At 35.9% G+C, this 144179-nt stretch overlaps 3 protein-coding genes, 1 non-coding gene and 1 pseudogene across 8 annotated transcripts in view; 4 read left to right on the forward strand and 1 right to left on the reverse strand.

Moving 5' to 3' along the window:
* The window catches only part of LOC145605736 (uncharacterized protein At2g38710-like), a 9079-nt gene extending 7657 nt beyond the window's left edge, over positions 1-1422 (forward strand). For both annotated transcript variants that reach the window (XM_081661807.1, XM_081661806.1), the window contains one exon: positions 965-1422. In XM_081661807.1, coding sequence (XP_081517933.1) covers positions 965-1170 — 206 coding nt within the window. In that variant the 3' untranslated portion in view covers positions 1171-1422. The remainder of the gene's footprint in view (positions 1-964) is intronic.
* Positions 1423-59524: 58102 nt separating this feature from the next.
* LOC145606389 (small nucleolar RNA R71) lies at positions 59525-59635 on the forward strand. The gene has a single exon (XR_014105278.1). It is a non-coding gene; the product is annotated as a small nucleolar RNA R71 (small nucleolar RNA).
* Positions 59636-66774: 7139 nt separating this feature from the next.
* On the forward strand, positions 66775-77483 carry LOC145604624 (vesicle-associated membrane protein 727-like). Of its 2 annotated transcripts, none has more exons than XM_081660524.1 (6): positions 66775-66910; positions 67316-67530; positions 67621-67822; positions 67942-68062; positions 76928-76990; positions 77093-77483. In XM_081660524.1, exons 2-6 carry the CDS (start codon positions 67341-67343, stop codon positions 77234-77236), a joined length of 720 nt encoding a protein of 239 aa, XP_081516650.1. In that variant the 5' UTR covers positions 66775-66910; positions 67316-67340; the 3' UTR covers positions 77237-77483. The 2 variants fall into 2 exon arrangements, with proteins under 2 accessions (XP_081516650.1, XP_081516651.1); XM_081660525.1 differs by having other exon boundaries at positions 66787-66910; positions 67271-67530.
* A 6407-nt stretch (positions 77484-83890) lies between these two features.
* Positions 83891-88106, forward strand: LOC145605948 (uncharacterized). Of its 2 annotated transcripts, none has more exons than XM_081662015.1 (4): positions 83891-84659; positions 86580-86734; positions 86938-87188; positions 87725-88106. In XM_081662015.1, the coding sequence occupies exons 1-4, from the start codon at positions 84044-84046 to the stop codon at positions 87726-87728; spliced, it is 1026 nt and encodes a 341-aa protein (XP_081518141.1). In that variant the 5' UTR covers positions 83891-84043; the 3' UTR covers positions 87729-88106. The 2 variants fall into 2 exon arrangements, with proteins under 2 accessions (XP_081518141.1, XP_081518142.1); XM_081662016.1 differs by having other exon boundaries at positions 87774-88106.
* Positions 88107-91353: 3247 nt separating this feature from the next.
* On the reverse strand, positions 91354-115748 carry LOC145605219 (ribonuclease H2 subunit A-like; annotated as a pseudogene). The gene is made up of 9 exons (XR_014105014.1): positions 115609-115748; positions 115420-115491; positions 105383-105506; positions 105012-105099; positions 103875-104012; positions 103708-103795; positions 103516-103636; positions 92673-92864; positions 91354-91914 (listed from the first exon to the last, which is right to left on the reverse strand). The product of XR_014105014.1 is annotated as a ribonuclease H2 subunit A-like (transcript).
* Between the last annotated feature and the right edge of the window lie 28431 nt (positions 115749-144179).

The raw sequence follows: 144179 nt of genomic DNA on the forward strand, positions 1-144179 counted from the left end.
AAATATTCAGCTTCAGTATTTTGATTATGTTAGTTGGCTTTACTGTGTTTTTTTGGAAAACATGATTCATGCTTCATATATATATTTTAAAAAAATTAAATTAATTGACACTCGATCTTGTTAGTCATGGTAAAGTGGTAGTCCCATTTTGACAATATGCAAAGATCCTTACATCATTTTCCTCTTGTGCCTTGCACACTTTTTTTGTTCTCCATATATTTAATACCTAACATTCACAATTTTTGAGGTTTAACAGTTCTATTCTGTTAGATGCTGCTCATCAATACCTGAAACTTTTTAATATTTCTTTGTGGTTTTTAGATTGTTGTAGCCTTGTAAGGTCGGGAAACAATATAATCGACTCTGTACGTATCGTTCGAATATTTAGACTAATGGTTGTTGGACAATGACAGTTAACAATATAATTTGGGAGTATCTATGAATTTTTGAATGTTCTGGATTTGTAACAGCCACAGGATTTATGATTATAATGATTAGGCCTGCAGGGAAACAGAGAGGAGGCATAATATTGATATATTCATTTGGTTGTGTGCGTTTGCATTCATAACTTACATCTGTATATATATGACTAAAGAGTTTATTCTTAAAAAGCACATTTAAAGGTACATGCTCTTTTATCCTGGAGATTTTGAAACATTTGAATAATGGAAACTTGCGAAAGTATTTATAGACATGTCAGACTCATGAAGATTCATATATAATAAGGTCTCGCTAGATTCTTTTTTGCTTTTGCCTCAACCTTTGGAATTTGTTGGTATGTGTTGCTTTTCTGTGATGGTGTGAAGCTGACTTTGATAGCTTATATTATAGCTTTCCATGTATATGGAGTTGAAAAATGTTACTCCTTATATTTCAAGCATACATAATGAAGTGTTAAGCCTGCAAGGAAGTTGTTTTTTTTTTTTTTCCTGATTCAGTGATAACATATAGTGATGCCTATCAGGTTGGACAAAGCTTGAGGCTATCGACTCCTTGATGCGAAAGGCTGGTTACAATGGTGTAATCACAGACTCAGTTCGGCAGCGCATTCGAATGACTCGCTATCAGAGTACCGCATTTACAATGCACTATGGAGAGTACATTGCATATGTGAAGAATACCCGAGGTGCTGTGCCCGCTATTAATGGGTTAAAGCCTGGCACTTTTTAACAGTTCCATACTGCTTACTATTTGAATTGTTTCCTCTTAAAGGATTGAATTCATAGGATTTCGGTTGAATGTGATTTGTTCAACCCACATAAAGCCATTGTTGGTGACTTAATTGGAATTTTTAAATTTTGGGCAGAGAACATTAGAAATTGACCTCCTCATTGAGGTGGCTATGGTGTTCTTCTGCCCTAATATTTTCTGTTATTGATTTCCTGAATGAAAAAGTTGGACTGGCTGTTAGCCCTTTTTTCATTATGTTGTAACACGAATGACTTGTTACATGTGTTGTCTGACTTGTCTCTGATTTGCTCCTCCCAAATTCAATAGGTTTTTTTTTTTTTTTTTTTTTTTTTTTTTTTTTTTTTTTTTTTTTGCATAATAAGTAAGTACAAGTTTACACAATACAAATCAAAATACCAAGGCATAAAAATATAGGCACGTGGGATCTTGTTTTACTCCTTTTGATTTGTACTTTCATAATATCAAATTTTTTTTTTTTTAAGTTTTACAAATTGGTAATTAAAAAAATTAACGATTGAATAGTACATTGGCAAGCGTAAAAAGAGAAAATATTGCAACTATATTAAGAGAAAGAGGAAGTATATACATGGGTGTACCGAGTACAAAGGAATATTAATGTAATTTTTGGCGCTTGTTAATTAAAGGCATTATTTTATTTTTTTGATTTCTTTTTCCGTTCTTGTCTCTGTTTTTTTTTCTCTTTATACCTCATTCATGCTCTGTTTTTTTTTTTCCTTCCTCTTTTTCGTCTCATTTTTTCGATTTTTGTTTTGAATCATGCATAATTGTTGTAGCTATAATTGTGAATCGGTAACATAGGATGCATGGGTACTTCACTTGATCATCATACTTGTATTGGATATTGGGTACTTGGATACAATACTTTATACATTTGGTATCTATATGTATTATGTATAAGTAATGTATATACCCACTCTCCATACAAATACGACTATGGGGGGTTTGGTTTTCGGGGAATTTGGGTGGTTTTCCGGCATGGCTAGGAGGTTTTCAGGGTAAGTGGTGGGGTTTTGGGGATAGGTGGGGATGGGTTTTACAAGCAACAACTTATTTGAATTCATGGTTGTTGTTGTTGATGCTGGTGGCAAAGTTAGATGCAGTGGCAGTAGGAGGGGTGTATGCTACTGCGATGATGGTTTTTGCGGACTACTTAGTTGTGAACAATGGTCAAGTAAGTCGTTGTAGCTCGTTTGGTGGCGGCTGGTGCAGCGGCTGGGTTCAGGTGGGGGCTGGGTTCAGGCGTTCAGCTAAGGTGGGGTGGGAGTGGGGGCTGCAGTCAGAGGAAATGAATGGAGGTGGTGGTTTCGGCTTGGTTTGGTGGTTTTAGCTTGGGGTACGTAGCTGAAGGTGGAGTGGTGGTGGTGGTGGTGGTGGTTTAGTTTAATTTGGTAGGGTGATTGTTCAGGTGGTGAACGTGGAGGTTGGAAGGTGGCTTGGTGAGAGGAGATTAGCTTTTTTTATTTTTTTTTTTAAAAAGGGACATTTTTAACTTGTTTAATAGGATGCAGGTCAAATGAATCTTTAAGAAAAGATTGACAGTAGAGGTGGGATCATTTTTAGAAAATCTAAAGGTTGGATTTTTGTAGGAATGACCAGGGAAAGAAAGGATTATTTATATCCATCTTTTCTAATATTAAACTCTTATTTAATTTCTGTAAAATAAAAAATTAAAGAGAAGGTATTGCGTACGTACGGACTCACGAACTGTTAGGTGCGGGAGGCTTAGCTAATATATTTTACTTGTTGGCTGATATGTTACATGTGTTGGCTTATAAATTTCATTTGTTGGCTGATATAGTTTTTGGGTTGGCTAATATATTCCTTTTGTTGGCTAATATGTTTTTTTTCCCTTTTGTTGGATGATATCAAACATCATTTGGCTTATATATTTCTTTAGTTAGCAGATATATTTATTTTGTTAGCTGATATGTATATTTTAATTGTTGGCTTAAATGTTTCATTTTGTTAGCTGATATGTTTATTTTGTTGGCTTACCTGTTGTTTTGGCTGATACACATCATTTGTTGACTGATATGCTTTATTTGTTAGCTGATATGTTCCTTTTGTTGACTTATTTGTACCTTTTGTTTGCTGATTTCATCCTTTTGTTGGTTGATATGCTTCTTTCGTTGGATGATATGTTTCGTCTCTCGACTGATAAGTACCTTTTGTTGGTTGATATTTTACTCTTGTTGGCCAACATATTACTATTGTTGGCTTACAAGTTTATTGTGTTGTCTGATACATTTTTATTAGTATCTCATATGTCCCGTTGATATGTATATTTCAATTAGTATTAAGTACTCCAGGAGTATGGTACTCCTATTATGCTATACACGTTATTATGTTAAAGCCATGAATTATTTTGGATTGAACCTTATATTATTTTGCTAAACTATTATGTTATTTGCTTAAACATTGTGTTAGTATATATTATATTAGCCTTTTTTTTTGTTAAAACATTAAATTGTGTTATTTTGGTTTAAATCATATGACGATCTTTTTAAGTATGAGGTTATTTTTCTTAAACTTGGTGTTATTATTTTTTTTTTAAATATAACTTATTATTTTATATTAATTAAACATTGTATTTTTTGCCAAAAACTTGTTATTTTGTTTAAACTTATTTTAGAGGAAGTAGCTAAATAAAAATAGAGAATAAAATCGAAAGAGATAAATATGGCCTGGTGAACATAGCATGTAATGTTATGTAACAAAAAGTTTTCAATCAAATAACATAGAATTATATTATACTGAATAGCATAATATACTAAATAAAGTAGCATTCGTATACAATGATCAAATTTATGTAATAACATTATTGTATAGAAAAATAACATCAAATACATCACTGAATAACATAATACAAATTTTAAAATAACATGAAACAACAAAAACTTTGTATTTCATGAGTACAAAAGAATCTACTACGGAATAACATATAATTAATATAAAATAACATACATACAAATCAAAATAATAAGAAGTTTACATCGAAATAACATAAAATCTACACAACCTGGAGTACCATGTGCATGGTACTCCAGGAGTATAAAAGAAATTGCGTATATTTATATCTTTCTCTCCCCTCTTTCTCCCTCTTCCTTTTTCCTCTTTCCTCTTTAAGTATCAACATCCCACCCAAACCCAACAAATCACACCATAACCTCACTCACCATAACCCCACGACCCATACCTCACGCCACACCACCACCCGTCGCCCTAACCAACAACCCTAACCTCACGCCACCACCTCAAATATCGCAGCACCACTACCAGCCACCATCAACTAACAAATTGCAACCACCAGCCGCAGATCGCATCACCACCAACCACCAGCCACCATTAGTCGCAAATTACATCACCACCAGCCACCAACCACAACCATCAACAAGCATAACTGCTTCACCTTCGTCCGTCTTCGTCGTCATCGCCATCTTCAATTCAATCATAAAATAAATCATTTCCTTTGATTTGGTTGGCTAATTCAAGCATTAAGATGTTCTTTTGTGAATTGTGAGCACTAAAATCTCAATTTTCTTTTGTTAGTTGAGACGATTAATACAAGAGGGGGGGTGAATTGTATCGAGTTCCTAATGACTACTTTTCGCGGATTAATAAACAATGCATATAGGAACTTGCAAGCACACACAAATTTTACGAGGAAACCTTCCAGGACCCAATTGGAAGTAAAACCTCGACCCTACCTTAGGGATTTCAAACACACAAACTCCACTATAATAGGGCAAACACCAAGTCACAACCTATTAAACACAGACCTTTAGTTTCACAAGTTCCTCACTGGAATTGCTACTTGATAGGACCCTATCCTACCCAACCTAAGCACCACACTTAGATTCACTCGTACTACCAAAGTACTACACGTACTGCCAAAAGTACAAATTCTCAGCCTCACCAAGAAGCTTACAAAACTATGTATAAAATAAACAATAAACTCACCCAAATAACCCAACCCAATACAAACATACGACACCTAGTATGTTAGGCAAGCTATGCACGAAATACGAAACTAATATGACAAGTTGAAGCTTGGTAAACTTACTCAATTACGCATAGTGATTTCTTCACGCATAAACTCACAAAAAAACCTACCACCATTTTGCTCTCTACTATTTATACAAGTCACACTCGTATAGAAAGTAGGTTTTCTAAAAGATAAATAAGTTAACTTAACTTATCTTTAAAGCACGGTTTTATGTAAATAACATGAAAAAAATCTTTTACGAAAAATAAAGATAAAAAGATATTTAGTATAACCACCAGAATGCCAGGTATACCAACAAAATGTTAGAAAATAATACACCACCCGCCCCTGCAGCATAACCAGAATGCTCAAATTTTGCAGCAAAGTCCCTAACACATGTCATGAGCCACTCATGCGCCAAAGTGCACCAATCATAATCCCGTGCTTCCACTCCAACACAAACTGGAGGACCCAGGGAAGCCGACAAAAATTTTCCTCTTGTAGTCGGGCATATCAGCCCCCCAACATCGCAACCAATAAACCGATCATAAATTCATCTTGGTACAAATTACTACAGCACGTATTTGAAAGTTACTAAATTAGTACAAGTTGCTTATTATCCGATTCTGATGCAGGAAAGCACAAACTGTTTTTTCTTCTGCCAGGATTTTAATCTTTACTTCAGCTTTTGACATTTGCCTCGTTTTTAAAACAGCTTCCCCTTTGTCGTAGGAGAGCCAATTGTAAGGACTGTATATGCATTTCACAAACTTACATCTAAATAAATACAAGTATAAAAAAATTACAAACTACTGAGTATCTTGACTTACCCACTTTGAATAATTAAATTTATGACTCAAGTTTATTATTGTAAGATTAACACAATCTAAACGTAAATCTTAAAACAAAGTCTCTATTGAGAAAAAGGTTATATACTTTTTTTATGATATGGAGTGTAATTGTGTAAAGGCGTAGCAAATAACAATAGGGAATAAAGTTGCCAAAATAAAATTAAATAAGTACATAGATCTAAGTATCTAACGGTCTAAATTAACAGGCTAAGATGGATAATAATATAATTTGGCACATGCCATAAATATGTAATGGAAGCATATACTCGTATCAACTAGTAGAGAAGTAATTATTTATCATTTACTATATCGTCTTGATTCATTAGAGGTATAATAAAGTACAAAGAAAATTGACACACGAGATGTTATTGGAATCAAATAAAAGTTAAATTCAACATATTTATTGATTAATCATACGAATAACTTTGGCTGTTCATTCTTAATCTAGTCGATCAATTGACCTAATATAATGGGTTAAATCAAATTAAAAAATTTATACACCGTGACGATGACTAAGCTAATAAAGTTTACATACCATATATGAAAATGTAAAAATTAAAAAGGGATTCATAAAAGAGATGGCATGTATAGTCGTGTAATAATTTATCTATTTTATTAGAAATTTATAATGACCATTCAAACAAAATAATACTATAATTTAATTTTAAAACAATATAAGTCTTACAAAACAGAAATATGATAAACTGAAAATTACCCGTAAATTTTAATAGCTCTACATCACATTTAACAAGACAAGTATATAAGATTCATATCTATGTAATCTAATACGGAGTAATAAGTAATCAAACATAATAATCACTGGATTAAAAAAATATTAAACATTGCCAAACAACAAAACAATTAAAAAAAAATAAACATGAAAACCAATAGAATACTGAGTAGGGGGGTTAAGGGCTAGTAAGCACTAGCCGGGCATTTTATGATTCTTCCTACTGCAACATTATATTTGTCCAAAATAAAAGATTTGCATGAAAATGGGAAGAATTGTCTGTTTAATAGTCTGATACAACTGTAGCACTCATCTTTGCACACATATACAAGTATTTAATGTTTTAACATATATAAAATTTTAACATTACCCGCCCGCTAAACATTGGAGTAAAAGTCTCTCAATAAATTTAAACATAAAGCACACAATTATAATTTCTCCAAAAAAAAAATACACTTTTCCCCACATCCATCCAAAACAACGGGGTTTACACTTTACACCACAATTTTTTTTTTTAATCTTTGGAGTCCGTACATTACACCCTTCTGCAAATCTTATACTAGCAGAGTAGTAGTACTGCCACATTAAATTTCGTACTGTAATTTTCAAATTGGAGAAAAGACAATTGTAATTTGCATATACTTGTATACGTACACATTCATTCTTTTATTGGTTTTTTTTTTCTTTTTTAATTTTTTAGCTATTTGTACGGAAATTTTGTCAATAACTACCAATTAAAGCACATGTTTTGAAAACAACTACCTATTAATTTTTTTTTAAAAAACTACCACAAAGATGTAAAAAATTTAACTAGCACTACCACTTAAACAATTTTGGCTAAAATATCCGATATTTGGGTCTCATTTTTTATCACTTTTTACCTTTGTGAAGGGTAACTTAGTCAATTTAGATGATGATTTTATGAAATAAAGGTAAAAAGTAGAACCTACATGCCGAATATTCTAGTTGGAATTATTAAAGTGGTAGTGCTACTTAAACTTTTTACAACTTTGTGGTAGTTCTTTTAAATTTTTTTTTTAATAGGTAGTTGTTTTCAAAACACGCACTTTAATTGGTAGTTTTTGACAAAATTTCCTATTTGTACTGTAGTGTTTACAAGGTACTATACTACTATCCTAGGGATTTTCATTCCATGTCATTTTGAAATATAAATAAGACACCACCTTTAATCTATTCCATTATATTCTTTCCTTCTCCCCTAACTTCTATCTTTAACTACAGAAAAACCACTTTCTAAAGCATTATTATCCATAATCTTCTTTCTCAATCATCTTTTCTTGCTTCTTCTTTCTTACTTCTTTAAAAATGTCTCATCATATATAAACAAACCAAGCTCAACAAATTTGGACCGAAGAGTATTTTCGATAAGGTTCACTGGTGGAGAAATAATGGAATTTAGTTCAAAACTTCACTTGCAAAGCGGGGGTTAAAGAATTCAATAAGTGTATTTGAGGGATTACGTGCCGGGAGCCTTGCATGACATTTTTCTAGTTCAAGATTTGGAAACGGTAAATAATTTTTTTTTTGAATCTTTAAAAGAACTAAAAAAAAAAAATCTTAGTGTAATTACTCATGCAAAGTGTTCAAAAGAGTGTTTATTTTGGTGTAATTTAAAGTGTTTTTAATAAGTGGGTTCAAATAACATTAAATAAATTATATTAAAATAATTCATAAATTAACAAATATATATAATTCATAAATTATATATATTTATACATAGGGGTGAGCAAAATTATTGGGTACCCGATTCCGGACCCGGAACCGGTTGCACCAGTTCCTGTTCTGGACCCGGGGGGGTTCTAACCAATTTCGGGTCCGGGTCCAAAAATTAGGAACCGGTTATTACTGGTTCCAGTTCCAATCTTGATTTTACGGACCCGGTACCCACCGGGTACCCGAAACTGGTTGCATTGCTTTAAAATTATGTTATTCGTGGCTTGCTTTGAATATATGGGGCATAATTATGTATTGGGCCTTATAATTTCCTAGCCCACACTTTATTTCTAACCTAATTAGTCACCATATATTTAAGGAGTACTTTTTTTTAACTCATGTTTTTTTCATTTCATCACCCACCAAAAACCACTCATAATTTCTACTTTCATCCGTCAAACATCATACTCCAATTTGATGATTATTTCACCCAACTTAAATTAATCACTCCATTCTTATTTTTTTTCCCAAATTCTTGTATCTAAATCCACTTTTTTCCATCCTTAATTTTTATTTGTACAATAGAAAGAGGTAAAAGATGAAGGTGGTGAAGAAGAGGCCGAAAACAGATGAAGATTAAAGATGAATCAAGCTTACATACTCTATTATTATGAGTTTTAGGGATGATTTTTGTGATTTCAGGCTAATAAATTTATGAAAAAGTAATGATTATGTAATACAACTCGAGTTTTCTATTGTACATTCTCTAAATGCTCAGATCTACTTTTTTTTTTTCATCTTTATTTTCTGCAATTTTCATATAATACTTTTAGGTTTGATTTTGATTTTTTAAATAAATATAATTTCTGTTTATCGATCAAATCTGATTTTTCCTTTGGATATGCAACTGGGTACCCGGTTCTGGAACTGGTTACCACCAGCTCTAGTTCCAGTTCTAAATATTCTGGACCCGGTTATACCAGTTCTGGGTCTTGTTCCAAAATCTAGGACCCGATACAAACCAGTTCCTTCGTTTTTCACCGGGTACCCGGTTGTGCTCACCCCTATATATACATACATATATATATGGAAAATTTGTTAATTACTACCTCAAAAAAGAGGTCTATGTGAATTACTATCCGTAAAAGAAAGGTTGTTAATTACTACCCTAAAGCTGATGAATTCTATAAATTGCTACCCTTTTCCCAAATCAGCCCCTAATTAGGTGATTTAATCTATTAATGATATCATTATCCGGCTAATTTGTAATTAGTTACTTTTAAGGCATGATTAATTAAATAAACCCTAACACCACCTCTAAACCACCACTGCACCACCTCCGGCAGCCCCCTTACTCCATCCCCACCATCTCCGGCAGCCTACCCCCGCCTCGGCATCCACCCCACCTCTAAACCACCCATTGCACCACCTCTAAACCCCCCTACAACCCTCGAAAAAATCCCTCCTCCCCACCCACCGGCAACCCTAGCCCCACCCCCCTTGCCAAAGAACCCTATTAGGCCCTCCCTAAGCCTCCTCCACCCCCTTCCCCCCTTTAATCACCACCCTAATGTTCTAAAATTAAAACCCTAAAGCCCTAAAATTGAAACCCTAGGGTGGTGATTAGGGGGAAAGGGGATAAACGAAGATTGGGGATGGTCGAGTAAGGTTTTCTGGCGAGGGGTAGGGGGTCAGGGCCGCTGCAGGTAGGGGATGGGGGTATCGTGAAAGGAAGTGGTTTTAGGGTGGGGACCGAGAAAGGGGTGTTGTCATGGTGGGGAGTTGGAGGAGGTAGGTTCGGTAATGGGTGGAGGGTGGCCAGAGGTTGTGCAATGGTGGTGTGGAGGTGGTTCTAGGATTTAATTAATTTTTAAGGGTTTAAAAGCAACTAATTACAAATTAGCCGGATAATGATATCATTAATAGATTAAATCACCTAATTAGGCGCTGGTTAGGGAAAAGGGTAGATGTAAGGAATATTTCAAGCACTATAACCCCAAGCTTGAACCCCACTGTGATCATACACAAAAGTACGGTGGCGTTCCAAAGGGAAGAAAGCTAGAGCAAAAGAGTCGCCAACAAGTTTTAGGAACTTGTAAACCAATCACGAGGTGAAGGTCACACCCCTTAAACGATCCAGGAGATCGTCAACTCCATAAGGTCTTGAACCAAACAGGGATCGGGGATGAGGGTACGGATCCAATCTACAAAAGAAAGGACCCGCCCTATAAAATAGGCCTCTACTTTGTTCTACTCGTATTCATGTGCGCTTTCTGACTAACATGCAAACATTATATTAACCCTAAACCTGTTTATCTATGTTGGTTGAATATTGTGCACAAATAAAGCTATTATTGGCGATCACTTGAATCAAAATCATATTAGCTTAAACAAAATAATTAATTATCTTATTAAGCGTGATTTCAAGTACAAATTCCCTTTAACATGCATAAAAGGCGTGATCAAGCAATAACAATAACAATATAAATCAAGCAACATAATAATCATAATCATAAGCATAACAACAATAGCATAATCATAATAATAATAATCATGTTAATAATAAAGCTTAAAAATAATAGCAAGATCCTATGCATGATACTAACAAGTTTCTAATGATATTAGAGGTCTAAACTTGAGATAATCATATAAATGCCTTCAAATAATCATATAAATGCCTTCAAATAATCATAATCCTATGCATGTTACATTTCTTCCCAATTAGAGGTCTTCTCTTTGTAACACTCAAGTTTCTAATGATAAAGAGAATACAGAGTGAAATGCCTTCTTATCTATTCCCATAATATTCATTATGGTTTCAAAAGCTCTTAAATGAAAATAAGGGTTGTCCATAGGCTTGAATTTAGGGATGTCATTGGCATTGAACTTCTGCGGAAGAAGATCCTTATCCACCGAGACCCCTTGTGAACTAATGCCCTAGAACCTATAATCATTAGATAGTTTGCTCAAACTTTCCTGGATGAGGTTCATTTGTTGTTGTTTTGCAGGGTCATTAACTTGAAGAGTTAAGCCCTTCAATATCTCAGCCAAGTTAGCTACCTCTCCCCTAACTTCATTGAGTTCTTCTCGACTTGCCATTATCTTCTTAGCTCTCCTTTTCCTACCAATTGGCTTGTCAAAAAGTGCTACTTGAATGAAAGTGTTGTCCTTGATTAATTGCCCTTCTCTCCTTGACCAAGTACTGTAGAAAGGGAAATTAGGGATAAGTTTTATACTAATTATTTTGACTCAAGCTCTATTCAACATGCAATAGATGGGAAAAGATCATTGAAGAATGATATGTGTGGAGAAAGTATGTGGAGAGCGGGAAGATGATGTAGATGGAGAAATTTGGAGGAAATTAGAAATAGAAAGAACCCCCCCAACTCAAATGACGAAAAAAAACGACTCATGCATGAACCTAAGACATGGTCATGGTGACATGTACAAAGTGTGTGCTAAGACTGGTGAGTTTAGATGACATGTTAAGACTTGTGTCATGACCATGGGACTTAAGTGCCTAGACTCAATTAAAGACTTGGACATGGTTTGAACCGTTAATAAATCGGTAACTGATTAGTAGATTGTTTAATTAGACTCGTCGTGATGACTCGAGCAAGAAACTGGACTGTCGCTTAACAACAGGACTGTCGCCACTGTCTAGAGCCTGTCGCCAGACGACAGAACTGTCTCCGGACGACAGACAATAAACAGAGGCGCCACAGCCCAGATTTCTGCGTCATTGCTGGAACATTAATCTAGACTGTTTCCAGTAATTTTACTCTAAAGGGACACGCCTAAAGTCGTACTAAGTCAAGCTGATTAATTTATTAGCCTTTAATTAATCCTAAATTAATTAATTAGTTAATTAGACAAAGTCCTTTTTAGTCATTAGTCATTAGTCAATTTATTTAGTCTTAAACACAAGTCAAACAAACGGTTAGCACATATATAGTATGCACAAGCAAGGATGCACAAGTAGTTCATATAGTCACAATATGATGCAATGAGTTTGCAACCTAACCATGGCTCTAGTTCTCTAAAGTTCAAGGATATGGGTTAAGTCAAAGAGGGTCCATGGTTATGAGTCCGGTTGCATCGCGCGGAAGCCTAACCGTGAAGGGTCGGCATGTATGGATGGGACCCAGCAAGTTAAAAAACTTGCTTCCATGGTTTGGTGGATTCACAAACTTGCATGTTCGTGTCGTTGCCAGGAGCGTTCGATTGGGTAGATGAAGCGTGAACCCCCAGAGGGTTATGTCCATATGTATAACACATATGGGTTTCAAAAAAGTGAGAAAAGCTCAATCATGAAGTAGAATCGAGCCAATAGTACTAGACATGGTCAAAACAAGAAGGCAGAGTTCTGGCTCGGTATTGGAAGAACTTGGCGCCAGACTACAGGAACTGTCGCCGCAAAAGAACCTCTGTCGCCAAGCGACAGAACTGTCGCCAGGTGACAAAAGCTCTTTACAGGCGACGGTCTCTGTTTTCTAGACGCTAGTTCCTACATGCCTCAGCAGGTATCTGTATTCTTAGAATTTTCCAGATTTCGCAGTATTATTTCGATTATAGTTGCGAAAGAAATTTCTCAAATTTCCTACGTGTAAAATCCTATGTTTTTGACTCATTTCGGATGGTCTATCCAATGAGAACCTTTTTATGCATATGACAATAATGTTAATCAAAATTACGCACATGAAATACTTAGAATTTTTCGAGTCTCATCCGCTCATTTTAAATAATCGCCAAAATAAATTTCAGGAATTTAAATAGAAATCCTCCCCAGTGGAGTCGCCAAAAAACTATAGGGAATATTTCAAGCACTATAACCTCAAGCTTGAACCCCACTGTGATCATACACTAAAGTACGGTGGCGTTCCAAAGGGAAGAAAGCTAGAGCAAAAGAGTCGCCAACAAGTCTTAGGAACTTCTAAACCAATCACGAGGTGAAGGTCACACCCCTTAAACGATCTAGGAGATCGTCAACTCCATAAGGTCTTGAACCAAACAAGGTTCGGGGATGAGGGTACGAATCCAATCTACAAAAGAAATGACCCGCCCTATAAAATAGGCCTCTACTTTGTTCTACTCGTATTCATGAGCGCTTTCTGACTAACATGCAAACATTATATTAACCCTAAACCTGTTTATCTATGTTGGTTGAATATTAATGCACAAATAAAGCTATTATTGGCGATCACTTGAATTAAAATCATATTAGCCTAAACAAAATTATTAATTATCTTATTAAGCGTGATTTCAAGTACAAATTCCCTTTAACAAGCATAAAAGGCGTGATCAAGCAATAACAATAACAATATAAATCAAGCAACATAATAATCATAATCATAAGCATAACAACAATACCATAATCATAATAATAATAGTCATGTTGATAATAAAGCTTAAAAATAATAGCAAGATCCTAGGCATGATACTAACAAGATTAATAACAAATCCTAGCATGTCACTAAACAATGAAGATCAAAGCTTTAATCCTAACATGGTACTAACATGCTACTAGAAATAATAATAAAAGGCACCCTAAACATGATACTAGAAAGCATTAAAAACATCCTAACATGATACTAGGAATTAATCAAATCTAAGCATGCTTCCTACATTGTGAAAGAAATAGGGAGTAAGCTATTCAACCTACTTTGAAGCCTCGTACCTCTTTCTAATAACAAAAGACACAAGTTAGTAAACTTCAATGAAAATATTAAAGAATTAAATAATTAAATAATTGAGAGAAAGAGTTAAAAAGTTTAGACTGGATTTGGACCAAACCCTCAGAAAATATTAAACCTTGCACGTTTAGAGCGAAGGCAACTTCGAACTTGGCTAGATGTTTCAAAATCTTGTGTATGCGGAATTGTGTTTAATAAAAGGTTGGTTTAGAAAGAGAGAGAAAGAAAGCATATATTGCTCAAGAGAGAATAGAGAGAATTGGGTGAAGAATTGTATGAAAACGGAGTTTCGAGACCCTATTTATAAGGAAAATAGTCCAGAAAAGTATAGAATTTGATTAGGAATAAAACTACACGCTGTCGCGAGGCGACAGATTTGTCGTTTGGCGACAGTCCGACTTGCACGCGCTTTTCCACACGGAATCCGATCTTTAACCAAATTGACCTACGGAATCCGTACAGAAGATAAAACGTATCGTTTAAAAATAATAATTTAATAATATAAATTATAATATTTTATTCCAAATAAAAATCCATCTTAAAAAAATTATTAAATCTAATAATATTAGAATTAAGAAGAACCTTCCAGAAACTTCTAGAAAGTTAGGAATAATAATTAACATTGGGCCCTCCTCTAGATCATTGAGCCGTATGTAAATAATTAACCGGGCCCAGTTTAGTATTTTGGCCATAACTTCCTCAATATTTTTCAGAATTGGGCTTATAATATATTTTTCAAGCCCCATCCAAATACACTATTATTGAACCCTTATTATGGACCAAAATAAACTGTTTTGGCTATTTTTTAATAAATAGAGTTGTTTTCAAAAACAGAAAGAAGAGAATTTTAAATAAAACTAAACCGCAACACTTGACTTTTCTACACTTTCACCTCATTCGATTAAGGTTCGATGTGAAAGGCATTCATCACTGGGTTTGGTCTTGGGGGACACAAATGGGTGTCTACAGTAGCAATCTATAGAATTCATCAGTTTTAGGGTAGTAATGAACAACTTTTTTTTTTACGGGTAATAATTCACAAATACCCCTTTTTTGAGGTAGTAATTAACAAATTTTCCTATATATATATATATATATATATATATATATATATATATATATATATATGTATGTATACATATGTATGTATGTATACATATACATATATATATATATATATTTTGGAGAAATTTCGGATAACTTTCAAGAAAAAATCAAATTTAAAATTTTCCGAGACGAATGCTTTCATATATATATTACGAGGCACTATCACCTCTGACTTTTATTATTTTTATGGGTAATATGGTGCTAATTAAAACAATACAAAAAGCATTTTCTCACAAATGTGATTTGTACCACTTTTTTTTTGTAATTATAATTGTTGCATTTATATGTATTTATTAGTTTGTGGTGTCGTATAAAAAACGTAAAAAAGTGAAGGAAACGTCTTTAGTGGAATTATGTTAGATTACAATTTGTAATGAAATTATATTAAAGAAAAATTTTGTATACAACTCAACTGTTGAATGTATTTTTAATAATTCTCAAAATTTAGAAACAATTAATCTTTCAATATATTGAGTACAAAAAATTGTTAATTACTATTTTAAAATTTATAAAATAACAGCGTTTCCAATAAAAACAATTTAGAGTAATTGTTTCGAAAAAAAATATCTTTAAATACCTACATTGTTAATAAGTAGGTTCAAATAACATTAAATAAATTATAACAAAATTATATAAATTAACAAATTACTCTATATATATATATATATATATATGTATATAGGAGGGATCCGGTAAGAACTTCTCCTTGTAAAGAACCCTAGTTATATACGAATCAATCTTATCCGTAGGATTAGTTTAGGATGAGAGGTCAGGATTAAAACGAAATACCTCACCCAAAACCCTCCCCAACCGTCCAGAATTTTCTCTCTCCTCAAACTTTCGATCCTCTTTACTTTCTCTCTCCTCAAATCCCAAAATCTAGCCCAAATTGCTGCAAAAACAACCTAAATTGCTCGAATCAGGTACATTTTTCTTCGATTTTGTTTTAATTTTATGAATTTCGCATGATTTTCATGAATTTTGCATGAGTGAAAGCCGATTTTTTTATTTGATTTGATTTTCAATAATTTTCAGTGATTTAGGGTTCAAACTTCGGCGATTTGAGGGTTCAAACTTAGCGTTGGAATTTCAACGATTTTAATGATCAAATTTGAGCGATTTTAGTGTTCGAATTTCGCAATATGAGGTTATTTTACCGCTGTTGCATACTCCCTTCGTCCCAAATTACCCGCAACGATTTGACTTTTTGCACTATTCACACATCTCCCTTTGACCGTCTTTTTTAACTATTATATGAAAGTCAATGTAATTATGTAAGATGTGTTAGGTCTATTTTAATGTATAGTTTCATAATATAAAATTTGTATAACTTACATAAATATATAATAAAATATATCAACGGTCAAACATGTGCATCGACAAGCGTGTCCATTCAAAATGTTGCAAGTAAACTGGGACAGAGGGAGTATTAATTAGTTCGATTTATGTTCAAATTATTTTTTTCTTGTCAATTTTGAACAGATTTTCGAGAATTTCTCAATATTTGGATTTTTTTTCTTCAATATTAAACAATTGATTATAGTTATAGATCTGTCAATTTTTGTTCGATTTTTGCTTCAGTTTTTGACGATTTATTGTATATTAGTGCAAAATGTATTAGACTTATGTGATTTGTAAACAAGTTTAGCATGACATTGATATCATTAGGAACATTAACCTAATTTGGAACATTAACCTGATTTGGAACATGAACCCCCGTACCTTTGTTTTTTGAAATTTTAGGAGGTTTGATCAAAACTTCAGAAGGTAAACTAGCTCCAACAAGAATTTCAATGTCTTTAACTTTGCTAGAAAGATTGTTGCTTTCATTTGTTGTTTTCTTCTATTCCAAATTTATTCTTATATATGGCTCGAAGTTTTTTTGACAAGATCACTTAGATCATCTTCATTGTTTTGCACTAAACTCACACAAGCATGAATTTCGTACCACAAATCATTTAATAGTATCTTCTTATCTACAGCATTAAACAGCTTTCTAGCTAGTCAAGGAATTGAGAGACAAACCAGTAATAACCATCTCACTCTAACTCCTTCTTAAGCTTGGCTTTATAGTGAATAAGGACATCATATAATTTCAAGGGCATCACATTTTAATCAATGTGTTTAAATCCAAGCCTCACTCCCATCCTTGCTGTCAGAGCCTCAACGAGCTTCACATATTCAACAAGAGATTTGCCACAACAAGCAGCTTCCCCTCCAAATCCCGAATGCAGACCCCCAGCCCCACGCCAATCCCATCCATAACTGCAGTATATGTGTTCACTCTCACCCTCCCATCAGCCGGGTGCACCCATTTCTCACGAGATGAAACAAATCACTCCCCTGTAGTCACCAGAACAGACCCAGCTCCCTCTAAGACAATAGATGCATAGACTTTGAAGTCTTCCAACTATGTTTACTTTCATTAACTTATGAGTCTAACTGGTTTACTTTTATTAACTTTCAATCTACTTTTTAATTAAGAGAAAAAAACAAACTTTTAAGACTAATTGATTCACTTTTAACCAACTTCTATCTACTTTAAGAATACAAAATTACAAGAAGCAATATTCATTTTTTATCAGCATAGGATCATATCCTTCAAATATAGCAGCAAATTCATATAGACAATGCATCACTTCTTTTCACCTCAATAAAGACTCTAGAAGCATATGAATTATAGTCATAAACATAACCCGGTGAAACCTGTAGCTAGCATCACTAGTAGAAAAATACAAAAGGCACCGCTCTATGGCCACCGGTTTTTGAAAACCGGTGGCTTAAAAAATGGGCGGGATAGGATAATTTACATTGCCACCGGTTCAAACCGAACCGGTGCCATAAATGGTAAAGGCCACCGGTTTGAACCCGTGGCAATAATCAGTTAAAAAAAAAGCCCCACTTATAAACCCCAAACCCTACTTCTTTTACCTCTCATCAGCCGCACCTCTTTCTCTCTCCTCTCCCCTCTCCTCTTTCTCTCTCCTGCTCAACCCTCTGTTCTCATCTCCTTCTCATCCCCTATCTTCGATCTTTCTTCGATCTCCTTCTCCTTCTCATCCCTTATCTTTCTTCGATCTCCTTCTCCTTCTCATCCCCTATCTTTCTTCGATCTTTCGATCTCCTTCTCGTCTCCTTCTCTTTCATTTCCAAGACCACCAAGACCAACACCACGGAGACATGCACGAGGTTAGGGTTTTAATTCGATTTAATTATGGGGTTTTTTTTTTCCTTTTTTTTTATTTCGTGAAAATCAATCTGTTTTCAACTCTTCTTGTTTTTTTGAGTTCGATTTATTTCTCAATTTGTTTTTAATTCTCGTTTTGAAATTCAATTCGATTTGTTTTTTTGAGTTCCATTTAATTCTCGTTTTTTCACTGATTTCTGGGATTTTGTTTATTTCTTTTCTAGGTTTTTTTTCTGAGTTATTTTTCTTTTTTTTTTTTCTGGGTTTTTATTAAATTTCTGGGTTTTGTTTTAATTTGTGTGTTTTTTCTGGGTTTAAAACTGATTTTAATCGATTTATTTTAATCTATTTTGGGATTTTCTTGGGTGAAATTGATTTGAAGTCGATTTTTTTTTTATTTTAATCGATTTGATTTAATTACGATTTAAATTCTGGTTTTTTTTATTGAGTTCTTGGTCATCAATATCTGGGTTTTTTTTTCTGGGTTTTTAACTAATTTGTGGGTTGTTTTCCGGGTTTGATTTTATTCGATTAAAGGGTACATGCAGATCGTCCTTGTTTTTTTTTTGCAGTTTATTTATTTTAATAGATTTATTTTTTTGTTTTAATTGGTGCAGGTATGTTGATTTAATTTAAATCGAAGAATCAAGCTGAAGAATCAAGATGCAATAATTTTGATTTTGATGTTTTAATTTTTTTTTTTGATTTATATTGTAAATTTTTTTTATTTATATGTTGTAATTGTTCGTTTTTTTTTTGTAGGAAATACTTTCGATTTTATTGATCTATATTGTAATTTATTTTTGATTATATATAATAAATTTTCGATTATATTTATTGTTATTGTTTGATTTGGATTTTGATGTTCTTATTTTTTTTGATTTTATTGTTCGATTATATTTCTTTAAGAAAAAGGCAAAAAAAAAATTTACATAATGTACATCGCCACCGGTTAACCGGTGGCATTTATATTTAATACAAAAAAAAAATAAAGCGCCAACTGTTTTTGCCACCGGTTAACCGGTGGAAATACTTAATTTTGCCACCAGTTTTGAACCGGTGGCTTTTCAACTGAGTATTGCCACCCCCCAAACGACCACCGGTTCAAAACCGGTGGCAGAGGGGGGTTTTGAACCGGTGGCTAATTCATTTTTTCGCCTAGTGCATTATAGAATCTTGTGTTGACTGTTCATGAATAACGTTATTCCTGCTAGTCCAAGAGGACCAACATAAGTTTGCAAACATTGAAATCTCATCCTCTAATAGTCTCTCTGCCACCCAGATAAGTTAATCCTGAAACGAAGAGTTGGGAGCTTCTGTAATCAATTCTGAAAATCGACTCACACCCAAATTAGGCTAGCATATGCTTACTTTAAGAGAGGATTAGTTTACTTTTAATTAGATAGAGTTTACTTTTATGAGATATATACTTTCATGGACATAGGTACGCGACCTAGCACAAGAACATTGTACGTGATGTAAGAAGTAAATAGCTTAAATTAGCAACTTGGCTTGCGAACCTTTAAACCAGCCACTAAAACAAGCTCACCCCTAGGCTTGAGATATATAATTTGTGACTTTCTCAATACCATCTCTATAAAAATATGCAATGATATTAAAAAAAAAAAAACACAGGAATTTGGGAGGGGGGTATTAAAAGAAATCAAATTTTGTTTTATTTGGGTCAAAAAAAAAAATTAATTTTTATTATTTGGTTGGTATCGTCAATTAATACCCAAATATTAGTAGGAAAAATTAGAAATAATAATCCCAACTTTGTCGAATTTTGTTTTAATAATCACAACTTTGGATTATTCTAGAATAATCTGAACTTTGAGGGTTGTTGATTTTCTTCAGTCCCAAAAACCGGTGACCAGTTAAATGGGTTACTTTTTTTTTTTTAAGTGACACGTGTCACAAGTTAATTCGTTAATTTTTTTTTTAAAAAAACCGAAAACTCTTGACCCTGGCCACCAACCACGGAATCCAGCGAGCCTCCTAATGACACCGGCCAGCCATCGAACTGCGCTAGGTTTCCCCTGGAAAACCACTCCCAAACCCTTCCTCTCCTCCCGCCGGCTAATTGCCCCTAGCCACGAAACCCCTTTTGCATTTTTTCTCTCCTCTTAATTGCCCCCATCCACGAAATCCGGCCACCTGTACACTGGCCGGTCGGGAATCTCCTCTAAAACCTCTCCTCTATTTTTGAATACACCTAAAACACCCGTGAAACCTACATTTTCGTGGTTGGTGGCTGCGATTTTGGGGTTTTGTGGCTGCAACTTTGGGGTGAGATTTTGGGGTTTCGGTGGCTGCGTGGAGGAATGGGAGGGGGTTTCGGGGAGAGGGGGGAAACCAGGGACACAATGCGTCTAGTGAGGGGAGGGGCGGTGGGCTTGGTTGTGAATCTTGTGATGGTGGACGTTTGGGTGGATGGTGAGGGAAGCTAGCTAATTTTTTTTATTATTATTTTTATTGTTTTTTGTAAATTTTTTTTTAAAATTTATTGGACCAATCAGGACTTGACATGTGTCATGTGACCTGATATAATAGGTCATTGACTTTTGTTGACTGATTAGGGATTGAAGAAAATCAATAACCCCTAAAGTTAGGATTATTCTAGAATAATCCAAAGTTGGGATTATTAAAATAAAATCTAGAAAAGTTGGGATTATTATTTCTAATTTTTTCATACCAATAACTAAAACCAAATAATATTTTGTTGGTATAATACAATACCATGTTGGTAGTCCATCAATTCCATAATTTAACAATCACACTCATAATAAACGAAAACCTAAGTAAGTTACAATTTTAATAATAGTGCATGGCTAATGATATCCGTTGTGCAAACTTTTCAAGATGATGTCACAAAACTTGTGATATATAGAAACCAGAAAGAGGATTCTAATGAAATCAGGGAGTATTGGCATGACCAACTTCCTCATGGTATTGGCAGAATTTATTTTTATTCTGTTACTGGACGGAAGTCGTCTTCATTGGATTCGGCTTCTCTAGAGTCAGCCGACCCTCTATCTCCACGAGGAATGAGTTGCAGTCCTTATTAAACTCGTACTTGGGGACGTACGGTTTAAACTCTTTTTTTTTTTTCTGAGACGGTTGTAGACACCCATTTGTGTCTCCTCACAACCAAACCCAATGATGAATACCTTTTGCGTTGAATCATAATCTAATGAAGTGAAAGTGTAAAAAGTCTAGTGTTGTGGTTAGTTTTTTTTTATTAAATCTTTCTTTCTGTTTTTGAAACCCTACTCTACTTTATGAAAATATCCAGTCCACTTTGGTTTGGTCTATGATAAGGGTCCAATAATGGTGTAGTTGGATTGGGCTCGAAAAGAGCTTTCCAACATAAGCCCAACTCCGATGAATAATGAGGAAGTTATGGCCAAAATACTAAACTAGGCCCAGTTTGGTTCTTACATACGGCCCAATGATCTAGAGGAGGGCCTATTATTATTCCTAAAGCTAGTAGGATTAGGATTGATAATTGTGTTTACGAGTTTTACTTGGAATAAAATAAGTGTTTTATGTGAAAATATAATTTTAGCCTTCGTACGGACGACTCAATTTTATCGAGAAGTGGATTCCGCGTGAAGCAGCGCCTAACGACATTTTTTGTCGCCTGGCGCTGGCTTTGTCGCCTGTCGCCTGGCAATAAGATCCTGTTTTACTCCAATTCAAACTCAAACTCTTTTCTATCAGTTTTCCGGACTATTTTCCTATAAATAGGGTCCTTGGACCTCCGTTTTGAATCACCAATTCTCATTAACAATTCTCTCTTTTCTCTCTCGAGCAATATATCTTTCTTTCTCTCTCTTTCTAAATAAACCCTTTTGCAAACACAATTCCGTATAGAGTAGATCTAGAAACACCTAGCCAAGTTCAAAGTTGTCTTCGCCCTAGACGTGAAAGGTTGATAATTTCTGAGGGTTTGGTCCCAAATCGAGTCTAAACATTTTAACTCTTTCTTTCAATTTATTTGATTTAATTTATTATTTCATTGAAGTTTACTAACTCGTGTATTTTGTTATTAGAAAGAGGTACGAGGCTTCAAAGTAAGTTAGTAGCTTACTCCCTTTTTATTTCAATGTAGAAAACATGATTAGATTTGATTAATTCCTAGTATCATGTTAGGATGTTTTTATTGCTTTCTAGAATCATGTTTAGGGTGCCTTTTATTCTTTCTAATGGCATGTTGGTACCATGTTAGGTTTAAATCTTTGATCGTAACGGATTCTATCAAAGATTTGATTGAATGAACGCCATCCTTAGTTCTTTTCAAACAAATCCAATGTTGAGCCAAGCCTTTCCAGCCGGTAGTAGCCGAAGGCGAAGGCAATGAAATTGACTGACTCTTTAGAGTAAGGTAATGCCAATCCACTTACTTGGAACAAGTCTGGAAAAAAAGACCTTTTAGAAGAAAGGCGAGAAGGAAGAGAAGAAGGATTAGTAGTTGCCTAGCCGAGGAACTTGAGGCCAACATACAGGGTGCGGTCCTAGAGTTCAAGACGCTGTCTAAAACTCGTGTCAATCATAGAAAAGCATTTCTTTAAAAATGAAACAAAACTCATTCTCTTGTCCCCTCCCAAAAAGCAGCAGACCTAGATGCAAGATGATCCCGAACCTATTTCATAACCACCATCCATCACCAATCACATTCCACATCCCATTTTAATTTCATTGCCTCTATCTAACTCTAAAACTTATGCACTCTACTTGTCGCCTTCTCCGATCCACTCCTTACCACTAAACGACGAAGCCAGAAGCGGAAGGAGGGACTTGAACCCTCAACCTCAGCCTTGGCAAGGCTATGCTCTACGGTAGTAGCGAAGCACTGCTGAGCAATTCACGTATCACTTGATACGGACGACTTTTATATTTCCGCCGGACCACACTCTTGACCTCCGATCGAGCTACAAGCACGAGTAGGTAGGTAGGTGCGCTAGATAGGATGATGATTAGTAGGTCAAGCCCCGTGTGTGTGCTCTTTATCACAATCCTAAAGAGGCGGGCTGGCTTTTCAATCTATCTCTGGTCGCTCAGTGTCACTATTGGTGCAAGTTGTAAGGGGTATTGGTCTCGAGTCGAGAAAAATCTTTATCTCATTCTTGTAACGGGAGTGAGTGCACCGCAAGACCAGATAAGTTGCTCTCTCGCATTGCAGTGGCGGAATCCGTCTTTTAAGTTAAGTCATTTCCTAAGACAGCTCTTCTTATTCTACGATAATCAAATTCTTCTACAATAATTCCACGAATCTTCTCGCAACCGGTCGATTCCTGAGCCATTCGTTCTCCCCTCTTGGTTGGGCTTTGCCAGCCACTAGAGCAAGAAAGAAAACCTAGAGTTCATTCACTTAAAGAACCGCAGATTTTGACCAGATTGTACACCTTTGTGTCTGGCTATGTATATGAATGTGCATGAAGAAAGGACGGGACATCTCTCTCCTTTTTCCTTTTTTTTTGTTTTTGGGGAGAAGAGAGAGGAAAGAAGCTACTGCGGCACCTCACGAACTTCTTACTGGGGCAACACCATCTTATGGGCATTTGCGAGTGTTTGGATGCACTTGTTTTGTTCATATTCTTGTGCAGTTAAGAGAAAAATTGTCCTCAAGCAAGCACTTGTACTGTGTCTAATTTGGATATGCTCAGTCCGAATATAGATAGATGCTATGACGTGAAATCCAAGAGACTCGATGTATCCTTGAATGTTCTCTTTAATGAGGTCACCTCAAATTTTCCTTTTCTTAATTAAAAAGCCCTGGAGGAGAATGGTGATAGAGATGTATTATGGCCTTCTCTTGTTCACCAACTCGAACTTCATTCTTTTGCAGTTGATGTTATGGATCAGCCTTACTCTTCAGGCCAGTAGCTTTACCCAACATCTTTCGCTGATTGTCAGCTTGTTCAGCTGACCTCAGAGGCTTCTAGTCATCCGGAACAACATGTTTCTTCTTGGCGGCGATTACAGTATGTTTCCCAAAGTCAGACTACTCTAGAAGATCAGTATTCTAGCCCATTTGCTTTCCTTCCAGTCGCTTCCTTAGTAGATTAGATTCTGGATCCTTCTCTTAGGTTCGTTGATCTTCTCAAGTTTCTTATCCCGTTGAAGGATTTTTTTCTTATTTTATTAATCGTTTTCTCCAAAACATCGAGCTTACCTCATGTCAGTTCAATCTTTTTATGAACCTGAATTCTTTGCTGAAGCTTCCAATCATTCTTGCTGAAGAAAGACTATGCAAGAAAAAAAGAAAAAAAAACTAAGTCTCATTGCCTGCAGGGAAACAAGCCAATGGCTACAAGTGAATTTACAAGATAAAGCATAAACGGATAGCTCGGTAGAAAGATAAAAAGCTAGATTAGTAGCTAAAGGATTCCTTCAAGAATATTGTGTCGAACCCCTTTCGAGATAGAAGAAACATTTTCCCTTGGTTACTAAAATGACCACCTATAGGTGTCGTTCGAAGTGCACCTACATTAAAGCATGTGTGAATATGCTTGGCACTCATAGGAAGTGGGAATTGACATATGATTAGGGACAATGATTAGGGACAAAGCAAAGTAGGGAGCCGTCAACAAGTTTTTAAGGAACTTGTAAACCGTTCACGGATCATAAAAAGCAACCACGAAAAGGGACAACGAAAGGCAACAACGATTAACCCGTGAAGGTTACACCCCATTCATAATCCATGAGATTACTAACTCCATATGGTTCGGAACCACAAAAGGAGGATCGGGGATGATGGTACAAAGTAAGTCATGGAGTTACATTTGCCCTTATTGGCCTCTACTCGATTCTTATTGTGAATAGTATTCCTGTGATCTCAAAGGCATGTAAACAAAGATTCAATTTGCTCCAAATTATTATTGTACTAAATTAATTGAATATTAATGCAACATATAAATCTAATATATTGTGACCACTTTGATTTAATAACAAGATTAAAGGAACCTAAACCGGTTGTCCGAATTATCTTATTAGGCATTATATTCAATTACATATTCCCTCTAAACATACAATATGGTGATCATAATAAATATAAGAATAAACATTAATATTGGAAGTAATTGAACCATAATAGTGTTAGTTAAATCAAATAATAATCCTAATCATGATAATAGCAATATAAAATAATAATAAGTAATAAATTAATTAATTACTCACATTCCGCACGTTCCTTTAAATTGCTACATCATGAATAAATTGTTAGTAACTTCAATAAAAATAAATCAAATAGAAATTAAATTAATTAAAGAGTAGAGTTAATTTGGTCCAAACATTTAGTATGGACAGAACCTTGGGTCAAGTATGGACTCCTTGGAGTGGTTAAGGGAAGATTGATGTGATTAAGATTATAGGTTTAAGGCTTAGAATATGAGAGAGAGTGGAAAGAGAATGATTTTTGGTGTAAAAGAGAGGAAGATAGAATGATTTGGTGATCAAGATTGTTGATGATTGAAAAAGGGGTGATATGACCTCTATTTATAGGGAAATAAGAGGGTCGAAAAATCAAAAAAAGATCGAGTTCGGATCGGAATAAAACTCTTGCAATAGACAGCAGTTTTTGCGGTTTTTGTTTTTATCATATCTTTTGAGATAAAAATCGAAATAAGATAAATAACATATCGTTGGAAAGATCTTGAAGTCTACTTTTCAACCCAATTAGAATCAGATTAAAATATTTTGTAGAATAAAAGATATGGTTGAAATAGTGAGACGGTGTCAGTTTTGGATACAGTTTCATATTTCTTTCATATCATTTTCGTTATAGCTCGGAATTAATATTATAATTTATCATTGGAAAGATAATTTCAAGAGCTATCTAACCATATAAGATTTAGATAAAAATTATGAAGCACGTAAATAATATCTGACTATCTTTGAACGTCTTTCAATTCGAATAGAATAGGAATTTCAAAAAGAAAAGTTTTATTCAATTTTAAACTCTTTTATCAAATCTTTTCAAAAAGGATAATTAAGATATTTTAAAAACTTGTAGAAGCTTCTAATTAATCCTAATTGGATTAGGAGTGGGATTGCATCTTTTGGACCCTCCACATGATCATTGGGTCGTAGGTAAGGTGGGCTTAGGTTTGGTTTGGACTCAGTTTAGTATTTTAGCCATAACGTATTCGTTATAACTTGGATTTGGGCTTATAATATATCGTTGGAAAGCTCTTTTCAAACCCCATACAAATATTCAATAATGTGATCCATATTATGGACCAAAATAAACTGGTCCAAACGTTTATAAAAAGGACACGAAATGAATGATTTTAATGGACACGAAATGAATTATTTTGGGTTTAAAGGCACGAAAAGAGGAAAATAAGTTATGGTTTAGGAAAATGGGCTAGGAATTGGGTTGGTTTAAGAACTCCAAGATTAAATACTCAACCCAACCAATAATGGCAGTGTAAGGTTGTTCATCATCGGGTTTGGTTTTGGGGAGACATTTTTAGGTGTCTACATAAACCCCCACTTTGACTGAGTTTGTAGAAACGTTAGTTTCGAAAACGATAGTCAAAGTATGTAGTCGATAGGGACTGAGAATGATTCAAGACGTTCTGTGATCCTAAATCACTCTGTATATGCCGATACCTGCAGAAAAATGTTAGTTCCACAGATAAAAGAGTAAAGGGATAGAATGCGTGTCTGACACTAGTGTATCAGTGGCAAATGAGTTTGGTAGCTTCCTATGCTTGAAGGAAGCCACCGGACGACGATTGTTGTGTTACTTTCCATGCTTGAGGAAAGTCGATAGATGATTTGGTAGCTTTCTATGCCTGAAGAAATCCACCGAATGATGTTTGTTGAGATACTTTCCATGCTTGAGGAAAGTCGATAAATGATATAATTGCTTACATCTTCGCCTGGAGAGGTAGCAACGACTGGCAATTTTCCATGCTTGAGGAAAAGTTTTTCAGATGATGAGATTGCAAGTCGCTGTGTATCCAGGACCTTGCGTCATGAATCGTCTTCGCCTGGGAGATGATCACTAAAATAATGAGGGTTCGCTTGTCCCCAAACGTGGGTTGTAGATGGTTTTCCAGTCCCCGAACGTGGGCTTTAGATGGTCCGCTTGTCCCCGGACGTGGGCCTTTAAATGGTACGCTTATCCCTGGACGTGGGCTGTAGATGGTTCGCTTGTCCTCGGACGTGGGCTGTAAATGGTCCGCTTGTCCCCGGAAGTGGGCCGTAGATGGTTCTCTTGTCCCCGGACGTGGGCTGTAAATGGTCCGCTTGTCCCCGGACGTGGGCTGTAGATGGTTCGTTTGTCCCCGAACGTGATGAGACATGCAAAATAAAATTTTCCAAGGGACTCGTATAGACTATGATTGACTTGACCAACCATGACATGTGTATGACTTGTGACTATGTGTGTATTAAGTGTGATTTGAGTGTGTGTGCAGACACAAACAAAAAAAAAATCTGTCATTTTTGTCATGAGATGAGTGGAGGGTACCGACTTTCTCCTGAAAAAGAAAGACGAGAAAAAAAGTTTCGATTTCGAACTTCCCTCGATGAAAAATTTAAAAAAGTTTTTTTAACTTCCCCAAAAGAAAAGGACATGAAAAAGGGGAGAAGTATTGAACTTCCTTGTCAAGCAAGACGAAATGAATGCATAGATTGAATTGCTTGTCTTGAACATAATGTATGCATGATGCATGTTCTTAGGCTAGGAAGCTAAGGACAATTGCATCATGTGACACGATAGATGAATGAACTTAGGTCATGGAGCTAAGCATCATATATGGTGTAAAGAAACGATCCTGAATGTCACTTAGGTCTGGAAGCTAAGCACGTATATGCTATGCATGAAACAATGAACATTGCTTAGGTTTAAAGGCTAAGAAAATATACAATGTTTCTTTTGATGTTGTCTTGAAAGATGATGAAACATGCACAGTGTTAAAACAAGATTTCATTAACAAGGATTCCTAAAGGGAAGGGTAATGATATGGCTATGTATGTGTGAGTGAAATGTGTGAAAGTGATATTAAGGCTGGCTGCAAAGGTTATGGTGATGGAAATAGATGTGAGAAGAGTCAAGGATGATGACTCTTGTTAGGCTGGGTAAGCTAAATGATGTGGGTTCAAGCCCCCAAGTCTAGCTCTATATGGGTAAGGATAAGCATTGGGATATGACTTGATCATGCATATGAATGTGGTCGCACCTCAATGTGAGGTTGCCTACATATCCGTTAGGAATCAGGCCGAACGTAGCTCTAACCGAACTTTGCACAAGTGTATGTACACCTCAAAGAGGACTTTTGAGCATCGTAACGTGGTTAAGCTGATGGTTTGAAGAAGAAAAGGTAAAAGGCTCAAGACCCGAGATAAGCCTTCCCATGATGCGTAATTATGAATTAGAAAATTTGAATTTTGCAAGTTTATTTTTCACATTTTTTTGCTTTGCTTTGATTTTTTTTTTTTTTTTTTTTTTTTTTTTTTTTTGTTCTTTTGAATTAATGTAGGCAATCCTAAATCATGCGGTCCATCACCCACTTAGCATTCATGTTTCTCAAGCACGGTACCAAGCACTCGATGAGAGACGCAATTCGAGACGTGTTGGTATCAAAGACATTAGAACACTTGCCTTTAGACATTGTTTTTTATTTACTTATTCTTTTTTTTTTTAACTTGCTTTCTGAATTTTACACAAATTGCACACCTTTCCATCCCAGGGTTAGGTGAATGTAGGTTGAAAAAATAAGGCCAATCGTTAGACGAGGCTCAAAGTGGTTGATGAAGAAATGAGATGTGTGTTTGAATTGTTAATGGGAAAATGGATTGCAAAGGTGCCTCAAGTCATTGGTGTACCTCGTGTTTAGTTCGGCATTTTTTATTTATTTATTTTTATATATATTTTGGCGAATGACATGATCGAATGCAAAGGAAAAAAATGCTTATTGATGGAACATGGCATATAGACATAAGGATAAGGAGAACCTATGCTAGGCTTATTAGGGAAAAGGGGTTAGAACGAAAGAAGAAAAAAAACATGAAATCTTGTATGGAAACTTGTCTTGTGCTTCTTCTTCATGGATGCTTATGAATTACTTGTTACTACCAAGAGGGAAAACAATTTTGTTATTGCTGATGCTTTGATTGGAAGAAAAGAAGGAAGGAATGACGTTCCCCTTATTCTTCCAACTCTTGCATAGTGTTTCATGAACTCGTGTACTGTGGAACAAAATAAGCTCACTTAATGCATTGACTCAATGCTCGGATTGGAAAGGAAGAGTGTATGAAAGAATTTTCAAAACCAATGTGAAATACTCCACTCATTCCTATTACGGGGGAAAACGATACATGCATGGTCCTAGTATACGATCATAAACAATATAGTACATTACTCGAAGACAAAGTGTGTGTATCAACTCAACATGTATGATTAGGTGAGTTTATAACAGTGGCGTAACCAGAAGTTTTACATTAAGGGGGCCAAGATCAATTGTACAAAGTATTTATATATATTAACTAGAAATAATTTTTAACAACCCATTGCACAACTAATAAAATTTCTAAATACTAAGCTATAATTAACCTTATGAAAAAAATCTCATCATAAATTACTGCTATATTTTTAAAAAATACAGTACTAAATTATATTTTAAAAACTTATTGGAAAAAAGAAAACAAAACAAAAAATTGTATAATACGAGTATACTATTATACATGCTAACGGGACTTTGTTTTTTAAGGGGGTATACTACTGTAGTATTAGGATGCCAATATGAAGCAAGCCCACTTAGCTCACTAGCAGATAAGAAGTGTAGTCTTTTTTTTAGAAAAAAAAGGGGTGTTGTAAGAATCGTACTCTGGTCTCATGAATCCCTTCAATTTCCACATGGCAAACCAACTGAGCTATAATGTTTAAGCTATTAACTTATACTTAATTAATTTTTAACTAAATCATAGGAGGGAGGGGCATGGCTTACCCCAGCCCCCCCTTGATTCCGCCCCTGGTTTATAAGCCTCGCGGTATGATAGCATGACTAGACATGAGGATGTTGTGAAAAACAAAGGACCTAAGGATCAAATAGCACGGAAGACTAAAAGACAAACAAACTTTAATTTTTTCCAAATTTAATGTTTATGCTATGTACTAGGAGAAAATGGTCCATTGGCAATCGTTAGTCATAAATAAGATCAACCACAATCAACGACAAAGAACACATGTTAAGGTTAGCACAAAAAATCACAAGGAATTAAGAAGACGAGTGGAATTCTAGAAGAGTTAGGACTCATGGGTATAAAAAACTAAATAAATAAAAATCTATAATACTATGTTATATGAATTGACACGGATTAAAGGACTTGGCTAAGACTAGCTTGACACGAAAAGATATAAAAAAAAATTAAAAATAAAGAAAGTTGACGCTAAAAAGACACCTAAACTGGACAAGCTGTAGTATATCGGTTATAACTTTTGATCTGTGACTCTGATTAGGACGAAACCAACGCCAAATGAAAGATAAAACTCGTTGACTCTTATGCAAGATACGGGAATAAAAATCCAGGTTTACTGAACATTAAAAAAAAAAAACTATGACTCGACTCTAATAAAAAAAAGGAGGGCTAGATAAGGAAAAAAAAAGAGAAAAAATAAAAAATAAAAAATATGTACACATAAGCATATTGTCACGGATGATGCAATGAAGTTCGCAACCTAAAGTCAAGATATATGTTTCACTATGGTCAAGCTTATTTAGGTGTCAAAGGGTACCATGGTTAAGAGTTTGGACGCGTTAGCAAGACAGCATCCCTTGAGGGTGTATGCCAATGGGCGGCTCCGCGAGTTCGTGATGAAATCGAACTCGACTCCATGGTTTGCGTGAATTTGAAAAACTTGGATGAACCCTTATTGCCATGAGGGTTTTTGGGTTGATAGAGCTTAAATCCCCCGGGCTAGCCACGTAAGTAAAACACATAGTATTGTGGAAAAATAGGAAACCTCAAATGAATATGCATATGTGATAATGCCAATTAAATCGAAGGAATACAATTCAAGAATCTTTCAAGTCTCATCCACTCATCTTAATTAAATACCAATCACTCAAATCGATAAATAACCAAGAATCCTTCCCAGTTGAGTCGCCAAATTGTAGGTGTCGTTCGAAGTGCGCCTACGTTAAAGCATGTGTGAATATTCTTGGCACTCATAGGAAGTGGGAATTGACATACGATTAGGGACAATGATTAGGGACAAAGCAAAGTAGGGAGCCGCCAACAAGTTTTTAAGGAACTTGTAAACCGTTCACGGATCATAAAAGGCAACCACAAAAAGGGACAACGAAAGGCAACAACGATTGACCCATGAAGGTTACACCCCATTCATAATCCATGAGATTAGTAACTCCATATAGTTCGAAACCACGAAAGGAGGATCGGGGATGATGGTACAAAGTGAGTCACGGAGTCACATTCGCCCGTATTGGCCTCTACTCGATTCTTATTGTGAAAAGTATTCTTGTGATCTCAAAGGCATGCAAACAAAGATTCAATTTGCTCCGAACTATTATTATACTAAATTGATTGAATATTAATTCAACATATAATTCTAATATATTGTAACCACTTTGATTTAATAACAAGATTAAAGGTACCTAAACCGGTTGTCCAAATTATCTTATTAGGCGTTATATTCAATTACATATTCCCCTAAATATACAATATGGTGATCATAATAAATATAAGAATAAACATTAATATTGGAAGCAATTGAACCATAATAGCGTTAGTCAAATCAAATAATAATCCTAATCATGATACTAGCAATATAAAATAAAAATAAGTAATTAAATTAATTAATTACTCACATTCCGCGCGTTCTTTTAAATAGTTACATCATGAATAAATTGTTGGTAACTTCAATAAAAATAAATCAAATAGAAATTAAATTAAATAAAAAGTAGAGTTGATTTGGTCCAAACCCTCAATTAATTATACCTTTCACGTCTTGGTTTAAGGACAGAACCTTGGGTCAAGTATGGACTCCTTGGAGTTCTTAAGGGAAGAATGATGTGATTAAGAATATAGGTTTAAGGCTTAGAATATGAGAGAGTGAGGAAAGAGAAAGATTTTTGGTGTAAAACAGAGGAAGACAGAATGATTTGGTGATCAGGCCAGGCTTGTTGATAATTGAAAAAGTGGTGATATGACCTCTATTTATAGGGAAATAAGACGGTCGAAGAATCAACAAAAGATCGAGTTCGAATCGGAATAAAACTCTTGCGATAGACAGTAGATTTTGCGGTTTTTGTTTTTATCATATCTTTTGATCTAAAAATTTGAATAAGATAAATAACATATCGTTGGAAAGATATTGAAGTCTAATTTTTAACCCAATTAGAATCAGATTAAAATATTTTATAGAATAAAAGATATGGCCGAAATAGTGAGACGGTGTCAGTTTTGGATAGAGTTTCATATTTCTTTCATATCTTTTTTGTTATATCTCGGAATTAATATAATAATGTATAATTGGAAAGATAATTTCAAGGGCTATCCAACCATATAAGATTTAGATAAAAAATATGAAGCACGTAAATAATATCTGACTATCTTTGAACGTCTTTTAATTCGAATTGAATAGGACTTTCAAAAAGAAAAGTTTTATTCGATTTTAAACTCTTTTATCAAATCTATTTAAAAAGGATAATTAAGATATTTTAGAAACTTATAGAAGCTTCTAATTAATCCTAATTGGATTAGGAGTCAAATTAAATCTTTTGGACCCTCCACATGATCATTGGGTCGTAGGTAAGGTGGGCTTAGGTTCGGTTTGGACTCAGTTTAGTATTTTAGCCATAACTTATTCGTTATAACTCGGATTTGGGCTTATAATATATCGTTGGAAATCTCTTTTCAAACCCCATCCAAATATTCAATAATTTGACCCGTATTATGGACCAAAATAAACTGGTCTAAACGTTTTATAAAAAAGGACACGAATTGAATGATTTTAATGGACACGAAATGAATTATTTTGGGTTTAAAGGCACGAACAGAGGAAAATAAGTTATGGTTTGGGAAAATAGGTTAGGAATATGGTTGGTTTAAGAACTCCAAGATTAAATACTTATCCCAACCAATAATGGCGGTGAAAGGTTGTTCATCATCGGGTTTGGTTTTGGGGAGACATTTTTAGGTGTCTAAACCACCGTTCGTGGCATTCTTGCCTTGGATGCAATCAAACAAAAAGTTGCCCTTATTTCAACTTGACGTGAAGAATGTCTTTCAACAACATAAGGGAAGGGGGGCAATGAAATTGTTTCTATTCAGCCTCCTCAAACTCTTGGCCTCTATTCTCTTAGGAATCTTCACTTAGTATGCAAGCTCAAGAAAGCGATTTACGTTACGACCTCCGACAAGCTAAATCAGGCACCAAGAGCTTGGTTTTAAAGGTACTTCAGCATGTATAAAACCAAAAATAGGAGTAGAGGAAGGGGGTCGATTTTCAAAGAAGTCAATCGAATCGTTCAATGTTTATAAGGAGGTCAAAGCCAGAGGCTCCCTTCTTCTAGTTTATGTGGATGACATTGCTTTCTCTAGTAATGAATGACTTAGCTTCAATAAATGAGCTTCAGAAAACATTAAGAACCCAGAGAAATTTAGAAAACTCAAAGTCTTTTATGGAGATTGAAGTGATGTGGTCGCAAAGAGTTTTGGAACCCAATGCAAGTATGCAATAGATTTCTTGTCAAAAGCTGGTCTTTCTGCATGCAAACTGGAACAAGATCTAAGCCTTAAAATGCGGGAGAGCTATTGGATGGCCTATCTACTTACAGGAAACTTGTTGGGAGCCTTTTCTACTTGACTAATTATCGATGACATTGTTTACACTTACAACATAGGGGGGAAGTGATCAGCCGATTTTTATGGACAAGCCGAGATCATCTCACTTAGAAGCTGCTTTTCAGATTCTGCGATCTATCAAAACCTCGCCCAGAAGAGGTTGATTCTTACCTATTCTTCACCTGTCTTCTTACTGGTTATATTGATTTCATTAAGGATGTAGATTCACTAGATTTCGAACATCGTCCTCGTGCCCAAGAAGGATGGACGTGTTCGCGTATGCATCGATTTTTTAATTAGCAAAAAAGCATGTTCCCAAAGAGGATTTTCCGCTATCGCACATTGATTTGCTCGTGGACAAGACTCTTGTGAAAGTCTGCCTACTGTGCTTTTACTAGTACTACGATTTTACGACGATTCAAAATTCTCGTCCTCGGCTTCAAAAAGCATAGCTTTAGCTATTACAACCTCGAGGTAAAGTTTGTTTTGTAACAGGTAAGCCCGCCTTACTACAATTCCCCTATTTTATTAGTGTCCTGGTGTAGAGGGGGAATTTCCACTATCTATTTATATAGATTTAATAAAGAAGATCCGAATGGCCCTTGCCTTAAGTACCCCTGGACAGTAAGGATTCCGCCGTAGATCGAGTTCTAGCTGGGACGAAGTTCTGTCCTAGTCTATCTCAATTCCGTGAGAGCTTCTTTTTATTTTTCCGTTTATGGTAAATAACCAAAGAACGAACCAAGACTTCTTTCCCGACTCCTTCCCCCTATACCACCACCTCAACCCGAACCCACCTACGAACCTCGAATATAGGCCTCGGCCGTAACCGACCAGTTTCGTATGTAAGAGCTGGATACATTGCCTTCTTCTTTTCTGACCTTTTTTAGAAGAAGCAATGTCATGAGCCTCTCGTACCCGGGCAGAGCGCAAACCTCCTTTAGCAACGCTTCGCTCTGTTGCGACCCCAATACCCCTAGTGGATCGACCTACACTCGACTTGATCCTTCTTCACGGAAGGTATGCAGGCAACTCTCCTAACCCGAAACTTAGTCGAGACCGCCTGTACAACATCTTATATAACCATCTTACCTGAGATTCCCTTCGTCGGTCTATCGTATCGTATATAAGATCACTACTGTATTTAGGAGTAATTTGTTCATCTAACTAGAATTTTTTTAAGAAAAGAAAGCGTGGAAAAGGATTCGATTCTACGCTTTTTTCTTTTAGAGTGTCATCTGCTGTTTCAAGGCCGGGAATGCGCCTTGCCTTTCAAAGGCCAACGCTAACCGCTCCAACGTTATCATCAGCCACCTCGAGGCCACCATTAGTTGTTTTAGATGTCCACGACAAACTCTTATAACCACCTTCTGTTCCCAATCCTCCAATCTGAGCTAGCATCAATCTTATAGACCTCTACTCAGAGGACAAGAGACTATGCAAAAATCTTTACTTAAGGTGTCCTTACGTCTCATGATACCGTGCTAAGCTCAAGAAAAAAGGCCGCTGCGGGAACTTCCTTTTTTGAGGTAGTTTATCGGCTCGACTGAAAGAAGTAGGGTTCTTTGGTGCTGTTGAGGCTTTTCTTGCCCTTGGTATACCGAAGAGTGCTAGTTCCCTTTTAGCGGTTGAAGAAAGAAAGTCTTCCTGGTAAGCGGTATACTTAGATAAAAATTCCCTTGTTTCAGCGCTAGGGTTAAGTAAGCATCTCTTATAGCCAACTAGAAAACGAATCTTAAAAGAAAGTAAAGACAAAGTATGTAGTCGCTAAAGCAAAGCTTTTGGAAAGATAAAACAAAAAAACAGAGGTTTTGGAAGAAAAAGCGAACTACGAATATCTTCCCATGAAAAAGATTAAAATGGCACCATGAAGACAACCCACCGCTGGAACTTGCTTTGCTCTCGCTCCGATCGTTCCCACCTGTTCTTCCTCCAACCATAGTGAACTTTAAGAAAGACCCTTCATTTCATTACAGTTGGAACCTCACTGGCTTTATCGGTAAGTTACTTACTTTGAGCTGGGGTCCCCGCCAGCTTTGGAGAAAAATGAAAAGACAAACTAGCTTTGTTTCCGATTTCTTTTTTTTAGTAAGTAGATGACAGGGTAAAGTCGTATCCCCTAATCAAAAGAATAACCTAAGTCCTCTAAATAATGCAGATAGGGAAATAGGGTCAAATCCACAAGGAAACTAGTCTTTCTATTCCCAATTAATTATTATAATCTAAATTATCAAGGTAACCAATGTTGTTATAATTAAAGACTAAACTACGAAGAATGTAGGGAATAATGCAGGGAGAAATCAAATAATAAAAGCCTAGGGCATAAGTTCACTAATAAACAATAATCCAGGGTAAAACATAATAATCAATCACCAATGCATCAATTAATCAGATCATCAAGGGCTTTCGCTACGTATTATAATCACAGAGTTAATTTACCGGTATTAAATCTCATCTCTCGAATCTCGACCTAACCATTTATAAATTAATCTGCCTATTAAAACTAGACCTAAACATCAATTCTCATCTCTCGAATCTCGAATCAATATTGTCAAACTTATACAATTAAACCAGGCCTAATCTAATTGCATAGCATTAATTCAATCAATAGGAAATTAATTAAGCATTAACAATCAACAATCATAATTTAACCCTTCATATTATTTATTAGATCCCCATAAACCCTAGAAAGTAAACTAATCGGACATGATTAAAACTAAATAAATCAAAGCAATTAAACAAGTCATAAGGAATTGAAGGAATAAAAATACTGAAATTAAAAAAGTAGAAATCGTACCGAATCAACGGAATCACAAACCGAGTTAAGAACAAGAGTAAGAGTTTAGAGAGACAAAATCTAAGTAGAGAGAGAATAATAGTAAGAGTAGTAAAAAAAGGTCCTAAACTTGCTTAATAAAATTACATTTATACTAAGCAAGAATTCCTAAGCTAAAACAAATTAAACCGGAGCTCAAAATCACGACCAAGACACGCGCCCGGCCGAGCCCGCCTTTTTTCCTCGAAACCTCCTCTCACGCCCTGTTGGGCGCGGCCTCTGGGCGCTGCTGCTTTTGCTTCATGACTCGCCTCGCCCGGCCGGACACGCCTTCGAGCGAGGCCTCATGGCCTCGGGCGGAGCACTTGGGCATCAAATAGACTTCGATTGGGCCCCTAAACTTCGGCCCAATCGGATTTCCTCTTTGGATCTTTAACATTTGGTCCAAAACGCCTCGGAATCTCCAATACCAAGCCTTTAATCATCGGTTTGATAACTCTAACCGACCTTGGGCTTCAACAAGTGGTCGTGCTCCTCCAATGCTCGTAGTCACTCCACGAAAATCCGGGAAAATGCTCCAAAAGTGCAATTTCCTACAAAACTCAACCAAAACTACGAAAACACTAGAAAACACCAATTAGTAATAAAAGTGGCTCGAAAGAGCCAAAAACACTACTAATTATGACCAAGGGAATCACTATATAAAATAGACATATCAAACTCCCCCAAGACAAACCTTTGCTTGTCCCTAAGCAAAGAGCTCATCAATGAACATATAAAACATGCCTCGACCCAATAATCAAATCAAGCACAAACAATTCAAGGCAAATCTAATGAACATGCTTCAACATCAATCACTCTCATTCATCCAATCACCCTTCCTCCCCAACAATTGTCAAATAGAGCAAACCACATGAGCATATAGAATTCAAGACTAGTGCTCACACACTCAACTCTCATTTATGTGGCGAGTAAAGATGTACACGATCCCTCTCTAACCCAACCCCTTTAATGTGAACAATGCCCTCCCAAACTCACACACTCGTGTGTTTAAAAAAGACATACACTCAACCTAATAGTCGACTCGGAAAAGTCATAACTTGCATTGATAAGCAACACTTCACATCTACATAACTCTATGCACAAGGTCGGAAGGTCTTTAAAGCTTGTAATGTAAGGCTAGGGTAAAAGGTAGGATCAATTTGGGAATATGTGAGAGAAAAGCTATGCATCAAGGGAGCCAAATCCTATTAAACCCATGATAAAAATAAATGATGATCATACATCTCCAACATAACTAATTCCAACAAGAATCCACCAAATACAACTCCAAACAATATAAACAATCCCAACACTTACAATTCCACGCATAAGAATATAACAACATAGAACTTGAGTGAATAAAAAAGCTTTGAACTCATTCTTTTTTTTCTTTTCAAACTTGAATTTTTTTCCCTCTTTTTTTCTTAAGCAACCTTCATATAGAACATTTGAACATATGACAAATTTTTTCTTTTTGGTCTTTTTTTTTTTCTTCTTTTTTTCTTTAAAAGTTCACTTTCTTTTTTTTTTTCATATTTCTCACTTTTTTTCTTGAACTTTTTTTTTTCTTTTTTTTTCTCATCACACTTTTATTTTTCCAAGGATATTCAACTTTTAAACTCATCAAACAAAAATATGATCAAGAACAAATTACTTCTCAAAACCCACCCAAATTGTGCAAATAATAATTAAGCACACTACAAACTCCCTCACCTCACTCACTAATAGCTCCCCCAAGCCAAGCTTGGGACTAGTAACCAATGGGGCAAATAAGGCTTGTAATGTGGTTAATAAACAATAAAAGGGCACAAGCAACAACATGGGTAGCAAGAAGGGAACAAATGTATCTAAATAAATCTGAAGGCTACCTAAAAGAATGAACGCATTCTTCCTCCTCATGTGCATAATAACGAGTCATGAAACACTACTCATAGTTGCAAACCAATACTCAAATTCATTGACATACCAGGAACTAAACACACATTCCTAACCAAATCAACTAGTCAAGCACTATATTCACAAGTATTTGGACAAAATTGACGCAAGTTTAGGAATCCAAGCAATTAAACTTCAAATCATGATAAAAAAATCCACAATGCTCATCATCACTAACCAAGAATCAAAACAAATTTCTCAAGTATGGGACACAGTGAAGCATGATTTACAATTCATTGGAATGTATTTTTGGATTTTTTTTTTTTAATTTTTCAATTTTTTTGTGTTTTTCATATAGGAAAGCAATAAAAACTACACTAGAAAGCAATAAATCAAAACTAAGAAAACACACCAAAAATAAAAGAAAAAGAGATAAAGAAATATATACCAAATCCAAAAATCTCCCCCAAGCCAGAATCAGACAACGTCCTCATTGGCCCGAGAGCTAGCCCAGCATGGCTAATCCTCCTTATTCTCGTCCATCCGGGTGTAACCCCCTCCTCCGCTATTACCTGCACCATCTGCACGAAAAGAGCTACCACCAAAATAGTTAGCGTGAAAACTCCCCCCCTCGCCGGTCCCCCGAAAGGAATGTCCTGGTCGTACCCATAGAAAGAGGAATAGTTAGTGTAAATGCCATGGGCAGTGGGATCCCTATCGTATTCTTGGGGTGGAGGCTGGAACCAGTCAGGGTAAATAGCATCGTCGGGAATGTTGCCACGACAAGCATAATCATCATACATAGGGTAGAGCCCTCTACCCTGGTTCCTCTCAAGGTAACCCAGCCTTTGGTCAATGGACCCCATCATCCTTCTCATGTCAGTATGTGAATGCTCGATACGACCTAGGGCCTGACCTATACTCTAAAGGTCCCAAACTGGGTCAAAGTCGGCATGGGGAATGGAGTGAGACATGCGGGGTGGTGATGGTGGAATCTCTATGGGCTGAATCACAGGTGGTGGCTGTGGTGGTGGAACGGGAGGTGCATCCCCTCGAGCATGGGCAACTAGAAGGGCGTAGGTGTAAGAATCCTACCCGGGGGGAAATGTGGTCAAGTCAGGGTTAGGTAGGGGAAAGATGGGCAAAGGGTGCTCGTTCCCTACCTTGATGCACCAATGGGTAACCAGATGGCCGTCTACCCTCAACCACCCCAACTCCTCAAGGTACCAAGCAGTCATGTAGGTATCAGGTCCACAGTTAGTCATACGGTGGGGTCTAGTCTCTACAAAGTCGGCCTTCTTGATGGATATCTGTAGACACCCATTTGTGTCTCCCCAAAACCAAACCCAGTGATGAATGCCTTGCACGTTGTGTCATTATCGAATTAGGTGAAAGTGATTTGAAAGCCGAGTGTTGCGGTTTAGTTTTTATTAAATTCTTTTCTCTCTGATTTTGAAAATGACTTTATTTATTTGAAAATAGTCGAACCAGTTTAGTTTGGTCCATAATTAAGGTCCAATAATAGTGTAGATGGATGGGGCTCGAAGAGATCTTTCCAACGATATATTATAAGCCCGATTCCGATGAGTATTGAGGAAGTTATGGCCAAAATACTAAACTGGGCCTGGTTAATTATTTTAATACGGCCCAATGATCTAGAGGAGGGCCCAATATTAATTATTATTCCTAAAATTATTAGGATTAATTATAGTTTTCTAGAAGTTTCTAGAAAGTTCTTTTTAATTCTAATATTGTTAGATTTAATAATTAATTATCGTTAAAAGATTTTTATTTGGAATAAAATATTGTTTTGTTATCTTAAAAATATGTATTTTATCTTCTGTACGGATTCCGTAGATCAAGTTGATTAAAGATCGGATTCCGCGTGAAGGAAAACGCGCTAATACAGGCTGTCGCCGCGCGACAGACCCTGTCGCGTCGCGACAGAGTTAATTCCTGGCGACAGCGTGGAGTTTTATTCCTTATCAAATTCTATGATTTTCCGGACTATTTTCTTATAAATAGGGTCCGAACCTCTGTTTTTATTCATCAACTTTCATAATCAACTATCATCAATTCTCTCAATCATCTTTCAGAATCATCAATTACTATCATTCTCATCCTCAATTCTCTCTTTTCTCTCTTGAGCAACATATGCTTTCTTTCTCCCTCTTTTTCTAAAACAAGCCTTTTCACATACAATATTCCGCATTCACAAGATCTTGAATCACTAAGCCAAGTTCGAAGTTGCCTTCGCCCTAGACGTGCAAGGTTTGATAATTTCTGAGGGTTTGGTCCAAAACTAGTCTAAACTTTGTTTAATTTGATTTCAATTTGATTCTTTAATTATTCTTTATTTATTTTCATTGAAGTTTACTAACTTGTGTATTTTGTTATTAGAAAGAGGTACGAGTCTTCAAAGTATGTAATCTTATTACTCTCTTTCAATGTAGAAAGCATGTTTATTAATGTTTAATTCCTAGTATCATGTTAGGATGTATTTAATTCCTAGTATCATGTTAGGATGTTTTTTATGCTTTCTAGTGTCATGTTTAGGGTGCCTTTACTCTTTTCTAATATCATAATATCATGTTAGTACCATGTTAGGTTTAAAGCTTTGATCTTTATTGTTTAGCGACATGCTAGGAGTTGTTATTAATCTTGTTAGTATCATGCCTAGGATCTTGCTATCATTATCAAGCTTTATTATGCCTTATCATGCTATGATTATTATTATTATTTATTGTTTATTATTATGTTGCTTGACATATTTTATTGTTATTGCTTGATCACACCTTTTATGATTGTTAAAGAGAATTTGTACTTGAAATCACGCTTAATAAGATAATTAATAATTTGGTTTAGGCTAATGTGATTTTAACTCAAGTGATCGCCAATAATAGTATTATTTGTGCATTAATTTCAACCAACATAGATAAACAGGGTAGGTTTAATATAATGTTTGTATGTTATTCGAAAAGCGCACATGAATACGAGCAGAACAAAGTAGAGGCCTATTTTATAGGGCGGGTCCTTTCTTTTGTAGATTGGATTCGTACCCTCATCCCCGGACCCTGTTTGGTTCAAGACCTTATGGAGTAGTTGATGGTCCTTTTGGATTGTCTTTTGGGTTTACAAGTACCTAAAACTTGTTGGCGACTCTTTTTGCTCTTTGTCTTTCCCTTTGGAACGCCACCGTACTTTAGTGTATGATCACAGTGGGGTTCAAGTTTGGGGTTATCATAATGCTTGAAATATTCCCTACAGTTTTTGGCGACTCCACTGGGGAGGATTTCTATTTATATTCCTGAAATTTATCTAATTTTGGCAATTATTTAGAATGTGCGGATGAGACTCGAAAAATTCTAAGTATTTCATGTGCGTGATTTGATTAACATTATTGTCATATGCATTAAAAGGTCCTCATGGGAGCACCCCATGAGTCAATCCATAGGAATTTTACACGTAGGAAATTTGAGAAATATCTTTCATGGCTAGAATCGAAAAGATGATGCAAAATCTGGAAAATTCGAAGAACACAGAAACTTGCCAAGGCATGTAGGAACTAGCGTTTAGAAAACAGGGCTTGTCGCCCGTAAAAAGTTTCTGTCGCCTGGCGACAGGAGCTTTTTTGCGGCGACAGTCCCTGTAGTCTGGCACCAAGTTCTTCCAATACCGAGCCAGGAGTCTGCCTTCTAGCTTTGACCATTTCTAGCATTGTTGGCTTGATTTTGCTTATTGATTGAGTCCTTTTCTCACTTTTCTGAACCCATATGTGTTCTACATATGGAAATAACCCTCTGGGGGTTCCTGCTTCACCTGCCCAATGGAATATCCCACTATCATGTGCAAAGTTCAAATTTGGGTACGTGCAAAGTTTGTGAATCCACCAAACCATGGAGTCGAGTTCGATTTCATCACGAACTCGCGGAATCCTATCCATTCGCTCCAACCCTCCCGGTAGGCTTGTGTGCAATGCATATGGATTCTTAACCATGGACCTTTTTGACTTAACCCATATCCTCGAACTTTAGAGAACTAGAGCCATGGTTAGGTTGCAAACTCATCATATTGTGACTATGTGAACTACTTGTGCTTGCTTGTACATATTATATATGTGTTAACCGTTTGTTTGACTTGTGTTTTAAAGACTAAATAAATTGACTAATGACTAAAAGGACTTTGTCTAATTAATTAATTTTGAATTAATTAAAGGCTAATAAATTAATCAATTCGACTTAGTACGACTTTAGGCATGTCCATTTAGAGTAAAATTACTGGAAACAGTCCAGATTAATGTTCCAGCAATGGCACAGGAATTTGGACTGTGGCGCTGCAGTTTAGTGTCTGTCGCCTGGCGACAATTTTGTCGTCTGGCGACAGGCTTTAAACAGTGGCGACAGTCCTGTTGTTTTAGCGACAGTCCAGTTTTCTTGCTCGAGTCATCACGACGAGTCTAATTCACATTCTACTAATCAGTTTATCAATTTATTAATGGCTCAAACCACGTTTAAGTCTTTAATTGAGTCTAGGCACTTAAAAGTCCAATGGTCATACACTAAGAGTCAAAGACTTTGTTTAATTAATTAATTAATTAATTTGAACTAATAAAATTCCCTTAAATCGAGTCATAATTCCTTTTAGTCAACCCGGATTTTTATTCCCGTATACTGCACATGCGTCAACTTGTTTTGGTCATAGCCAGAGTTCTAGGAAGAACCACGAGTCTTATAACCTATGGATCTGTAGCCCCGAGTTTTATCTTTAATTTGGAGTTGGTTTCGTCTCAATCAGAGTCACAGATTAAAAGTTATGACTAAAATACCACAGCCTGTCCAGTTTAATGCACATACGTGAAGTCTTAACTTAGTCTTTGCTTGAATCTAGTCACATAGTCTAGCCACATGGTCATGACACAAGTCTTAACATGTCACCTACACTCATTAGTCTTAGCACACACATTTTTTACATGTCGCCATGACCATGTATTAGGTTCATGCATGAGTCGTTTTTTCGTCTTTCTTTTCCTAATTGGGGGGTTCATTCTTTTCCTAATTCTTCCATATTTCTTTATCTACATCTTCTTCCTACACTCCACATACTTTCCCCATGCATATCATACCTCTCACTCTTCCATAATCTTTTCCCATCTATTGCATGTTGAATAAAGCTTGAGTCAAAATAATTAGTATGAAACTTATCCCTAATTTCCCTTTCTACAGTACTTGCTCAAGGAGAGAAGGGCGTTTAATCAAGGACAACACCTTTGTTCAAGTTTTACTTTTTGACAAACCAATCGGTAGGAAAAGGAAAGCTAAGAAGACAATGGCTAGTCAAGAAGAACTCAATGAGGTCAAGGGACAGGTAGCCAACTTGACTGAGATGTTACAAAACTTATCGCTGCAAATAAGTAATCCTGAAAAACAGAAACAAATGGACCTAATCCAGGAAAGCTTGGGCAAGCTGTCAAACGACTTTAGATTCCAAGAGATTAGCTCCCAAGGGGTCTCGGTGGATAAGGACCTTCTCCCACAGAAGTTCAATCCCAATGACATCCCTAAATTTAAGGCTATGGATAACCCTTATTTTCATTTAAGAGCTTTTGAAACTATAATGAACATTAAAGGTATAGATAGAAAAGCATTTCATTCTGTATTTTCTTTGTCTTTAGAAGCTATATGTCAACAATGGTACTTTTCTCTGGACAAAGAGAAGATCTCCAATTGGGAAGAAATAAAAAATGCTTTCATCAATAGATATAAATGTAACATTCAAGTTGAAACTGACCATAGACAGCTTGAGATGCTAAGACAAAAAGAAAATGAAAGTTTCACTTCCTTTTTCAACAAGTGGAGGGAAACTTCCGCTAATATGATTGAAGTCCCTACTGAGAAGGAGGCTGTGAGGTTGTTTATCAAGAATCTACAAGAGAAGTATTCGAAGCATTTGAGATATCAACACAACTTGAACACTTTCAAGGCAGTCTATGACATAGGCATTGAGATTGAAGATGACCTTGCAAAACAAAAAGCTACTAACAATAGCAACCAAAGTGGCTGGAAAGGAAAGAAGAACGACAATCCTTCTTCTTCTGAAAACACCCACTCTAGTAATAATGTTAGTACCTTTGACCTCAATGAAGTCTTAGCCATGAATAACCAAGAATCTAAGAAAGAATTAAGGAAAGAATTCACTCCTATTGGGATGAGCTATGATGTTGCCTTCGATCGACTCCATACTAAAGGGCTCATTACTCCCATTGGACCTATTCAAGATCCCGCACCTGAAAAGAGATTTCCTAGTTGGAATCCAGATGCACGTTGTAAGTACCATCAAGGTAGGGGTCATACTACTAAGAGCTGTTGGAAGCTAAAGGAGGCCATCCAATATTTGATCGACAATAACAAACTTCCTATACCTCCAGTCGGCAAGAAGACCGGGTGATGATAAAGCACAAGACAAGAGGCGAGCTTCAACGACAAGATTTCGTGACCTCTTTCTTCTATTTCTTTTTTTTTTCTTCTTTACTTTCCCCAATAAAGTCTAGCATAGGCACCTTTCATTTCCCCTAGTTTTTACTTTGTAGGACTTTCATTTACTTTTTTTTTCCCTTTTAATAAAATGAGCATTTTTATTTTCTTGCATATGATCATTGCATTGCATTATTCAAAAAACAAAAAAAAAAAAAAAAAAAAAAAAAAAAAAAACGCCGAATTAAGCACAAGGTATACCAATGATTTAAGGCACTCCTTGTAGCCATATCATATCTCTCACCCTTTAAATATATAATCCTTTTTTTTGATAAACCACTTTGAGCCTCGTCTAACGATAGACCTTTCATTTTTCAACCCACATCTACTAACCTTGGGATGGGATGGTGTGTAACTTATGCAATTTACAAATATGAAAGCTTGAGTGATCTCAAAAGAATAAAATAGAAATAGCAAAAAAAAATAAAAATGTACAAAAGGGCAAGTGTTCCAATGTCTTTGATATAAAAATATCTTGGATAAGAACATGTCTCAGATTGCGTCTCTTATCGAGTGCTCGGTACCGTGCCTGAGAAACATGAATGCCAAGTGAGTGATAGACCGCATGATCGAGATTGCCCACACTTATAAAAAAAAATGCGAATATGAAAAAATGCAAAAAAAAAGAAGAGCAAAAAAAATAATAATAAACAAAAAAAAAAAGAGCTCAAAAATGAGAAAAGCTCAAGCATAAAAATATAAAGATTCAAAAGCAAGGTTTCACACCTTGGGGGGCTTATTTAGGGTCTTGAGCCTTTATCCCCTTCTTCTCTAACCTTTAGCCTAACCACGTTACAACCCTTAAAAAGACCTTTTTGAGGTATACATACACTTGTGCGAGGTTCGGCTAGAGCTACGTTTGGCCTGATTCCTAACGGATACGTAGGCAACCTCATATTGAGGTGCGACCATAATTAAAATGCATTCATTTTCACATTCACACACTTACACCATGATCATGTCAAGGGATCTCCAATGCTCATCCCTATTCGCTTAGAGCTAGACTTGGGGGCTTGATCCTTACATCATTAGCCTACCTAGCCTAAGAGTCATCACTATTTGACTCTTATCAAATAATACTTTTCTACACCGTTAGCCTTTGCAGCTTAACTTTAGTGTCACTTTCACACACATCACAGATACATGACCAAATAGACTTCCAATTAGGAACCCTTTGTCATGAAATCTTAATATAACGTTGAAGCATGCTTTATCAAAATCATTCATCACTCATCACTTATAATCATCATTGTATCGAAGTATGAAGTGCTTAGCCTCCGTGCCTAAGTTACCCAAATACTTTCATAATCGAGTCAACTAAGATAGTTTAGGAGGAATTAATCCTTGCACCTTGAGGGATAGTATCAAATGCATATACTTGATTAAGCTCATTCAACATGCACCATTAAACACTTCAATTCTTTTTCGCGTCTTTCTTTTTCGGGAGAAAGTCGGTACCCTCCACAAAAATGACGGAAAATTTTTGCTTTTTTGAGTCATGTACATTGAGTCATGTTGTGTCATATCACATCGAGTTGAGTCTAAAACATGTGTCAAACGATTTGAGTTAAGTCATGTCAAATCAATGAGACAAGCAACACTAAGCCTTAGGTCAACCCTAAGATAATAAAAGATAAGCAAAGTCCTATAGTCCAAAACATAAATGCAGGTACATTCCAGCGAGCAAGAATATTCCCGGATTTTTTTCGAAAAAAAATCGCGAATATAGATGTATGAAACTTTTCCAAGATGAGAGAAGTTTGAGCAAAATTATATGGAGATGAAGAGCCTTAATTTGCAAAAGATTTGATCATATTTGGTTGTAAGGAAACGACCAAATTGAAAGTTCGGAACGATATCGCGGCGACAGTTGTCTCTGGCTAGCGCCAGAGCGGCAACAAGATGCTGGGCCCCACATAATGACTTTATGGACCTATTAGCAGTTTGGGTTCCTTGGTACGCTAGTTAGCCCCTCTAAGCAATTTGACATGATTTAGTAGTCGGCTCGATTACAATCACAATGAGTGATCGACCTGACAAAAGATCGTCTCACTTAGCTCAAAGCGCCTAAGCATTGGCTCATCGCAAGCACCAAAGTAAGGGTTCGCAACGATTTCCTAGGATGGAAGAAGATTTGAAGATTCTAGATGACGGAGCCTTCAACAGGGGGCTTTAAGATTGAAAAGAGTCTATTACTTGGATTTAAGAAGGACAGTTTGAGATGAAGCGACCTTCAATAGCTTTCACTATGATTGGGGAGGTTATTACTAGATTTGAGAAGAACAATTCAAGATGAAGCGGTCTTTGATAGCTTTCGCTAAGATTGAGGAAGTTATCACTTGATTTGGAGAAGATATCACGAGATGGGCGATCTTCGACGACCTTCGCTAAGATTGTGGAAGTTGTCATCAAGATTTGAGAAGATAGCACGAGATGGGCGATCTTCGACGACCTTCGCTAAGATTGTGGAAGTTGTCATCAAGATTTGAGAAGATAGCACGAGATGGGCGATCTTCGACGACATTCACTAAGATTGTGGAAGTTGTCACCTATATTTGAGAAGAGCAGTTCGTGATGAGGCGGTCTTCGACAACATTCGCTAAGATTGTGGAGGTTGTCACCTAGATTTGAGAAGAGCGGTTCGTGATGAGGCGGTCTTCGACGACATTCGCTAAGATTGTGAAAGTTGTCACCATGATTCAAGGAAAAGCTCGAGATGTAGCAGCAATGATAGACAGCGTTCCCTAGGATGTGGAGAGTTGTCACAAATCTTGGAAATGGCGAAGTAAGGTCACCTTCGACGGTCCCTCAAGGTAAAGAAGAGATTGTCTATAGCGGCGATGCACTGCCGTGGCGATGTACGGCCACAACCTAGAAGATGACGACATACAGTTATTTTCGACGATGTTCCCGAAATACTGTGGAGGATTGTCACCAAGAGTGTTGAAGACGACGACATATGGTTATCTTCAACTATGGCGTTCACGAGGCACTGTGGAGGTTGTCACAAACAACAAAATGGTTACTTTCAGAGACGTGTGCTCGACGGTGCAAGATACGCGTTTCTTAACTCTTTTATCTGTTTTAGCTAATGATTAGTTTGCAGGTATCGGCGTTATAAGAATGATTTGGAATTGCAGAACATTCTGAATCATTCTTCGTCCCGATCGATACTTTGACTCTCGTTTTTCGAAACATAAGTTTCTCCAAACTCAGTCAAAGTGGGGGCTTCTGTAGACACCCATTTGTGTCTCCCCAAAACCAAACCCAGTGATGAATGCCTTGCACGTTGTGTCATTATCGAATTAGGTGAAAGTGATTTGAAAGCCGAGTGTTGCGGTTTAGTTTTTATTAAATTCTTTTCTCTCTGATTTTGAAAATGACTTTATTTATTTGAAAATAGCCGAACCAGTTTAGTTTGGTCCATAATTAAGGTCCAATAATAGTTTAGATGGATGGGGCTCGAAGAGATCTTTCCAACGATATATTATAAGCCCGATTCCGATGAGTATTGAGGAAGTTATGGCCAAAATACTAAACTGGGCCTGGTTAATTATTTTAATACGGCCCAATGATCTAGAGGAGGGCCCAATATTAATTATTATTCCTAAAATTATTAGGATTAATTATAGTTTTCTAGAAGTTTCTAGAAAGTTCTTTTTAATTCTAATATTGTTAGATTTAATAATTAATTATCTTTAAAAGATTTTTATTTGAAATAAAATATTGTTTTATCTTAAAAATATGTATTTTATCTTCTGTACGGATTCCGTAGATCAAGTTGATTAAAGATCGGATTCCGCGTGAAGGAAAACGCGCTAATACAGGCTGTCGCCAAATGACAAGTCTGTCGCCGCGCGACAGACCCTGTCGCCTCGCGACAGACATTGTCGCGTCGCGACAGAGTTAATTCCTGGCGACAGCGTGGAGTTTTATTCCTTATCAAATTCTATGATTTTTCGGACTATTTTCTTATAAATAGGGTCCGAACCTCCGTTTTTATTCATCAACTTTCATAATCAACTATCATCAATTCTCTCAATCATCTTTCAGAATCATCAATTACTATCATTCTCATCCTCAATTCTCTCTTTTCTCTCTTGAGCAACATATGCTTTCTTTCTCCCTCTTTTTCTAAAACAAGCCTTTTCACATACAATATTCCGCATTCACAAGATCTTGAATCTCTAAGCCAAGTTCGAAGTCGCCTTCGCCCTAGACGTGCAAGGTTTGATAATTTATGAGGGTTTGGTCCAAAACTAGTCTAAACTTTGTTTAATTTGATTTCAATTTGATTCTTTAATTATTCTTTATTTATTTTCATTGAAGTTTACTAACTTGTGTATTTTGTTATTAGAAAGAGGTACGAGGCTTCAAAGTATGTAATCTTATTACTCTCTTTCAATGTAGAAAGCATGTTTATTAATGTTTAATTCCTAGTATCATGTTAGGATGTATTTAATTCCTAGTATCATGTTAGGATGTTTTTTATGCTTTCTAGTGTCATGTTTAGGGTGCCTTTACTCTTTTCTAATATCATAATATCATGTTAGTACCATGTTAGGTTTAAAGCTTTGATCTTTATTGTTTAGCGACATGCTAGGAGTTGTTATTAATCTTGTTAGTATCATGCCTAGGATCTTGCTATCATTATCAAGCTTTATTATGCCTTATCATGCTATGATTATTATTATTATTTATTGTTTATTATTATGTTGCTTGACATATTTTATTGTTATTGCTTGATCACACCTTTTATGATTATTAAAGGGAATTTGTACTTGAAATCACGCTTAATAAGATAATTAATAATTTGGTTTAGGCTAATGTGATTTTAACTCAAGTGATCGCCAATAATAGTATTATTTGTGCATTAATTTCAACCAACATAGATAAACAGGGTAGGTTTAATATAATGTTTGTATGTTATTCGAAAAGCGCACATGAATACGAGCAGAACAAAGTAGAGGCCTATTTTATAGGGCGGGTCCTTTCTTTTGTAGATTGGATTCGTACCCTCATCCCCGGACCCTGTTTGGTTCAAGACCTTATGGAGTAGTTGATGGTCCTTTTGGATTGTCTTTTGGGTTTACAAGTACCTAAAACTTGTTGGCGACTCTTTTTGCTCTTTGTCTTTCCCTTTGGAACGCCACCGTACTTTAGTGTATGATCACAGTGGGGTTCAAGTTTGGGGTTATCATAATGCTTGAAATATTCCCTACAATATCCTAGTGATAAGACCACCTAGACAGATGGGGGTAGTAGCAATGTTGCTAGCGGTGGCATGTCTACCTAGGTGGTTAATGATGTACCTAGCTATGTTCATCTTCCTGAACCCATACACATAATAACCAATCACAGCAAGTTTGTTGGTCTGACAGTTATGGGGTTCGTTTCTACCTAGGAAACATACACCGGCAAATCTTTGCCACACTTTAGGGACGGGGTGGTAGATCGGTTTGGCACTAGCATGTTGTGCATTCACATTAGGCAAGCCAGTCAAAACATTATACACATCTTCCATTTTAAATTCAGCATGCCATTGTCGATCCAATTCAAGATCCAAATCAAATAATTTACAGAATTCAACAAAAGTTAATTCATGATAAGTGGTAATATTTCACGGGGTGGTAATATTTCTATTATTTAACCTAAAAATCAATTTTGGTCCACTTTTAAGGTTTTGAACAATAAAAAATGACAAGAATTCACATGTTAATTCACGATAAGTGACATAATGCATATCAACAAATTTTCGCATACCAATATCGTTCATAAATCTCCTAACAAAATCAAAAATACCAAGAGATTCTAAAGTAGGGCGGCGTAACCACCGTGAAGGAATTACCTCGCGCCGTGAAGCACCTCGAGCTTTTCTTTTGCTCCGGAATAGCGATCTTGATTATCGGCCATTGAGGGAGCTGCAACGCCGGATCATATTGTTGGGACGAACTTGAGCTACCTCCGCGAAGTGACCTAGCCCTATTTGCCGCCTTTTTTAAAAGTGGGTCAAAAATTAATTCGAGTGGAACTTGAAAATTTTTGTATGGAAATGTAGAGGATGAAGAGAGGAGAAGGAATATGTAAAAATTATTGGATTTGGGTAAGAAATGGAGGAGAGATCTTAGAGAGAAGGTAGAGAGTTAGAGTTTTTAGAGTGAGAAAAAATTGGAGGAAAGAAAAGAAAGAAAGAAGGAGGGAGGAAGAAGAAGAAGGAAAGAAAAAGAAAAGGAAGGAACGGCTTGGGGGCTAGTGTCGCGCCCGGTCGGGCGCCCCTTCGCCCGATCGGGCGATTTGGCCTCTCACCTTTCCTCTTCTCACGCCCGATCGGGCGCCACACCGCCAGGTCGGGAGATGGAACTCTATTAAATCTTATTCACTCTCGCGCCTGATCGGGCGCCATATCGCCCGGTCCGGCGAAATTAAGGTCCGTATAGGTCAAGTCTCGCGCCCGATCGGGCGCTTATCCGCTCGGTCAGGCGGAAATTAGCCTTTTCAAACCCCTGCTCTCGCGCCCGGTCGGGCGGTCACTCACCCGGTCGAGCCCGAGAGCTACTTGGACGATTCCTTTTTCTTCAAATTTTGGCTAACTCTTTTCCTCAAATCTGTACCAAAAACTCATAAAACTCATTATTTCCCTCATCTCTCTCCTCTCATAAGTAAAAGAAGAAAATAAAAAACTAAAAAAAACAAGAAAAATAAGGGTTGCCTCCCGCAAAGCGCTGGTTTATCTAGGTCCCGCATGACCTTCTTACCATAATGTGCCTCAAGGTGAACTGGAACTGATTAGGTGTAGCAATTCAACCGCACCAATCATAGCCCCCTCATGGTATAGCTTAAGTCTTTGGCCATTAACCTTAAACTCACTACCATTCTCATCAAACAACTCTACAGAACCGAACTTATTAGCCCTTTTTACAGTGAAAGGACTCGACCACCTTGACTTTAACTTTCCTAGGAAGAGTTTAAGTTTAGAGTTGAACAACAACACCTTGTCACCCTCTTTGAATTCTCTCGGAAGGATCATCTTGTCGTGCCATCTCTTGGTCTTCTCCTTGTAGACACGCGCACGCACTTTCATAGGCCATCAACCTAAACTCATCAAGTTGGTTAAGTTGAAGTAGCCTCTTTTCTCCCGCTAGCTTAGCATCCAAATTGAGCTCCTTAATAGCCCAATATGCCTTGTACTCTAATTCCACCGGAAGATGACATGTTTTACCGTACACAAGTCTATATGGAGTAATACCTATTGGGGTCTTAAATGCGGTTCTGTATGCCCAAAGGGTGTCATCCAACTTATCACTCCAATCTTTCCTCGATTTTGCTACCACCTTCTCTACATTGACCTTGATCTCACAATTAGAAACTTCAACTTGGCCACTAGTTTGGGGATGGTAGGCTAAACCTGTCCTATGGTAAACACCATACTTTTTGAGAAGGGTATCTAACTTCCGCTCATGAAAGTGGGATCCTCCATCACTAATTATGGCTCTAGGTACTCCAAATCTCGGAAAAATGGTCTTCTTGAAAAGCCTATGGACCACCTTGGCATCATTGGTAGGAGTGGCAATGGCCTCAACCCACTTGGATACATAGTCAACGACGACAAGTATATAACAATTCCCATTGGAGGAAGGGAACGGTCCCATGTAATCAACACCCCAAACATCAAAAATTTTAACTTCCAAAATTCCAGTTTGAGGCATCTCATGCCGCCGCGAGATGTTGCTAGTCCTCTGGCAAGAGTCACAAGCCTGCACAAAAGAGTTAGCATCCTTAAACATAGTGGGCCAGTAAAATCCTGACTCATTTATCTTGGCCACCGTTTTGGATGGACCATGATGTCCTCCATAAGGTGAAGTGTGACAACTAGTAAGTATGCCATGAACCTCCCATTCTGGAACACACATGCGAAATAATCTATCTGCACACTCACGAAACAAAAAAGGATCATCCCAAAAATAATGTTTAACATCATAAAGGAATTTCTTTTTTTGTAGGTAGGACAAATCAGGAGGTAGAGTGTCATTGACAAGGGAATAAACGCGTCGTCAATTGTCTATCCCTAGATCAAATACAATTTATACAACCTAAACAAACCTAATACGAGTATAAGGCAAGCATAGGGGTCGAACCACAGAGAACGGATAAACACCACCAAATGTTATCGACAATTAAGCTAGTCCGGAATAGGAGATAAATAAACTAAAGTCTAAAAATGCTAAAACAAGAAATAAAACATTAAGGGAAATGGTTTAGGTATAGCATTCACTTGAACATAAACAAAGGCATAGAAATTGAATTAATTATGAACTAAACATGCTCAAATATCGAAATAAAGGGTCCAATCTAGCCGCCTTCCGGGGTCAATTGGCTTCTCCTAACATAGCCTCTATGTTTCCACATTAGAACCATATACTAGGAGGTACTATTAAATAACAATCGATAATAATGAACCTTAACTAAGTCAACTTCCGTTCCTTGTTAGCAAAGATTCACCTTTATTCAACCAACAATGTGCACTTGCAAGAAGATTAAAGAATATCAAGCATATGAAGACTTTAATCACAAATAAATCAACTCTAAACCTAGAACATGCTCAAGATCCAACTACACCACAACCATCCCCTTAATGGGGAAATTACTCACTAATCATGATAATAACAAAATTAATTAACAAATAACCAAGAATCAACATGATTAACAAGTAATACCAACAACTAAAATAATAATAGAAATAAAGCAATAAAAATAGAGGAGAGAGAGTTAGAGATTCTCATTGATTGAAGATGTAAATCAATAGAAAAGATGATCAATTTCTTCTTCAAAATCCAAGTTCAACAATGGTGAAACCCTCACTTTCTCTCTCTAAACTACCCTAACCCTAAGCTAAACCTAGAGAGAGAAGCTCTCCTAAAAACTAATTAGAGAGTAGAATAAAATTATTGGTGATTGAAAAGTTCTTTCTAATTACCCTAAAAATGGGTATAAATACTAAGCTAAGAAAATAAGAAAAATAAATAAAGAAAATAAAAAGAAATAATAAAAGAGAAAGGAAAAAGGAAAAAAAATAAAAAGAAAAGAAAATAATTAAAACCCAAATCCCCCAAAACACAGCAGCCCCCCGAATCTCCTTCTTTCATTTGCCTTGCTGCTCTGAATTCTCATCCTCACCATTCACGCATGGACCTTCAAATCATCACCATCGATCACCTTCAATCATGGCCTTTGGATTAATCGAAGCAATCACGACCGTTGAAGCTCATTAATCCGTACAATTAAACTCGATAAAGATGGAGCGGTCGCTCATACCCATTGGAGCGTCCGCTCTAAGCTTCTGCCTCAAATTGGTGAAATTGAACCAAGAATGGAGCGGCCGCTTCAGAGGAGTGAGCGCCCGCTCTGAAGGGTATCAAAAATGGAGCTGAATTGGAGTTTGCGACTGGGCTGTGGGCTACTCTGTTGCGGTGGTTGTTGATGGTGGTTCAGTGGTGGTGATTGGAGGTAATGGCTGTGGTGTTGGTTGCGCTGCTGTGTGTGGAGGCTTTGATTGGTGGCTGCGGTGCTGTGAGTGTGGTGATGTGTGGTGGTTGCGAATTGCAGGAAGAGGGAGTGCGCAGAGATGTTGCGGGTTGGACGGTGGTTGGTTGTTGCTCGAATTGGAACAGGGGAGGCTGCTGTTGGTGGGTGTGAATTATTGCTGCTGGTGTTGTTGGTGGTTGTGGGGTTGGTGAGTGAGAACGGAGGCACGGCTGTTGCGGTTGGTGGTGCTGCTGAGTGGTGATGTGTGTGGCGAAGGAGCAGGGGAGATGGAGTAGGGGAATTGGTGTTTGTGATGGCTGGTGTGGTATTGTGAGGTGAGGGAAGCAGGGAGCAGCGGGGGAGGTGCGTTTTGGTTGCGGTGGTGTTGTGTTTATTGTTGCTGTTGATGTGCGTGGTGGAGATTGATGGTGGTTGTTTCTGTGGGTTGCGAACAGAGGTATGTGTGGTGGTTTGGCAGGTTGTGTGTGTGTGGAGGAGGATAAGGGAAAGGTGGGGTGATGGATAAGAGGGCAGCAAGAAGGTTGGCTCAAATTCTTGTGCCTCGAACCCCGGACTTTGAATTCAAACCTCGGACAAGAATAACTTGACACTCGAACCTCAATCCAAACGCAAACCTACACACCCAAAGAAAACCGAGGAGAGGATCATAAAATAAAATAAATAAAATAGAAATAAATAAAAATGAAAATAGAAAAAGGACGAAATAAAACAAAACCACGACAAATAAAATAAAATAAATAAAAAAAGAAATAAATAAAATAAAATAAAATAGGAAAATAGACTAAAACTAATAAAATAAAGAAAATAAACTAAAACACTCCAAAATTACCAAAATAAACTAGAAACTTTATTAAAGAGAAAACAAGAGAATAAAAGGAAAAATAAGGGAGAATAAACACGAAAATAACCTAAACACTACCCCTAGGAGTGACATAAATATCACTTATCAGTCACCCACTAAATAATTAGCAAAATCAGCATACCAGGGGTGTTTCTCTACAACTGCATACAGGTTGTCATCAGGGAAAGAATCATCTATAGGAAGAGAATCCTTACCCTCATCATACCTGATTCGTGATAAGTGATCTGCCACTACGTTCTCTGCACCTTTTTTGTCCTTTATTTCAATGTTGAAATCCTGGAGCAAGAGAACCCATCGGAGTAGCCTAGGCTTTGATTCTGCCTTGACTATTAAGTACTTCAAAGCTGCATGGTCAGTAAAAACAATAACTTTTGAACCAACTAGATATGATCTAAATTTTTCTAAAGCATAAATAACAGCAAGAAACTCCTTCTCCGTGGTGCAATAATTGACTTGAGCCTCATCCAAAGTTTTACTTGCATAATAAATAGCATGCAAAACTTTGTTCTTCCTTTGTCCAAGCACGGCTCCTAATGCAAGGTCACTTGCATCACACATGATTTCGAAAGGAAGATTACAATCGGGCGCACATATGATGGGTGCCGATATCAAAGCTTGCTTTATCCTGTTGAAAGCCTCAAGACACTCGTCAGTAAAAACAAAAGGGGCATCCTTGAGTAAAAGCTGAGTTAGTGGTTTAGCAATTTTAGAAAAATCTTTGATAAAACAGCGATAAAATCCCGCATGACCCAAGAAACTCCTAACTCCCTTAACATTAACTGGGGGAGGTAATTGCTCAATCAATGAAATCTTCGCTTTGTCTACCTGTATACCCTTATCAGATACAATGTGACCCAGAACTACTCCCTCTGTCACCATAAAATGACATTTCTCCCAATTTAAGACCAAATTACATTCTTCACATCTTTTCAAAATTTGAGCGAGTGTAATTAAACATGCATCAAATCAAAAACCATACACACTAAAATCATCCATAAAAACTTCCATAATAGATTCTATGAAATGAGAAAAGATACTCATCATGCAACGTTGAAAAGTAGCAGATGCATTACATAAACCAAAGGGCATTCTACGATATGCAAAAGTACCATAGGGGCATGTAAATGTAGTCTTTTCCTGATCTTCAGGGTGAATCGAAATTTGGAAAATTCCCGAATACCCATCCAAATAGCAAAATAACTTATGGTTAGCTAACCTCTCAAGCATTTGATCAATAAAGGGGAGAGGGAAATGGTCCTTTTTAGTGGCGATATTTAATCTACGATAATCAATGCACATACGCAACCCTGTAACAGTTCTAGTAGGAATCAATTCATTTTTGTCATTTTTAACAACAGTCATCCCACCCTTCTTAGGAACCACCTGATTAGAGTAAGAAATAGGATAGATGATACATGCATCAAGTAATTTCATGACCTCTTTCTTAACTACTTCCGGCATATTGGGATTCAACCTCCTCTGGGTTGAATACAGGGCTTGTAATTTTCCTCCAAGTGTATCCTGTGCATACAAAAATCGGGGCTAATACCCTTGAGATCATCAATACTATACCCTATTACCCTTTTGTGGGTTCTAAGAACCTCTAGAAGTTGGAAAGTTTGAGGGTCATCAAGTGCAGTACTAATGATCACAGGGTACATTTCCTGCTCACCCAAAAAAACATATTTTAAATAAGAAGGGAGAGGTTTTAGTTCAGGTTTCTTCACCTCTGCAGGTTTTGATTCCTAAACCAATTTTACTACCTTCTTACTCTCGTTGGGATCGAGTTCTTCTATGGTAAGAGCTTATTCAATAGCATCCACCTCTTTACTCCAGATTCTCACACACCTGCAGACAAATCTCCACAAAGTATTTTTTCCAAGGGATCCCTTGCAAGAACCTGTGTTAAGCTATCTTCACAAATATCATCCATTATATCAATAACATCAATCAAACATCAATTTTCCTCTAGCATAGGACCTTTTAAAACTTTCCCTAAATTAAATGTAATATTATCATCACCAATAGATAGGGTTAGTTTACCGTTTTTCACATCAATAATGGCTCCTGCAGTATGGATAAAAGGCCTGCCTAATATAATAATGGAGATTTGTGTATCCTCAGCCATGACTAAAACAACAAAATCTACAGGGATAAAAAATTCACCAACTCTAACACGGACGTCCTCTAAAATACCTAAGGGATATTTAACAGAACGATCTGCCATTTGCAAAGTAATATTAGTAATTTTTAAATGACCCATATTTAATTTAGAACAAATAGACGATGGCATAACACTAACAGAAGCACCCAAATCACATAATGCTTTATCAATGAAGACATTACCAATATGACAAGGGATAGAAAAACTACCGGGATCCTTTAACTTAGGAGAGGATTTATTCTGTAATAAAGCACTACATTCTTCTATAAAAGCTATAGTTTCTACCTCGTTAAAGGCCCTTTTCCTAGTCAAAATATCTTTCATAAATTTAGCATATGAAGGAAACTGTGTAATAAGTTCTGTGAAAGGAACTGTTACCTGCAAATTTTTCACAACCTCCAAAAACTTACCAAACTGCTTATCCAATTTAGTCTTCAGTTGACAATTTGGGAATGGTAGTTTGATTATAGGTTGTTGTGCTTCCCTACTCTTCTCCTGGGGTGCATCCTTCCCTGAGGTTGTACCCTACAATGAATTATCAGATATGTTAGTATTACCCTGAAGCCCTTCAGGAACATTAGGTATAACAAAATGAGGATTAACAATTTTAATTGAATCAGGTTCATCCTCTTTGGGCATAGGGGGGCCATCGTAGTGTGAACCACTCCTTAGGGTAATTGCATTTGCATGATCCGTAGGTTGAATTCCCTGCGCTGGTAGAGCTCCCTGCTAGCGAGCTTGTAGAGTAGAAGACAATTGGGCAATTTGGGTGTCCATGACTTTATTATGGGCTATAATTGAGTCAATCTGTTGGTCTCTACTCTCCATATGCTTTTGCATATTAAGCATCGCTCTAATTTCTGACAAAGCAAGGTCAGAAGATGTAGTAGGGATTTGTGCTGGGGCTTTATGGTTAGAGTGAGGGTGGTAATATTTTTGCTGTGGAGGGGGTGCTTGTTGTGGTTGTTATGGAGGTGGAGGATTTTGAACATTGGTGCTCCGATAGGATAAGTATGGGTGGTTTCGGAGCCCAGGATTGTAGGTGTTGGAGTATGGGTTATTTTTCCTATAAGTTTGAAAGGCATTAACTTGCTCCATAGAGCTTCTGCAATCTTGCTCCCAATGTCCTACAATTCCACAATTTTCACAAAAAGCTTCATTAGAATTATTAGCAACAGCAAAAACATTAGCAACAAAGTTAGGGACATTAGTACTAAGGTTATCTAGTTTCTGGCAAATAGAAGTAAGCTGGGCCTGCAAAAAGGATACTGAATCAACGTGGTGTTTGCCTTTATTTTCATAGCCTCTAGAATTCCCATATTGGGAATTATGTATCGCCAAATCTTCAATAACCTGACCTGCATCATCAACATTAAGATTCATAAATCTACCACTAGCCGCGGATTCTAGAATCGTTCTTGATGCATTCCCTAATCCATTGTAAAAAGCTTGAATTAGATGCCACTTTGCCAAATTATGGTGGGGACACTCCCTCTTCAGATCCTTGAATCTCTCCCAAGCCTCATATAACGCTTCATCTAGCTCCTGGGTAAAATTCTGAATGGCACTTATTAATAAAGCTGTTTTCCCTACAGGGTAATATTTATTATAAAAATTCAAAACAAGAGTCTCCCAGTTAGTTATACCAAGTGCAATTCTATTCAAACCATTAAACCACAATTTAGCTTTTCCACATAATGAAAAGGGAAAAAGAATCTCCCTTATCTAGTCCTGTGAAACCCCATTCTGCCAAATAGTATTGCAATATTGACAGAAATCTGCAATGTGAAGATTAGGATCTTCACCCTTAGCTCCACCAAATTGCTTCCTTTCTATCATCGTTATGAATTGGGGCTTGATCTCGAACTGGACTCCCTCCAGTTCTTAGGTGCAGTCATCTCTGATTCTGAATCTGAAGGAATTTCCGAATCACTAGAATCAGATAGCGGATTACTAGGAATATCGTTACTTCCAGAACCTACCAGGATTTGTCTATGAAAATTCTTCTATCTATGGAAAGAGCGCTCGATCTCGGGATCGAATGGAATGTAACCTGATCTGGAACACCTGGGCGTAAACAAAGAACTAAAAAGAAAAATATGAGAACTGCTTCAAGAACTAATGTTCTTTGAGACAAAAGAAAAATAATCTAGACTACAAAAACAACCAGAAATAAAAATAAAACCGTTTCCCCGATAACGGCGCTAAATTTTGACAGGGTAAAGTCGTATCACCTAATCAAATGAATTACCTAAGTCCTCTAACTAATGCAAATAGGGAAGTAGGGTCGAATCCATAGGGAAACTAGTCTTTCTATTCCTAATTAATTATTATAATTTAAATTATCAAGGTGACCAATGTTGTTATAATTAAAGACTATACTACGAAGAATATAAGTAGGGAATAATGCAGGGAGAAATCAAATAATAAAAGCCTAGGGCATAGGTTCACTAATAAACAATAATCTAGGGTAAAACATAATAATCAATCATCAATGCATCAAGTAATCAGATTATAAAGGGCTTTCGCTACGTATTATAATCAAAGAGTTAATTTACCGGTATTAAATCTCATCTCTCGAATCTCGACCTAACCATTTATAAATTAATCTGCCTATTAAAACTAGACCTAAACATCAATTCTCATCTCTCGAATCTCGAATCAATATTATCAAACTCATACAATTAAACCAGGCTTGATCTAATTGCATAGCATTAATTCAATCAATAGGAAATTAATTAAGCATTAACAATCAACAATCATAATTTACCCCTTCATATTATTTATTAGATCCCCATAAACCCTAGAAAGTAAACTACTCAGACATGATTAAAACTAAATAAATCAAAGCAATTAAACAAGTCATAAGGAATTGAAGGAATAAAAATACTGAAAATAATAAAGTAGAAATCGTACCGAATCGACGGAATTACTAAACGGAGTTAAGAACAAGAGTAAGAGTTTAGAGAGAGAAAATCTAAGTAGAGAGAGAATAATAGTAAGAGTATGTAAAAGAAGGTCCTAAACGCGCTTAATAAAATTACATTAATACTAAGCAAGAATTCCTAAGCTAAAACAAATTAAACCGGAGCTCAAAATCACGACCAAGACACGCACTCGGTCGGGCGCCACACCTCCCGGTCGGGCCCGCCTTTTTCCTAGAAACCTCCTCTCGCGCCCGGTCGGGCGCGGCCTCCGGGCGCTGTTGCTTTTGCTTCTTGACTCGCCCCGCCCGGCCGGGCGCACCTTCGGGTGAGGCCTCATGGCCCCGGGCGGAGCACTTGGGCATCAAATGGACTTCGATTGGGCCCCTAACCTTCGGCCCAATCGGATTTCCTCTTTGGGTCTTTAACATTTGGTCCAAAACGCCTTGGAATCTCCAATACCGAGCCCTTAATCACCGTTTTGATAACTCTAACCGGCCTTGGGCTTCAACAAGTGGTCGTGCTCCTCTAATGCTCGTAGTCACTCCATGAAAATCTGGGAAAATTCTCCAAAAGTGCAATTTCTTCCCACAAAATTCAACCAAAACTACGAAAACACTAGAAAACACCAATTACTAATAAAAGTGGCTCGAAAGAGCCAAAAACACTACTAATTATGACCAAGGGACGGGAGTAAATCACTATATAAAATAGACATATCAGTAGACCGCAATTGTCAATAGCGCACTGAGATAAAAGAAAGTTAATACATAAGTAAAGGTAATAAAGTCGTTGGGTACGGTGAATATGAGGGGTCGCTCTGTTCTTTCAACACGTCGAGTGACGCTGCTGTACTATAGTAAATTCACGCCCAGACCATAACCAATTGATCGTTACCTTGGATTTTGTCTTCACGGCTAGGTTTGATGAGACTACTGTCAACTGCAAATCTACTATGAAGGTGGTTTGCGTGAAGAATAGGATGGGCCCGGTTAACACCAAACAACAATAAAAAAGAAGAATGGATTCATTCTCTGGAACATGATGTCAATTGAATTTCTCATAATATAAGAGAAATTCAAATGTTATATATAAGAAAGGTTTTGTGTGTGACCAAGGGCCCATCCTTGATCCAAGCCTAGTTTTGCATTACTTTTTTTGGGGTTGTTATATTATTGGCTCTTCTGTTAGCACGAACATGAATTAGATTCTATTTGTCTTCTTTATTTATTCTTAAGAGAACCTCCTACCCGAACCATTCTTAAGACCGCCAAGCCTTCTCGAATGAGTTCTACTATAAAAGCTTTCAACGTAGATCCGGGGACAAATCTTTCACTCATTGAGAAGTGAAACCTTGTGACTAGAACGTATTGAAGACGGTTGTGACGGGAAGAAGTGGCATTTGGAAGTGTTGTTGACTTAACATTTAGGTTTCGACATAACAAAGCTTGCACTGTCTTTTCACACTTAATTGGGCGCACAACATGCCATTGGTAATGATTCGTTCTGCTACGGTTCCACAAATTCGCAAGCTAATCCTAAGTAATCGTTGTTGTTCACTGGATTCCGGAGGAACTACTTCATAAAGATTGGGGAATTGCTGCGATTCTTCCTGAATAGCCTGGATTCTCTCGTCGAGAGTTGCTTTGAAAGTATTCCCTAAACTCTTTCGACTGAATGTGATAAATCCTATAAAACAACGAGCTACTATCATTTCTTCATTATAGATTGAGATCTTCTTCGAACTTGATGCACAAATAGATAGAATAGCAGCAAATAGCATCTTTCTAGCCTGCATCTTCGTGGAACTCTTTCTCATTTAGAAAGCTTATCTTTATCTTTCAGCAGCTGAACGAGAAGTTTATTAGAAAAGTTTCAATTGGATGCGCTCGCCCAGCGAGAAAGGCCCTGATCATGCCAATCAAGTCAAAAGAAAGAAGAGAACAAAAGAACTTCGTATTTTGGTAACTTTCTAGGAGTCATGTTTAACCTTGAATGCTATTAATAGATTCTACAGCAATAGTCCCCCGGACTCGGAACGTAATAACGAAAATGGCTAACCCAATAGAAGATTCTGCATCTACCACCGCTGGAACTAGTAAAGCAAATGATTGACCCATCATATCATCCGAAGAAACAGAAAAAACCAAAAAGTTTGCATTCACAACTAATAACATTGATTTAATTGACATTGACATAATAAGGATGTTTTGTCTATTAAGTAGATTTGATTTGATTGAATCCGTTATCATAATAAGGATGTTTAGCCTATTAAGTAAATTGTTAGTGACATGCTAGGATTTGTTATTTATCTTGTTAGTATCATGCCTAGGATCTTGCTATTATTATTGAGCTTTGTTATGCCTTATTTATGTTATGATGATTATTGTTATTATTATGTTACTCGATATATATTATTGTTATTTCTTGATAACGCCTTTTATGCATGTTTAAAGGGAATTTGTACTTGAAATCACGCCTAATAAGATAATTAATAATTTGGTTTAGGCTAATATGATTTCAATTCAAGTGATCGCAAATAATAGATTTATTTGTGCATTAATATTCAACCAACATAGATTAAACAGGCTTAAGGTTAACCTAATGATTGTAATGTTAGTCAGAAAGCGTAAATGAATACGAGTAGAATAAAGTAGAGGCTTATTTATAAGGCAGGTTCTTTCTATTTTAGATTGGATTCATACCCTCATCCCCGAACACCAGTCTTGGTTATAGACCTATTGGAGTTGACGATCTCATGGATCGTTAAGGGGTGTATCCTTCACCTCGTGAACGGTTTACAAGTTCCTAAAACTTGTTGGCGACTCTTTTGCTCTTGTTTCCTTCCCTTTGGACGCCATCATACTTAAGTGTATGATCACAGTGGGGTTCAAGTTTGGGGTGATGCTTGAAATATTTCCTACAACGGCTGATCAAAATCTTTGACCGCCTAGACTTCTTTTCTCTTTTTTCTCTCTTCTGGTTTCTTAACCACCTAAGCATACCGACTCTCCTTTTGTTTGTCAGACTTCTCAGAGTCTGACTGATTGCTAGGCGAGCAGAGGTCGGTTGCTTAGATAAAGCTTTCTGCCTCGATTAACGCCGCTTGAAGGGTGAACACCCACTTTCTGACGAGGTCGAACTTAAAGATTGACCAGTTCTTCAGACCCTTGAAGAAGTCTGTAAAGGCTACTTCGTTAGACAGCCCTAGAATTTGAATTCTTGTCAGGTTGAACCGTCTGACGTAAGAGCGGAGTCCTTCTTTCTCCCCCTACTTAGTGGTGATCATGTCTAAACTTTTTCTCTTCACAGGGATGTTCATGGAGAAATTGGACGCAAACAAGAAGGCTAGCTTCTTGAAGTTGTCTATACAACCGGCTGGCAAGTTGCCAAACCATTGTTGGGCGATACCCTTAAATGTAGCCGGGAAGCAATGACACCACGTAGGTAGCATCATCCAACTTTTGTAAATACATGAGGTTGGTGTATGCTATGAGGTGGTCCTCAAGGTTGGTGGTACCATCATAGGTATCAACCAACAAATTCTTAACCTTGACCGGCAATGCCGCCTCGGTTATCTCCTGGTGAACGCACAAGGTTGTTCACCGAGTCTGAGCGGACACAACTGCTAGTCCAGGGGCTGGACATTGTTGTATCCCACCTGACCTTCATAATAAGCCGACTGCATATATTGGAGGCCATATTGCCCGCATGGCATTTAAGGCGCATATGAGACTGACCCAATCATCTAAGGACTAGTGTGGACGGACTTGCCGCCTGTATGGCTCTAGTCTCAAGTAAGGATAGTGAATTCCTTACGGATGTTGCTTTGAAGCTGTCTGGAAAGTTCGAGGTAGAGGCTGACTCAGACAGCTGCTGGTTTCTCTTGCGCTCAATGATTTGTCGAGCATCAGAGATTGATTTCTTACTACCACTCGGCTGGTCCTGCCGGATGTATCTCTTCGGGCCCTTCTGGGGCAGAAGGATTTTGGACTAGTCCAGTGTTACGGCGGTCTTCTCCTTTGGATGTGGAGTGGGTTGCCTGTCCCTAACTGCCTTCCTCCTCTTTGAGGAGTCTTCTTTGCCGACTGACCCTTGCTAGAGCCAGCCTTACTTTTGTTGATCAGGTCCTTGATCTCACCCTTGAAACTACTAATGAATTTCATGAGTTCGTCCCGGGTGACGGGCGCTGATCTTGCTGCCTAAGTATCAGACGGTTGGTCAGGTTGGTTACTTGGACCTGCTTCACTATCGCCCTGTTCCAGTTTATCCCTTGGATGGAGGCGTCTTAAGATGAATGACCCATCTTTGGCCACATATGTTTTGACCTAAGGGTCGTTATCATCCTCGTGATCTGTATAGACCTCCGGCTGATGCTGAGGTTTGTTGGAATCAGGAGGTGGTATAGACTCTTGAACCATCTTTGAGGTACTCTCCCCACAGACGGCGCCAAATGTTTTGGGTGTTTTTAGTCCCTCAGGAGAGTTACATCTCAAAGACTAGTCCGGTGGCGCCTATACCTGCAAAACAACGGAGACTCCGGATGGTTGGAGCTCCGCCTCCGACGATCAAGTTACAATACCTAGGAGAATGTGAAATCTTCTCGGATTCCGAGATCAGGTGTTTTTTTTTCTGATGTGAGAGAATGTAGGGTTGTAATAAATGATTGAATGTGCCCCAGAAATGGGGGAAATCTCCCTATTTATAGGGTCGTTGGAGAATGTGCCCTCTCTTAGGTCACTCTGACCTAGATTTGGTGGGTTGTGCCGTTTTGCGGCTTTCTCGGGAATTGAGCCTTGAAGGCTGCAATTCCAGCTAAATTCTGAGGCTAACACATGTCAGTTGGTGAGTGGTCCAAATGGACTTGTCCATGCTTGACACGTGTCCCTCTCTGATTGGTCCACGTGTCTAGAGTATTTTTACCCTACACATAAGCTAATGGTGGTCATCAAATATTTAATATCTTTCACTCATTTATGCCCAATTCTCACACCCATCTATGCTCATATACTCTCATTGGTTGCCCACTAATTAACCCTGGTCATAAATATTTTTTTAATAATGCTTGTACCAAATAACTAAAAACTATATACTATTTGCAAATTATAGCAGGATAAGTGGCGAACTCTAATTCTTTGCCCACCTTTTGCCAAAGGTCATGACATTTCTCTCTCTAAAATTGATGAAAATATATTTTTAAAACATTATTTCATCTTCTCTCTCCTCATGCCCATTACAAAAGGGTAACAATTGGGTATGCTCTCCCTAAACTTTCATTTCTAATTTAATTAATGCCAACTCATCAGTTAAAGGTCCCTAAACTTTGCATTCAAAATCATTAAATTTGTTCCTACATGTGCACCAAGGTCCCTAAACTATGCTTAGTTAGCTAATTTGTACCTGAAAATTGAGTTGTTGGTGGTTAAGGGACCATTTTGCCTCATTTGAAAGTTGAGGGACTAAAATGTTACAAATATCAAAGTTCAAGGACCGTATTTTAGCTTAACTCATTTCCTTTGTTTTCTCCCGATGTAAATCAAGTTTATCAACGCGATTAATAAAATCAATTTTTGATTGTTTCAAATAAATGAAATGACAAAGCTACCTTTTTTTTTTTTTTTTTTTTGGAAGAAACAAAGCTACCTTCTATTAAATGAAATGAATAAAGTTGCCTAAAAAATAAAAAAAAAAAAAGAATAAACTAATCCATTTATTAGCTGAAATAACAAAGTTACCCATGATTTACGAACTTATAAACTGCGTGTTCCTCAATTCTTCCTCGTTGGATCATTTCCACGTTTACGCTTAGTCGCTTCATCCCTCCTCTTTCTCCTCCATTGAACCGTACTCTGAGATTGCCATTAAAGCGTACTCTGAGGTCTCCATTGAAGCGGCTTGTGAGCTTTCTCTGCTCCATTGAAGCAGTTTCTGAGGTAAGATGATTTTTTTTAAATCATGGAACATCAATTTTGCATTTTAGGGTTTATCATCAATTTAATTTAGTGTAGTCAATTTAGGGTTCTTCTAAATTAGATTATTTAACTATTGGTAAATTGCTAAGGTTATGAACAATTGAAACCGGCGATTTTGTTGCTAGAATTTTTCTATTCGTTTTTTTTTTCCCAGAAGAAGTTATAGTATTTTTCGAGCCAACTTGGATAATTCAGTCAATTTTTGTTGCTAATTGAAATTTATCATTTTGATAATTGATTTTTTATCATTCTATGGCAAAATTTTTGCATCTTTCTGTTTGATGTGTTAAATTAAATGATCATTTTTGATCTGTATGATAGGTTGCCCAGATATCCTGAATCTAGATAGTTTTTGTGTATGTGTAGAATCAGTTGAGATTGTATTTCGAAGATGAATCAGAAAGGATTGATTTACAGCTTTGTAGCGAAGGGAACGGTGGTTCTAGCCGAACACACTTCGTATTCTGGGAACTTTAGCACCATAGCTGTCCAATGTTTGCAGAAATTGCCTTCATCTGGCAACAAGTACACTTACACGTGTGATGGACATACATTCAACTTTCTGATTGACAATGAATTTGGTAATATATTGCCTGAGAAGTGTATTCGTGTTCTTTTTGTTTGATATATCCTTGGAGAAAGTTAATTTGAATGTGTTGAATGTGTTTTAGTGTTTCTTGTGGTTGCCGATGAGGGTGCTGGAAGGAGTCTTCCTTTTGTTTTCCTGGAGCGGGTGAAGGATGATTTCAAACAGAAGTATGCTGGAAGTATTAAAACTGGTGATGCTCATCCACTTGCTGATGAAAATGATTCTGATGATGATTTGTTTGAAGATCGCTTCAGTATTGCTTACAACCTTGACCGGGAATTCGGGTGTGTATAGACTTATAGTTTTTGTATTATTGTTTCTTGGCTTCATCTGGTTCATTTTAATGCATGGTAGTTGTAAGTTGGTAGTGGCTCTGTGTAACCGTTATTTTCTTTGTATGCAGGCCTAGGCTTAAGGAGCACATGCACTATTGCATGAACCATCCTGAGGAAATGAGTAGGCTTTCCAAGGTGAAGGCTCAAATTTCAGAGGTCAAAGGAATAATGATGGATAATATTGAGAAGGTAGATACTTTACACTTTGGTTACATCATGGTTTTTTTTTTCCTCTTTCTTTTAAAAGAATTAATTGAATGCATTTGATGTCGAAAATATGGTACTTCCCTTCTTTGAATAAGTAGTTTTCATGGTCTCTAACTTAGGATTGCTACTTTTCCCAGTTGATATTTATAATTAGTTTATTACTCGGGTTGTTAATTAGCTACCTGTGAACTCCTTGAGCTTGGCACAGCTAAAGCTGGCTCAAGTTCGGCTTGAGATCTTAACGAGCCAAACTCAATTTATCCTTGGCTTGGTTAGAGAGCTTGTAAGCAAGCTACATATTTCTAAGTTTTAAGAATTTTAATAAAAGTTTATTGACAAACATTTAAAGTTGTGTGGTTAACTTAGAGAGTTAGAGCCCCACATATGTTGAATAACATAGGATAAGGGGGCTTATAAAATCTAACATTTTTTTTTTTTTTTTTTGAGAACATAAAATCTAACAATTTTGAATGATGTTAATTACCATTGATCCATTAAATAGTGCTCCAATTACATTATATTATATGACTACAATATTGGCATATTCTATTCCCAATTTATTCCCAATTGGTGCTCTCATTTTACATGTCATCTTTTCTCTTTCTATCCTTCCCTAGATCCCAAAATCCAAATATCCTCCCATAAAAAGCTTGAAAGAACTCATATACTATACCAATGGCAGAATATTATCCATGAATAGAGAAATTGAATCTTATCCTCAACCAAATATTACTTTAGTGATACATGGGCATACTAACCCTCCATTAGTTTCTTTCAAAAAAAAAAAAAAAAAAAATCCTCCATTAGTTTTCTCTGTTCATAAACCAGATAATTGTAAACCCCAAAAATTCTCTTTTATTCTTCACCCAACTCGCCATATTTATGAACCCCTTCATTATTATTTTTTTTTGGAAAAATTGACAAAAATAATCCCAAATTTTGCACATTCGCTCAAAATAATCCCAATTTTGGATTATTTTTAAATTATCCGAATTTTAGGGTTCATTCACTTTTAATGAATCCAAGTGACCGGTAACCTGTTAAAGAGGTTTTTATTTATTTTTTAGTTATAAGTAACACGTGTCAGCATATTATAGGTTGAAAAAAATATTATTTGAAAAAAAAAAAATCCCAAAACAACACCCACTCAACCTTAACCCCGCCAAGCCCAGATCCGGCCAGCCACTACTATTCCGGCAGCCCCTAACCCTACCCAGCCCATCACAACCCAAAACCACTACATAGCCAATAAACCACCTCCCAAATTTGTTCAAAGGCAACACGAAACCCCCAAAAAACCGTCCCCCACCGCATTAAACCCCCAATTCGGCCCTCCCCACCCTCGAAATCTTTGCGACTAGAGGTTTCGAGGGTGGAGGGCAATTTTGTGGGGTTTCTTGCGGTGGGGAGGGTTTTTTTGGGGTTTTGGGTTGCGGTAGGGGTGGTTTGGTGGTTCAGGGATGGGGCATCGTCGCCATCGTTGCCGGTACTTGTGCGGGGAGGAACGTCTAGGCGACGGCGGGGATGGGGGTTATGGGAGGGGGTCATGGCTTGGTGGTGGAGAGGGTGGTCGTGGATAGGAGTTTTGCGGTTGTTTATTTTTTTGAATTTTATTTTTTCAACCAATTAAATAACGACACGTGTCATCTTAATTTGCTATAACAAGTTGGATCATTTTGAGCGAATGATGCTCGATGTTCGGATTATTTATAAATAATCCAAAGTTGGGATTATTCTGAGCGAATGGGCAAAAATAGGGATTATTTTTGTCAATTTTTCCTTTTTTTTGCATCTTTAAGTGCTAAGCATCAGACTTTGCGGCACTAGGTTTTTAACAATGGTGATCCCAGTTCTCTGCCTCTTTGCTCTTTTTCCAACAAGCTAGTCACTGTCATCAGGTTTTCTCTTACACCAGCTAAACGTCTTACCAGAAAAATTTTCTTTGGCGCCGAGCCGCCGAGATACTAAAAATGAGTTACTTGTGTTAGAGACTTAGAGTCCCACCTTGACTAGGAAGAATGGGGAGGAAGTTAGGATTAGTTATTTAAACAATGTTTCTGTGACTTCATTTGGGCATTAACTTTTACTACTATATGCCTGACTAAGCTATGCTGTTTTCGGCCTTGATCAAATAATCTTGCACTAGCCTATCAAACTTTGGAACTCCGCCAGTGGGTTTCCCGCTGCCAGTCCCAAGCCTGGATAAAGGAGGAGGGTTACGGTAGGCCAGTGACAGCCAGTATAAAACTTCGTCACATCCCATGACATGAGCCAAACAGATATTTTCGTGGGGGCGTTCCCTACTCAGCGACGCGCTGCACTTCCTAGACCCGGGTGTAGTGATAAGTATGCAAGGGTTGCTAGGTCGTCGCCCAGAAGCGACGCGCCACATTGCCCGAGTGTGGTGTCAAATGAGCAAGGGCGTGCCATTGGGGCGTTCCCTACTGAGCGACGCGCTGCACTTCCCAGACCCGGGTGCAGTGATAAGTATGTAAGGGTTGCTAGGTCGTCGCCCAGAAGCGACGCGCCATATTGCCCAATTGTGGTGTCAAATAATCAAGGACTTGGAGTTGGGATCAGGAGGGAGCGTGGGAGAAAAGAATTTAGTTTGCGGATTGGTTCTTGGAATGTGGGGTCTCTTACGGGAAAATCAGCAGAATTGGTAGAAGTAATGAAAAGACGACGCGTGAACATCATGTGCCTCCAAGAGACAAGATGGACAGGAGAAGGAGCTCGAGGCTTGGTTTTGGGGTATAAGGTATGGTATGTTGGGCAAGAAACGAGCCACAGAACAAGGAATGGTGGAGCTAGGAACGGAGTTGGTGTGGTTCTCGATGAGAGGTTGGCAAAAGAGGTGATCGAGGTCTATCGGAAGAACGATAGGTTGATAAGGCTGAAGTTGCTATGTGGCAAGGAGATTGTGAATGTTATCAGTGCTTATGCTCCCCAAGTGGGTTTAGATGCAGAAGAGAAACGACAATTTTGGGAGGACCTAGACGAGGTGGTGCAGGGTGTCCACCACTCAGAGAAGTTATATATTGGAGGGGATCTAAATGGGCACGTTGGGGCGAGCCGAGATGGCTATGAGAGTGTCCATGGAGGCTTTGGGTATGGGCAGAGGGACGCCGGTGGTGAAGCTATTATGGATTTTGCCCAATCATATGATTTAATTTTGGCTAATACTTGGTTTAAGAAGAGGGATTCACACTTGATAACTTTTCGGAATGGAGCAAATGCAACTCAAATAGACTTCCTGCTCACAAGGAGCATAGATAGACAAAGTTGCATAAACTGTAAGGTTATCCCAGGGGAGAGTGTGGTCACCCAACACCGGCTATTGGTAATGACTATTCGTCTGAAAGAGAAGGCGAAGAAAAAAGTTAGACAAGAAGAACCAAGGATAAGATGGTGGACCCTAAGGGATGCAAAAGCTAAGGTTTTTACAGAAAAGGTAATTGAAGAAGCGGATTGGGATGGAGAGGTGGATCCGGACATGACCTGGTTACGAATGAAGAACTGTTTCCTAAGAGTGGCCAAAGAGGTCTTAGGGGAAGTAAGGGGAAGAACTTCGGTACAGAGAGATACTTCGTGGTGGAATGAAGAGGTGAAAGCAGTAATTAAGCAAAAAAGGGAATGCTATCAAGCCTTAGGAAAATGTAGGAGTGATGAAACCTTTGCAGCGTATAAGGAGGCTAAGAGTAAGGCAAAGGCAGCTGTTCGCCAAGCAAAAGAAAAGGCATATCAGGAGGTTTATGAAAAGCTTGATTCCAAGGAGGGAGAAAAGATCATTTATAAGATGGCAAAGAGAAGACAAGAGGCAAGGAAGGATATTGGCATGGTGAAGTGTGTCAAAGATAAGAACCAAATGGTCCTAGTGCAAGAGGAGGGCATCAAGGACAGGTGGAAGGGGTACTTCGATGAATTATTTAATGGAAGTAATGGAGTTGTGATAGGAGATACCTCTATGAGTGATGAAGAAATCAACATGGAGTATGTGCGAAGGATTAGGAGAGTAGAGGTGGAGATTGCACTGAGGAAGATGAAACCTAAGAAGGCGGTTGGCCCTGATGGGGTACCGATAGAGGTGTGGAGGTGTTTGGGTAAGATTGGTATTGATTGGTTAACAAACCTTTTCAACAAGATATGGACGGCTACAAGGATCCCACAAGATTGGAGGAAGAGCACCTTGGTCCCGGTTTATAAAAACAAAGGAGACGCTCAAGATTGTTCTAACTATCGAGGAATTAAGCTTATGAGCCATACTATGAAGTTGTGGGAAAGGGTGATTGAACAAAGGTTGAGGACATGCACAAGCATTTCAGATAACCAATTTGGTTTTATGCCTGGGAGATCTACTATGGAGGCAATCCATTTGATAAGACAAATGATGGAGTTTTATAGGGTAAAGAAGAAAGATCTTCATATGGTCTTTATTGATTTAGAGAAGGCATATGACAAGGTGCCAAGAGAGATACTTTGGTGGGCAATGTTGAAGAAAGGTATCCCACGAAGGTATGTAGACCTAGTTAAGGATATGTATCGGGATGTGTCAACAAATGTGAGGACATGCGGAGGGTTGACAAAAGATTTCCCTATTACAATCGGATTGCATCAAGGGTCTGCATTAAGCCCTTTTCTTTTTGCAACGGTTCTAGACGAATTAACTAGACCAATTCAAGATGAGGTTCCATGGTGTATGCTGTTCGCAGATGATATCGTTTTGGTGGATGAGACTAAGGATGGGGTTAATGTCAAGTTGGAGCAATGGAGGCAAAGGTTGGAATCTAGAGGGTTTAAGCTAAGTCGGAGTAAGACTGAATATTTGGTATGTCGTTTTGGCACTCAGAGGGGGACAAGCAATGAAGTGGTGAGTTTGGATGGAAAGGATTTGACCATGAGTGAATGTTTTAAGTACCTAGGGTCGATCATCCAGAAGAATGGTGACATTGATCAAGACGTGACCCACAGGATTAAGTCAGGGTGGCTTAAATGGAGAGCGGCCACGGGAGTGCTATGCGACCGCAGCATTCCCTTAAAGTTGAAGGGAAAATTCTACAGGACTGCCATAAGACCAGTGTTGCTCTATGGTACAGAATGTTGGGCTTCTAAGAAAGAGCATATTAAAAAGATGGAGGTTACGGAAATGCGCATGTTAAGGTGGATGTGTGGAAACACTTTAAGAGATAGAATCAGAAATGAGGTTATTCGCAAGAAAGTAGGTGTGGCGGGCATTGTAGATAAATTAAGGGAAAATCGTCTGCGTTGGTTTGGACATGTAAGACGGAGACCCGAGGGTGCACCGGTGCGAAGAGTGGAAGAGTGGGACCATGGAGGGATTAAACGAGGAAGAGGGAGACCAAAGATGACTTGGTTGGAAGGAGTGAGGAAGGATATGAAGTGCATGGATTTACGTGAGGATGAAGTTTTGGATCGTAAGGGATGGAGGAGAAAGATTTATGTTGATGACTACACGGAATAATCAAATTTGGTTCATGTTAGCCGACCCCACTTTTGGGATTAAGGCTTTGATTGATTGATTGATAGCCTATCAAACTTTGGCTGAGTGGGGTTATCGATTATGTAAGTTGCAATCTCCAAGTTAAGCTGCTTGAGCTCACCTATTGTCAAGCTCTATTTGAGCCCATACATATTTGGTTTAGGGGCAAACAATATGAATTGACCAAATTGGAAATAAAATGGGACAAATCAAAAATAGAAGGTGGGCAATATCTAATAGAGTTGAAAACTTATCCTAAAACATTATTGATGGTAGCGATTATATAGTATATACCTGAGTTCTAGATGTATTTTTTTGTTGGAGCTCAGGATGTTATTCCATTTCTGTCTTGTCCAGTTGTCCTGAAGTGAAATTATGGTTAAGTTGTTAAATTACTTAACTAACTGTCTTGAGAATATATTTATAGCAAATAGTCTTAGCTCTCTATACTGCTGTTTACACTTAATGTGTAGAAAAGAACAGGCAAAATTCGTTCTTAGATAAGGCCCCAGATAGTGTAGTAGCATTTAGAACAGGCAAAATTTGATGACCATATTTGTATATGCGTGTATGATTACCAAACATCTTTATCAGCCAAGAATCGGCGAAATAGATATTTTTTTTTTTATCTATGACGAGAACTGAAGAAAGCATATTCTCTTGCAGATTATTTCTTCTGCCTGAGTGAAAGATGGTTACTCTTTTTTATTTTTTTACAACATTCTTATGCATGTTCTTTTGTGTTTTTGTTGTGTGTGTGTTTGTGCATGAATGCATGCGTGTGTGTAATCTTCTTGAAAACTGGCAGTTTAAATTTCAGGTTTTTGAGATTTTTCTCACCCATCTTGCTTCTTTACACTTATTGAATTAATGGATACTCCATCTATTTTCTTTTAAATGCATCACTTTGATTAGCATATTGAACATTAATTTCTTTTATTGCCTATTATTGGAAACTATAAAAAAAAATAGAAATTCAGTAAATCGACATTTATTTATTATATATAAGATAAAAAATATAAGTCAAAGTTATTACTTGAATAGTGCACAAGTTAAAGTGATGCATTTAAAAGAAAACTAAGGGAGTATAATTCTATCCTATGTTATTTCGGCTTTCCATATCCATACTCATGTTGGACACTTGACACTCCAACTAGGGTATGGAATCCTTACCCTACACATTAATGCTCACTTAATCATTTTGAACCAAATTAATGTAGAAGAAATGTAAACAAAGAAGGAACTCAAGGAAGTAAAAGAAGTATCCTTGAAGTATGTGCGATACGTGCTCACACATTCTTCAAATTAGCATTTCAGTATGATTTATCTATCATCTGATCTTTAACTTTGATTTTGTTGCTGTAAGTTAGGATTTATGCCAAAAGTCTGTTAGAAACAGGAATATGTTCCATTTATGCTTGTCAGGGTCATGTCAAATGCTTGGAGCCTTGGACATGTAGCCGCATGACTTTCATACCTGCTTCTCTTTAACATCGACTCTATCTGCTCATTTCATTAAACTTTTACTGCCTACCTAGTGCTATTAAGATTATTCTTTTTCCAGCTCTTGATCCTTAGAGTTTCATTTCATGTATGTGGTTAAATTAAATCGTTGGACAAGTATGAATTTCATTTTTGATTTGATTTCAGAAGATACTGAACACTTTTACTTATTCCGATGTCTTACTTGCTTAAATTGAACTTTGCTGTATAATTCTCTAATTCCGAAAAGTTTGTGGCAATTTTAAACCAATAAAAAAAACCTTTAGGAAGAATGCTACTTTTTTTTTTTTTTTTTTGGTAAAAAAAAAAAAAATCAAATAAAAGATTTGATCCACTTTATTTACTACCGCAGTATATGCCTTGTGCATGATACATTGCAGTATTAACCATATCAACAATTGAAAGTTTACCAACTTATACAAAAGAGGGACTATTACTTAGGGAAGATTTTGACATGACATCTTACTGCTTCACCCTCTTTCATCTTACGTGAGTTGGAAGAAATATATACCCTTTTATTGACATCAATTGATGTCCTTATTTTTCTGAGGCGCTATAGGTAATTCAGAAGGACAGTTATTACACTGTCAATATTTTATGACCCTCTTTGTCTTTTAATGGGTCATTTTGATCTAAGGAGTATTTACTTGTTTCAAAAGACATAATATAATGTATGATGTTGCATATTGATTTAGCTTCATGTTCTAATGATCTATCTTGTAAATGTATAATATAACTTGCCTACCTTCAAATTCAAAGGGAATTATAAGAAAAAATTGCCACACATATACATGGCACAATATTATTGCCATTTCATCCACAAATTCATTGACAATATGGGTTGTAGTATCTATTTGCTCAATCCATATGGTGAATTGGGACTTCATGCACTTCAGGAATTTCCTAGTTTTTTGACTTATTGGTTCTCTGACTTTTCTCTATGTGTTGATGTGACCTCTATTCTCAAAAAATAGTGTCAGTGTTCTAGGTGATATAGAAAAGAAAGGGAGGGTAAAGGTAGAAGAAGCATATGGGCTCTTTCATTTCCTTTACATATTGCAAGAATAAGAATTTGTATGTTATCCTTGGCCTTCTTGCTGCTGTTGGATGGCGAAATGGCTGAGTGATATCTTTGATTGATCAATATGGTAAATGTCCTTTTTAACTATTTTGCACACCATGTTGGTGATTTGCATCAACAATTGAAGCTAAGCAGTATCCTACTTACATTTGCAGTTTGCCCCATGTAGTGATTCTCCCATTAGAAATTTTATCTAGGTTCTGGAAGCTAAGCGGTAGCCTACCTACATTTGCAAAATTGCAGTAGCCTACATGCTTCCTGTTGGAACTGCTTTTACACGATGACAGAGGAATCACGATTAGATGAAGCTGGATTTTGTTGTCTTTTGCTGTCACTGGGCAACATAAAATTATGTGAAAATCTGGAAGTTGATCTCTGTAAATATAGGAAGTAAATAACGCAAGGAAAAGAAATACAAGTATTTAAATTGTACTGATCACAAAAATGCTATGACTTGCTTATGGTTACTGATTTCATAGAGATGTCTTCCATTTCATAATGTTGAGTTAATGAACTATTTACTGATTGTATAAATTTCATGCTATGATACTATGACTTCCATATGTTTAGATCAATGCATTGAGTACTACTGTACTATATGCACACAGCACACTGCATACCTTCTGCTCTACCTAGCCTACTTTGCTGATTTCCCCCATCTCAGGACTCCCACTACTCATCTTTCTTTCTCTCAGAGGGAGTGGAGTGGCATGGATTATCATCGTTTCCTTCATATTTCATCATTTTTATCTTTTTGATCCTGTAGGTTCTGGATCGTGGGGAGAAGATTGAACTCCTTGTGGATAAGACCGAAAATCTTCAGTTTCAAGTATGTTAAAGAATTCTTATGATTGTCTTGGTCTTTGATTGTCTTGATCTTACTTTTTTTGATGTAAAACTCTCTTTCACCATTTGCTTGTCTGCAAAACAGGCTGATAGCTTCCAGAGGCAGGGCAGGCAGTTGCGGCGGAAGATGTGGTTTCAGAATGTTCAACTGAAATTAATTGTTGGAGGTTCCATCATTGCCTTCATCCTCATAGTGTGGGTAGTAGCATGCCGAGGGTTCAAATGTTGATACTTGACTATTTGGGGGGCACTGGATCCTAAACTCTACAGTTTCAGACTCTTAATTACCTTATTTGACCTTTTTTCTCTCCTTGTACAAAACTTAAAGAAAAATCGACTAAAGAAAGGAGTCATGAACTTTTTTTGAAAAATCAACTAAAGAAAGGGGTCATGAACTTGTGTATTCTGTAAATGAAATGTTGTGTTGACTGCTGAAATGTATTGTTCTGATGTTTACCGTATGTGTTTTTTGAACATGTTACTATCTAAAGTGTTGGGTATTTTTTATTGGTATCTCTGCCTTCTCTGGTAGCTAAACTTGAATAAATTGACAAAAGAGAAGGATGAGTCATGTACTCATTATCTTTCATGTGTTATAATTTTTAAGGGGCTGTTTGGTTCATTTTAGGAAAATGAATGGATGTAAGAAAAGTAACGAGGGGAAAGAAATGAAGAAAGGGAACTTGATACTTTTGTTTGAACAATTAGTGAATGAAATGTTGGGAAAACAACCTCTTTCTCCTTCCTTACCCCGCTACCATGAGATGACTAGGGGTGTAGTGGAAAACTGACTGGGATCGGGGGATTCCGGGTCGCTCTCCGGTCCTCCAAATTGGCCGGCCTGGACCAGAAAGTTCATTTCTGTAGTTTTTTGGGTGAAAATTTTAAAATTTATGTTTAAATTTCTAAAAAATTTAGGTACAAAACTTATAATTTATAAATTCTAGGTGCAAAAAAGGAAATCACGCAAACAAAAACAAGACGTTAAAAATGTATGTATATGTTAAGATACTAAAATGCCAAAAAAAAAACAAGAGAAAAGAATATAACCGGTCCATTTTGGATCGGACCAGAATAAACAGGTCTGGACCGGAACTTGGACCAGTTGATTACGGTCTGGTCCCGGTACCCAAAAAATGTCGATTTTGGGTTTCGGTCCGATTTTGGACCGGTGTACAGCGTCCATGAATATGCAGCTACAACAACGGGGCATTTCTCAACATCCCACACATAATTGATAAGCAACATTACCATTTTCCTCATCTCCCACTCGATGAGTAAATATGAATTTGAGACTAATTAAGAAGCCTCCAACATGTCAAACCTTATTTTGGTAAGTTGTTGGTAATGATGGTGGCCGATCAATTGCTATGGTGGTGTGGGAAGTGATCGGACAAGTGGTAGTGATGAACTGGTTGCCGGTGATTGTAAAATGAATTACAAGTGATGGAGTGTGGTTGTATTGTAGATGAGAGTTGTAGACTATGTAGAGAATAATAAGGGAACTCGCAATACCTAACTACCTAAGCAAAGTCATTTTGGGTTTAACTCAAAGGATAAAGGATTAACACTTTGTTTGGATTGATGGAAATGGAGGGAAAGGAAGGAAAGGGAAATTGAGGGATAGATTATCTTTCATTTGGATAACACATGTGGAAGGAAGGGAATTTGAGGGGAGAGAAATGGAAGGATTAAATGTAAGAATTTGATCTCTCCAACAATGGAGAGATTTGGAAGGAAAACTCATATTTCTTCCCTCCCCTCCCTTTCTCTTCCCTCCCCTGCACCTCCCTCCCCTTCTTTTCTTTCCCATTTCTTTATCCAAACACACGCTAAATGATTTGAAAAAAAAGGGAACCAATTCACCAAACAATGAGCAAGGGGAATAAGGATTTTAAGTATTTTTCTCTTCCGTATATACAATCAACCAAATAACTAAGAATTCTAGGATGCAAAGGAGTCTAAGTCTTAGATCACGACTCTTACCACTTTGTTTGGATAACAAATAAGGAAGGAAAGCAAGGGGAGGGAAATAGGAGGAAGGGGAGGGAAATAGGAGGAAGGGAAGAGGAAAGAAAGGGAGGGGGAGGTGAATTCCAATTTCCCTCAAAATCTCTCTAATTTTGGAGGGATTATGTTTATTAAAGGGAGAGGGAAAATGGATCTCTCCCTCTCCTTTCCCTTCCTTCCCCCATTCCCTTACCTAAACAAGAGAGTTTGACCCCGAACGAACGAATATTAACCGGGATTATTCAAATAAAGAGAATCTGGCCGGAAAGCTCCCCCCGAGGGGTTAGGGGGAAACGGTCCGCTTAATAAGGGTGGGGGGGGGGGGGGTCACAGGGGGGGATTCCCCCACCGCACCTTCCATCTCTCTCAAAACCTTGATGTCTCAAATAAAAAAATCCACCTTCAACTTAAACTTTTTGACTTCAACGACTATGAGAATTTTTTGATACCGTATGGAGCCATCGTCAAGTATAGTTATAGCGCGAGAAGGTGTCTCAAGCTGGTAGGGGTTCACCACTTCCCGTCTTGAGTCTTTTCTCGTCCTCGTTAGAACACCCTCCCTTTCTCTTCCTTTCTTTTCCTTCCATTTCTTCTATCCAAACAAAGATTTAGTTGACAGAATTGCATTATGAAAATGAAAGAACAAGTCAATAAAAAACCAGAAGAAGAGGTGGCTTACAAGAAATAAGGAAATTTTGACAATTACCACCTTCTATTATGTCCATTTTAGCAATTACCACCTTGGTTTTTTTTTTTTTTTTTTTTTTTTTTTTTTGAAAATTATCACCTTCTATTTTCAAAAACATCAAAAGTTACCACCTTCTCCACCACATGATGTCATCTTGCCTATTTCCCTCCTATTTCCCCTTCCTCACTTCGATTCTCATCTCCCTTGTCTCTCTTCACCATTAATGGCAATCAATTCTTCCTCACCCACCTAATACAACCTGAAAATTTACTCCCTATTGTCACATCCTTTCTCTTCCTCATAATTCTTGGTCAAGATAGTTGCTAAATTGCCCAAAATTGTACCTTGTTCCAAGTGCAGTATCATAGTACAATTGGGTTGGAAATGTCATTGTTGAAGGGGGGACAAGCTAGGATTCTCAATAAGTTCACCAATTGAACACCCTCACCCCTAATTTGATTGCCAAACCCTAATTTCAACCAGGTAATAATTCACAATTTGTTGTCAATTAGCTCACCAATTGAACACCCTCACCCCTAATTTGATTCGCAAAATCCTAATTTCAACCCTAATTTTTTGTTAGTTTGATTCCCAAAATTACAATCATAAACCCTAAAACGCATTGAAAACCCCTAAATTTAAGAAATTAAGATGAACAACATATACCTTTCTTTTGGGAATCATTGTCATGTTGCAGCAACCACCAATAATTGTTCGTCAATTTGGATTTAGAGGAGTGAATTAAAGAGTTCTGATTTTTTTTGGGGGGGGAAAAAGTAAGGGGAGAGATGAGAATCGAAGAAATGGGAGGTAAATAGGAGGGGAAGGTAAAGGGTGGGGCCCACATGACGTCATGTGGTGGAGAAGGTGGTAACTTTTGATGTTTTTGAAAATAGAAGGTGGTAGTTTTCAAAAAAAAAAAAAAATACAAGGTGGTAATTGCTAAAATGGACATAATAGAAGGTGGTAATTGTCAAAATTTCCAAGAAATAATGTAGATGAAATGCTAGAAGACTAAGTCCCACAACATAAGCTAGTGCATACACCTCTTACTATAGCCATGCTTAATAAAATTTCCCTATTCATTTTGTAAAAAAAGTGGATGAATTGTATTCGTCAAACTTTGATTATTCCAAAATCCATCAAATATTACCTCAATTTAAGGCTTAAAGTAATTCACAAAATTATAGAAATTATGTGTATAGGTTCAGAGTCACTAAACAAATTTTTTGGGAATAATAGCATGATTCAAAATACCAATTACAAGGATTGATAAGTAACAATTTAGGTGTGTGCATGTTAAAAGAAATACTTTGATTTTAAAAGCGGTCGATTACATTACTAATTTGATTTATTTAACTAGAAAAGTAATCTTGCTTAATGTGATCAAACTTTCACGATAAGTTTGTTTTGGTATTTCGCACAATGGTGAAAAGGGGGGGGGGGGGATTTGATGTTGGGCAAGGGAATTGAATATGTGACCTTTCATATTAACATTAATTTTCTAATCACTAGACTATGCTTGAACATAATAATGTACTTTGTATTCTACATTTAATTAAATTTTAACTAATTTGAACCTTTTTTACATGTGTGTGGTGTAGGACACAAGGTAGCTCCGTCATTGACTAGTATAGCTAAAGTTAATAACTAAAAAACAATTAGAATTAATCAATTTTTTTGTAAACTAGCCTTCTGTCCCGTGCAATGCACGGGTTATTTATATGTATACAATATTAATTTTTATTTTATAACATATTTTTATTGGAAAATAAATAGTTTATAAAGGAGACAAATTAAAGGGGTGAAAATTAAATGTAATTGTAGAAGATATTAAGTTGAGGGAAAGTGAACCAAACAACATTCATACATGTATTGAATTAAAGCTAGTTTTTTTAAAAAAAAATATGAGAAAGGGGATTAATTAAATAAAATGTTAATGAGGTGACATATGGCATTGCATTGGTGAAAAATAAAGTGTACATGTGGCATGATGGGCATGATGGTTTGTGTTTTTAAATATTAGGTATAGATATTTACCTCTCATCAGACTCAAAGATTAAAAATGACCCCTAAATCTCTATACAGAGCATGCTTTTGGCACGAAAATTGAAGTTTTATTTTTATTTATAAAACGTTAGATGTAACAGTTTTTTTTTAAACGGAAAGTGTTAAATTGTGGTGAAATTTAAATTCTTTGTCTTTTTTAGTGGTATTTTATTTTTTTTTTTTTTATTTTTTTTGAGTGGTAATTTCAATAAGTAGGTTATTTGTGAATTATGGGTTGTAAAATACAAAATTTTCTTTAATTTATACTCTTATTATGATAACTAAGGACATGTTATCAAAACTTATTTCTAGTTCAATTCAATTTCTAAGTTTCCCCTCTCATAAAATATTCAGTTCAGTTCAGTAAATCAGAACCGACCCTAAAACATCACGAGGCCAAAAATTAGTTGATAGATAGAAGTGTTTATTTATTTATTTATTTATTTTCAGTTTTGGTTTTTTTTTTTTGAGTGGTAAAGTCAATAAGTAGGTTATTTGTGCATTGTGGGTTGTAAAATACAAAAATTTCTTTAATTTGTACTCTTATAATAATAACTAAGGGCATGTTCTCTTCAACTTATTTTCATTTCAGTTCAATTCAGTTTAGTTCTTGATTTTCTCCTCTCATAAAATATTCAGTTTAATTCAGTAAATCAAAACAGTCCCTAAACCATTACAAGACCAACAATTAGTTGATAGATAGAAGAGGTTTATTATTATTATTATTATTATTATTATTATTATTATTATTATTATTTTTAAATTTTGAAACCAGATAAAAGAGTTAGTAAAAAGTGATGTAGATAAAAAAAAATAGTAAAACTTTTGTGTAGAACGGACTCACCGTGAGTCCGTTCAAGGGTCCAGCCAAAAACGCCAAACCTTCTCATCAATGGTACGTTTTCTACCTCTCGCACTTCCTCGGCTTGTTTCGCACCTTTTTCTCTCTCCTCCGCCGCCGCAAACTCCCGGCGCACCACCTTCTCAACCACTCCATTGTAATCTTCTACTTGTTTCAGTGGCTCGAGTTTTTGCAATCGTTCTGGGTTTTGGCAATCATTTCTACTACCCTGGTTTCGTCGATTATTTATGGGTATGTACGATTTTGGACTGCGATTGGATTGCCTCTAATGCTTGTTCTGAATTGCGTCTTCTGAAAGGTGGGTGTAATGGGATTGACACTTATTGGGGGTTTAATTTGCTGGAGGAGAGAGAAAGTGGTAAACAATGGAAATGGAGAAGCGAGAAGAATATGGATTTTTAATTTCTGATATTAAAATTTAAAATTTAGATATTGATTTTAATGTCAGTTATAAAACTTTTAATGCTTGATATTAAACTTTTAATGTCAGATATTAAATTTTTAATGTTTTATATTAGAATGCTTGTCTGGTAGTAGATTAATATTCTTTAGGAATTAGAAAATTTTACTCATGAATAAGATTATTTTTATCAGTAATAAGACCAGGCCATTTTACTCAGGAATTAGAATATTATTGTCAGGTATAAGAATATTAGTGTCATGCATTAGAATATTATTTTCAGGTATTAAAATATTAGTGTCATGTATAAGAATATTACTGTCATATATTAGAATATTACTGTCATATATTAGAATATTAGTGTCATGTATAAGAATATTATTATCAAGTATTAGAATATTACTATCATGTATTAGAATATTATTGTCAGATATTAAAATATTATTGTCATGTATAAGAATATTATTGTCAGGTATTAGAATATTACTGTCATGTATTTGGTGTTGCGGGCCTCGCGATCGGTTTTAGTTAGCCCGCGCCTTTTTGTTGTACTTTTGAGCCTGGTCTCACACAAAACCTTTTGGAAAAAAATAAGGTAAATGTGTCAAAAGAGGAATTGAGACAAAGAGAGTAAAATCGAGTATATATTGTTACCAATAATACTGGTCTAAATCATGATTACTATCAGATTAATTAATCACTAACATCATCTACTCAAAAAGGTAATAAACAGCTAACATGCCACGCTCCAAGGCGCCTCTCTCTGTATCTGTCTTTCTCTCTCCTCTTAAAAAAAGCGAGCGAAAATCCCACTTTCCTTTTCACTTCACTTCCCATTCAAGCTTTCCATCTTCCCCCTTTTCTTCTCTTCATCTTCCCTTCTCCTCTTCATTTCCCCATCATTTCCTTTTCCCTTTCTTTACTCATCATTTCATCTTTCTTCCTACGCTAATCACCCCCAATTTCAATACCCAGAAAAAAATCCCAATTTAATCAGTCCATAAACTCCGATTTTTGATCAAAAATAATGGGGAATTGTTTCACAAAGCATAACAACAAGAAATGTCTAGTAGAAATTGCACCAGCAAATGATTTAGCTGGTGGGAAACCAACCCCACCAATTGTTTTTCTACATGGTGATCCAAATAACTCTGCTACTCTATACTTACGTTTCGCTCTTCTCTTCAAACCACTCACGCTTCGTTTCGTCCCTCGGGCCGAAACCGAAACCCCTGAGTTTACAGTCCGTTTCGATACGGATGAACCGGTTTCGGGACCGTCGGAGGTGATATTGGAGTACATTGAAACGAAGCTCCCTCGTCCTGCTCTGTTTAAACGAGAGAGGAATGGGGTGGTGGAAGGTGGTTGGGAAGAGGAGGATAAAACAGCGGCGTTTTGGGTGGTGGTGAGAATGGTTGTGCTTCAGCATAAGAGTATGAAGTGGCATTTGGAGAGGGTGGTGAGGTGGGGGTTGGATCTTTCGACACGTGGTGGAGTAGGAGCCGTTGATCCAAGTGTCGGGACCCCGAAAATGGAGGTGAGTAAGTTAGGGAAGAGTTATGGGAAGTTGCTTGAAGTATTGCTTGAGCATGCTCAGATGGAGGAGCGCATTCTTTTTCCTATTTTACAAGCTTCTGATCCAGGTCAATTTTTAATTTTAAATGTTATTTTAAATTAAGTTCTACAGTCGTTTTTTTAATTTGTCGTATTTTTTATACACCCCTGTACACGGTACATTCGTATGCCCTTGGGCCTTGGCCAATCGAGGAGAATGTCAAATTAGTTAAAATTGAGTGCGGGTCTATCGTGTGCCTAGTACAAATGTATTATTGATTTAGTGTGATATCACTGATATGGACGCCCCTTTAGAAAATGCCTTTTAATATTGAGATTACTTGAATATGTGGAAATTTTAAAAATATTTAAAAAAAAAAAAAAAAAAGTGGAAGGAGTGAATCAGCAAAAATTTATAAAAATGATGGTTTTGTTTTCCGTAGTAATGTTAACGTACTACCTTCGTTTCAAAGTATTTGCAAAGATTGACACAAGGTGTTGGGAGAAAATGTCCGATCATTGCAAAATATTCGAAACAGAGGTAGTATTTAAAATGGTAGTTGTTAGCATGACTCACAAAAAAGTAGTGTGAAAATCCGATACTTGTATGTATGTAAGTTGAGAAAGTTATTGTTCCACAATTTTAAGGTAATGCTATACACTAATTACACAACTATAATTTGAATCATGCACATGATACATCAACAGTTAGCTTAGTTTTTGCTCATTAAGAATACTGAGAATTTGTAGTTTGGATTCAGCTGTGTGATCCTGCGATGAGATGGTTTAGATTCTTAGTTTTAGCATGGGCTTTATTGCTATCGAGCTAAGTGGAATCAGTCAAATGAGTTGTGGGACCTATGGTGTGTAAAGTTTAGAGTTTTAAGTATAGGGAAAAATTCCCATTAGAATAACAGGTACAAGGAAGAGTGGTAGTAGGAGGGGGAGAAAAAGAATGACATAGAAGACATACGTTGCTATGTGTGCCTTTGAAAGCCTAATGACTTAAACTTTGAGCTATTTAATAGGAGGCTGCGCATTGAGTTGAAGCTGAAATCTACTATGCTCATTGTTGTTTTTCTAATCATGAACCTTTCGTGGTAATGGCATCTTGGGATTGCATATATATAATTATGTATATGGAGGATTTTAGTTTATGTATGGTTTAACTGACAAAGGCGTAACCAGATAAAGGGAGGGGGGGGGGGGGGGGGGGGGTGGAGAATTGGAGATTGGTTCTTAGCCAATAAATTAATTATAACCAATACACATGGTGCATTGGTGCTTCCGAAATTCCAATAAATATCCTAGTTTTTATTTCAACTTCTTTGGTTTGAATGAAGTTAGGATCTCTAGAGATTGCTTCGAGTATATTGATGGTGTGGCGTTGATGATTCTGTACTCAATTGGACATTTTGTGACTTATCTTGGCTTTTAGCTTGAGTATGGGTAAGATCGTAGGATCAAACATGAGTCTTACTAATCTCACCTTTACAGGCTTACTGAGCATGTTAACATTGTACCAAGTGACACATGTTCATAGAGAACTAGGTATATTACCGGAAACACAATGTAGTCTTTCATCTGGTGTAAAGTTGAATAGTGGGCTAATATGCTACCACCATTGCTAGATTTAACATTTGATGGTTTGCCTCCTGAGTGGATTTTTTTATTGAATTTCCGTGATAAATGAATTCAGCTTCTTTTGTAGCCGTTTTCTCTAAAATTTTTACTCTTAATGTGGATTTATCATTTATGACAGTGCTAAAACTTTTGCATATTAGTTGTTTGATCTGAGGCTGCAAGCAGCCTGCAACTGTGATAATGTACTACTATTTTCTATGAAAATTGATTTTTTACGCTCAATCCTTTTCTGTTGCTATCATTTTTACGACCCAGGTGGGTTAGTTGAAAGTTATGTATCCTTTCATATAAGTGCTGAAAATGGCACTATGGCTGTAAATTTGTGTGTTCCAGATTCTGAAAATGATATGTAGATAACAATGCAGGGGTATGTAGATGTGTGACTGAGGAACATGCAAGGGACCTGCCTGTAATGAATGGAATAAAAGAAGATATCAAATCCGTGGGAGTTCTGAATGTTGGTACATCTATCCATAGGGAGGCCTTGTGTAGCCTTACTGCTCGACTGCAAACATTGCAGGTATATTGTATGCAACACTGTCATTGAGTTTTGAATGAACTCGGATTTTTTTTTTTTTTTTATCAAATCAGTTTCTTTTGTTTAAGAGCTTCTGAATGAATCCTTGATAAATTTGACACAGTGTGATTTTCCATGATGTGCTTCATACTATTTGAGGAAGTATCTTTCTGGTTCTGGGCTATTAATCTTTTTGGCAATAACAGGAGAACTGCAGCCAACATTTTAATGAAGAAGAGAAAAATCTGTTACCACTGATGGAGGCAGCTGATTTGACCAAGCATCGTCAAAGAAAAATTGTTGAACAGAGTATTAATGTGATGCAAGGGACTCATACTCACTTATTCCGCTTTTTTATCGATGGCTTACTTCCTCATGAAGCGATGGAGTACTTGGATTTGGTGATGAGCTGCACTGACAAGGAAACAACAGCCTCCATGCTACATGTACTTGTCGAGTAAGTTCACCTTTTCTAATATTTCAAACAATGTCACTAGTTACTCATTTCATTACAAAAACTCTTTAGAATGGATGAACTTCATTAGAATAACTGAAGAGTTCAGCAGCATGGACCTTTTAAGCCACTAAAAATTAGAACCGAATGGATTAAAACTGCGTATTCATAGATAAGCCAGTATGCAGAGTTACTTGCACAGCTGGTAATGGAAGCAAAATAAATAAGATGCGAGTAGTAGCACAGTGGTTCTCTTTCCACATCAACTGTCCTATTTATGTTAATGAGTCTCACTTTCCCCTCCCATCCCACCCCTCCCTCGAAAGACAGAATATAAACACAAAAATACTTGTTAGTTGGCATTAATTTGTTTCATCTGATTCGAAAATTGATGTTACAAGCTGATGTTTCTAAAAGCAATTCCAGAGTTAGTTCCAGATGTCCTTGTTCACTATATTACTTTGAAATATAGCAATTAAATGTTGTCTTTACCAAAAAAGCTACTCCAATGCTTGATATGCTTCTTTCATTCCTTTCAGCTAGATTTTAAAAGAAGAGATTAAAGCTTTCCAACAACTCTCAATACAGATAGGACAGCACCAATGTGCACTTTCATTTCATATACAAAGTTAGGGACATCTTTACCAGGGTGTGTACGATTCGCGTTGGCTTTGTCAATAAAATACAAAGTGAATGGGAGGCCTTGAAGATCAGATTAGCTATATTCAGCATTAACATGGCTTTCTGAGTGTAAATATACAGAACGACTTTTTCTAGGAATCTCAAGTGACCCTTTTCAGTTTATATGGAAAAGAAAAGGATGTATTTTTTCTGTTTATGACGAATATCTTTAATCTCTGACAGTTCAATTGGATTGTAAAGTTTTACAGTGTGTTGTTATACAGGACTGTTATTTTCGAATATTGTTAGCCATGCGAGGGTTACTATTTCTATATTTGGAGAAAGTTTCATGCATTTTCTTATGTATATTAGTATATTACTGCTCTTTATGGTTTGTTTAATGTTCCCCTTCCAAGGCCGAAAATCCATACCTTTAAAGGCCGAAAACATATCCACCCAAATAAATACTTTAGCTTCAAATGATGGTTGTATACTTGTATGTTCCCCTAATTTACACTTCTTTAGTAGTTAACTCCTCTTCCGGAGTAAGCCCTTAAAATTACTGAACTTTAAGCTTAGAGTGCTTGGTGCAGCACCGGTACTGTTTTCCCTGTCTATTGATAGTTGTATGCCCCCCTCACTGTCGTAACCAAATTAGGCTCAGCTTAGCCCACCCATCTGCCTTCTTGTGTTAAGTCATCAGAAAAAGCTTGATGATTTAGCTTTAAATGAGAGCAGATGAAAATCGATCCAAGCATTTCTCCTACTTACTGATAGAAAACAGTTCTAAAACCAATACTCGATCCCCTTCCAAGGCCGAAAACCCATACCCTTCAATCAAACCATTGGAGAACTTGGACATGAAGCAGAGGAAAGACTCAAAGACAGACGTGAATGTGGTAACCATCCATTATAAGTCCCCTCGCATCGGGACCTCACTCACCTCAGTCATTGTCACTCGGAGCCACTCTGTAAACTAGCAACGGAAAGCAAGCAAGAGAGCATTTTCTAAGTTAGAGAGTCCAGGACCATTTTTTCAATGGAAGAAACACAAAAGTTAAGATTATTCTCTCTTATAATTGAAACCTAACTTAGCATTAGTCATTAGAAGAAATAAAAATAAGAAAATGTATCATCCACAAAAGAGTCTATATCTTAATGAGTTTGTATATAGTGACTCAAAGTTGCAACATAATCTACTACTCAATGGCCAAGCATTTCCAAAAATAATGTAGTTTATAATAATGTAGGTATTGACTTTAAGCTATTTTACACCTCCTTTGAAAAAGCAATTGTTCTAAATACATTAGCTAATATATAGTAATATAGTTGTTTTATTATCCAAGATATGGCTTAGTAATCATCCATCCAAAGTAGCAAACAGATAGAATAATAAGGTATATATATATATATTTAATGGCGGCCCATCCGCCCATAGCATCCTAAGAGAGTTTAGCTTTCCACCTATAAAAGTGAAAACATAGACAAAAAGAATAATAAGGTATAATTTTGTTTTGTGATTAGTTTCATGCACTACCCACTTCTGTTTCCTTTGCTTTATAATATAAGTGGATAAGCATTTGTTCCTTTCTATTTTATTTTGCTCTTTGAACTAGTGGTAACAAAATTATGGCTAGCACTAAGCAAAGCTTGGTTTAGTGGGGAAGTTTGCATCTCGCAATCAAGAGATTATGGATTATAAAACCCCATTATAGGCACTTTGGGGTGGGAATTCCCTTACCCTTCCCCCTACACCCAAAGTGCCTACCCCGCTAACCCGTGCCGAGAGAACTTGTGAGATGTTCCGGTCTGATATGACCCTTCTCCTTACCAACCAAAAAAAAAACAAAATTATGGCTAGCATTATTGTAAAGGTCACCAAGTCATCCATTATTTAACTCCATCTATAGCAGATGAAACGAAAATATAACTTGAAAATATACATGAAAAATTGGGATGAGGACTCTGGCTTTGTTCTCCTTAATGTTGTACTTACATCTTGTGCTTTCGACAGCATCGTCTCCCTCTCATACAAGCTTCAGTTCTGGTATTTCCAACTATTTCATCTTTATTTGTTGTTGTAATGAAGTTTTTGCTCTACAAAAGCATTAAGCATATTCAATCTACCATACTTCACTTTTCTTTCTATTTGGATGTTCAATGTAATACTTCTTAAACTAGAACATTGACAGCAATACTGGTTTCCCACCAAACACATTCATGGCTCCTTGAAGATTTTTGTTGATTGATTCGTTACTTCATACAGTATAGTTAGTGAAGTTCAGTGTTAATATAGCTGATCCCATATACCAGTAGGCATGAAAACTTAACGAATAATCAGAAATAAGAATAATCAGTAAGTCTACAATTAATACATCTATTTATGCTTTTATATTATTCATCTCATAGGAGATTTAATTTTGTCAACAAACATTTCTCAAAACACAAGGATGGGGATGCAGAAGGCACGTTTAGTGATATATGAAGTGAAACTCTGAAGTAAAATTTTGTACCTTATGTTTATGTATTTTAGAGCGTGCAAATATGGCTTACTCGTAGTAACTAACAATGAACCTGGCTTTAAGAATATTCGGAGGGAAAAGTCCTATGAAACCGCGGGATACATAAAATCAGAAAATGAGCATTGCTCTAGAAAATCAAATAGATCATCACTATATCCACATGCATAGTGCATTGAATAACAGATGATTGCTGTGTTTGTAGCTGAACTGCAGGAAAAAACCCGTACAGAGAATGGATTTGTGCAGAACGTAAGAACAGGCCATGGCGGTGGTGAAGGAGGTAGTGGTCGTGGAGGCAGTGCAGGGGATGTACAACAGGGAAGACCGCTCAATGGAGCTGGTAATGTGAATAGTCGTAATCACCCTCGTCATGGAGCAGGTGTCCACACTTCCAACTGCAACTTCAGCATGCTAATAGTGCTCATCAGTCTTTCTCTGGTTTTGTTATGTTTCTTGTGAGCTTGAAATAAACAGTAATGCTCAGCTGTAAACAAAGAAAAGGTGTTCCATTGGTAGGTTGATTCTTAAAACTTCAACTTCTGTGATAGTGTGATTTAGCATTTGGTAAGGCAGTGAAAATGCAGGTTTCCAACTCCCCTTGGACCGAACTTGAGCTCAATCAATAAGCAAGAACCGAGGATAATACTAACTAAACCAATTATACGTGATTAAACAGACTTTTCAATTGCAGAGCCAAGAATAACATAACAATTAACAAGACTAATTTCCAAAGTTGAATTAAAATGAGCTTTTATTAATTAAGAATATTGGCTTTCCTATTGCTTTAATAACTTAATTTCGTCAGCTACAGGTATAATATAACCTTCTCTCTAAGGAAAGATTACTAAGTACTGGCGAATAGAATGACAGGTTTAAAAACTACTACTGTTAATATTATGTCAATTTTTTGTCACGAAATCTATCAGCTTGGTGATTAATAGAAGCTTTGACATGCAGGGTCTGTAATCAGTTTTTCTACTCAAATTATATGACTATCAATGCGGTCATTCCTGAATGCTTCATGCTTAATTAACACTATTGGAGATTACAGCTGATCCATATCAGTTTTAAATTTTGGTTTGGTTTATTATGTACATCAAAAAAAATTAAAAAATAAATAAATAAATAAAATAAAATAAAATAAATCCGAAGGTATCTTCCAATCCTTACTTGGAAAATTTACGTTTTAAATATGTCGATGCTACAAAAAACATTTTTCTTTCTTGAAAAGATATATTCTTAAACTTCTGTAATAATAATTTTGGTACAAACTTATCTTACATGCAATGATGAGAAAAATAAAATAAAATAAAAAGTCGCAGAAAATACTTAAACCATAACATTACAGAGAACCCTCAGAGTTTCAGACCTCAGTTCCTCATTTTACAGTCGGTCATAGCAAGCACCTACATATGTAAGCAAGGCAGACAAATTATGTGAATATGAACGAACATATCAAGACGCTTCAATGCTTCCATTCTGGTTCCACGGAAACAGTAAATAATATCATAAGTCGTTGAAGTTGACAGACATTGCAGGTTGCTTTGCACATCCACATGCCTTGTACAGCAATGTGTTCGATACGCCTGTTTCAGAAGCAAAAGCACTTGATTACAAGAACACAAGGATGGAAATGCAGTAAGTGACAAGGATCAGGGAACAGAAATGTCAATTGACAAAGACTTGGCCTTAAATCTCAGAGAAAAGATCCAATTTACAGAACTTCTGAAAAGTTCCTTAACCACACTTAATTACAAGTATATTATTGGAAATGAAGACTAGATTATCATACTTTTCTGCACTCTTTCTGTCTGAAAATAATCATCACATTATCCTAACTTCACATACTAAAGACTACAACAAAACTTATAAGTATTCTAAAGTAAATGCATATATTGAATATTAATAGATTTAATCATTTACAAATTTGGAAAGTTCAATTTTTTCTTACATCCTAAAATAAATGTATGCCTATGTGTTCGGCAAAAGGATCATCTTTTAAGCAATGCATGTAAGCCGTCATTTTCATCAGAAATTAGATGTCGCATCATACAATACAAAGCGAAATGAGTTTAACTAACCAACTAACTAGCTACCTATAAATCTAAATAATGGGAAATTAGCAGATTTTAATAAATGCATCATTTGCTAATGTATATACCAGGTTCACATAACATAGCTACTAAATGTCAGAGAACTTAGGGAATCTGAATTCTTTGAGAGATTAGCAATTCGATACTTTGTATATGATATCTACTCTTGTACAAATTATGTACTTGTATGAGTAAACTCCACAGTTAACCTCACTTATAAAAAGATCCCAAGTTTAGCAATAATTTTGTACCTTGAAGTAACTTAAAACTGTACAAGCTGTTCGAGTTTGCGAGTCTGGAAAAACTTGCAATGACCTTTACCACTGGACTCAATCTCCTCGCTGTTTCTCTTGCCTCCTGTGAAACCTAGATTGCTTAGCTTGAGCTGTCGCTTGCCATTCTTGTTAGCTGTACCATCCTCATCCAAGGAACCATCTGCTTCCCTATCGAAGATATTGGACAAATGAAAAACAATCATACAATTAGAGATTCCCTGAATTTATTTACTGTAAAGCAACCTCAAAAAAATCAGCAGATATGTGTGTGGAAGTGTGTATGTGTGCGTGGTGTCTCAGGGTAGCAAAATCTCATAACTGTTAAATGTTTGAAAATAAATATCATGAATGTTTTTTCCGCACCATCCCAGGGTCTCTCCCAAGCTCAGAATTAAAACACATCTAAAACTCTGAGATGATGTGATGGATCTGGGTCAACGACCACTTGGGTCTATGCTAGAGGGGAAGTCAACGGTGGAAAGCAACAAGCCAACTCCAACGATGGGATGCAAATTAAAGCAGGTAACCAAACACAGCAAGACAAAATACTCACATACCCGTTTGGGGAAAGAAGACAAACAATTGATTAATGAAGCACTTTGTGATAGGGCAACAAGTGAAAGAAGAGCTGATTCTCTGTTAGGAGTAGAAGACAACAATCATTAATTTATTAGCATGCTTTTGAGTGATGTTTGTACTATATAAAGGAGAGATCATTTTATAGGGTATCTAGAAAATTGTGAGTGAACTCTTGAGGGATTAGCAGCCTCAATTTGCTGTCAAAATGTTACAAGGGTTTGTATCTTGAGGCTACAAGTCTCCTAAGTAGCCAATCTTCTCCCCATATATCTTCTCCCTTGTTGAATTAATTACAGTAAATTGCTAGCCTATTACAGATGCATTTGACGCAAGGTAAATATCTCAATCTATGTACGCATCGATCTCTCTAGAAGAGAGAGCAAGAAAGAGACAGAAAAAAGAGCTCATAAAAACTATAATGACCTATAACACAAGTCAGCAAAAAAACTGAAATTTGTTGGCATATATGCTCATCTGCTGCTAAATCCCAATTATGGATTATATGCCATTTCTCCCTCAATGAAGATACCAGTCAAGGGATGCTGAATTGAGCTCTTGTTGGTCGGTAGCAAAGAGAAGGAATCATCCCCTTCAATATATTTGGTTTCTTCTTTAGTTATATGGTGTTTAAAATTTTCACTTCACTTCCAAATGGCTCACAAGGATAGAACACAAAAGTTGCAGCTGATGCACACTAACATCAGGGATCAAAACGTAACATTTAGTTCTCTAGGGCTCTAGCCTAAAGCTGATCTGATCTGATTTCAATATTGAGATAATGAAACATTTCTCACCAAAAAAAAAACATGGATACTCCATGTCTAAAATATGCCATTTCCTAATATTTAATGGGTGAATATAAGATGGCCATATCACATACATCATCAAATATCTAAATGTGATTTATCATTACAAAGACATATGTAACAGTGATCTCATCACTCATAAAATTCCTTCATGCAGGGATGTAACTTTGGACGGTAACAGGTTCCCAAACAATAACAAGTGCCAGACAAAGTCAAAGTACATTAATGTCAAGTTTAGAACTTCAAAGGAAAGAGTGGAGTAGACAATTGTCTTTAGAGCATGTCGGCACAAACTCTATGGTAACAGATCTACTTACTAAAGTTTTACCTGGCCTCCCAAAGTATTTCATGAGCATAGTGCTCATATGGATGTCATACCACCTAAGGATATCTAGTTTCAGTTGGAGTTAGTAATTATGATGCTTGTATGAAAATGGTAAAAGTATATTCTGCAGCATTAAAAGCAGTTTTGCTTACTCTTCTATTAGTTCAGAATCTTGATTTTGCTAAAGTGGTTAAAGAAGACTAGTTAGAAGTAAGCACATTTGGATCACATTTGTATGATATTTCCATACTACACACCTATATGTGATTCATGTCGTTAACATGTTGACATTGTGACCAATGATGGATGTAGTTATTTCAATTGTAGCATAGATCGCTTTGATTCTATGTTAATATGATTGATGGACCAAGTTGCTTAAAGACGTTTTAAATTTGTGATGGTATCTTTAAGCTCCTAAGGTTATAAAGTATAATGAAAATATCAATATTACACATATTAATTGTATTTGGTCCAAGAGGGAAATTTCAAGAATCATGGACCGGAATACATATATGCATGTACAAGATAACTGCTATCATATGGTTTGGCCCACCAAAAAAAAGAAAAAGTTATTTTAATTAAATAATAATTAGGCTAATACACATCTTTTAATGTGTGTGTTTTTAGTCTTTTATGTGCAGAAACAGTCAAGCCTTTTCTAATACATGATGGGCGGATTAGGAAAAGAGTCTATTAATAGATGTCTAGAGTTATGGTCTCTACTAGTACATACAGTAGACCCTCAAATACACTACACCCTATTAGTATGTGTATCGGCTACAAGATACATAACCAAGAAAGGGATTTAAAAAGCATAAACATATTCCTCTTCAAAGATAAACTCTTTAAGATTATCTTCCCCTCCAAACTCGACATCATCAAAAAAATTGCATTTCTCACCTCAAAAATTGATCTAGATGTAGATTCATAAAACTTATACCCCGTAGACCTTATAGGGTACCCAACCAAGTTATAACTTATAGGTCTAGAGTCCAGTTTTTTTCATCATTTCGCCTGTAAGGCCTTGCTTCTAGACAACCCCAAATGCATAAATGCCTTATAGTGTGTTTCTTATCAATCCATAGTTCATAAGGGGTTTTACAAGCTACCTTAGTTGATACTTCATTGAGAATATTAACCACTCTCCATACTCTCTTGTAATATCTTATTCCGTCTCTTGGCTACACTATTCATGCTCGATGATCTCGGCTTGTAAGGATTTAAATAACACTTATGCATAATATTATAGAAGCATACTTGATTCTACGATGATTCAATTAAATCCCTTTCTTGGTTATGTATCTTGCAGAGATACACACACTAAGGTTTTCTCTCTACTAATGGGATTTGACAGTCTATTGTATGTACTAGTAGAGACGATATCTCTAGACTCATTTCCTAATCCGGCCATCATTTATTAGAAAAGATTCGACGGTTTCTGCACATAAAAAGACTAAACACAAATATTAAAAGATGTGTATTAGCCAAATTATTATTTAATTGAATAACTTTTTCTTTTTCTTTTTTTTTTTTTCTTTTTTTTTTTTTTTTTGAGGGCCAAACCATATGATAGCTGTTATCTTGCATTGTACACGCATATAATTGAATTCCGGTCCATATTTCTTGAAAATTTTCCAGTTTATGTATATCAATACAAAGCTTTGATCGCAATACCTCTAATCTCATGTTAGCAAAAAATTATAAAAATTGGATATTTATAATGATGTAGTCATAATGACGAATCAAACTAAACCCATATGACTATATTTGTTCTTGTATATAGAGTGAACAAAGATTCTCTCTCGTTTTTAATAGTCATAAGATTTCAAATGTGAAGATCATTGTGAACAAAGGTAATACTTCATTTTGGGCTAAATTATATAATAGCAAAAAAGTACAATTATACTTGTATTGAAAATGCAAATTATTATATTTAGGTCCGTATTTCTTATAATCTCCCACATGGACCAAATACAATAAAATATGCGTGATATTGATAATTGCATAATACTTCCTCCGTTCCAATATTATTGCAACAATAGGATTTTTACACTATTCACCACTCTTGTTTGACCTTATAAAATGATTTATTAATTTATTTTTAAGCAAATTATAGTGATATGGGATCTTGTTAGATACGCCTCAAAAAAATACTTTTACAATATCAACTTTTTATAATTTACTTTTATACAATATAGATATTTAGCATATAAAATGTGTTTCGCGATATGTAATTTATCCTTGTTGCAATATTATTGGAGAAAATACTTTATTTGTCTTATATGACAATAACAACGAAAACCTTTTCTAATGCTTTCTAATTATAAACCCCTGGATCAAGTGTGCAAACTAGGCCAATATGGGCATACATTAGGCTCCCTAATGCTAAAGCATAAGGAATAAGGAATTTTTTGCATAACTCTAAACTTAAAATTTGTCTCCCTTAGCCAAGGGGGGTATCACCTAGCTGCGCTATAACTTTTTTAAACGTTCTCGATACAGCCCTTTTGTGATAGACCAAATAAATCAATATTCTTACCCCAAAAGAGGCATCTGCTAGAATTTGTATGAAAACAGAGTATAATTCAAGCAATCAAGAAGATATTAGCCACCCAGATATTTTGTATTGCAATTCCAGAAAAGAATACAACACAAATGCCCTCTTTCGAGAGGAAGGCTCTCTCCTAAACAACTCAACAATATTTTTCTAGATACCTTCCCCCTAACCCCTTACCCATATTTATAATCACAATTAGCCTAACAAACTCAATTATTACAGCTAACACAGGGAATCAAAATAACAAACTATATTCTGAATTACTCTTCTGCCCTCCAGCATAACTAACTTCTTCCAGCTCAGCTTCATACTTTAGCAGCACCATTATTCTTGGCTCTCCTCCTAGCATAGGTAAAACGAACCTCAGGTCTAGGACTATCTCTTGCAATACCTCCCACCCAAAGATTCACCTTGTCCTCAAGGTGGAAGGAAGGAAACCTTAGATTAACTTCATCAAAGAATTCCCAGGTAGCTTCGAAATCCTGCAAACCCTTCCAATGTATCAGCACTTCCATGGCAGTCTGAGAATTTCTCACCCCGAGCACAGCCTCAGGTTCCACCTCCAAGATCATGTCAGCTGACAAGTGAGCAGGAAGCTGGGATGGAGTTTGATGTGGTCCAAGAGCTCTCTTCAATTGAGAAATGTGAAAGACAGGATGGATCTTAGCATGAGGAGGCAACTGTAACTTGTAAGCCACACTCCCAATGCGTTGAACCACAGGAAAAGGCCCATAAAACCTCGGAGATAACTTGTCATTCGACCTGCGCACCAAGGACTTCTGTCTATAAGGCTGAAGCTTTAAATAGACCAAGTCCCCAACAAGAAAAGAGCCCTCCCTTCTGCCCTTATTCTCATGAAATCTCATATAAACTTGAGCTTGTACCAGGTGGTACTTGAGTTCATCAAGCATGGCATCTCTCTCTAGCAGCTGCTCCTCAACAGAAGAAACAGAGGTGCTCCCAGCAGAGAACCTAACCAAGTGAGGTGGATCACGTCCATAGAGTGCCTTGAATGGAGAGCAGTTGGTGGCTGTGTGAAAGGACGTGTTGTACCAATATTCTGCCCACGAAAGCCATTTTGCCCAGCTGTAGGGCTTGCCATTGACAAAGCATCTCAGATAGGCTTCCACACCCTTGTTAACCACTTCAGTTTGCCCGTCTGTCAGCGGGTGATAAGCCGTGCTACGCAAGAGCTGAGTGCCTTGCAACCGAAAGATCTCCTTCCAAAAAATACTCAAGAAGACTTTGTCCCTATCCGAGACAATAGAGCTAGGAATGCCATGAAGTCTGACCACCTCCTTGACAAAGGTTTCAGCTACACACTGAGTAGTGAAAGGGTGCTTGAGTGGAATAAAATGCCCGTACTTAGTCAGCCTATCCACCACGACAAGTATGGTATCCCACCCCAAAGACTTGGGAAGACCTTCAACGAAATCCATGGATATATCCTCCCACACTCTCTCCGGAATAGGCAAGGGTTGAAGAAGACCCAAGGGAGTGAGCGTTGAAGTCTTGTTCTGCTGACACACATGACAATGTTGCACATAAACCCGGACATCCTTCCTCATACCAAACCAAAACCATTCCCCAGCAAGTCTCTGGTAAGTCTTTAAGTCACCCGCATGTCCCCCAATGACTGAGTCATGGTATTCTCGAAGCAACTTGCTGGTAAGTTCACAATGCTTAGGAATCACCAACCTGCCTTTATATTTCAATACCCCATTAACCAAAGAAAACCATTTGGGAACCGACTCACCAGCCTGAATTTGAGAGATCAATCTCTGTAGGACCGCGTCCTTTTGAATAAAAGAATGCACATAATCCCAACGAAGACCACACGAAGTCACCAAGGTCAAGCACTCCACCTCTGGTGAAAATTGACGAGACAAAGCATCTGCCAATTTATTTGTAGGGCCCGGCTTGTAGTGAATTTCGAATGAGTAACCCAAAAGTTTACTAACCCATTTCTGATATGCCTGACCCACTTCTCTTTGTTCCAGGAGAAATTTGAGACTCCTTTGGTCAGTCCTCACCACAAAGTGACGACCAAGCAAGTAATGCCTCCACTTTTCAATGGCAAGGACAATCGCCATCAACTCTTTTTCATATATGGGCTTGTTTCTGCTACGCACACCTATGATCTTGCTAAAATAAGCTATCGGATGGCCAGCTTGAAGAAGTACAGCACCCAAACCGTGACCTGATGCATCAGTTTCCAGCACAAAAGGGAGAGAAAAATCGGGGGCAGCAAGGATAGGAGCATTGACCATAGCATTCTTGAGAGAAGTGAAGGCTATAGTTGCTTCTTCAGTCCACCCAAAACTATCCTTGCGAAGTTGGTCAGTGAGAGGACGAGCTATAAGGGCATAACCTTGAATGAATTTTCGATAATAGCCCGTGAGACCGAGAAAACCCCTAAGCTCTCTTAGGTTCGAGGGTGGAGGCCAATCCACCATAGCTTGAATTTTAGAGGCATCCACCTCAACCCCTGCAGCAGAAATTACATGCCCAAGATATGCCACTCGTGTTTTGCCAATCTCACACTTCTTGTAGTTAGCGTACAATTGATGTGAGGCCAAGGTTTCTAGCACCTGTCTAAGATGGTCCAAGTGGGAGCCTTCACAAGGACTGTACACTAAGATGTCATCGAAGAAAACGAGGACAAATTTGCGAAGGAACGGCCTGAATATTTCGTTCATAAGTGACTGGAACGTAGCAGGAGCGTTGGTTAGCCCAAAAGGCATAACCAAAAACTCGTAATGACCATCATGCGTGCGGAAAGCAGTCTTATGCACATCTTCTGCCTTTACTCGTATCTGGTGATAACCAGATTTCAGGTCAAGTTTTGTAAAAATGGCCGCACCCCCCAATTCATCAAGTAATTCATCAATTACGGGAATTGGAAATTTATCTGGTACTGTCTCCTTATTAAGAGCTCTGTAATCAACACAGAACCTCCAGGAACCGTCTTTTTTTCTCACCAAAAGCACAGGACTCGAATAAGCACTTGATGAAGATTGAATAATCCCAGCACTCAGCATATCAGAAACCAATTTTTCAATTTCATCTTTCTGTGATTGAGGGTATCTGTAGGGTCTAACGGGTCTAACGCTGATGGGGTTAGTACCATTGCGGAGAACAATAGCATGCTCAATTTGTCGTTGCGGGGGCAACCCTTTTGGCATATTGAAAACTTGTTGAAACTCCTTAACCAAGGGCTGAAACGCTGCTGGTAGTGAAGGTTCAGCCTCATCCTCCACCCTCTCCATTCGATTGAACTCAAGTAGTCCTTCTCTCTGTAAATTCTTGAGCATGGCTTTTAGAGAAATTCCCATTCTACCAAGCTGAGGTTCCCCCTTCAAGGTTACTGTATTTCCACCCACCTGGAACTTAAGAGTCTGAGTTTTCCAATTCGTGGTGGTGTTTCCCAATTTTTCCAGCCACTGTATTCCCAAAATAATGTCCAAGTTTCCCAGAGGCAACACGAGGAAATCCTCTACTATTGTCACCCCCTGGAGGTCCAGCACAACACCCTTACACTCTCCTTCCCCCTGCACAGACTCCCCTGTTCCCAAGGTTACCCCAAAATTCTTAGCATAATTCGGTTCAATCTGCAAATGTGAAGCGGCAGTAGAGGATATGAAATTATGTGTTGCTCCGGGGTCAATCATCACCACCACGGAGCAACCATTAACAGTTCCGGTCAATCTCATAGTTTTAGGGCTGGTTAACCCCATCACCGAACTCAAAGTGACTCGTGTTTCAGGGTTCGGCGGTGGTTCCGTGAATAAAGGCGGTGAAATAGGCACATCAAGACAAGTTTCGGCCATAGAAAACTCACCGGAGTCCTCGCCTTCGCCGTCCTCCACCGTCAATAGCACGCTCAAGCCCCGGCGTGGACAGCGGTGGTTCAGATCCCACTTGCCATCGCAGCGAAAACAGAGCCCTTGCTCTCGTTTTTGCTGGAGCTCAGTCAACCGGCGCAAATCTCCGGTGGGTCTTGCAGTGGGGTTGCGGTTGGGATAGGGCTGGGCGGTGGTAATGGGTTGTGGGTTTGTGTTTAGGCTAGTGTTTTGGTTCGTGGTGGGTGAGGTGTAGAGGTTGGTTCGTGTGTTTGGGTAGTGGGATCTCCACGTGTTTTGGGTCGGATTTTGGGCTCTGGTTTTTGGGCTTAGTTTTAATTTTTCTTCGATCCGCATAGAGAGGTCCATGGTTAGATCCAACGAGGGCGGGTTTTGGATCCGAACTTCAACCCGGATCTCCTCCTTCAATCCATTAATATATTGACCTTTAGCGATCTCTTCTGGAACTCCATCAATGGGAGCAAGCAGCTCGATGAAGCGGCGACAATACTCAGCCACCGAGCCGGTTTGCTGATGTGCGAGCCACTGCTCATGAAGCGACCCCGTGGCGGTGGTTCTGAAGCGGCGGAGGAGGAGTTTCTTCAGGGTGTCCCAGCTTGACACGGTGTGCCTCCGGTGCTCCCATTGGTACCAAAGCAGAGAGTCGCCTTCTAGAGCGACGATCGCCGCCTCCAACTGATCCTCCTCCGTCAATCGATAGAAATGAAAGAAACGTTCAGCCCTGAGAATCCACCCATCCGGATTCACTCCATCAAACATTGGTAAGTCAAGTTTCCTCAACTTCCAATTAGCTTGACTCGCCTGAAAACCTCCCTCTCCTTGATCCCCGCGAGGTTGCGAAGAGAAAGGGTTTTCCCAGTGATGGCTGAGAGGTTCATCAGAATGGCGGCGCGCACCTCCGATCGGATCTTATCCTGACCCGCAGCAATCTGATCAGCCATCTTCGTCTCAAAAGCCGCCATGGCTGTGGAAATTTCACGAGCAACGCGCAACGGCAGCCCTGCAATTTCCTGCTCCAGTAAGTCCAAACGCTGACCATGATTAAGGCGAGCCATCGTCTTCTCCGGCAAGAATCGGCACTGCTCTGATACCAAATTTGCTAGAATTTGTATGAAAACAGAGTATAATTCAAGCAATCAAGAAGATATTAGCCACCCAGATATTTTGTATTGCAATTCCAGAAAAGAATACAACACAAATGCCCTCTTTCGAGAGGAAGGCTCTCTCCTAAACAACTCAACAATATTTTTCTAGATACCTTCCCCCTAACCCCTTACCCATATTTATAATCACAATTAGCCTAACAAACTCAATTATTACAGCTAACACAGGGAATCAAAATAACAAACTATATTCTGAATTACTCTTCTGCCCTCCAGCATAACTAACTTCTTCCAGCTCAGCTTCATACTTTAGCAGCACCATTATTCTTGGCTCTCCTCCTAGCATAGGTAAAACGAACCTCAGGTCTAGGACTATCTCTTGCAGCATCTACAAGATCTTTCGGCTCAAAACGCTTGCTCCCCATAAACTTGTGGAAACACACAATCATCACATTCATCTTAAAACCCCAAGACATGCAACTCGTGAAGCACCATTGATGAGAAGCTTGTTTAAGTCCATAGATGAAATTTTTTATTTTAATTTACAAACCATTTTCTTTTAATCTTATGATACAAAGTATAAAGAGAGAAATCTAAATTTAATTTTTGGTTGCCACATGTAGATGGTTTCTTCAATATCACCATTGAGAAATATTGTTTTAACATCCATAATCCATCTAATTTAACTCAAGTTCAAAATAAGCCACAATTTCCATCATAATCTTACAGGAGTCTTTAGAAGAAATGGGAAAACAAGTCTCCTTATAATCAATGCCTTCCTCTTAAGTATAGCCCTTAGCGACAAGACAAGCTTTACATTTAATCACATTGCCCTTTGAATCCCTCTTGGTCTTACATATCCATTTACAACCAATGGGTTTCACTCCTGGGCAATGGAACAAGGTCCTAAATGCCATTATTATGTGACAAGAGCATAACTTTGGTGTAAAGGCAAAATTTCTATAGGACGACCGACGACAACTGTTTTATGGGTTTGTATTGTCAACTTCCAAGAAAACCCATGTTTGGATGGTGAGTAGTAGAGATGCGGATGGTGAAAGGGATGTGCAGGAACACCTTTAAGGTAAGAAAATGGAGAGCCATGATGCTAATGTGGTCATGTGAAACTGTAGAATGGAAGAAGCGTATGAAGGAAAGTAAATAGGCGAGACAAGGAAGATCTATGATGACTTGAATGGAAGGAGTCAAGAAGGATAAGAAAGGAGAGGATCATGGTTGAAGATAACCAGAGATGACATCCTGTTTAATGTAGCTGACTACATCATTGGGGATAAATGCTTTGATCTTTATAAATGACAATAAGTAGTTCTTGTTAATCATTTTAAAAAGACCTGTTGAGTCTCTTTGTTGGGGGGGGGGGGGGGGGGGGGGGGGGGGGGGAGGGGGGGGTTTAAACAGAAGACTATCAACCAAATGAACTAAGTGCTATATATTTAAAGCACTTTACATCACCATACCACCTTGCAGTAATTCATAGACTTCATTCTAGTGTCCAACCATATATGCAAATCAAAGGGGTATTAAGCAGTTTTATATTAGCAGTATTAAAGTGTAGACTGTCTCACCATAATACTTCAGCGCCGTCTTTGAAGTAGGTAGTGCAAGTGCCCCAGCTAAAGCGTACCAATGTAGGGAATCCAAAAATAGAGTGTTTGTGATGTTCCAGCCAGGCCTTAGTCTCAGGATCTGCATTATTGTGCATGATAAGATTGCCTAAAGATGAAACCTCTTATAAAATAGAGTCTCAAGCTACAAACCTCCAGGGTAGCCAGACCCAAAGTTCCTGTGCATGTTTTCTGCTGATTCATCAAAGGTCCAATTACGCAAAGCCCGATCTCTAGTAACCTAATTGTCCAAACAAATATTGTATGAGAATCATCTTATATCATTTCAGCAATAGAGACTTGAAGGAAAACACAGATACCTTTGCAACTATGCTGGCTCCACTAACAACAGGGTAAAGACTGTCGGCTTTCTTGGCAACCACAAATTTAATTGATGGAAATCTTTCAGACAACTTCGTACAGTACTTGTCAGCATCTCCAACCGTATCCACAAAGACCTATAATGGGACATCACTGTTAGTTACGCTGCTTCAGATAAAAAAAAAAAAAAAAACATTTAAGTGCAAATATGTGTCAGCCTTGTCATGCCTTTAGACATTAACAACGTGGAAAGTAATGGTGAACTTGTGAGTTTGTGACTACAACTTCTCACTCATCAAATAGAGAAAAGATGAATTAATATAAAAATAAAAATAAAAAACAACTAGTGGACCCTATATTTTACTTGTATGACCACTGCTAAGGCCTTAACTATCATTTTCTTTTAACTACCCCCAAGTTCTTGTATTGTTGTAGGACACTTGGAACACCAACAAGGGTATGGAATCGTTACTAAACATTTCAGTGCTCACCCACACACTTAAATCACATAATTGTAGAAGAAAATGTGAAAAGATAAGGCAGGACAAGAAGAGCGTGTAGGAAATATGCTTGCAAATGGGTTTACTAATATTGTTTTTAATACTCTATCAAAGTGAAAGCAATAGTTCATTTGTTCATTCAATATTGCAGTATGGGGGAGGATTATGCATTCCTAAGCACAATTTATGCCTTTAATATCTTATGTTATATAACAATAAAACTTATAAAAAATAAATAAATAAATAAAATCATTAACAAGACACCAAATGACAATATTTTCCATGCACAACTTAACTGAATTTCTTTCTTCTAACTAACCCTTTCACTATGAACTTTGTACATTGGTTGTGGAATATTATCTTCACCCTTTAATCTGAACACCCACTCATTCTGAGTACTACTCGTCTACCCTTTATAAATTACTATACAGTCATACCAAATCAAATCTGTGACTAGGTGTATGCTGTCATTATATAGGTATATGTATTTGTATATGACTAAAGCACCGATTCTACATGCTGAACAATCTAGTAATAGGACTTTCGTTTAAGACTAAAACAATATTAGCATTAGCATCTAGAATATCATAGTAAATTTAAACATGTTTCTTGTGTTTTCCAACAAAAATTCATTACCTGCGTTAGAAGCACCCCCATATTAAGCACTCATGTGACAAGGCCCATTGCCGATTCATGTGATATTTCATTAAGATTTATCTTACTCCTGTTGGAACAAGAGAGAGAGAGAGAGAGAGAGAGAGAGAGAGAGAGAGAGAGAGAGAGAGTCAAATTAAAGGTAAATCAAATCTCCTGATTGGAAAAAGAAAAAAATATTTTTCATTAAGATTTATCTTACTCATAGAGAGAGAAAGTCAAACAAAAGGTACATCAACCCTCCCAAATGGAAAAAAAAAATATAATAATAATATAATATATATATATATATATATATATATATATATATATATATATATATATATATATATACACATTGAATATTTTCTTACTTCTTTAACATTTTGGCCGACAATTCTCGGGGATCTATTACATCAACACTCCACCCAATAGACTCATTAGCCTTCAATGACTCGAACAATTCCTCCCTTTTCTCTTCCTTGAGAGTTTTTGAATCTGATATATATATTTAGGGGGAGTAGAAAAGGTAGTCACGTCTCAGTGGTAGAAAACAACATTTATTCAAGCTAACAAGCTTATACATTTGCATAAAATAAGGTGAGAAAGTTGCTGTAGTGTTACTCTATGACAGCATACAGATTTCATAATTTGACCCTATTTAGAAAACTTAATCACATTAGCGAATAGTATGACAAATTTTCTCAGAATTGCAAGAAGCTGATTTAAAAAGCTTCTAAGGTAATCCCTACAAGCAAATAAAAACAGTAGGTAAAACTCATTGCTCTGTTCAAGCAAGATATTAAGAGTTGTAGTTGGTTATATATCAAAATAGTGTACACCTTTAAAAATATAAAGTAGTGAATGTTAAAACATCCCCTCAACCAAATTATTCAACCCCTCTCCACCTCCTACCCACATGATTTGCATTCTAGAATATATATTTCGTCAATGTGGTGCAATGGGAAACCTGTGGACTAGTTTAACAACACTACGTAGCAAAAATAGGTTCTATCAGCATCCCTAGTACTAGAAGAGTAGAAGATACCATGATTCAAGTAATATTGATCCTTTTATTTCAGCTAGAGTTATTATTTATATGGAAAATTAGATTTAATTCTACAGTTAATTTAAAGAGCTACCTCCACATACTTCTCATTGGTATTTGATATATGTATTTGATATATGGTTTTTTTTCCGTCCCAAGGTCATATTTGAGCTCTATGGAGCTACTATTATTATTAATATGCGTTTTCTAGTGTTTGTAGAATTAGTATGAATTTTACAGGAATTTTCGGATTTTCGGTGATTACTGAGGCAAATAGACCGCTATGAGATACTAGAGTTGGACTGCATTATGTATGACAGTTTATTTAAAGCTAGGAGATAAGCGACTTATCGACATTCTTGATCGGGCGCGTGTATTTTCTAGGCCAGTCTTAGCTTTCTTTTGTAATCTTTTTTAAGAGAAGTTTTTAAATTTTGTTGTAGATTTCTTAAGCACGTTTTTTATTAATTACTTTCGGCTTTAGTTTTAGAGAGATTTTAAGTATTAAGAGCATTTTTCATCTATTATTGTTCGATTCAAGTTTTCATAATTACTAGTACAGATTTCCTTAAGTTTGGTATTGTTTCTCAACTCTTTTATTGCATAGTCTTAATTATTGTTTTCAATATGTTTGAATTAATTGGTTTGTTAAGATTAGATCTAAATGTGCGTGAGTAGTTTAATTCTAGCGTTTTAGAGATCCATTAATTAATATGAAAGGATAATTTGTTCATGTTAATTGTTGATGTTGCAAGTTAATTTCATATTGACTGTTTTCATTCTATGCAATTAGATTAGGCTAGATTTAATTGTTATAGTTTGAAAATAAAGATTTTATGATTGAGAGATATGATTTTTATATTAAGGCTAGTTTCAATAGGTGAAATTGGACTAATAAATTACGAGACACTATTATTTTTCATTCTATGATTAACATCGATTCAAGAGATCATGTTAATCTGATTAATTGCAACATTGTTTGTTTGTTTTATCTATAAATATTAATCCCTCCATCCCCTATTGATAGTCCCTTTGGGCATTTTTCACGGGAATTAATAAACACAAATAAGAATAGGAAAACTACATTGAAAAGGTAAATTGACTTTGGGTATGCAAAAAAGTAGAGAGAGAAAGCAATAAAAGTACGTGGGAAAACAAAATTTACATTGGAAAGTTAAATTTGCACAAATATTGTTGCAAATTGGAGAAAATTTTGGAAAAAAATTAATATTAATGGTTGTTGAAAAAAGCAAATGGGGTGAACATTTTGGGACTAAAATTTGTCCATAAGGGACTATCGTTTGGGGACGGAGGGAGTATTCATTAATGAACCTATGCTCTAAGGCTTTTATTATTGATATTTTTTTTAGTTTAAATTATAAGTTTAATTTGATCACAAACATATTACAGATTACTCGTATCTTGATAAATTATATTATAATAACTAATTAGGACTTTCATAGCAGACTCCATTGTTGCAACCTTACAATAGCTTTTCGATAGAGAGAGAAAGTAGAACCTTAAATAAATAGGGTGAATTTGGGTGGGGTAGCTGTTTATAATGGGGTAAGGGTGGGACATTTATTGTTTGGGGAGAGTAAACGTGTGTGGGACAAAACTGTTTGGCTTTGCTAATTCCCTTTTTTATTTTTTATATTTTATTTTTTACTTTTACTAATATTAGTTATTACTGAGTTCCAATTTTTGACAAATACCCTTTCATTTTAATTGATAATAATTATACTATTTTTTTAAAAATATATCATCTTAAAAATTTCCCAACACTTTATATATTATATACGAGGCATGTCTAAAAAAATTAGTCAAGACACTCTTTTGATCGTATCCCCGTATCGGCTATTTTTTGAATTAGAGGATCGGATTCTGTAACTTAGATACGACACCCAAACTCGAGTTTGTGCAGGATTTTAAATATTTATTTCGTATTTTATTTTATTTTTAGCCAACCAATTTTTTATGAACAATATTGTTTTCCTTTGCTAAAGTTTTCTCAAACCTCTATGTTTTCTAGTTCAACGTTTTAACCACTCTTTAAAATTATCTTGAATTTTATTCTTGATTCTTTTTTAAAACTCCCCCAATTTTTTTAAGTGCTAGGAACACTCACTTTACTCACCTTTTTTAAATGATGTTTTTATTATTTCCTTTGCTTCATATCATATGATTTCTTATGACAATCCATGTTAGCCAACCCCAAATCCTTTTGGGACTAAGGCTTTGTTGTTGAAGGATTTTGAATATTAATTGATACTAATTGAAATTTTGAATAAAAAAAACATTGAAAATAAGAATTTTGTACTTTTGAGATTGTAATAAATTTTGGAAGATAAAGATTTTGGGAATTAAAATAAAGTTGGAGAAATTGTTGGAACCAAAAAAAAATAGAATAAAAAAATGGAAAATGAAAGTTTAGAGCTCTTTCTGGAAAAAATGAAGCATATCTAATTTTGGGTGAAGAAATAGAAGTATATCTAGAAATTGGCTAAAGGAATTGAACCCATGATCTCATAATACATTATACAAATTTAACATTCATATAACATTAATGATACATCCAAATTTTGGGCCCTAAAACCGCACATTCGTCGATCACCTCGCACACCCCTCAAACCGCCACTAGAAAGCATGATTTACAATTCATTGTAACGTATTTTTGAATTTATTATAAAATTTTATATTTAATCTAAGAAAGCAATAAAATCTAGTCTAATAAAGCAATAAGAAATATAATTTAAACTAAGCACACCAAAACAAATAAAAGAGAAAGTAAGAACAATACCAAAACTATACATTTAATCACTCTCCCCCAAAGCTAAATCGGACAATGCCCTCATCAAGAGTTAGTAGTAGACATCTCGCCTACTCATCATCATCATTCATCGCATCATCATCACCATCTACTCCACCATCAGCATCTCAACCCACACTAACATCATCTAATACATAGCTAGGATGTGCGCCAACATTTAAAAAATCAAGACCAACATTAGAGTAAGGATTCCCTACTCCGCTTAACCTAGCCATCCCTTTGTAGGTATAATCAATTAACCACCCATGACTCCCGAGTTTACATACCCATTAGAAGGGTATTGAAACAAATCGTGGCAAAGAATCTGGAGTTACCATACCCCTCCTAACATAGTCATCATACACAGGTTAAAGGCCATGACCTTGATTCGAAACCCTCGGAGTAGAGATTTTATTGTGAATTATAGCCCGCGAAGTAGAGATTCGAAACCCTCCCCAGTTGAAACCTATTGTGAATCAAGGGAAGAGTGAATCGAAAATAATCCCTTGTCTTCCAATAAATCCTATTAGGTTGAAAATTTCTCGTAGGGCAACTAATCCATCCTAATTTGCTTCAATACAAGCTCCTGATTCAACTTTTTTTACATTATCATTTTTATCAAAACCAATATGTGGTGCACAAGCAATGTGAGTGAGCAAGCTTCCTAGGTAAATTGGTGTCCCGTTTAGCTAAATGTAATGCAAGATCATATGCAATATTAATTTTATCTGCATCCTCACTATATCGGTACCCATGGTTTCAACCTCGATGCTCCTAACATTATCGGGCTCATTTCTACCAAAAATTGTTAAACCCATAGATCATTGCCATGATTTGTCAATGAGGTGATGAATTGTAGTTTCACGCAAATGTTCTACCTTTGCATTTAATTTCATCCACAAATCATTCACAATATAAGAGGATCACGATTCAAACTACTATCTAAACAAAACAAAAGTGCAAATCCTAAGATCATACGATGGTCACAATTAATCAATCTAAAGTGAACTGAAATAATTACTTTACTTTTTTTCAGGACTTCAATGGAACTTAGAAATTCATACATTAAATGTTTAAATGTAAGATAACGCATAGTAAAGAATTAACTCATCCCAGCACTTGTAATTACCCGTTTAAGATGCTCTTTAACACTAATAACATTCAAAGAATTACCATGAATAAATCTAGTGTACCCGAATGGTTGTCTTGGCCGATACCCGATGTAAAAGCCGAGTTTTCGAGCCATGGTGCAATGGACTTTTCCGCAGGTTTGTACCCAGTGAAGCTCACCGTATGGTGGACATTAAGGCCTTTCAAAAATTGTCATGGAGCTCAACGATTCAAGTTTCTTTTAGCCTACTATGTTCAAAGACGTAGTCTTATGATTCTTGCTAGAGGACTAGCTACATTTTAAAGCGGCACGAGATGCCCCAAACTTGATGTTTAGGGTATTGACTATATGAGACCCTGTGCCCACTTCAATTAAGAATTGTTACATACTTGTGGTTGTTGATTGTGAGTCAAAATGGATAGAGGCTATTAATTCACCAACTAATGATGTCATGGTTAACAAACTATTATTAGTGATGGAGGCTCGTACTTCCATGAATGACAATTGAACGCCCTTTTACAGATGTATGGAGTTTATTACATAATTGCACTTGCATACTACCCTCAAACAAGTGGTGTCGAGGTCTTTACTCGAGAGACCAAATCTGTTTTAGAGAAAGTGGTTGCAAAGTCTAGGAAAATTGGAGCATAAAGCTCAATGACACACTTTGGGCTTACAATTCTGCATTCAAGACACTTTAGGCTTGCGAAAACATTTGTCATCTTCCCGTAGAGTTAAAGTACAACGCTTTTTAGGAAACCAAAGAGATTAATATGGATTAGATGCTTCCAGGGATGAAAAGATTAATTCAACTTAATGAATGAAATGAGTTTCAATTTAAAGCTTTGACTTCTTTCTTTCTTCTTTCTTCCTCCTTTCTTATTTTCATTCATACTCTCTTATTCTCTCACTTTCTCTCTCTAAACTCCAACCAAAATACTCATTTTCTTAGATTTTCTACTAAGATCAAATTTCTCAAATATTTTTACATCATTGTGATTCCTTTCCATTCTAAATCCTCTAACAAGAAAAATTTCAATTTTCCTCATTTTCTTAAGGTACCCATTTTTTAAGTTAGAGAGAAAGCTTCAATCATATATCAATGGCACCTAAGGTAGCTTCAAAGAGGCAAAGGGGGGGAAGTTCGAGGGCAAAGGAGCAACAAAAACAAATTCCAGTGGAACACGAGATTTTTGGAAACGATGACTACTCGGAGGTTGTTTTTTACAGCACAACAAGATAAGATTCAACACCTTCAACCTCGCCCTTTAATTCCAACTAGATTTATTCATGAAAATTCTTTAAATGTTATTGGTGTTAAGAGCAACTTAAACAGGTTTTTACAGGTGTTGGTATAGGTTCATTCTTTACTATGCGCCATTTTACATATCAAATTTAACATATGAATATCTAAATTCCATTGAAGTCTCGAAAAAACGTAAAGTAATTACTGTAATTTACTTTAGATTGATTGATAGGGACCATCATATGAATTTTAGGGATTTTGCACTCTTGTTTCGTTTAGATGATAGTTTGAATCTCGAACCCTCCGTTTAACGGACCTTACAATGTGTGATTTGTGGATGAAATTAAACGAGGAGGTAATTGTGTCACCACAATAGGACAAAGCTTTATTCTGTCACCGGGATCTTCCCCTAACAACCCCTTATAATAAGCCACAAAAGCATTAGAAATCTGCTTAGGAGATTCACACCAACCTCCATCAATCCCTTTAATAGCTATCACTCTCTTCTTGTATTTTCTCATCTTAATACTTCTATGAACATACTTAGTATTCTCATCCCCTACCTCAAAGAAAGCCAAGATGAATACTGCTCTCTAACTTGAGCAAATTCAGCTAGCAGTCGGCTCTACTTCACTTTTAAGCTGTATCAGCCATACATTTTTTAATATCCTTCTGCACTATACCTAATTCATGCTTAAGCTTAGTATCATATTGCATCTCAATATCTGCAAAATCAGTTCTATGCAGAGTTTTCAGCTCTTTCTTAAGCAATTTCAGCTTCTTAACCACCATATGCATCTCCACTCTATACATCCTAGTGTCCCAAACTTTCTTCACAATTTTAAGAAACTGAGGACGCAAAGTCCACATATCCAGATATTTGAAGTTAAACTTGTGACTACCCCCTATATCATCAATATGTATAACAGCAGGAGAATGATAAAAAAATAGCTCAGGCATATAATGAACAAAAGAGCTAGGACAAGCAGCAATCCATAAACCCTACTATCCCCCTCTTGCTTATTATTCCAAGTAAAAGTGCTTCCAAAACTTTTCATATCCTGCACACCACTAAAGTGCACACAATCCCTAAAATCTTCAATCTCAGACAAAGATATAGGTCTTCCTATTCTATCAGAGTAGTTCATAGGAGAGTTAAAATCCCCAGCAACCTCTGCTAATATCCTTGATCAAACACCACAACTCCTCTTTCCTTCCCATCATTCATACCACACACCACAGTAAAAGAAAAATCAAAAGAAAGAGCACAGTTTCTAACCTTCAAATAAATAAGCTGAGCATGACTAAAGAGAATCTGAACCTGAAAGAAATCAGGCAGCCAGGCCACCAGAATTCTGCCACCCTTAACAAGGGAAAAATTAGTGGTAATTCCCCAGCCATGAAACAAATGAGCATGAATCCCCTGGAAGTTCTTAAGGCGTTGTCTCAAGCAAACAACACAATCCTATGTCTCAAAAGGAAGTTCTTAACCTCTTTCTGCTTTGAGAGGTCATTAATGGCCCTCACATTCCAAACTAGAATCCTATCCATGTCCTCCCTCAGCCCAGAGTGGGGGCACCACCCTCGTTTTCAACATCACCACCATGATACAGTTGCTCAAAAGGATTGCTGATCAGAATATCTTCTTGAACATGCACACCCTTCTTGCCATACTCACCTCCTCCCTTCCCAGCTACTTGCCAGGTCTCAAGAGAAGGGTTCAACACACTAGTTCCTGGCTGTTTCTCTGTGACAGCAGGCATATCTTTAGCACTCAACTGATCCTGTCCCTTATTAGGTTCAACCTATCAATCAGAGTTTTAAAATCTAGCTTACTATTGATTGAGTCAAAACCACGCAAAGAGGGAAAGCACGGCAACAAGAAATAACAAGCCATGGGAAAATAAACAAGTTCTAAATCAACGGAACTAAAGGACAATTGGTGTCTCATGATATAATGACAGCACAAGTTCAGGATCATATAATAACAAGCAAGCCCCGGTAAATTGGCTCTGACTTTTCTGGTGGAATTTAGAAACCTATAGACATAAGGAGATAAATGAAATCTCCCTTTTAAACTAATTTTTTCAGGATAGCTTCCTCTAAATAGAACCTCCGTAAATATACAATGTTAGAAACATGTCCTGTTAGATTAGGCATCTTGTTCGATCAGGCATCCAGGCCAATCTTCTCTACTAAATTCTTTTTAGCAAACCTTTGTATATGGATCAGATCTCAGTTTAACTTCAAGAGCATCCTACATGCTTCTTTACAGATCGATCTTATCTTACCTTATACATGCATCATCTTATAATTCACCTTCGCCAACTAAGTGGTTAAAAAAACAGCTACAAATGAAAAATAATTCAATCCAACCTACCACTTGTGGATGGGTCACACAACTCCTTCAAACAATTTTGGTTATATCTATTACAAATCTAAGGTAAAAAAGATCTTAGATGATCTCAATTTCATCATACGCTTCATAATTGATTTTATAGATGCAACAAAACCAACTATGTAGGAAATCAGATACAATTAGGAAAATAATGAACTCTCAACCCCTAAGAAATATCTCAATTTCATGTGATACAGGTTTTGAGAAAATTTCAAAGGAATTGAATGTAGAAATTTTCTACAAATTAGGATATACTATTAGAAGATATATTATTTGGTACATCCAAGTGGATGATGAGGGTATTCATTTTGGGATGGGAGGGTTATTCACGGAAAAATTTTCCTCACAAAAGTCACAAAGCTAGCAGCAAGCTTTCATAGTACTACTTCTGGAATTATGCATTGCTTAATTACCAGCTCTACCCACAAGCATACCATTGTCAGACTTGACCCAGTCACTTCCGAAGTTCGGGAGCTATTATTCTTCAAGATTTGACTAATACTTAAGACAACACCAATTCTAAAAGCACCAAAGAGAGCATTGAAATCCAAAATGAAACAGGGTAAGTTCATAAACTACTTCATCAAAAAGAAGCAAAAATTATCTTCTTGGGTGGATTTTTAGTAACTTGCAAAAGCATAAACTGGAAACATGGCTGACAACACCTTGTTTTTCAAGCACGTAGTAGAATAGTAAGAACTTTGTCAACTGTACCACTATAGTTTCTAGATGAGCAGCTTATCTCAAACATATGTTTCTCTGCATGTTAGCAGCCATCATATTTAAGACAGGTTTGGGTTCTAATATAAGAATATGAAATTAGGATATATAGAGTAGTAATAATCCTCCAAGTTTAAGATCTTTATATAATGAGCAACCGCCAACTTTGTACTAAGAATTGTGGCTCTTTATAGAGGAAGAATCAATGGACCAAAAGCATACAAAAAATGAATAAAATCTGTCAAAGAATGGATTAGCAACTTAAGAAAATGAGGTTCTACAATCTACATGAATATTCTTGGTAAAGTGTGGAAAACAGGAACCAAGCATGGCTCGCACTAGTTATTCTAAGGCACACATACCAGATACATATATAAACCCATGCCATGTCATTAAAACCTGCAAAATACCTTTAACAACAATGCAATGACAATGAGCCACGCCTACCACAATTGGTTTGAAACAATGTCAGTCAGAATGCAAAACTCTTAAACTAGAGATCCTTTAAATGGATAAAATCCAAACAGATCTTCCTCGAAAAAAAAAAAAAGGTTGTATATCCTCAACAGACAAAAGAGCTTAAATTTCAAAGAGTATGTCCTTAAGCCATTAATAATTTATTTATCACAGCAAACAAAATAGGAAAAAAAGTTCCACCATTTAATATATAATTTACTTACATTCCCAACTTAATTTCAATATAAACCAAAATCCCCATCAATTTTATCCTTATCCTGCTCATCAATTCCCTAACCTGAACCCACCCTTAAATCCCTATCCCACATACCAAACGCCCGGAAAATCGGTGCATCCGCCATAACCAATACAAGCCTATTCCAATTATTTTACATTACAATTACAAAAAGAAAAAACTTTACCAGCTTTGAATTAACAGCAAAATCAATCATTAGCAGTAATTGCTATATCAACTTATTAAATTAATTTATCAGCAAATCAATAGAACCCCAGATATTAGACCAAATTAGCTTAAAAAAACAATTAATTTACAAAACAATAAAACTCCAAATATTAGAGTAAAATAAAATTAAAATTTTCAAGAAAATAAAAAGGGGGGAAACCTGCAAATTCCAATGAAGCAAGAGTCTTCTGAAATGAAACAGCACAGTACAAGCATCCATACACCATTGGCCCTGAACCCAGAAAAAGCATTTTAATTAGCAAATTGAAAATTATCGAAAAAAGAAATTAGATATTGAATGAAGCATGAAAAATTATTGTAAAATAGAAGAAAAAAGGGAAAAACAAACCTAGTACAGGGCCTCTACCAGCTTCATCGATGCCCATCATACAAGGCTCTAATGCCCATTTGGGTAGTGCTCCATCTGATTCCATCTTCTTCTTTTTCTCTTTCTCTCTCTGTTGTTGTGTTTCCCGCCAGAAACCACCACGACTCAGGAGCAGGCTATTTATAGTAGAGAGTGTTGTACTAGTATAAGCATTTAGGGTTGAGCAAATATATTAGGTACTTGGAATTGGAATTGGAATCGAAACCGTAGGAAAGGTGGGTTCAGAATCGGAATTGGACTCGGTTTTTCCAATATACTGTAACATATTAACAAACTGGTTGCAATCGATTTCAATTGGAATTCTCAATTTTTGGAACTAGAACCAATTGAATATTCGCTCTATCCCCAATTGTTTGCCCCAAACCATAAATTCACTTTATTAAGGCTTTGGGCAAAAAATGGTGCACATGGCCACATGGGTTGACACAAATATCAATGAGGAGAGAAATAGAGAGAGTGCAAGTGGGAAAACATGCCTAAACTAATATGGAGGCATGGGGCAATCTTTTGGGGACACCTTAAAAAAGGTAAGTGGAGCAAACAATTGGGGACACAGGGAGTAATTATTTTTCAATGTATCTGGTTGATAAAATGATAAATATACTCTTTTCATGTTTTAATAAGTGTTACAGTTTGACTGGCATATAGTTTTAGGCAATTTAATTGACTTAAATAAAATAAGAGGTAAGTGGGGTATTTGAAGTATTAAAAAATTGTAAATGAAAGATAGTGGGGTTAATATTTTATTGAAACTAATGAATGTGAGAGGAAAGATATAATAAAAATGTAATTGTTGGTTTTTGTGGGATCATGGGAAGAGATGAATATAATATTTTATTGTAGCTTTTTGCCAAAAAAAAAGAAGTGCAACACTTATTAAAACACGGCCGAATTTAGTAAGTATAACACTTATTAAACACGAAGGGAGTAGTATAATTAAAGTCTAACAAAAATAAAAACAGCTTATAATAAATATAAAACTATAAGTATTAAAAAGCCTAGAACTAAAATAGACCAAATAAATATTATTAATTTGTATTTTAAACAATTTTATATATAAATGGATATCCGTAACCGGAACTAATATATGGTGATTCTAATTTCAATTCCAAAATTTTAGGAACCTATATAAATGGATATCCGTAACCGGAACTAATACAGGCTCTAAATTTTTGGACCTGCCAACCTGGTCCCAACCAATTCCAAGTGCGGTTCCTAAATTTTTGATTGGGTACCCGATTTGCTCACCCCTATAAGCAATAAAACATAAATTACTTATTTGATGTTGCGTGAACCAAACTAACAATTGTCGTGTCGTGTAGAACCACTTACCTAAAAGACGATTAGTGTTGCCTCTCGGTACAGTAGACGTGAAGCGGTTGCCCTCCAAGATAAGAACAGTGCCGGTGTTAGTGTGCACTCATAAACCCGACTAACACTCAGAATACTTGCCTTGAAATTGTGAAGAGATTATTTAGAGAAAAGATTGATTTATGATTTTTTGTGTGTAATTGATATGAAGAATTGAAGGCATGTATGTATATATAAGCTTATAAAATCAAATGGCCAGCAGAAAAGAAGGGGAAACGGCCAAAAAATGAGGAGCGTAACCGCAGCCATTAAATGAGAAGATCAAGACTAATCAAATCCGTATCAGCCAAAAAATCCCAACAATCAAAATCATTAATTGTTTGGAATATTTTATTAAACAAATTAAGGAATAAAAAATTTTCTCCAAAAAAAATTGAGGGCTCACAATTTTATTAATATGTTTTTTCAACAATTTTATATAAAATTGGACACCTGTAACCGGAGCCGATATCCGGTGGTTCCAAATTCAATTCCAAAATTACCGATTCTAATTTCGACTCTAAATTTTTGGAGCTGCCGACTTGGTCCCAACTAATTCCACGTGCGGTTCCTAAAATTTTGACCGGGAACCCGATATGCTGACCCCTATAAGCAATAAAACATAAATTACTTATCTGATGTTGCGTGAACCAAACTAACAATTATCGTGTCGTGACGAACCACTGACCTAAAACACAATTCGCGTTACCTCCCGATACAGTAAACGTAAAGCGGTTGCCTCCAATATAAGCATAGTGTCGGTGTTAGTTTGCGCTCACAAATCCGACTGAAACTCAGAATGCTTGCCTAGATACTCGGAAGAGATTATTAAGTAAATAAAAGTGTATGTCATTTCAAATTACAATATATAGCCTTAATCTACTATAGAAAATAACATAAATTGAAGTAACAAGCAACATAATCACAATTAACACGAATTAGTAAGGATAACAAATTACAAAACCTACTTTTCTAATAGCCCTAAAAATTTTGAATTCATACAATTAATTGAGATTAACACCTATAATTTAAAGAAATAATTTAGACGTAGAAATAATTTAGCAGTATTATAAAAATCAAACCCAAAGTTATTGAATGAAATTGACAATTTAAAAAACTCAATAAACTCATGTACTTCTATAAGTTGTATTAAGCTCAGTAAACCCAATAAATCAACTATTTAACCGTGAAATAAAATAAAAGTCTTGAGGAGAGAGAATAACTTATAAGAGGGTTTTTTTTTAGTTTAATTGCACATTCAGATGATGTATGATTTTTATTTTTTTTAGAATGTGGGACATGACTACATGAGTGGACATACTTTTTATACTACTAGACACTAGTTTCTAGCTTTCATTTAATTTTTTAATATTAAGTGGAAGAAACAAATACTACTACAAAACATGGAAGATAGCAACGGATAACTATCATATATTGATTTTATTTTTACAAAAAAAAATATTAAACTTGTTTTTGTTTTTTTTCAAAAGTTGGTAGGTCACGTGCCCTATGGGGACACAGCCTACCTCCGCCAATATACATGTACATAGTGCTCAAATGTTCGTATAATACTTTCATACAAACGTTGTAATCCCCCGTATTTTTAAATATATTATTAATGAAATTATATTTTATTCATTATATTTATTTGTATTTTTTTCGGATTTAACTTCAAAAGTTTCAAATTATTTTTGGGTTTTGATGAACGATTTTATTACAAAGAACTTTTTATGAACCTTTCTCTATAATTTATGTCCAACAAACAAACCAAACCCACTTTACTTTCTTAATTGACCCGTTAATTTTATGAGGCCCAATATCCTTACTTACCTTAGTACCCTCTCTCCTATAAATACCCCATACATCCCAAAAAAATTCCCTACTCAATAGGTTAGTCTTATTTTCTTTCTCCTTTGTTTTATTAATTTGTGTAATTATAATTATTGATTATGGGTTTTGATTTTATTGTTTGAAATTAATTTAATTAGTATCAAATTGTATTTTAATGATTAAACTTTTTAATTTCAGATTTTATAAATGTTACAATTTTCAGATTTTGTAAATTTTATAACCTAGGGTTTTTAATTATTGAAAATCATGATTTTAGGGTTTTTTATGAACAATTGATTTAGGGCTTTTATAGTAATGATGTTTTGAAATTTTGGTGATTGTAACTACTAATTAGTTTAACTTAATTCTAGATTAATTTGAACACGTAAATTCGTGTTTTAATTTTTAGATTTCATTTCGTTAATATTAATCCCGTTTTAATCCCGATCAGGTTCTGAACTCATTCGATTTTGATAAAAAAAGTAGTGTTTTCCATGTGGAAACAGAACCACTCTCACGTGGCCAAATTCAGCCTCTAAATATGATTTTCGGGTAGTTTTTTATTTTTAACGAAGTTTTTTTTTATGCTTAAAATTTTATCCTTGTTTTTGATTAATAAAATTAATTATGTTTAAAGTCAATTAAGCATAAAATATGTTTTTGAAGTTTTAAGAGGTTTTTCATCATATTATATTGTTGGAAATTACTTGGGTTAGTAATATTAATTGTTGGTTGTATTTTTAATAAGTGATTATTTCCTAAGAGACTCTTGATTGAGTATTAAAGTGATGTTTTGATAAAGTTTTGAAGGGTTTTTATTTAATCTAAAGTGCTAGAAATAGTTTATAAGTACTACTTTTAATGTTTTATAAAAAGGGTTTAATCACCTATTAAAAAGGGAGATTATTAGGGGTTTTTAAATAATTTTTCAGATTTTTATAAAACTTTAAACTTGCTGTAATTTCATGTATACGAGTGTATTTTAAGGTTTTTATGAGAAAAAAATTGAAATAACTAGATATAAGCCTTTAATTTTAATTAAAGGGAAGGTTTTAAAGTGTTGTTTAATTGGATTTTGAAGGTTTAAAAGTAAGTTAGTATTGCTGTAAATTTGATTGTTTGAGTATTGATTGAAACCTTATTGTTTGGTTTAGGAGAGGTCTTTATAGAAGGTGATTTCTAGTTGGTTAAGTGTCCATCCAATTTGTTTACTTAAGGCACGTATGAGTTACGAAACCTTGCCTTTAGAAGCATGTTTAGGAACGAAACGAGAACTTAGTATCATGTATAGAGAAGACTGGGAATGATTGTTTGGTTATACATTGTGAATTCCGTATGATGTGCACTATTTTACTTTGCAATATTATTTATGCATTAACTTTGCAAGATGCGCTTAGAGGCAAAGGTATATATGTGAATATGTGGAATGATTTATTTATTACTCATTCATGTTTATTGAAATAGGATGAGTAAAGGGAAAATTCAAGTCTTATAAGACGAGGTTAAGGTTTTGGGGTGCCCCATGCACTCAAGGTGTTTATACACCGAGGTAGTTAAAGGAATAAATAATAAATATTTCTTGTCACTAATAAATCAAGAAATGAAATTGGAAAGTTGTTTTACTTGATTGAATTGATATTGGATTGATTGTATTGTTTGCATATGAGTCATCACCAAGTCTAAACCTGTAAATCACGTAAAGTGCAAGATGGATGAGCAATAAAACTCTGGATTGGTGCACTTCTGGAGTAATGACAATCAGGGGTTAGGGTACACGGGGTATTAGCCGTGTACTTTTCTCGAGGCTGTCTGATCTACGAGTCTCTTATTTCAAATATATTTTCTTAAAATTAGGAGTTAGGTGAGATCTCATACTAACTACGGTCACGGAGTCGCCCCGTGGTCGTTGGATGTTTATTGATGTTTCCGAAAGGAAGCATGGGGTTTTTCTTGTATTGATGTTCCAAATAGAACATGGGTTGGACAACCTTGTCTATTGCTAAATCCAATGAAATAAATAAATGAATTAGTTAATATCAACTAATGAAGTCTTAATAACTTTGATGGTTGAGTCATGTGTTGAGTCTATAATTTAATGATGCTTATGTTTGATTATTAGTACCATGTTAGGGATTTCTTAATTTATTTCGCAGCTTGTATGTACTCAGCTTTGCCGATTGCGTGCTTTTGTGTGTGTCTTTCTTTGGTCACGGCCTTCGCCTTTCAATGACCCTGTGACGATCCAATTTTTACACTTGTAATATTGGGGAGCAGATTAACTATAGGTTCTTACACATTCAGCATTCGCATCAAGGTTGTGGGATTTTGAGTGGAGTGTTGGTCATTTTGCACAATTTATTTTGCTACTACCTTTGAATTTATCTTTAAACTCGGTTTTAATTTTGTTCAATTTCTAGTTTGGATTTTGAATAAGGGCCTTAATGGTTTCAATTTGTAATACTTAACTTGATTTTATTTGTTGGTTTTGAAATTTATTTATAACTGATTTAGTTTTTCCGCTGCTAATTTCTGACATAGCCTTAACGTTTGAACACGTGGCGGTAGCACGCCAGTAATTCTCTTGGATTTTGTTCAAGTTATTCACAGGTTTAAAGAGAGAATTATTGAGGTGTAACAAACGTACAAAATCCAAGTAAACGGTAATCCTATTTATTGGTTATTGTAACGTCTAACTATGAGAATGACAAGGAAAATATTTCACAAATCTTTCGGTTATCAACTACCCAAAGTGATAGTGATAACGGTTTGGGTACTCGACTCATGCTCACTCTTACAAGAAATAAGGTGAATAAAAATGCACCAACACGACTACTAACAAAAAATAAAATGACACAACTAATTACTTGAAGTAGCAGCCTTCACTTTTGAAACCGCTTCTATTGCCATTTTATTTAAAAATAAATATAAAAATTAGATCTAACAACATGAATTTTATTCTGTAAACAAAAAACCTGAAAAAAAAACACATAACTATAAAACTATAATATTCCATGATTGATAATACTTAGAAGATAACAAAAGGAAACTAGGCCAATTAATATTTATAATAAAATCAAACCTAAAAAAAGGCCTTAATTTGGTTGGATCTAACTAAATAATTACAAATTTTGAAAAAAAATAAAATAACAAGTACTACTATGTTGAAAAAATTAAATCAATATTAAGGCTTAAATTAAGATTGAAATGAAAAATTAAAATATATAAACACTTTTTCTTTTAATACCTAAAACCGTCACTTCAAGTAGCGGCTACTCCTTCCGTTTTTTATAGGCTACATACATTTTCCATCTTCGTCCGTTTTTTTAAGCTACACTATTTTTTAGAAATCCCTTATAATTTAATAATATATCCTTACCTACTAATGTCCCCACTCTTTCTAACTTTATCATTTCTCACTCCTCTAATAGTCGACGTTCCCTCTCACACCACTTCACTTTTTAAAAAAAATACGGAGTATGAAACTTTTATACCCCGATAACATCATATTTTATTAAATATTCAAAAACTTCACGCAATGAGAAGTATAACTTATAAAAAAAACGCGAGGAGTATTGTCATAGTAAACCGCCACTTCAAGTAGTAGCGGGTAAACAAATAAAAATTACTTGAACCGATAGTGTGGAGAGTAAAGTGGAATTTTATATATATAATTGCATTTGTGAAATTTGAACTCTGGGTAGCATTGTTTTAGGAAATGGCTATATACACCTACACTCCTACATAACTACTCCACTCCGTAATATACTATCTATCTACCTAGGCCTTAGTATTATTTGCTGAAATTAGTCACCCGTCTCACTTTACACAAAAGAAGGAAGTAAAAAATAGGGAAAAAGTGTGTTGGACAACAATGCGAAAAGTGTTGTTGTTAAAAAAATTCACTTGTGTATGATTGGTTGTTTATTACAGATTTTTTTTCCTTTTTTGAAAAATAAAAGTAAAATTGATTTGGTGGTCCCCACAATTGGGATTTTGGTTGTAGTGCAGGTTTTGCATTAAAATGGTAGATGATTTTAGTGGTTTTAGATTTGTATTATTGTTGGATTGTTGGACAATTTCCTTATCTCTAGTGTTTAACAGAAAATTTAGTACTTGTGGAGTAGATAGATTACAAACGTAAGTACTCAAAAGTAATTAGCATAGAAGTAATATAGTACAACACTCTACTTGCGGGCCATGTAATTCCAGCTAACATTATGTGGCCTCGGGATGCATCACCTATAATATTAAGATTTTCCGACACTAGGTCTCGTAACCTAAAAAATTTAACGAAATCATGGATTATAGCGTTCACTTTTGGGGAAATTTGGACTATTTTGGGCCCAAAAGAGTGAGAGGTCGAGGTGCTTACAATGGGTCCTAAAACACCCCGAGTGTCCATGTGAGTGGCTGAAACATTATTATTTGCCATTAAATATCTAATTTTGTCGTTTACACCTTTATTATTCTTTATTCAATTCAAGGCCACTACAAGACTTTAAGTGAGAGGAAATTTGTCAAGTATGGTTCTAGATAACATTATATAACCCAGGATGCATCCCCTAAAATTTTGAGATTTATCGACACCAAGTCTCGTAACCTCAAAAATTGGCCGAAAAGCTTTGATTATATTGCTAACCTTCAATTTTGGGGAATTTTGGACTATTCCAAGCCTGGAAGAGTGAGAGGTTCAGGTGCTTCCTATGGGTCTTAATAAAACATCCCAAATGTCCATTTGAGTGGGTGAAAACAATCTTATTTGCCATTAAATAGCCAATTTTGTCGACTACAACTTTATGTCTCCGCATTCAATTCAAGGCCACCACGGGACTTTAAGTGAGAAAAAATTTTCGGGTATAACGATTTCGAAATTAGGTGGATTTTAGATAAACCTTTCGAGTCAGGTAAGTTTTTTATGCATCTATAATTTTGTATGACTAATGATCGTTATGGTAAATGGTTTCCTAAGTTCAACTTATTCACGTATGACTAAAATATGGTTACACATCTTCAACTTAAAAATTGTCGGAACAATAACAAACAACTATTTTTTTAAAAAAATAATTGTGTATTTTGGCATTATAATTTTACAATATTTTACTTATTAAGATAGTGTAAAATACTTCCTCCGTTCTTTTTTACTTGACTTGTATCTTTTATCAATTAAGCTTGCCGATGCACAACTTTAATCATCGATAACATTAATTCTCTCTAAGTAAAAATTATAAAATTTATATATTGTGATAGCACTTATTTAGACAATTCTAACAAGATCCCACATGAACATGTTTTTCCTTACATAAAATTCACAAACGACAGCCAAAGGTGGGTTAATGAATAATGTAAAAGTCAAAGCGGGTCAAGTAAAAATGAACGGAGGAAGTACTCACTAACCTAATTTTAGTACAAGAGTACTCACACTTGATCTAAGCCATAATTAGGCCGAGAAAGGTACTCACTAAGCTCTGACTTTGTGATCTTTTAAGTTGGGTTTTTAATGACACCTTGATGCCCTTTTTATTTAAAAAAGAAATTCTAATTTGTCCCTCCAACACACTTTCTCTCTCCTTTTTTTTTCTTTTATGATGAAATGTGGCTTGTGATGGGATTGTTTGAAAATAGCATAAGTTTATTACAATAAGATAATAGTTTAATACAATAAAATAGACAATAGCATAAGTTTAATACAATAAAATAACAGTTTCCTTCCCCTCAACAAAAAAATAGTTTCCCTCATTAAGAATAAAATAAAACGCTTTAAAAAATCAAAAAATAAAAAAAATAAAATAGGATAATTTAATGAACTACAGTTACTAAGGATTTGGAAAAAACAAAAAGATAATAAAAAATAATAGCTTGGTACAAAAAACAAAGCTTGGTTTAGAAAGGTAATTTTTTCTCCTTTTTCCACTTTTTTAAACCCCATTTCTCTCTCTTTATTTCTAGAAGTTCGGAGCCTTCTTTTCTCTGTAATTTGTTGCATTCTCTTTCTTTTTCTTCCAAAACTCAACCTTCTCATCCCATCTCCATAAAAATGGCACCTCTTCGCCCTCCGAATTCAAAAGAGTTCTGCACATCATTAATGGATGATTGTTTTAATTATGAAAAAGAGCCACCTTCGACTTCAATAGTGCATCATATTACAATTGCAATTAACTATGGAAAATAACACTAAAAATTTGTCTGAGCTCTAATCTGGAAGAAGTTAAATCCTTTAAAAGATCCACAGATTTTTATAACACCAACAATGCAATTTCGGTTGTACCACAACTGAAATTTTCATATAAATTTGAAGATGATGAGATGATTTTCTTTGTTTATGAGCAATTCATTCCCTTCCAGCTAGGAGCCGGAGGTGGAATAGGGAGTAGGAGTAGGTATCTATCTCAAACCCAATTAAAAAATTTGAAGGAGATTTTAGATTGCATGCTATTTCTCATCGACAAAGGATGTCATGGAAGGGTTGACGATGAGTCAATGATAGTGTCGTGATACGCCGGGGTAAAGCCATGCTAAATGATGTGAAATCGGGTTGGTGTCTTAGGGATAAAGATTACGAAGACCTCGACAATTATCTCACAAAAGCGGCAAAGACTTCATTTGATTCCATCATCCCAAAAGATTTGAGTTTTCTGATTACTCAGATTACCAGTGTGACTTTCATGGATAGGTATGAAATTGCTCTATCATTTTTATTAAATAAGTTGCATTGGAATACCCCGTATTTTTAAGTCATTTAATAATTATTAAATATGGATTTCCCGATATATTTTATCATACAAAATATTTATATTATAATTTTATACCTATATTTTATGATGATTTTAATTATACGAGTCAAGTTAAAACTTGTCGTACCCAAATCAAATTTTCAACCGTTAATAAATTATACTCGATTCATACGACAAAGTACAAAATTCGCTATATGAGTTCAATTCATATGTGTAGTACACTAGTACTACACAAAAATATCTACTTCAATATATATAATAATAATAATAATAATAATTATAATAATAATAATAATAATAATAATAATAATAATAATAATAAAAATCTAGAAACTATGTCGGCAAAGGGGAGGAACTAATCCCACTTGCCTCCTTCATTAATACAATGGCTGAAGTACCAAAATTTTTGCTATAAATAGCCATGAATCATCTCCTTCCAAACCATCTCCTCCTTCTTTCTTCTCCATTTCTTTCCTTCATTCTAGCTTCTTTCTTTCACCAAGAGTTGGCCGGAGTTTCACCTTACCGTCGCCCAACCACCACAAAGCTACCACATTACACCGCCGCATACCACCGACGGCCACCGACCACCACAAGAGCAGCCCCCTCCTTCCTTGTGTTGCACCGTAAGTCACATACTTCTTTCTCTAGTACTACTACTAATACTAGCTAGAAGTACTACTACTCATATCGTAAAGGTGGGCACGGGCCGTGCCGGCACGGGCCCGGCACGACTCCGGCACGGGCCCGGCACGACTCCGGCACGGCAGCCCACCCGTGGGCCGTGCCGTGAACAAATTTGTGGGAAATGGCACGGGCACGGCACGTGGCACGTGGGCCGGCACGCCGGCATGGCCCGCCAGCACGGCACGAGGCCCACCAGGCACGGCCCGTGCCATATTACCGTTGGAAACTAGCCGTTTTTAGCCGTTTTCCAACAGCTATAAACGGCTAGTTTCCAACAGCCATTTCCCACCCATTTTCCCACCTAAACTCCCTATAAATACCCAAATCCTTCCTCCAAAATTTTCACAATTCATCAACTCATCTCTTCTCTCTTATTCTCTAATTTTCTTGCTCTCTAATTCCTACAATCTTGCTCTCTTTTGTGAAGAAAAAAAAAATTCCTACTCTCTTATAAAATTTACATTTTTACCATTATTACTTTTATTAGTCTACTACAAAAAAATGGTATATCTACATTCGGGAAATTATAAATTCGGGGAATTATAAGTTCGGGAAATTATAATTTGGGAAAGCTTTGAAGCGTCATTGTAAGATCTAACTCAACTTCATTTTAATTTGTTATTGTCATTGTTATTGTTGTTGTTATAATTATTATAATTATAATTATAATTATAATTATTATTGTATTTTTGGAAGTTGGAACTACTTAATTATATACAAACTACTTTCTATTTTAATTGAGGGTTATTTGGATTGTTGAAATCTGTCTAAGGCAGGATCTGGGCTCTGGACAACGTCGCTCCTTACCTCTCCTACCTGGGATCTCATTGACCCAAATAATCTACTATTATTATAATTATTTTTAAAAACTTAATTTATATAAAAACTACTTACGAATTGTTATTATTATTGTTATTGTTACTTTTTTTTGTTATTTGTATTATTATTGTTTTTGTTACTTTTATTGTTATTGACTTATTGTTATTATTATTAATATTAATCATGGCATCAAACCTGAACCCTTCCTCCTCCTCTAGAAAAGCCAAGTCAAAACGTAGGGATTCAGTAAACCCAAACACTTCAATGCCTTTGCCCCCCCCCCCTAACATGTCCTTCCCCTCCCCTAACATGCCCTTTCCAAACACTTTCGGATCACAAAATGAATTTCCTTGGACCCAATTTCAAGATTTTCAACAAACCCAATTCTCACCTCATTTATACAGATCACAACAAGAATTTTCTTTTCCTCCTCCTTCCCAAGGTAGTCAAACACAAGCTTCCGGGTCGAGTGAACCATCCACCCAAATGCCTTACACCCAAATGCCTAACACCCAATTAGAGTGGTGTACCGACGAGGAATTTGCACAAACCAACCGAAAGAGTGAAGTTTGGGCACATTTTCAATTGAGTAAAAATGGACAAAAAGCCAAGTATCGGACTTGTAGTAAAATTTTCTCGGCCGAAACCAAGGGAGGGACGGGACACTTTGGTAGACATGCAAAAAAATGTGGTGGATCATCTAGTGATCCAACCCAATCCAAAATTTCTCATTTCCATCCACAAGGCTTCATTTACAATTATGAGAGAGATAGAGATAAACTTGGGAGAATGATTGTACATGCCGAACAACCTTTTCTTTTCCCCGAAAATGATGCCTTCAACAATTACATAAACCGAGCACTACAACCCAAACACCAAAAAATCTCCCGAAAAATAGTTCGATCTGCTGCCATGAAGAATTATCAAGAGTATAAATTGAAATAAGAAAATGAATCGAGTAATCTTCTTAGTAAAGTTTCTTTAACTGCCGATGCATGGGATAGTGGATACGGACTTCACTATTTATATGTTACTTGTCATTGGTTGGATAATGATTAGTTGTTACAAAAACGCATCATTCATTTTAAAATGCTTGAATACCCTCATATCGGTCTTAACATTTCTCATCATTTGATGGAAGCCATTGATGCATATGGTCTTAGGGATAAAATCATGTCTATGACTTTTGATAATGCAACTTCTATGACATATAGTGCAAATTTGGTTAAACCCCAATTAACCGATGTAATATTAGATGGAGATGTAATTCATGTTAGATGCATTTGTCATGTTCTTAACTTGTGTGTGAAAGATGGAACATTATAAGCAATTGGTCCATTTTATCACAAAATAAGGAATGCTATTATGTCTATTAATAGCTCTAACTTGAGATATCAAGAATGGAAAGGTTTTTGTAGGCAACAAAGGATAAAGACTATAAAAATAGCACCGGATTGTGCAACTAGGTGGAACTCCACCTATGAAATGTTGAGTCGGGCAATCGAGTACAAGGTTCATTTAACACTGTTTTATAATATGAAATTTCCGCAATGTGCTTTACTAGAAGATGATTGGGTTAATTGTGAAAAATATATGAAGTTTTTACAATTACTATATAGTATGACACATTGATTTTCTTCTGTATATAATCCTTGTTCCCATTCTTTTCTTAGCAATGCATGTTTACTTGCACAACTTTTTGCCGAACACCGATCACAAAATGATTATCATGGATATCTTCCATCTATGGAGGAAAAATGGCGTAAATATTACACTAATATTCCTATGATTTATATTTTTGCTTCTATCTTAGATCCAAGGCAAAAGTATTATGGCACTTTTCTATTAATTGATATTTATTATAGTAACATGGAGTTTGAAGATGATGTTGAAACTTTTAAAACTAAGGTCACTAAAGATTTTTTCTCTTTATATAGTTTTTATGAATCCAAATATGGAACCGTGTCTCGATTTGCCCCTTCTCAAACATCCAAAAACGTAAGTAAAAGGGCCAAAGGTTTATTTGCACAAGCTGCTAACATGATGTCTAAGTATTCAGGTACAGAATCATCATCATCTAGGAGAACACAAAGCGATGTTTCAGAGTTGCAAATGTACTTAAGTTACGACTTCATGAAAGACATGGACGATGAAGAGAAGTTCGGCCTCGACATCCTCGAATGGTGGAAATCACAAGCCACAAAACATCCAATTTTGGCGGCAATGGCTCGTGATATTTTTGCTATCCAAGTCTCCTCTGTTGCATCTGAAAGAGTAGTCTTGTTGGTTTTAGACGATAGAAGAACAAGACTAAAACCCAAAATACTTGAAATGTGTGTTTGCTTCAAGGATTGGTTGGATGCCGAAACTCGTTCCCAAGATCGTACTTATTCAGAAAACGATGACGATGAAGGAACATTGGGTTCTATTAGTTCTCAATCAACTCAATTGGCCGATGAACTTGAACCAAGAGAAGACGAAGACGAAGACGAAGAATAATAATTCCATATTTACATTAGATACTATTGTACAATTTTTAAATTATCAAATCTCGTATTCCGTATAATAAAATGAAGTTATTCATCAATTATTGTAGGATTTTTAATTATCATTAATTTTTTGTACTATCGATTTATCGTACCGACTATCGGCATATAATAAAATAAGTTATTCATCAATTTTTTGTGTTTTTGGGTTATCGCACTTGCAATTTTTATATTATTATATGCATTGTTGTTTTTCGCTAAATTAATAATTTTTTTTATGTAAACTTAAACATAAATTATTTACATAAACATAAATTAATAACATAAATATATAAACTTAAGTTGTACAAAAAAAATATATACCGATTTTTTTTATTATACATTTAAAAAAAATAAAATAATGCAAGGCACGTGTTGGCACGCGGCCCGGCACGGCACGCCAGGCACGTGGGCCGTGCCGTGCCGAGGGCTGGGGTGTGCCAAAAGTGGGCACAGCACGGCACGGCCCGCCGCGAAGCCGGCACGGCCAGGCACGGCCCGCGACGGCACGACACGATGCCCACCCTTACTTATATGTTCTTTTTTGAAGAAATTACTCCTATGTTCTACGTACTACTACTACTACTACTACTACTTCCTATTATCATCATCATCATTGTTGTTGTTATTATTATTATTATTATTATTATTATTATTATTATTATGATTGTTGTTGTTAGTATTGTAGTTGTTGATGTTGATGTGTTTGCTACTACTACTACCTACTACTATCCTACATACTACTACTTATTTTGTCACTACTATAATCAATGATAGTTATCAACATTAACTAATTTACTACTACTATTTACTACTACTACTACATATTATGTACTACTAACTACTACCATACTACGTACTTATTATTATTATTATTATTGTTATTATTATTATTATTACTATTACTATCATCATCATCATCATCATCATTATTATTATTATTAATATTATTATTATTATTATTATTATTATTATTATTATTATTATTATAAGTATGTTTAACAAAATATTAAAGATTAGCTTATAAAAACAAACGTTAAATTTATAAAAAGGGTTAAAATAATCAATTGTTCATGCACAACTAGTCAAAGTCGATAGACTAAGTCCTTATGGGTTGAAAAGTATTTGATTAGGATTATTGGTTTGTTGTAGGAGGTATTTCCGGTTCGTAACTAGGAACCCCGTGTTTGTTTTGCAAAGATCAAGGTACGTACACGTGGCTAGATCTTTATAAAGTGACTTTTATATGAAACGTGATTTACATGTTAAGTGATTTCGAACCATGTTTAATTTAAATGATTGTGAAATATATTTCGGTGAAACATGTTTTAATTGTTTGATCTCAAATATTTAAATATATTATATGGTTGATTATAAACTTGTATTGATATTCAACATGTTTAAAAAGGGAGTTTTATTGTTTAAATTATCCCGATTATGGATGTTGGAAAGTTTATTTATCAGGATTTATTCCTTGGATCTTTGGATTTTTAACTCCCACTACGCGGAGTAAGTTGAAGACTATGGACTTTGTATGACCTAGTCTTTCCCCTTGATAGCACTATGTAAAGGAGTTACTAATTTGGGGATATGGACTGATCCATCCTATTCGGAATTATCTTTGGAAAGTTGGTTGTTTCGGAAATTCGTTCTTTTAACAAGTTTTTATACATGAAATTCTATTCAAGAATGGCATGGATAAATTATGATTTATTAAAGTTAAATCTCTTCGAAAGCATGTTTAATTAATTATATTGATTTTACATGTCTAGCATTTGTATGTACTTAGCATTTTGGCTAATATGTATTTGTTTTGTTTTGGCTTGGCCCTACTTATCATTCTGATGAGTAGATACGTGATGGCGATCGGACAACGTGAACTATGTGCTGCATTGGGAACGATGGGCGGTGATCACCTTGTTTAACTTAATAAACATAGCATTAGTAGTATACTTACTTTTAAAGTATATCAAACTATTATTACTACTATTATTATTATTATTATATGAAAGATAAGTATTGATTTCTGCTGCAACACTTTGTTAAGCCTTACGTAATCACGTGGCGGTAATACTCCCATGTTACTCCCTAAAGTTGAATTGTTATTGTTAATATTAGAGAGTAATTTGGGGGTGTTACATGCATTTTTTAGAATCTTTACTATGTACTTCCCCCGTTTTATTTAGTTGCAGCACACCCCTTTGGCACGCATGTTAAGGAAGATATTAGACTAGGTAAACGGATAAATTAATTTACAAAATTCTAACACCTATAAAAAGAAAGGGATGAGTTTCTACGGTTTAAATTTCATAGCTTAATTCATTCGTTTACCTAGTTTAATCACCTCATCGTTAAGCGTGATAAAAGGTGTGTTGAAAGTATAAAAAAACAGAGGAAGTAGTTTGTTGTAATTTTTATTCATTTATTTTTTCAAAAAATTAATTCCTAGTTTATGTGCGTATAAGAAGGGTAAATATTCTGGAAATAGTTTAAAGAGATTAGTATCAGTTTATGTTTGTGTTTATTTATAAAAAAATGACGGAGTGTATATTAGCAGAAATCAGACCATATGGAGTATTCTTAATATCTTTTTAAAAACAAATTTTTGGTTTGGCCTTTTTTTTTGGAATTGAATGGACCTTCTTTCTAATTCAGCTGGCTTAAATGAGTATATGAGATAGATATTGAATGGTATACAAATTCAAATTCTATTTGCTCCACTAATTTATATATATTGGAAAAGATATTAAGAGTATGAGTTAATGGAGGCAATCAACATATTTTCCATACTTATCTTATCCTATGCGTATAATATTATATTCTTTGACTTGTATAATCTTGTAACCTTAATTAGTTAGGAAAATGTTTCCTTACTAATGCTAGTTGTACATAAAGAATATTATTATTTTCCTTAGACGAAATCCTGCACATATTTGGTCCTTATAATTTATGTCATTCTTTAAAATATTTAGCTTCATTAATAATAACAATTAATTTCAATTATATAGTTCTAGTTTTATTAATTAGTTTTATTAATTGTTGTTTAGCAATGCCTACATGCATTTTAATGAGCACCCTCTGTTGTGCTCCAGACACTACTACAAAACCCGCTTAAACTCGACGCTTTTTTCCCTAATTTTCGACGCCAAAAAGCGTCGAGAATTTAGCCGTCGAGAATTCTCGACGCTTTAAGGCGTCAATAATGTCGACACTATTTACCGTCTAAATATTTATTTGATGCTTTAAAGCGTCGATATTCGTGACGCTTTTAACTGCCGAAATATTAGTTTGTCGACGCTGTTTAATGTAGGCTATTTTATTTTCGCGGCTCATAACAAGTTTTGGCGGGATATTAGGTGCACGTTAAAAAGTGTCGAAAATTTGCGTTTCCCTCTTTTCTCATATATATATATATATATATATATATATATATATATATATATATATATATATATATATATATATATATACCAATTTAAATTTGCAATTTGAAAAAAATAATACACATAATAAGAGGCTAGGTAACATACTAATATTAATACGTTCAAAATATACTGTTTAAAATAATACACCGTACCATAACATATCTAAATTAAAGTAAAGCTTATCTAATAATATGTTTGAACTACTACATATTTATTCTTAGCTAATATCAGAATCCAAAAGACAACCTCAAAGCTAAAATATACGATCTTCAACCTGTTGATTCTAAATTGTCATCTCCAAAACCATTCTAATCTAGCTAATTAATATAATTACTAGTTTCTTAATCTGAGTCAATGGTTAAACGAGCTAAGCATCCCTTGATTCATATCTTCCGCCTCCATGGTTTATAGAGCCATCAGACACCTGAAATTGATATTAAGAAAATGTAAGTAATTTTCTATACATAACAAACATACTACCAAACTAATTAATACATATAAAATAATAGTACAAATTATTCAGAGAAAAAAAATTTAAAGGGGCTAAGACATACAGTACATAGTACAAATTACACATAACAATAGCCCTGACACTCTCATAAGCCTAAAATAACAATAGCCCTGACACACTCTCATAGCAAGATTAGAATGTAGCTATGAAATAACAGATAATCTTTCAAATTACATGGTATAAAGTCACATCTCAGTGATTTGATAGAGGACATGGATTCTCTTTCAGAGTACTAACATTCAAGAAACTGACGAAATAAAGGGCGTAATAGTTAGGAGTTCACACTAGACAGTAAAGGTAAAACAACCAGCTGCACACAATAAAGAAGCTTAAAAGAGTGGGTACAATTTCTAGACACACTCTGGGATAATAACGAGTCATTTTAAACTGCGTGCAAATTCTCAATCAAACCCATCAGGCTCAACACTTAACAAGTTCATCTTAAATTTTTTCAAATGTATGCACCACATAAAAAAAGCATATATAACTTAAATTTTTTTTATTTGGTTCAACTAAGATACACAATTAAATAATAGAATATAAAGTGCTATTGTACTCAACAAATTTTGCACAGACCTACACTCAGTTAAAATGAAGTGTTGTTGTAGTAAGCAAGTTGTCTTGATATTTTGATAACACTAGGTGAACTGAAATGAATAGTGCAGTAAACAGAGGAATAAATTAATTACATTACCTGAGGGTTAGCCATATGCAAGGCTAACTATGCAGCATCTAAAAGTTGTGTCGAGCCTTCACCAGTGCGAAATGATTTTAAAACTTGAGAAAAGAGTGATGTCATTGTCCTAAGTAGCTTTGTATTCTCATCACACTTTCCTTTTATCTCTTCATTTTGTTTATGAAGTTCCTTGTTTTCTTCCTTCAAACTTGATACCTCCACTGTCATGTTTTCCATTTCCACCACTCTTGTTCCTTTGCCAATCCCTTCTTTTCTGAGTGCACCACGTACCCCATAAATATCTCCTTTTCGAATTCCAAAGCCATAACCTGTTGGTTTTTCTGGAATTTGTCCACCATACATCGTGGCCTCAAAAGCTTCATTCTCTATCTCTATATGTGACTTAGAACCTGAAGGATCAGCAAGCTTTAAGCTCTCAGCCTTTGCCTTAACATCTTCCTGCATAGCATATTTAAAAAAATATGTTAAGAGTAAAATTATCTAAAACTATAAGCTAACAACCAGGTAAAATTAATACCAAAAAGTCTTCTGTATTAGTTCCTTCATAGAAGGTTCCATCCTTCCTTTGATAACATTTTTTCTAAAGTTCATATAGGCTCATTTCTTCTCCATGCTCATCCTCCTATTTATAATGCATCAAGAAATAAAGTTAATCGTGATATTGTTGTACATATATGCCAATCACAATTACTATATGCATCACTATACACTATCTTGACTTTAATGGGTTAATTTTATCATACATAATCAGCACGTCTATTCGCAAAGCTTGTACCACCAGAATTATGAATTTGGTTCAGTTGTGCTCGTGCCTCTTTACCAATCTCAGCTAATTCCTGCAATGATTTGTAAGACTTTTTTATATTTATAATAAAAAATATTGAACCAAAACATATGATTTTGTTGTGATAGCTATGTTTTTATAATTGAAACTTACTTTCCCTTTATCTGAATTCCAATAGTTCACCAAATTGACCCAATTATTTTTGCTAACTCCATTTGGGGGATTATCACAAATTTCTCTTATTGTTTTCTCATTGGGTTTGAAGTATCGTTTCTTGAGATCATGTTTGTACTGCCTCCATGCTTTGTCAACACGTTGGAGAGCTTGGGTGTAATACTTCTCCTCATTGGGAATCACAAAGCGATCCTTTAAAAAAACGGAACCATGAGTAACTAATAATAACAGTTAACTAAACTTTGGCGAATTGATAGAAGAAAAACATACCCGTATTGCTTTACTAATGTCACCCTTAAAAGACTAGTCTAAGTTATGCCAAGTCTCAGAAGATTGTGTTCCCAGTATTCCAATTCAAAAAATGTACTTTTCTTTCTCCAAATAACATTAGTAGAATCATGTTCACCATTGTCATCATCAAATAATTCATTAGTGGATTTCCTACCTTTCTGTCTCTTCCTTTTATTAGAGGGTTTCTTCGACTTTCCATAGACATAGTTAATCTTTTCTTGTTCCTTCAAAATGTCCTTCCCACTAGTGGGAATTGGGGCAAGACCATATTCCTTACTCCCATCAAATAAATGGGCTTGAGAACGATAAGGATGATCAAGTGGCAACCATTTTCGATGCCCAGGGTAGCAAATTTTACCACCAAAATTATACGAGTAAGTGGAATGGGCGCATGAAGGGCAAGCTTTATAACCTCTTGTACTCCAACCAGACAACATAGCATATGCTGGAAAGTCATTTATAGTGGAGTGTAAGGCTGCTCGCATTTTAAAATTTTTTCCACTATAAGCATCAAAAGCATCAACACCATCCCATAACAATTTTAACTCATGGATTAATGGCTGCAAATACACATCAATATCAATCCCCGGACTATATTTACCGGGAATAATCAAAGACAAAATGAATGATGATGGCTTCATACAAAGCCATGGTGGCAAATTATAAGGAATTAAAACCACAGACCATGTACTATAATTAGTACTCATAAGACGATACGGATTGAAACCATCACTTGCTAAACCCAACCTTACACTACGAGGATCAGCGGCAAATTCTTGATATCTCTCGTCAAATTTTTTACAAGCCTCACCATCTGCCGGGTGTCTTAGAACCTTATCATCCTTGCGACCAAAATGCCATCTCATATCCTTGGCTGTTTTAGATGACATATAAAGTCTTTTTAATCTAGGAATAAGAGGAAAATATCGCATTACTTTAGCCAACTCACCTTTTTTACACGATTGTTTACCTTTCTCACTTGCATCACCTCCTTCCCTTTCACAGATTTCCACCTTGACGTATGACAAACATGACACTCATTTTTTTCTGCAAATTCTCCCCAATACAACATGCAATCATTTGGACATGCATCAATTTTCTCATACCCTAATCCCAAGTCCTTAATTATTTTCATGCACTCATAGTAAGACGATGGAAACTCATTGATTTGAGGAAATGCATCTACTAAAAGTTCAATCAATTTAGTGAATGACTCAGCGGACCAATGGAACATACATTTAAGATGAAACAAGTGCAACAGAAATGATAACTTTGAGAAAGTAGTACACCCCTCATACAAACCCTCATAAGAAGCTTCCAATAGTCTTTTATACTTGACATCTTCTTCATTAGAGTTAGTAGATGGATTTACACTTCCTACATCATAAAAAAAATCAAACTCTTTGTGCATATCATATGAATCTCCCACTTCGTGCATATCAGATGAACACCCTTCATTGTGCATGTTTTGGGATTCAACATGAGAGTCTGGAATGACCACCCTAAAGGCTTCTGTTAACAAACCACCTATATCATCTCGACCTATTACCTTTTCATTAATGGGGTTTTCTAAGGTATTGGTCCCGTCATCAACTCTAGAATGAAAAACCCAATTCCTATACTTCTTAAAAAAGCCATTACGTAAAATATGTCCTCCTACTTTTTCTATGGGTAACCATTCATTCACTTTGCATTTATTACATGGGCATCGAGTTTTCCCCTCTATAACAGTCTTCTTAGCAAGTTCAATAAATTTCATGCAACCTTTGTAATAAGCAGGTTCACCAGTGCATAAATCAATCCAACTGGTATCCATTATTTCTACAAAAAAATAAAATAACTTATTCTATTTAATTTTTAAATTAAAAAGGACTTAAATCAATACAAGAGCGATATAAATTAATATTCATGTTCAACATCTCACCTAAAGCATGATATTTATTTAGTCATAAGCCATGTAAAAGTATTACATTTATGCATCAATTATTGCTATAACATGCTTAAATTATTGTTAATTTATCATTCTAAGCACAATATAAGAAGAGGAATCAATTTAAATGGAACAACATCAAGAACTCACTTAAAATTTTGTATAAGCTAAGTATCAATAATGACGATAAATAGAAGGAAAATTTAACATAACCTCTCAACTACTTATGACTTAATCACCCAAAAAAAAACAAAAAAACATAACTCAATCAAAAGTAGTTCACAATCAAGCCTAGAAGCATATATTTTTTACTATGGCAGCAACTAATCATTAAATAAAAAAAACCAAAAATAATAATGAATAAACATGATAATTGTAAAATCATGAGAAAGCAATATGCAATCAAACTACTCTATCATGCATTCTTAGACAAATTAATTGTAGTTATAGCCTTGAAGGGTACTAGTAGTTACCTGGATTGGTTGGAGGAGTGCAACTGTGATTCAAGCCTACTCCTACTTGTTATCTAGATTATCTTATTGTTCGTTGTCCCCTTCAATTTGCATCCAATAGCCGAATTCACTTAGTATTACATTTAAAGAGTAAAAGATGTAATAATGGAAATATACGATATAAACCAATATAGCACAATTAGCAGAATCTAACAAATCCTATTTTATAGTCTAGTACGTCGTACTCTCTGCACAACCCATCATCTAAATTAAAGAATCTAACTACTCCTCCTACAAGACCCATTTACTTAATTAAAGAATCTAACAAATCCTATTTCTTTTTCATGCATCGTTTTCTAGAAACTCATAATTTAGATGTGATTAAGAAAAAAATACTTAAAAAAAAGCTCTACATAAACTCTATTACTTGTGCTTGTCGTAAATTCCTTTAGCTTTGAGTCATTGTAAATTATCACTTTTTACTAAGCTCAAATATTTCTAGCATTTTCCTGACTAAATTACTTTATCCCTCAGTGGTTCATGTGACAACAACACCATATAACTTCAGCTATTTAGCTTTAATCAATCACACTAAAGTAGCCATTATCATTCATCTTTTAACTGTTGGTTCTAAACTCTGTATAATTTACTATATATGATACTTTTCTAGTTTTCTCAATTGAGGAAACAAAAACGAAATACCTTTCAAGGCCATATAATTGCAAAGTATGACCTTTTCTACTTTATTTATGTTTAAGGTGGGTTATTCTCTACAAATTATCTATTACTTGAGCTTGAATTGAGTCAAAAACGACAAAAAAACTACTCCATATCCCAAAACATCCCCCAATCCCAAACAAGCAAACTGCAAAACTCCTCAAACTACTATCCATAACATCACATCCTCAGTATAATCCAAAAACTCATAATTTAGATGTGATTAAGAAAAAAAAAAGTAAAAATCTCATAAGGCAGCAATTTTAAAACTGTAATTTCTGAATATATACTTTAAAATTTCGTCAATTCGCAAATTAAACAGACAATTCATAATTTCAGGGAAAATTAAGAAGAAAAAAAACTGAAAAATTCAAGGGAGGGAACAAATCTAAACGTTTAACTAATTTGTAAATGTAATTGGTGATTTTATCAACATTTAAACTCATCTTTGACAATAATTTTCGTAACAGTAATCATAATTAAAACCCTAAAATTAATCTACACAAATCGAAGAAAAAAAAAACAATCGAAGAAAATTAAATAGAAAACAATTACCTTTCAAAGATATGCAGTCGACAAAACAAGATGATGAGCAATGATTATTCTTAGATTTTGGAGGATTGAAATATAAAATCAAAAGAGGGAAAAAGTTAGGGTTTTAGTGGAGAAGGTAATTGATGATTGAAAAGAGTAGTAGTACTGATGAGTGCGTGAGGCCTTCAATCTTTTTTTTATTTTTAATTTTCAATTAAGCGCGTTTAACTTTTCCCAAATTTTCATTGGCGGGCTTGGAACTATTGGGCTTATTTTACCACAAGGGAAGTACGTGATACCTCGACGCTTTTAGTAGTCAGCAAAAGCTTATGACACTAAAAAGCGTCGAGGTGAACCGGGATTTGTATTTCCGCATTGACGGTATTCCATAGTGTCGAGGCTACAGTGTCGAGATTACATGGGTTTTGTAGTAGTGAGAAGGAAAAAATTGGTGTTATATATGTTTGGTATTATAGAGGGTGAAGTTTTTATAGCTTTAAAAGCTAAGGGGAAATTACCTACTAATCTCTCGGGAACATCATCATATCAGTTTCTAAACTTATGTTCTGCTGAGCGTCAGACATTTAGACACCAACTTATGCGTAATTTGAATGTGATTGCTCAGTCCCATCTCCTGTTACTGTGAGTTCTAGTTCTACATTGGCTGTTGGCTCCCCATTAACTACGCCTGCACCTTTTCAAGTAGGCTCTCCATCTCCTCATCAAGCATGCTCTCCATTATCAGGGAGTCCTCAATCTCCTCATCAATCATCAGCGTGTCTGTAGGGAATATTTCAAGCATTATGATAACCCCAAACTTGAACCCCACTGTGATCATACACTAAAGTACGGTGGCGTTCCAAAGGGAAAGACAAAGAGCAAAAAGAGTCGCCAACAAGTTTTAGGAACTTGTAAACCCAAAAGACAATCCAAAGGACCATCAACTACTCCATAAGGTCTTGAACCAAATAGGGTTCGGGGATGAGGGTACGAATCCAATCTACAAAAGAAAGGACCCGCCCTATAAAATAGGCCTCTACTTTGTTCTGCTCGTATTCATGTGGGCTTTTCGAATAACATACAAACATTATATTAATCTACCCTGTTTATCTATGTTGGTTGAATATTAATGCACAAATAAGACTATTATTGGCGATCACTTGAGTTAAAATCACATTAGCCTAAACCAAATTAATAATTATCTTATTAAGCGTGATTTTAAGTACAAATTCCCTTTAAACAAGCATAAAAGGTGTGATCAAGCAATAACAATAAAATATAAATCAAGCAACATAAGGATAAAGAATAATGAATAATATAATCATAATGATGATAATAGCATGATAAGGCATATTAAAGCTTAATAGTAATAGCAAGATCCTAGGCATGATACTAACAAGATTAATAACAAATCCTAGCATGTCACTAAACAATAAAGATCAAAGCTTTAAACCTAACATGGTACTAACATGATATTAGAAATAATAAAGGCATCCTAAACATGATACTAGAAATCATAAAATAACATCCTAACATGATACTAGGAATATAAAACAATAATAAGCATGCTTTCTACATTGAAAGAGAGTAATAAGATTACATACTTTGAAGCCTCGTACCTCTTTCTAATAACAAAGTACACAAGTTAGTAAACTTCAATGAAAATCAATAAAGAAGAATTAAAGAATTAAATTAAAATCAAATTAAATAAAGTTTTGACTAGATTTGGACCAAACCCTCATAAAATATCAACCTTTCACGTCTAGGGCGAAGGCAACTTCGAACTTGGCTAAGAGATTCTAAGTCTTGTGAATGCGGAATATTGTGTATGTAAAAAGTTGGTTTAGAAAGAGAGAGAAAGAATAAGAATTAAGTAATTCTTGATGAGAGTTGATAGAGAGAATTGATGAGAGTTGATGATGAGAATTGATGAATGTTGATGAATAAAAACAGAGGTTCGGGACCCTATGTATAAGAAAATAGTACGGAAAATCATAGAATTTGATAAGGAATAAAACTCCACTCTGTCGCTAATCAAACCGACCTTGTCGCCAAGAATTTATCTTGTCGCCAGGCGACAGAGTCTGTTGCGAGGCGACAAGCCTGTCGTTTCGCGACAAGACAATTTTTTGCGGATTTTTTTTAATCATATCTTTTGATTTAGAAGTCCAAATAAGTCATATAATATGTCGTTGGAAATATCTTGAAGTCTACTTTCTAATGCAATTGGAATCAGATTAAAATCTTTTGTAGATAAAAAGATATGGCCGAAATAGTGAAAGGATGTCAGTTTTGGATAGAGTTTCGTATATCTTTAATATCTTTTTCGTTATAGCTCGGATTTATTATTATAATATATCATTGGAAAGATAATTTCAAGATCTATACAAACATATAAAATTTGGATAAAAAACATATGAGGCACGAAAATAATATCTGACTATCTTTGAACATCTTTAAATCCGAATAGAATTAGGAAAGTTTTAAAAAAGGAAAGTTTATATTCAAATCAAATTCCATGATCTTATCTTTTCAAAAAAGGATAATTAAGATAATTTAGAAACTTATAGAAGATTCTAATCAATCCTAATTAGTTTAGGAATAGGATTAAACCTTTGGACCCTCCTCATGATCATTGGGTCGTAGGTAAAATCCGGTTTGGGCCCAGTTTAGTATTTTGGCCATAACTTCCTCATTATTCATCGGAATTGGGCTTATAATATATCGTTGGAAAGGTCTTTTCAAGACCCATCCAACTACACTATTATTGGACCTTAATTATGGACAAAAATAAACTGGAATGGACGTTTTTATAAAATAGAATTGGTTTTCGAAAACAAAAAGAAAGATTTTTAATAAAAACTAACCGCAACACTTGACTTTTCAACCACTTTCACCTAATTCGATTATGGTTCGACATGAAATACATTCATCACTGGGTTTGGTTTTGGGGAGACACAAATGGGTGTCTACAGTGTCCTTCATCTCATCATCAAGCATGCTCTCTGTAGACACCCAAATGTATCTCCCCAAAACCAAACCCAATGATGAATATCTTTCACGTCATTTGATTATCGAACGAAGTGAAAGTGTGAAAAGTCTAGTGATGCGGTTGTTTTTAATAAAATATTTCTTTCTGTTTTTGAAAATGTACTCTATTTATGAAAATATCTAGTCCAATTCAGTTTTGTTAATGATAAGGGTCCAATAATAGTGTAGTTGTATTGGGCTCGAAAAGAGCTTTCCAACGATATATTATAAGCCCAATTCCGATGAATAATGAGGAAGTTATGGCCAAAATACTAAATTGGGCCCGAAATGATTTTTATATGCGGCACAATGATATATAGGAGGGCCTATTATTAGTTATCATTTCTAAAGTTATTAGGATTGACTTTAATCTTCTTGAATAATCTAGAAGGTTCTTTTAATTCCTAATAGAATTAGGATTGATAATTATATTTTAAAGAGTTTTATTTTGAGTGAAATAAGTGTTTTATGATAAATTCGATTTTAAAACTGATAAACGCGGATTCCAATTACTTAATAATATTAGGAAAAGGATTCCGTACAAACGCGTTTTTATCTTTTAACCAGCGGCAAACGACAGGTTTGTCGCATAGCGACATCTATGGGTTGGAGCGAAATTCCCTCAAAGTGGATGGATAGGTTTCATTGAGTGCCTTACCGGTTGCGACAGAACCAATTTTATTCCGATTCAAATTCTATCTCTTTTCTATCGATTTCCGGACTACTTTTTTTTCTATAAATAGGGTCCTTGACCTCCTTTTCAAATCAGCCACAATGATCACAATTCATTCTCTTCTCTCTTTTAAGCAATAACTTATTCTTTCTCCATCTTACTTTCTAAACTAGCTTTTTCAGATACATCATACCGTATACATTAGTTTTAGACACACCTAGCCAAGTTCAAAGTTGCCTTCGTCCTGGATGTGAAAGAGGTACGAGGCATCAAAGTGAGTAATTTTATTACTCTATTCTTCTAGAAAGCATGCTTAGATTTTATTAATTCTTAGTATCATGTCTAGGTTGCTTCCTATTCTTTGTAATAGCATGTTAGTATCATGTTATAATTAACGCTTTAATCTTTATTGCTTAGTGACATGCTAGGGTTTGTTATTAATCTTGTTAGTATCATGCCTAGGATCTTGATATTAATATTATTATGCTTTATAGAGATTGAGATAATTATGATTGTTGGGTTTATATCATGTTGCTTGATATATATTATTGTTATTGCTTGATCACGTCTTTTACGTAGGTTTAAAGGGAATTTGTACTTGAAATCACGCCTAATAAGATAATTAATAATTTTGTTTGGGCTAATATGATTTTAAATTCAAGTGATCGCCAATAATAGATTTATTTGTGCATTAATATTCAACCAACATAGATTAAACAGGTTTAAGGTTAATCTAACGATTGCATGTTAGTTAGAAAGCGCACATGAATATGAGAAGAATAAAGTAGAGGCCTATATTAGGGCGGGTTCTTTCTCTTTTAGATTGGATTCTTACCTTCATCCCCAAATATCTAGTCATGGTTCCAAACCACTATGGAGTTAGCGATCTCATGGATCGTGAGGGGGTGTAACCTTCACCCTGTGAACGGTTTACAAGTTCCTAAAACTTGTTGGCGACTCTTTTACTGAAGCTTCCTTCCCTTTCGACGCCACCATGCTTAAGTGTATGATCACAGTGGGGTTAAAGTTTGGGATGCTTGAAATATTTCCTACACTCTCCATCATCACCGCGTCCTCAATATCCTCATCAATAATCAGTGTGTCCTCCATGTAACACCCTAATAATTCTCTCTTTAAACCTGTGAATACCCTGAACAAAATACAAGAGAATTACTTGTGTGCTACTGCCACGTGTTCAAACGTTAAGGCTATATCAGAAATTAGCAGCGGAAAAACTAGATCAGTTATATAAATAAGTTTCAAAACCAACTAATAAATCCAAATTAAGTGTTGCAAATTGGAACCATTAAGGCTCTTATTCAAACCCAGCAAGATTAGTAAATATATAGAACTAGAGTTTAACTAAGTTCAA

The sequence above is a fragment of the Chenopodium album genome, chromosome 22 (assembly GCF_948465745.1).
Source record: "Chenopodium album chromosome 22, dcCheAlbu1.1, whole genome shotgun sequence".
Taxonomy (NCBI): domain Eukaryota; kingdom Viridiplantae; phylum Streptophyta; class Magnoliopsida; order Caryophyllales; family Amaranthaceae; genus Chenopodium; species Chenopodium album.

Bases quoted from the DNA above. Each gene is read 5' to 3' on its own strand.
- LOC145605948 (XM_081662015.1), top strand. From the start codon at position 84,044: ATGGGGAATTGTTTCACAAAGCATAACAACAAGAAATGTCTAGTAGAA. The intron at 84,660-86,579 runs GTCAATTTTTAA...ATAACAATGCAG, and splicing joins TTTACAAGCTTCTGATCCAG to GGGTATGTAGATGTGTGACT. The intron at 86,735-86,937 runs GTATATTGTATG...TGGCAATAACAG, and splicing joins CTCGACTGCAAACATTGCAG to GAGAACTGCAGCCAACATTT.
- LOC145604624 (XM_081660524.1), top strand. From the start codon at position 67,341: ATGAATCAGAAAGGATTGATTTACAGCTTTGTAGCGAAGGGAACGGTG. The intron at 68,063-76,927 runs GTAGATACTTTA...TTGATCCTGTAG, and splicing joins TGATGGATAATATTGAGAAG to GTTCTGGATCGTGGGGAGAA. The intron at 76,991-77,092 runs GTATGTTAAAGA...TCTGCAAAACAG, and splicing joins CCGAAAATCTTCAGTTTCAA to GCTGATAGCTTCCAGAGGCA.